The 113,017-nt window shown below is 33.3% G+C and overlaps 3 protein-coding genes and 2 pseudogenes across 3 annotated transcripts; 3 read left to right on the top strand and 2 right to left on the bottom strand.

Annotated features, from left to right (window-relative positions):
• The first annotated feature begins 3,536 nt into the window (after nt 1-3,536).
• Nucleotides 3,537-8,587, top strand: LOC121392400 (annotated as a pseudogene).
• Nucleotides 8,588-14,979: 6,392 nt separating this feature from the next.
• On the top strand, nt 14,980-15,529 carry LOC121392399 (protein Smaug homolog 1-like). Its single transcript, XM_041523627.1, has 2 exons — nt 14,980-15,034; nt 15,198-15,529. The coding sequence occupies exons 1-2, from the start codon at nt 14,980-14,982 to the stop codon at nt 15,527-15,529; spliced, it is 387 nt and encodes a 128-aa protein (XP_041379561.1).
• Nucleotides 15,530-26,565: 11,036 nt separating this feature from the next.
• LOC121392398 (GTP cyclohydrolase 1-like) lies at nt 26,566-40,617 on the bottom strand. The gene is given in 9 exon segments (XM_041523625.1): nt 26,566-26,701; nt 26,763-26,788; nt 26,790-26,840; nt 26,842-26,881; nt 27,149-27,314; nt 28,127-28,233; nt 35,897-35,976; nt 39,936-40,055; nt 40,288-40,617. Coding segments are annotated over 9 exon segments (1,056 nt in total).
• A 21,520-nt stretch (nt 40,618-62,137) lies between these two features.
• LOC121392397 (probable myosin light chain kinase DDB_G0271550) lies at nt 62,138-93,684 on the bottom strand. Its single transcript, XM_041523624.1, has 12 exons — nt 93,624-93,684; nt 93,067-93,120; nt 91,670-91,761; nt 91,564-91,620; nt 90,952-91,016; nt 90,809-90,906; nt 90,707-90,747; nt 90,500-90,633; nt 87,607-87,773; nt 63,764-63,917; nt 62,661-62,835; nt 62,138-62,347 (listed from the first exon to the last, which is right to left on the bottom strand). The coding sequence occupies exons 1-12, from the start codon at nt 93,682-93,684 to the stop codon at nt 62,138-62,140; spliced, it is 1,308 nt and encodes a 435-aa protein (XP_041379558.1).
• Nucleotides 93,685-93,722: 38 nt separating this feature from the next.
• LOC121392401 lies at nt 93,723-95,881 on the top strand (annotated as a pseudogene).
• The last annotated feature ends 17,136 nt before the right edge of the window (nt 95,882-113,017 follow it).

Below are 113,017 nucleotides of genomic sequence, written 5' to 3'. Positions count from 1 at the left end.
GTCTTTCAAAGAAGGATGGCTCTGTCACTTCTTCTCCTTTGGTTTATTATTTCATTGGTTTTGGGAAATACCTCCGGAAGGTATTGGCTAGGACTTAGTAATTCCATCATTTGGCTAATGGAATTTCTACAAAAACTAAGAGTTGATTGGAGATAGTGGTCATGCCCATGCCGTTACTCCTTTTACATAGGTAATTCTACCACTGATTATACTCTCCATGTATCTCTGGGATATCGTGGTACTGCTGGAGAACCTTCGCTTGCCATATCATAATTTAATGAAATTTTACTACCAAAGACAATGATATGATTGATAGTAATTGGGGGAGCACTGGTAATGGTGTCATTTGATTTTAACTTGGTTCCTGGTGGTAAACAACGCTGCACTCAATCTAATATTTAAATTGTCACTAGGATGAATGATTATTGCCAGTAGAGGCATTGTTTGGTTATTATTGGAAAAGGTTGGTACCCTTCTCTCCCATTTACTGAAATGAAAATACGTCGTGTCCATTAATAAGTACAAGTCATCATTATATGATTTACTAAAAACATTATTTTAATTATTTCATTAGTCCCTTTATTCTTCATTAAATGCACCTATAACTTTCAATTATTATTGACTGAATTTTCTTAAATAATAAACTCTGTTCAAGTTTTTTTTATCTAATATATATCTCTATAAACAAATCGAGTTTACTATAGCGGTTGTGCAGACTTACCACACATATGCCATATTTGTATTGTCCAAAGACAATACAAAAAGCAGTCTCACTACATTTACTTCTATCCATCGATACTACCTAGTTCTTGTTCCATGTAAGGTAAGTATAATTGTTTGTCTATATTTCATTTTTATAATCATTTAATTCAATGACAAGTACTTGGCTCCTGTGACTCCATTCACTCATTCAGTTGTACCCTATTCCTAACGTAAATAAACACAATGATTTTTGTGTGTTTCACTCTTTTGTGCAGGACACCCTTTTAGAGTTAATGAAAAGCTCATACTTTCCCGCCTTTGGTGATCCATAATCATCATGAGATAAGTGTTGGTTAAAATTTTCTCATACTCCACTTTGGTATTACTCTCATTATCATGAGATAACGTGTTGTTAAATTTCTAGTGTTTGGTAAACCTTAAAAAAAAAAAAAAAAAAAAAAAAAAACAAAAAAAAAAAATTAAACATACTTCCCTAATTACTTTACACAACATGGAGAGCACAAACCTTTTTTCATTATTTAATAGTGACCAATATAAACTAAGAGTGACAGAATTTATATACTATAGTAAGATTATAAGTTAGTTACCATCTAAGGACAGTCATTTCTAATGACTCCTGTGTAAAATATGCTTATTCTTCTTGTTAGTGGTTAGTGCTACTAACTCCTGATATTACTAGTATTAGGACAGGATACGCTCATTGGATGGCTGACCTGTAAATGATGAGACATGGACTCTCTCTATAACAAAAAATACTGCTGATCAAATTGATAGCAATGGAAAGATTGTTCATTTGGCAGAAATTGGAAAAGAAAAAATACATTTATGTCCATCTACACCACCGAAATCATGTCCAGGTAATGTTCAATAGTGTTGTATTTAGTCCTATCGATTCCTTCATATGAAATGTTTATCGTTTCTATCAGACTGTAAGTCCTGGTATGAAGGCAGGGTTATAATCTCAGGGTATATATCTTATCAATCCTGAATGGAGTAGGACTCCTGTTGAGTCAACTGTAGTAACAAATATTTTCATATTTTACTACATGTCTTTCAGATAGGTCTAATTGTGACATGGCGACTGATGGTGGGTTGGATGGACTGTCTTTCCAAAGAATAATGGATGGCTCTGTCGACTTCTATCTCAATTGGATTGATTATTTTCATGAGGTTTTGGAAATACCTCTCAGGAATAATTGGCTAGGACTTAGTAAAACTTCACATTTAGCTAAGTGGGCGTGTAATCTACAAAACTATAAGAGATTGATATGAGAGATAAAGATGGGACATGCCATATGCCATTTACTACTACCTTCTACATAGATAATTTCTATCAAACCACTGATTATACTCGCCATGTATCCTGGAATAAGTGGTACTGCTGGAGACTCACCCTTTGATACATATCTATGATATTTTTACTACTAAAGACAATGAAAATGAATCAACATGGTAATACTAATTGTGGCATGTTTGCTTTTACTGGTCATGGGTGGTAAAACAACTGCCATCCATCTAACTTAAATGGTCCCTATGGTGTTGACTCAAGCGGAGGCATTAGTATGGTATTATTGGAAGGGTTGGTACCATCTCTAACCATTTGCTGAAATGAAAATACGTCGTGGTCCAGTAATTAAGTACAAGTCACATCAGTAATATTGATTTACAAAAACATTATTTTAATTATTTCATTAGTCCCCTTTATTACTGTCATTAAATTCACATATATACTTTTCATTCGTATTGACTTAGGAATTTTCTTAAATCAAAAAGTCTGTTTCTGTTTTGGTTAGCTATAAACATCTCCTATGACTTAATTTAAAAATTGGACAAATATCAAAGCTAAAATTGATGTATCATTTAAAAATGCTATGGTAATTTTCACATATGTATGCACTACATCAGTTTATATATGGTAATGTACAAAGCTAAAGGATTAGTCAACATATATAATATTCAGTGCTTGGGTAAGTTTTGGGAACAAATAGATTTACCATATAGCTAATGGGGATGTGTCTACAGAACTAAGAGTTGATACAGAGATAAAAATAGTAACACTGCATATCCCATTACTCTACATTTTACTAGGTGGTTCTACCACTGATTATACTCTCCATGTATCTGCATATAAATAGTTGTAATGCTAGGGAATCACTTAGATATCATAATCTCATGAAATTTTTCTACCAGGACAATGACAATGATAATAGTAATTGAGGGAGCACTGTAATTGTGCAGCTGATTTTACTGGTGCATGGTGGTATACCAAATGCTATCACTCTAATTTAAATGGTCTCTATGAGGTTGATACTGGTGATGGCATTGTATGGTATACTTGGAAAGGTTTTAATATTCTCTACCATTTGTTGAAAAGAAAACATGTCATATTTAAAGGGTTAAGTCAAGTCATCAGTAATATTTGTGGATTAAAGACATTATTTTTTAATTATTTAAGTAGTCCCTTTATTATATAATTAATTCACAAAATAATTTTTTAATTAGTATTGATTTTTTTTAAATCACGCCTGACAGTAACATGGGGCAATATGGATCTTGTCTATATTGTTGTATATCCATTAATGGTGCAAGACAATACACAAAAGTGGTCTCGCTACATTTATTTTCTATACATCTACAAGACCTAGTTCTCGTCCCACATAGGATAAGTATATCTTTGTTATCTATACTTCATTATTATACTCATTATTAATTCAATGATAATTATTTGGACTCCATATACTCATTTAGTTTGACCCTTATTCCCTAAAGAATAAACACTGATTTGCTATGATTATTTCAAACTTTTCATGCAGAACCACTTTTTAGAAGTTTTAATGAAAGCTCATGCTCCAGACTTTGTGTATAAAGCTCAGTATCGTCATGAGATAAGTGTTGTTAAATTTTCTAGCTTGGTATGTAAATTAAATTCCTTGGCACTTTACACAACAATGCATGGATAAGTAACTTTGTTCATTAGTAAATTGTATGATCAATGATAATAGAGAGGAAATGTTACATACTTTACTAATATTATAAGTTAGTAACTCTGTCTAAACAGTCCATTTCTAGTGACTCTTCTGTAAGAAAATGGCTATCTTCTTGTTAGTGGTAGTATTACTAACTCCTGATATTACTAGTGTAGGACAGGGATTCTCTCACTGTAATACAAGCTGACAGTAATATAGGGTAACATGGATCCTGTCTATGTAAACAATACTGCTGTATATATGGTAATAGTGGGAAGACTTTAATTTGAAAGAAAAAGGAAGAAAATGGAGTATTTTCTTTGTCCATCTACACAACTAAATCATGTCCAGGTAATGTAGTATGTTTTATTAGTCTATCTATCATCTCTTACTAAAACCATAACATGTAATTACATGTTATGGTTTAGTTCTACCAGACTGTACAGTCCTGGTATTGAAGCAGGTTACAATATTAGTGCTGTATATCTTATTAATCCTAATGGAGGGACTCCATTTGAGGTCAGCTGTAGTATACTTATTCTCATACTTTTACTACATGTCTCTATATAGGTCTATTGTGACATGGACAATGATGGTGGTGGATGGATGTTCTTTCAAAGAAGAATGGATGGCTCTGTTGACTTCTATCTCAATTGGATTGATTATGTTCATGGTTTTGGAAATACCTCAGGAGAGTATTGGCTAGGACTTAGTAAACTCCATCATTTAGCTAATGGGAGTGTATCTACAAAACTACGAGTTGATATGAGAGATAAAGATGGTAACACTGCATATGCCAGTTACTCTACATTCTACATAGATAATTCTACCACGATTATACTCTCCATGTATCTGGATATAGTGGTACTGCTGGAGACTCTCTTGGATATCATAATCTCATGAAATTCAGTACTAAAGACAATGACAATGATGATAGTAATTGGGGTAGCACTGGTAATTGTGCCAGTTGATTTTACTGGTGCATGGTGGTATAATAACTGCTATCAATCTAATTTAAATGGTCACTATGGTGATGATACTGCTGATGGCATTGTATGGTATTGTTGGAAAGGCTGGGGATATTCTCTACCATTTGTTGAAATGAAAATACGTCGTGTCTAATAATGAAACATGTCCTCAATAATACTTGTTGTTTAATGAAATAATTTAATTATTTAAGTAGTCCCTTTATTATATTATTTCACAAAATATCTTTCAATTAGTATTTGATTTGAATTTAATTAAAATCATAAAGTCTGTTCGTGTTTTTGTTTCTATAACATATCTACTATGAGTATGACTTCAATTTAAAAATTGAACAATATCACAGCCAAAGTGATGTATCATTTTAAAATGTTATGTGCATTTCACATATGTGTATGACACTCATCCTTTTATATATATGGTAATACAAGGACTAGTCAACAGATATAATAGATGTACAGATTGTTAAGTTCTTGCGTGACTTTTGTAAACAAATAGATTACCTATAGCTATGTGTAGAACTTATAGCACATTGACACTAGTCTATATATAAGTATTTACAGAAAAATACCATCAAATGTACTACTTACAACAATGATATACTAGTAATTTATTATTATATCTGTTGTACCACACATACTCAAGTATAGAATCCATTTTTATTACTAGGTAAAGTAAACAATTAATTAGTCTAGACAGCTAAATGAAGTTAATTAATAGAAAAATGAGGAAACAGTAAAATTTGTTATATGAACATTGTATGAGTGAGATAGGAAAAGTAATTATGAGTGACATAACTCAAATAACACATTGAGGTGTTTAAATGGACCCACCACTATAAATAGTGATATGGTATTGATTCCTAGGGAAGGAAGCTACTTAAAATTTACAGAGGGGTTGGGAATATTTTTACTGTAATATATTGAAATAAGAACTTGTAGTTACTACATTACCACACATACTAGTCACAATGGCTGTCTTCTTTTTAGTGGTAGTGTTGCTAACTTTTGATATTACTAGTGTAAGACATGCAAGGATCCTCTAATTGTATGGCTGACAGTAATATGAGACAACATGGACCCTGTCAATGTAAGCAATTGTCATTAAATCAATGATTGTCCTATAAAGTGTTTATAAATTCAGCATCATAATGACATCATAATGTGTTTGGTATAAAGAAAGAGTAACAACAGTTCATTAGTGAATAGTGAACACTACAACAGAGTACATACTATGTAATATTATTAAGTTAGTAACTCTGTCTAAGACAGTCATTTCTAGTGACAGCTCTACAAGAAAATGGCTATCTTCTTGTTAGTGGTAGTATTACTAACTCCTGATATTATAGTGAAGGACAGGGATCCTCTCACTGTATACAAGTTGACAGTAATATAGGACAACATGGATCCTGTCTATGTAAAAAATACTGCTGTATATATGGCAATGGTGGAAGACTTTCAATTTGAAAGAAAAAGGAAGAGTATTTCTGTCCATCTACACAACCTAAAATCATGTCCAGGTAATGTCAGTAGTGTTTTATTAGTCTATCTATCATCTCTTACATGTTATGGTTTTAGTTCTACCAGACTATAAGTCCTGGTATGAGGCAGGTTTAGTGCTGTATATCTTATCAATCCTGATGGAGGGACTCCATTTGAGGTCAGCTGTAGTATACTTATTTTCAAATTTCACTGCATGCATGTCTCTCTATATAGGCCTATTGTGACAAGGAGACTGGTGGTGGTGGATGGACTGTCTTTCAAGGAAGAATGGATTGCTCTGTTGACTTCTATCTCAATGGACTGATTGTGTTCATGGTTTTTGGAAATACCTCAGGAGAGTATTGGTTATGACTTAGTAAACTCCATCGTTTAGCTAATGGGAGTGTATCTACAAAAGTAAGAGTGATATGAGAAATAAAGATGGTAACAGTGCATATGCCAGTCCACTCTACCTTTTACATAGGTGGTTCTACCACTGATTATACTCTCAATGTATCTGGATATAGTGGTAAACTCTCTTGCATATCATAATCTCATGAAATTTATTACTAAAGACAATGATAATGATCCTGCATGATAAATAAGGTAACAATGGTAATTGCATAATTTATTTTACTGGTCCTTGGTGGTATATAATTCTCATAATTAACTTATGGACAATATTTGTGGTAATAATGAGAAGAGAGTTAGATGGACTGGATGAGATTTTCTCTACCATTTATTGAGATGAAAACATGTTGTGCCTAAATTACAGAAATTGTTAATTTTGACTTGTTATTATCATTTTGTTTTTGTTTTGTTTTTTTTACTCACTAGTTTGGTATTTTATTGGTTGTATTGTTTAATGTTAAATTATATTTTCAAAGTAGAATTCACATGTCAGAACTATATGTAATGATAAAAAGAGTATGCATAACCAAAGAAAAATACTGTCTTTCCTAGTGTAACAGCTGTGGCTGTATACTCTTTAAGATACTTGAGAGAGGGAGGCTAGTATTTGAAGACAGTTATTATTTGAGAGTGGTGTTTAAATAATTGATGCTACCAGAATAATGAACTAGAACATACTAACAGAGTTCAATCTGAACCTTTCTAAGATATTAAAGTAAGTATAATTATTATAGGTTCAAGAGTTCTAAGGATGCAAAGTTGAGACTTTGAAATATATACATCAGTTGTAAATTATATGGCTATTCCTGATAAACAGTGCGTCAAAGAAATTGTATTTCTTGTGGGATAATGCATACACAGATATTAAATTAAAAGTTTAATTTTCATTAAATCGAGTATTATCTCCTCTTTTAATTAATAATAATAATATCCTTTTAAAATATACACATTAAACTGTTTCAAAGAATTAAATATGACACTCTCTGGAAGTGTTCTAGATGTATAATGCATACACAGATATTAACTAAATGCTACTTTCAGACTATACCATTAACAACTAAGAGATATTACACATGTTTTAAATAAAAAAATATACTCAAAATATAAATATTAACATACTCTGGTACTACGATACATCTAATATTTATACATCATAATCAACTGCATTTTATGTGAAATACTCAAAATTAAAAGTCTAAGATTTTATGTGAACTACAGCTGTTTGAATACTTGAATTAAATCATCAGTACTGCAAATTAACAAACAATTAATTTTTAACAAAGAAGAGCCTATATATTCTTACATGGTGTACTAATACAGCAGTGTGATAACATACATCCCATTCCTCACATTACAAATAGAGTAATTAAGTATATCTGGTATGGCTACTAACAAATAGAAAGTCAGTTCAGTATATCATTTTATTATCAACAGAGACTAGTACTCTTCTGCATAGCAATTCTGATTATGGCTATCTTCTTCTTAATAGTACTGTTACTAACTCCCGATGTTACTAGTGTAGGACAGGGATACTCTCACTATATGGCTGAATCTAATATGAAACAGCATAGATCCTCTCCATATGAACAATACTGCTGTACACATGGCAATAGTGGAAAGACTTTTAATTTCAAAGAAAATAAGAAAATGATCTATATCTTATGTCCACCAACACGACCTAAATCATGTCCAAGTAATATCAGTAATACTTAATTAGCCTATATCATGTTATATGTTATAGCTTTAGCTCTACCAGACTGTAAGTCCTGGTATGAAGCAGGTTATAATACCAGTACTGTATATCTTATCAATCCTGATAGAGGGACTCCATTTAAAGTCAACTGTAGTATACTTATCCTCATATTTCACTAATGTGTCTCTATATAGGTCTATTGTGACATGGACACTGATGGTGGTGGATGGACTGTCTTTCAAAGAAGAATGGATGGCTCTGTTGACTTCTATCTCAACTGGACTGATTATGTTCATGGTTTTGGAAAGTATCAGGAGAGCATTGGCTAGGACTTAGTAAAATCCATTGTTTAGCTAATGGGAGTGTATCTACACAACTACGAGTTGATTTGACAGATAAATATGGTAACACTGCATATGCCAGTTTACTCTACATTTTACATAGGTGGTTCTACCACTGATTATACTCTCCAATGTATCTGGATATAGTGGTACTGCTGGAGATGCTCTCATATCCATAATGGCATGAAATTTTACTACTAAAGACGATGATAATGATCAATATAGTGGTAATTGTGCCATTAAACACACTGGTGGATGGTGGTACAAGAAATGTATTCTTTCTAACTTAAAATGGTCGCTATAGTGATGACAGTAACAATGGTATTTATGGTACATTACTCATCAACGATTTGTTGAGATGAAACTACGTCGTGTCTTTTACTGACTGATCTTTTAAGAGACAATATACAAACATGTTGATTTAATTTAAATATTATAAAAATAAAGCTTTAGTTTCCATTAAATTGAGTATGATCTCCTCTTTTAATTATCTTTTTAAAATATACAAATTAAACTATTTCAAATAATTAGATATACGACTTTCTGGAAGTGTTCTAGATGTATATACTTGATTGATACTTGTTTCATTATAATCTTGTAATTGACATGTTAGGACATATTTGACGTTACATACCAGTCCTTATCTAGATAAAGAAGTTTATACTTTTTTCTAACTATGATAACATTGAACAAAGGTTTCTATAGGTTACTATTGACTGCATAGAAAACACAATTTTAACTGCACAACTACTGAGTAGATATGGCTGTAGTGCAGAGCTGGATCTAGTACTCTGGCTAAACTTATAAGTACCACCAACTTTAGATTTTGGTACCAAAGATTAATACACTAAATATAATTAACACCAAAATTTCCCAGCTACACAGTAAGAAAAAAATGTCATCTAATAAACTTACAAATCAATTAATGTGATAACTGTAAGTGACAAATAAAATTATAGAATTATTTTTTGCAATAGATAATTTACATTTTGAATGATTCATGACACAAGAGATATAATTAAGAGATAAATATAGCACAAGAAGCAACTGAATACTGTATTAGCAGCACTTAGACTACAGTCTGAGTGCCACAAATGAAATAGTACACTCAAAATGCACATTATCTGATTTATTGTGAGCATTCTATACTTCAAATAGCTTCTTATATATAAACTTTCAATCATTCCTACCTTTGCATTCGTGTATCATATATCTGGATAATATATGCTTCACCATTGACATTCTAAAGTCTATCTTGGCTGTATGTCTGAAGTACTTACAACATTTCACTAATATTACAAGAATCATTGAATATATAAATTATAGTACGCTACGACTATCATATCATGGGTGGTGCCTTTGATACACCCACGTACCAAACAACAAACATCCACAATCTACTATTACTACGTCATAAAGAATGATGTGACATCTTCATTATATTATACAGACCAGCTCTCTGTTCTTAAAACAATACAGATATCATTAGAAGGATGGAAGATGTCACACCACTAGACTCAATGTCCAGACTAAAGGTAAGTCTTAGAAAATTGGAGTGATATTTACAATCAATGATGCCAACTAACAACAAGTAACCTGTAAGTAATGTAGTGAATCCTGTAGTACACAAAGACATAAAGGCTACTTCTAGTGTATGTAAGATAATGTATCACTATCGCTATGTACAGTGTGTATTAAGTATGCGCATGTTAGATAATGGATAGATAGTCACAGTCAAATAAAAATTCTTAGTGAGCCAAAATGAGAATTGATAAAATCATACTAGACCATTAATAGTGTGTTAATGACAATTACTGGTTATCACTATACACACACTCACTAACACTATGTTAAGGCACATTTGGGTCAATTATGAGGTATATAATGATCAGTAAAACTTCAGGTGATTCATTAAATGAAAGAGTTGATTGTCAACATGTTGAGAGAAAACATACAAGAATTGAGCACAATGGAAGAATAAATTGTTACCTTTTGTCACCATAGTAGCTATTATTAAAAAAGTCACACTTTAACCATTGTGTGTTTGAAGATATGCAGACGTAATAAAACATGTCTTGTCACCTACAGCATAGTTCAACATTTTTATAACTTCTTAAAAGGTGTTCTACCAAATTAGCAAACTAGTAACATATATATTTCCCTGTTTAAAATTGAATAGAATTCTTGGCAACAATATGTACATAGTAGACATATATGATGTCATTTTTAATTTTATATGTACATTGTGGACATATATGATGTCATTCACAATTTTGTATGTACAATGTGGACATATATGAACCATTTGTGTCATTTTCAATTTTAGTTATGAGACTAGAGTAAGATTTAAGATTATATTTCCAGTGTGACATCTTTAATAATGATGAATACACAATAATGAATTAAATATTTCTCCATACATGTACATGTACTACAATAGCATCACTATAGTAATGATATCATGTTGAGATCACAACATAGTCAGACTTCGTTGTAGTACATCTGCAATATCAATCTGAGACTGTTGTCTACTAGTGTATCATCAACAATTACAAAGTCTGTACTCCCTCAACATGTATATGTTTAGATTAACAGGTACCAATAACAAAACAATTATATAATGGATATGCCTTAAAGCCCCCAATAACCTTATTGTATATTTTACAAAACAGGATATCTTGTAAGGTAAATAAGTTCAAAGATAGAAGTATAACATTGTTAGACCGAGACCAATTCCAATTCAGGTTTGCAAGACTTATTCCTTTATTTATAACTACAAGATTTAAAACCACACTTGTCACAAAAGATTAAAACCAATTTTTTTAAATTTACTTGAAAATTAAGAGACTGAAACCTATTCCATATTCATTTCAACTGGAACCAATGATTCAATGACTGATGCTTACTCAAACTTTATACCATAACTTCCCAAGATACCACAATTCAGGTTTTTACATTATAAGAAGTGGCATTTTTAAACCTCATTATGATTTTTAAACAGGACTATATCCACCATACTCTTCAGTTAGACAGCAATAGTCATCATTTAAATAACACAAGACTGAAACCAATACACAGAGACTGAGACCCATAATGTGACTATTTCAAATTTCATCTTACATGTACATGCACAGTGTTTAAGTAACTAATACATGTAAGCGCAAATAACACAGACTGACATGCATACACGTGCAAACTACAACACACTAACCAGTTAATTTGGGTGTGGTAACCAGATTTCCCATTGATAAATTATTGCAATGTCATCAGAGCAAATATATGCATATAAGTACATTATATACTAACCTTAGGACATTTAGAATGGAATCAAGATTATCAGGTGGTGGACGTAGGAAAGTGAAGCGTTGCTTGGTAAGTGGAAAACTAGGGAGAAGAGCAATATTGTTCTTTTAACTATGTAATACATGTAGTCTATATATCAATATTAATTGACATATATAATGACCTTTGTTTAAAATTTACTACCCTATGTAACAAGGTGTCTCCAGGTCAACATTGTAAGACAAACTTGTAGTCCCCAACCAACATATATACTGTTCATATTATCACATAGTTATGTTAGAATAGTATAATACATTTCTACATTGTAAGAAATATGCTTTGGGAGACGTGTATAAGATAAAATATAAATCAATTATTATGATTTAAAGTGTGATTACTCTTAAAGGACACTTTGAATTAATGACACCCTCTATATTCAGGAAGTTATTTTTGTTTCATATAAATATACTAACACATTACTAAACCATGTCTATATGAGAGAAAAGTCAGTACGTTCACGAGGTGCAGGGAGGATCACAACAGACAAAACATTTAATTTGTATCTTACTGTCATCAAACTGAGAACATAACGACTTCATTTGTCAAGTCTATTACTTCATGATGGACAAGTACTTGTCCTCTCTATAGTCATTACTCTTCTGATCGTGTTATACTATAATATACTGTGTTATACTATGTTACACTGTGTTATACGGTGTTATACTATGTTACACTGTGTTACACTGTGTTATACTGTGTTATACAGTGTTATACAGTGTTATACTGTGTTATACAGTGTTATACTGTGTTACACTGTATTATACTGTGTTATACTATGTTTACACTGTGTTACACTGTGTTATACTGTGTTATACTGTGTATACAGTGTTATACTGTGTTACACTGCATTATACTGTATTATACTATGTTACACTGTGTTATACTGTGTATACAGTGTTATACTGTGTTACACTGCGTTATACTGTATTATACTATGTTACACTGTGTTACACTGCATTACACTGTGTTATACTGTCGTAGTTGAATTGGTACATAGGAATTCTCAAACGTCATAAGTACATACATGCACATGTAATTTGTACATGTACATGTTACCAGGAAGTATATGCACTATTGATGTACATGTAATATTTGCATAATTAAAGATAATTTTCCCAATTACATGTGCATGATTTTTTCTGTGTGGAGTACATTTATAGTTTATTTTCTTTAAACATGTCATGAGGTATTCAACATATGCTTTGTTCAAGCACATCAAATGTCTATCATTACCTTAAATAGCCCATTAAGAAAAGTATATACTATTAAAAACTACAACACACACACACACTATCAAAGAACTTACACAAGAGTAGAAACATGATGAGTGGGTGTCAGCCTCCAGACCACAAGCTATATGTAACCCTGGTCCACAAGTCATCTGATCCAATGGATGTAGCGAATGACACAATAACCTAAAATTACATATAGTTTATAGGAACCAGCTTATTTTATTACAACTGTTGCTAGGATACCTTTTTTATTGTGGTTTAGTTTGGCAAGCCCAAAAATGATGTTTTGAACAACAAGTAGTACATGGTCGTGTGTGTTGAGTGATCAAATGAATGAATGAATGAATGACATATTGTACAGATGGACGCATAATGAACAATTGGACAGAGGACAGATACAGACAGGCAGGCAAATGGATAGATGGATGAATGCATGGATGAATGACAGTAGATGAAGAGTAAATAATGGACAAGATAAAGACAATGGATAGATACATAGATTATTGGCAGACAGATGGAGAGGATAACAATCATACCACAATGTACAGATCATATAGAAGCCAATCATATTTTTTAGGGGGAAACTAGTGGGTAATGATGAGATTAACTTCCTCAGTAAATAATACCAAGAATAAAATCAATTCAATATATTGTTAGAATTGTCCCCAAAAGTAACAGGTTGACATCATTAATGTAATTTCAATATCTACTACTACGTTAAATATTATAGAAGAATATATTATATCATGTACCTACTTACCACAAGATGAGGAGGACTTCCCTCTGTTCCAAGAGATCGTTTCAATGTTAGTACATTCTGACGTTTCTTATTTCTAAGTTGTTTCATCTATTATGTATAAAGAATTAATTGATTATAATAATTATTGTAATTAACAGGGTTGATTTGTTTACCTGATTTTTTACGATCTATTCGTCTCATTTCTTTCATCTTCTTTCCAGACATTGACTTCAAACCAACACGACCTAACAAAAGAAAATACTATCGTAACAAGGAGTAAGTCGTGTGATACAATGAGATAGAGGCCAAAGCAAGTTTATATATTATTTACCTTTGTTATTAGCTTGAATATTTCCTTGGTCTTGTGTTTGCCATGTTTGTGTGGTTTGTTCTGCTGTTTCAGAGGACCAGGCCGATGTGCTGATTGATCAGCCATGACATGAAGACACCACGTGTGTACGCATGCGCAAAGGAACATCCACTGGCCGGATATTAAACATCCGAAAGATTGTCGGGGGGAAATTCTCAAAAGTAATACTGTATTAATTAGCGTATTGTGTACCCAATATGGTAGACACAAAGGGAGAGGCATAGCAAAAAAAAGCTTTTGTCTGGATTCGCTAGTCACAGTAGTCAGTGAGCTGAGTAAAGCGAGATCTCCCACCCAGATTGTTGATCTCCTTTTTCCGACAAAGGCTGCAAGTTCTTTTCCAGCCATAACTTCAACAACTCCATCATTATTATCGCTCCTACACGAAAGTCAACTTCAATTGACTGACTTTTTGTTTTGTGGTTAGTAGGCTCTTAGCTCCGTCTTTACTTTTCGTCTTTTATCAAGTCATATCGTTGAGTTTAAAGAAATTTTTTGATTCTATCGACCCAGTTTCAAGGCACAACTCGAAGAATCATGAAATCGAGTGCTTTCGGAGATCGAGCAAGACAGTTAGCTACCTGGTTTCAAGAATGGAATCAATGCGAACAAACTATCGCGTTGTACTCCCTCCTTACTAAAGTCAGTGCTACGCAGGCTAGGTTCTTCTCTCTAGTCTTGGAGCACACGCTCAAAAATGGGTCAAGATTCACAGGAACTAGCCAGGATGGAGAACGATGCGAACAATCCAGGTAAGCAACAACTTACATATACTCGGAAGTTGTTTTCTGCTAGATGAACTTGAAAATGAAGCTTTCCATACATAACCAGTTAGACAGCTGTTGTGTGCATTCATCATTTATTGTTAATATTTTGTTTACTTTCTATTAATGTTCTTTTTCCACTCCCTTTCAGCTTTCCTCAGTGCTATCCACAGCGAACCTGACAACCTTGCCTTACAACAGCTTCTATCTCACATTCCTCTTCTCCATCAGGAAAACAACAAAGCACGAGAAGAATATTTGAAACTACTTCCTAAAGTTCTATTTGGTTCCATTGAAGACTCTGACTACTTGTATCAATGTCGGCAAATAATATCACTAGCTTTAGTACATCCTGCATTTCCACATGAGGATCGTGAAAAACTCAAATTCTGGTTATCTCGATTAGAAGAAAAGATGCCGAAACAATTGCTGAGAGAAATGGAACTCTTACTCATCAACCATACCATCAATTACGATCCATGACCTACCTTCCTCGCCTCCAAGAAGAATATATCAGCTGCATACTGGTCATTCCGATGATTTAACTAGTCGTAAAGATCGTATATACATAACGCTTCCACCTGGATCTAGCCAGAATCTTCAGTTTGTCGATGGGTTTGATGGCCTTGGAGAAGTGGATACGTATCCTTCATTTGAAGATGATGATGAACCAATTCAGAAAGCTTTCACACTCTCCTCTGGCCAAAGCCTTTTCCACCACTCTTCCATTACAAGAGCATTGTTCTACTCCTAATGGTATGATGATTATAAAAGAATGAAGAACAAATCACTATCTCTACCTAACAACCGTGCTCCGTCAGCTTGCTCTCTTCCTGCCTCATTCGACGACCAAATACCATTTTTATGGAAACCTGGCATGAAAGGTAAAGTTATAGCCTCGTCTAGTTGTGTCTATTATTTATCTGTTGTATGTTTAAGTACTTACTCTAACAATTGTATATACATTGTTGGATTCTTGTGTTGATGGTACTGTTATGATATGATGAAACCACTGTTAGTGATGAGTGTGTCTGTGTAGATTTTTGTCTTGGTTGATGAAATTCGTAGACTGTAGACTGTCTTCAGGTGTATTCATGAATTAAGTTTGTTCGTCTCTCCCTCCCTCCTTTTTTCCACTTCAATTGTGGTATCTTTTTAAAATGTTAGCAACATAATTAGATCAAATGTCTTCCTCTGTCCACAACATGTGGTTGAATGACAATAGTATTTTTCAATAGTCTATATTTTCCCTATATTTTGTTACCTATTGACACACAAAACACAGAAATTTGTATACACAAATAAGATCTATAGGACACTTAGGCTCTTTACAACACATACACACACACACGCACACACACACACACACACACACACTCAACCTTTTGTCCATGGTGCTTTGTATTCAATCTGTTTTTTTTTTAAATGGCTCTTTATATTTGACTATTATTAATTAACACTCATAAAAAAGGCTTGAGTCTCAGTACACTAGAGTCATTCATGTGGCTGCCATGTCATTTATGGGCTGTTGATATAGCTTGAGTGGTTGCCATGTCAAAGCTTTTGGAAACAGTTGGGCCAATAGTTACTGAGATTATGTCACTGTTAAGGTAGTTAAATTTATCAGCACTTTGATATTAATGGACTTGCTAGGTCATGTGTGTTGGTCAATTATTAATAATTATTAATTTAGTTAAAATAGGTTTATACAGATGAGAATGACTTAATAGTTTATTGCTATAATTATAGGGTTAAAATAGGTTTATGCAGATGAGAATGACTTAATAGTAATTATAGGATACAAGTTACTGTTTGTTATTTTCCCTATAAACTTTTCTCAGATTACTTTTTAATTGTGTTATACAATAACCATAATTGTTCATTTACCATGTTTAGAATTAGCGTATTATAACAAGTTTAGTTCTACAGATTCTAAAGCAGTTATGAGAACAAGTATAAAAAATCAGTACCTGTACAGGTGGGTACATACCTTGATCAAAGCCAGATTTGTGTACTGGGAATTTTCAGTAAGTGGTTATTAGTTGGGGACTTGTGTAGCTGGTTGTCAAGTTGTTGCTCTATTACTATTATGGAATATGGAATGTGCATTTTTTCACTTCCTCTTTTTGTGTTTAATCATATCAACTTAGCAAATGTCCTTGATATTTCAAATTCCTTTGGTAGTGTTATTTCTCATAATTATGTAGCAGAAAAAAATAGTGACTGGCTGTTGTTAGTAGAGAAAGTTTGCTATCTATGATTACTTACTTAAGTAATCATATCATAGAGTTAAACCACTACTGAAGAATACTATATAGCAGCTGTCTTTGTTTTATTTTGAAAGTGTTTGTGTATTTTGTATATTTAGAATAGAGAGAGAGAGAGAGAGAGAGAGAGGAGAGAGAGACAGAGACAAACACACAACACAGAGAGAAAGCAGCTTGACTTTACTCCATACCCCCCTCCAAAATGTCAAATCTCATGAGTATTGATTCATGAATTGTTTGACAAACATCATATAGTGTATTATATATATTGTATGTATATATATATATATGTGGATTGCCTCATGTTACAGGGTGTGACTGATCAAGGATAAACAAAACTTAACTAGACCCCACTGACCATTGTAAACCCAGACATTAAATAAAATGGTTGCTAAGGGGTATGTATTGTGTTATGGATAAAAATTGGAACAGGAATGGAATGGAATGGGATTGAAATAATAAGACTGGAATTGACTATTACATTATACATTTTATTGGATGTGTGTGTACTAGGTATTACAATATATAGACATAGTTAATACCTAAGTTGTCATGTGAACAAATGTGAAAGCAACTCTGTTATAAGGTACTACTTCCATTTATAGCAGAAGAAAAGTTTTGAACAAATTCCCTTGCTACTGATTATTCTGTAATTGTTTTGTTTGGTGTGTTCTTGTTAGTATGAATTACTGGTAACCTCCACAGGGACTCTTAGACTAGTGAACATCAGTACTTCTAAGATAGCTACCATTAGTAAGCTCTATACTAGTAAAACATCAGTACTTACTACAGTGACCTAAGATGGCTACCATTAGTAAGCTCTAGACTGGTAAACATCAGTACTTACCACAGTGACCTAAGATAGTTACCATTAGTAAGCTTTTGACTAGTGAACATCAGTACTTACCACAGTGACCTAAGATAGCTACCATTAGTAAGCTCTAGACTAGTGAACATCAGTACTTACCACAGTAACCTAAGATAGCTACCATTAGTAAGTTCTAGACTAGTAAACATCAAGTAATTACCACATGACCCCCAAGATAGCTACATTAGTAAGCTCTAGACTAGTAAACATCTGTACTTACCACAGTGGCCTAGGATATCTACCATTAGTAAGCTCTAGACTAGTAAACATCAGTACTTACCACAGTGACCTAAGATATCTACCAAGTATACACACACAATCAATACTGACCACAGTGTAGTAGCTATTCTTTGACTACTAAATACCCTGTCACCAATGTCTAGACCAATGAACATCAATACTTCCCAACAAGGACCGTCTAGACTGGGCCAAAGTAATGCTCATATGTTCAAAATTCTCATTATAATGACCATATTTGATAACTGTGAATGTCTTGATATGCCAATACTCACCTTAACATGATCATCACTCTTCCATCTCAGTTAACTGTATATACACCACATTACCATATATACATGAGTTTATGATGATGTATTGCATGTAATCTTGTAGTGTTGTGGCTGAATGGCTTTCCTCCTTTTGTAGCCAGTGCCCTCCCACACAATTGCTAATAGCCCTTAGATGTATTTTGTTCCTTTTATGTACAGTAGAAAAGGCTTTTAAATCTATCCAATTGTGTGATTTGAAATCGTCTGATTTTTATGTGGTCATCATCTCTCTTTCTCCTGTCCTTAGATGTTCCAGTATGGTTAAAATCACTAAGGCTGCACAAATATCAACAGCTCTTTGTTGACATGACATATGAAGATCTTCTTGACACAACTGAAGATTTTCTGGAATCAAAGTAAGTAACCAGATTCATTAATACCTCAAGACACTCCAGATCACTTGTAGAATACAAACTATTCATTAAAACAGTAACTATATATTATTATAAAAATATAATCCTGAATTCTCAATACAAGTCTATCTTGCAAATAGCACTCAACTATCCACAATTTGACCAGATAAATGCTCTTTTTGCTATGTTGTCTGAAATTAAAAAAGGATTTTGTAAACAAATCATACAATGTGAAAGTTAAGATGTTACAACGTCATAAGACTATTAGCTGATATGTTAATATAAGGTAATATTACTGTACTCTAAATAACTTCTAGGGTTATGTACACAGTCCAATATCTTGTTATAATAGTCTTGTCTGTAAGTCTTCAGTAGTCAAAGCTGCTATCCTAATCTTAGCCTAGTAAGAGTTTCCACTTACCACACCTGATCACTGACCCCAAATTTGTACAGATATTATTACAGAGACCACAAACTACCCACTCATCTAGCAGAGGAGTAACAAAAGCCTGTATAGTTTATAGTAGTAGTACTGGAGTAGTAATGGTATATGAGTGATGTAAATGCATTATTTACTCTAGTTTATTAGTTTGTTGTTGAGAACTTGTTTTAAGAACTTGTTATGTAAGTTTAGTGGTTATGGTTTGGAGGATGTTCAAGAATACAGACTCGATATTTACATTACTTGGAGGGCATTGTTTTAAAATGGTATTGAATTTGGCTATTTAGCAGAAGCTGTATGTAATATTGTTAAATATGAATTGATAAACTTTTAAACATTAAAAGTAACATCACAGCTGTATGTAAATATTGTTAACTATGAATTGATAAACCTTTTAAACGTTAAAAGTAACATTATCACTGCATATATAGTTTAGTTCAATAACAATTACAGGGCCTTTGTGTATTATTGTAATTGGGGACTAGATCCACGATACATACATATTCTATTCTATTATGTTTTTTTATTATTAATCTACTATTATAATATGACTGTAATGAAAGAAGCATTGCTACTCGTTGTTGATGCAGAACACTTTTAGTATATGATTTCATTATAATCCATTTATGACACAATTAAATTATATAGCTACTTGCCTTTTATGGCCCATAAGCATTAGAGAATTTACTGATCGCTATTGCATTATATATAGACTATACCTTCAATAACCACTTTGGGGGTTGTTGTCACGGACAGTTTGTCTCCATGGAAACCATCCCAGTTATCTCCTTATGAATATTTTTAGTGTTTTGAAGTGTCTAAAGAAACCTTGTTTCCTCAGTCTTGTATTGTTTTGGTTTCTTTAGAACACTTACACACTAAATAAAATATTCCATGGATGAAATTTTGTTTCTGACATGTTTTCCATGGGAGATATCTTGCAGTTTGTTTATTTTATTTTCCATTCTCATAGAATGTTACTAAAGGAGCTAGAAAACAAAATTATACTTAGACATCAAAAAACTTCACAAACGACCAGATTTGCTAGCCGAAATGGAGCAGTGAGCACAACATGTGAGGGAGGGTCTTGTAATCATAACCCTGACATTTGGGTGCTAACATTACATATATGCAGCTGGTAATGAAAAAAGGTCATGGCTTTAATGAGTCTCCTCCCATTTAACACCAGGGGAGGTCACATACTGGTCATCTAGAGCTTCTCTAATAACCACACAGTACAGCTGGTCTTGTTTGGTCTATAGTGATGTACTATAAAATAAAACTGATATTGGAGTAAATTGTATACATGTATGTACATGTACATGTACAATATTGGAACACATGTCTTTAGGATGACAAGAACAATCATTGTTCTCTCTCTCTCTCTATCTCTCTCTCGCTTTCTCTCTCTCTCTTCTTCCCTTCTCCCTTATCTCAGGATGTGAAAGCCTGGTGAACTCCTCTCATGTATTGACCGGTTAAAACAAGTATTAGTCACTCCTATTAAACCATACCCACTTCTAAGTGATGAACCCTCACCTCCTACTTCTACCATACAGCTAACACTTCCGTGAAGATAAGGATAGTAGTAAACAGTCTCATCAACACCAGGTATTGATGGAAACCTTGGTTTATTATAAATAATGACTTAACTCCCTCCTCCCCCTCTTCCTCTCTCTCTCTCTCTCTTAGTAGGTGACTCTTCTTTCCTCCAGTCAAGAAGACTCGCCCCAACATGTTCCTGCCACTCAAGATGGTGGCAGTAGTGGAGGAAGTTCATGTTCCACTCCTCCTTCTTCACCTCGTCTTCATCGTTCATCATCAGCGTCATCAATTGATGATCTCTTAGCAAAGGATTTTTCCTCAAGAAGATCTGCCATCTTTGATTACTCGTACTATTGGAAAGGTAGGAGTTCTCATTATATTCACATATGTTCTACATTAATATTAGTCCCAAACTACAATTAATATTGAGGACACATTGTTTTCAGCTATATATCCATTGTTTCAGCTATATATCCATTGTTTTAGTCCATTGTTTCAGCTATATATCCATTGTTTTGATTATAATAAATGCATCCCATTCTATTTTGACTTGACTATAGATCCATTTTAACTATGGATCCATCTATTCTTCATCCATCCATCCATCCATGACTTTATATCAATCCTATAGTTTTCAGTCAATTAATGATGCATACAGAAACAATGAAGAGAACTTGACATCTTACATCAAATTATTAGACAATGCCATGTGCCATGAGGTAAGTGTTAGAGTTTATATAAAAAGGTAGACAAAACTATCCATTGGCATTCAACAGCTTAAGACTAATCTGCTGATATACTGGTAGCTATTTTATTGAAAACATGTACTGGGTATTTTTGCTACTTTTGGTCAAGCTTGCCAATTGTACACACGTCATTTGTAATGTATACCTGTTTTTATAAGCACATGTAAATGTATGTACTCAATTTTTAATGTACATTACCATTAAGTAATTGTGTAAACATTAGGTATTAATATATATATATACAGTTCACATTACTAACAAACACTATTGTCATATCACACTGCCCCACCTAAAACTTGGAATTGTTTATTAGTGTGGACAGTGGCCTCAATAAAAATACCTTTATAACTATTGCATAGTTTTTGTACATACCATTCACACGCACTCCTCTCAATGCTAACTGAACACTAGGAAAAAAGCAGACATTGTGTCCACTACAACTGACCCCTCCTTGAACAGTTATGGCCTAATAGACACTTGCCTGTCTTATAATGGAAGCAATTACAGCACATATATTATAATTACTTGATGGTGCAAACTACACTATTGTTGCTTCTTTATTACGTATGGATGCTAGATAACAATTTTAACTGATGTAGTTAGTAATCAATTATTATAATATGACACAAGACAGGATAGGATTAGTACAAATATTGGCTTTTTAATATAGCAATTAACTGTCTTGTCTTATCTATTCTATATCTACTATTCAGCACAATTTATAATAGGCCTCTTTAAATAAACTTGTACTGCAAAAAGTTAAGTACTGACTGTTGTTGTCAATGTCATGGTTAATAACACTGGTCATATGTCATGAATATAAAGGTGTTATATTTAAGATATTGTCCTTTATTATGAGAGGTTAATTGTCATCAGATGGAATGTGTTATGATCATAAACAGTAATGTGTATGCCAATGATACAACTCTTTCATTTCATATTGGAATGTATGTTGATATGACTTTGTGGTCAGTTTATAATATGTAGGTTTCTATTTGAGTCTGAAATTTTCTGGTTTTCAGAACAGATTTATTGTTTGATATGACTCACTGTCATTGAATTGTAACAACCATTAGTAAGCTCTATACTAGTAAATGTTGGTACTCACCATGGTGACCTAGCTATCATTATTACTCTCTGAACTAGTGAACATCAGTACTTCCCATAGTGATCTAGGATAGCTACCATTAGTAAGACTCTATACTAGTAAACATCAGTACTTACCACAGTGACCGGATAGCTACCATTAATAAGCTCTATACTAGTGAACATCATACTTACCACAGTGACCTACCATTAATAAGCTCTATACTAGTAAACATCAGTATTTACCACAGTGACCTAAGATAGCTACCATTAGTAAGTTCTAGACTAGTAAACATCAGTAATTACCACAGTGACCCCCCAAGATAGCTACATTAGTAAGTTCTAGACTAGTAAACATCAGTACTTATGATTACGATGACTGCTCTTTTCTGTAGGCATTTAAAGTAAGTCACAAGAAACTATTCTTTGATTGGAAGCAGCAATGTCAACAAACATTGAGGGTCATCTCTCCAAAGAAATCACCTCGAAACAGAGGGTCAGTAACAATACATAACATAAAGCTAACATACTAGACTATGACAGCAACCAATGAGCACACCGATATGTACTTAATATCGCTCTCATGTATTTACATGTTACCTGATATCTTGTAGTCACCTCAACTTTATTGGTATTATTTAACATGATCTACACCCATAAAACTGACTACCTTATATAGCATTACTGTTAACCACATTGTGTTCATAATATTTTGTCTTCATATTTTTCATGTGGGTTTTGCAATATGCATCCATTTGGCTTCTATGTACTACAACGTAAATCGTCCATTTATCTCATTTATTGTCTATTCCGCTTTTTGTGCCCATCTTGTTTATATGTCCATTCATCATGCTTATATGTCCATTCATCTTGTTTATATGTCCATTCATCTTGCTTATATGTCCCATTCATCATGTTTATATGTCCATTCATCTTGTTTATATGTCCATTCATCATGTTTATATGTCCTTCATCTTGTCTGTCATCTTGTTTGCATGCATCCATTAGCATTATTCATTCATCCATTCTTTTATTATTTCATGTTCTCTATTTGGTTGGTATCAATGTTAAACTGTTTATATCCATTAGGTGGCCCAATGCCTTCACAATAGCTGGTAATCCTCCTCAACCTAAAATTCCCTATCCAGACAAGAGAAATGGTCGTCGTAGCAATGTTTCGTATTATACCATGGGACCTAAAGTACCTACCAGTATCATTGGTTCTCCCGAGATCATATAGTACTCTTCCAAAGGCTAACCCCCGTCAATTACATCAGGTAATAAGATAGGCCCTTGATGTGGTTAGTACTGACTCATTTAAGAATCTAGACACCATCAATGCAATTATCACCAATTAAAAATACTTTTTTTTTAGCCCTTACCTCCTCCGCCCTACTATCCTCCTCCTCGTAGTCGTAGCAACACTGGTCCCTCAATGAAACAACCACCAATTCCTATTCCAGCTGTTCTACGTGCTCATCGTTATGTCAATATGACAATCCCTTCTCCTATGGAGGTCAGCGAGACACACATGGATGAACTGTGTAAAAGTGTAACTGAACATGCTCTGGAGGTATGAAAGTCATATTTTTATCTCACTTGTACAACATATGAACTATTTAGCAATGTGTTGTCTATAGCTTTGATCTTGTGGTACATGATAGACATGTTTTATAGGATACACCAAGTACAATAGAACTAACTAAAACTTATTGAAGGAGACAAAGATATTATTCTCTTTCTCTCTCTCTCTCTCCTCTCTCTCGAATCTCTCTCCTCCTCTCTCTCTCTCAATCTCTCTCCTCTCTCTCTCTCTCTCTTCTAGATCAGAGCGATTTATAAAATGCATTTCACTAACAATACTCATTTTTAAAAAAACACAATAGAAAAGCATCAAAAACATGTAAAAAAAAAAAAAAAAGAAAGCATGTTTGTTACCTTCCAGTTTTATGGCAGGATACTACAATAAAAATAACACTACATTCTACTTCAGTACACCCAAAGACTTCACAGTGATATTACCCACCCAAGACAAACGATGCTCCATCAAATAATGGATTACATTTGTGTAAAAAAATTGCATTGTAAATAGAACTCTCAATTAGTCAGACATTATTGTTATGTTGGGATGCATCATGAAGTACATTTTTTTTCGCAAGTTCCCAATAGAATTGATTTACCTTGATCTGATGAATAGTGATTTCACTAAATGTTCTCTTCCAAAACCGGCTGGTTCCGTGCTATACTCCTCTTTGTGTATTTATGTTCTCTGTCAAGTCTGATTCTCAAATTTCCATACCCAGACTCTGATTTCTGTGTTCATATTTTACTAATCAACTGTAAAAATAGTCATTTTACAAATGTATGAATTCTCTCTTGTTTTTTCCTTTTCCTCTTTCTCTCACTGATATATTCCTTCTCTTCATCTAACCATTCAACCATCATCAAGTATTTTAACCACATCGATGTCATCTGGTCATTATCCTATGTTCCACTTATCCATATATATGTGTGTGTGTGTGTTGTGTGTGTGTATATATATATATATGTGTGTATGTGTTCTACAAGTTCATGTGACCTGCATGTGATGTGTCTTGTGTGTGAGAATATATATTATGTAATCATTGCATCATTTATCATTGACTGATGATTGATGTTCTAATAATTATTATAGTAATTATTAAAAATCTCTTAATTTTTTTCTGATAAACTCAATTTTTAAAGCAATTTCCATTTAATTTCTCTCAACTGTTTAAAATTTATTATAATTTTTTTTTGGTTTGGTGCAATGCAATGGATGCTATATGGTTTGAATAAAATATAATTCATTACACAGTCACTGCAGTACCAACGTCCATGAACACTAGATGTACATGTATAGAAATATTGAATATAATCTAACATACTTCATTATACAGTCAATGGCAGTACCAACGTCCATGAACAGCTAGATGTACATGTGTAGAAGTATTGAATACAATCTAACATACTTCATTACACAGTCAATGGCAGTACCAAACGTCCATGAACAGCTAGATGTACATGTATAGAAATATTGAATATAATCTAACATACTTCATTATACAGTCAATGGCAGTACCAACGTCCATGAACAGATAGATGTACATGTATAGAAGTATTGAATATAATCTAACATACTTCATTACACAGTCAATGGCAGTACCACGTCCATGAACAGATAGATGTACATGTATAGAAGTATGAATATAATCTAACATACTTCATTACACAGTCAATGGCAGTACCAACGTCCATGAACAGATAGATGTACATGTATAGAAGTATTGAATATAATCTAACATACTTCATTACACAGTCAATGGCAGTACCAACGTCCATGAACAGCTAGATGTACATGTATAGAAGTATTGAATATAATCTAACATACTTCATTACACAGTCAATGGCAGTACCAACGTCCATGAACAGAACGTACATGTATAGAAATATTTGATTATAATCTTTTTAAAAATGGCTTGCTTTCCTACCAGCCAAGAAGTAAAACAAAAGTTGATCAGAGAAGCTAGCTACATTATCTTACACTAGCTACTATGTACTTGTATCTATGGCAACATACTAATAATTCAAACACTTAATATTACATCAATAGGTTTGTTTCCAACAAAAATTATATTCCACTCTGTCAACGTGCTGTGTGACCAGTAAGTGCCAAGAATTCCTCTCTTGTTTTGGGATCATCTCTGAACACTCCCAACATAGAACTAGTCACTTTTTTACTTGATGTCTTACTAACACCTCTCATTGTCATACACATATGACTGTATATAGAGAAGGAAAAAAGTAATATAATTCTCCCTCTCTCTTCTCTCTCTTTACTACGTTGCTTCGACAACAACACCCACACCAACTAGGGTTAATGGCTTCAATGATAGCCTCTGCTATTTGCTTTGTCAGCCTTTTCTTGTAATTGAAGTCGTCTACTATATATTTCAACAATTCTATAATAGAAAGCAAAAAATCAAAATAATAAAAAGATCAAATACATTCTATAAAGGACACATAACTTAGCTATGTTAGCTTAACTTAGCTAAATGTATTTATATATTTATCCAAAATCTTTCCCATAATACATGTAAGTGTTGTTTTCCCAAACCTTGTTGTGTCTACCTTGTTGTGTCTAGTCTAATAGATTCACATGCTATTATTTCATTTAGCTATGTTAGCTTATAAACTTAGCTTAGTTTCTGGCTATGTTGCCTTCTTACCGTGCAATTTTACTGAGCCCTAGTACTTTTTCCTTTTGGTAGATACCCAACAGATACTTGCCATAGAAAGTACAAGATGATTTCCACATAGAGAGTACAACTCGATACCCTCTGACTAATACCATCTCATCATGATCTTCCTTAAATACACCACCACACACCGCACCTATAAAAGGGTTAAGTATTCATAATTTTTACAGTGTATTAAGTATAATAAAAATAAGTCATAAATTTACATGGGCATATTAATTTAAGTAAGCAATGGTATTTATAGCTGACTACTAATAGTTTTGCTTTCTACTTATGGAAACGTTATGATTATTATATAATAAAGTCACAAGCTGTAGGTGTGGTTAAGTTGTATGTAATTTAAGTTGCTATGAATACATCAAGTAGAGTCAACTGAGTCACTATTTTCAGTGCCTACAATCAATAAAAGAAGCTCCACCTTAATTAAGGGTGTGGCTGAAGCTTGATTCTCTTAACTTAACCCTTTTGATTTAGTAAATGCAAAATTTAATTCTGAAAATGTCACCTTCTTATAGAAAAACACCCTCTAAATTACAAGACCACAGTCAACCCAACATTCTCAAAAAATAATTTCTTAAACAAAGCAGTGTCTTTCATATGAACTTTGACCTGTACTATTCTCTTACAGTTTGCTTATACCTACTATAATATCACCTGTGCCTCCTTTCCTACAACTATTGCCTTATTTACTCAGTATACAACAAAGTGCTGAGAGGCAAGATCAAGGGATTTCAAAGCTAACATAACCACTTTACAGCCCCAACAAACCACTTTAGAGTCATACGTGAGCATTTTTTGCCAACAAATACCAACAAGGGTTTAGCCACAAAAGGGTTAAATAATCAGTTCCATTCTTGCAATCATTTCCAGCCAAAAGTGCCTGGCTCCACTTTAATTGAGGGTGTGGCTGAAGCTGTTTTGTTTTGTGTGTTTTACAATTCAACTCACTTTCTATAGTCCCCTCGTAGCCTTTTGTGAAATAACATAACGCTCTTGCAGCTCTTAAAGGTGTTTTTTTTTTAAACCTTCTCTCTCTACATCTTCGCCTACCATTCCTATAATAGTTTTTTAAAGGCGTTAGATAATGTTTCAAGCCTTTTTTCTTGCTTCTGTTTCTCTTCTTCATCTGTTTTCCAGCACGGCTTGGGGCCTCTGAGAATCAAATCTAGAAAGGGCCAATCTATCGTCAGAACTTGACACACTTCTAGAGGGTCATTGTTGGATTGTGGGTTTGTGGGGAGGAGAGACAGGAGTCGTCTCTGTTTTATGTACAACCCCCACTATCTGCGCGCACCAAAAATATTGGGCAAGTAAAACTAACTGGCTGAACTGGTAATGCGTCATTACTGTTCTCCACCAAAATTAGAACATGAGGCTTTCTTGGGAGGCTTTGAAAATCATCTATATCCTACAGTTGTATTACGTTCTCGAAACTCTCGTCAACGAACGACAGTAAGTGAGTTTATTAGTAAAGAGGGGCGTTAAAGAGATTGAAATAGTTTTATTGAGATTTTTAATAAAATAATTTTTTTGTCATTTAAACTACATCACTGCTCCCTCTAAACACCTGAACAGCATCTCAGCTGCTGAGATCATTGCTACACCTTGTCTGTAGGCATTTAGGTCTCAGGAGAGGACTATGCAGCTGTCATTATATCCTGTATGGATTGTTGTCATTAGACAAAGTACATTGTCTGGTATTATGGAATAATTAGGTATCTATGGTAACATTAATATTTACATGTAATTAGTACCATATTTGAACATGGTTATGGATATTTCAATGTCAAGTCTAACACAATTGATAATATTGTCATCGAAAACAAATAATTTTATATTTTGAAGAAGAAACCAAGAGACTAAATGGATATGACCAAATAAATGAGAAAATAATTCTAGACTGTAAATCTTGTACTAATAATTTTCCATAATAACATTAACAATGGTCTTGTTCAATGCAGTTAGCAACCATCAAAAAATTAATATAACTATAAACCCATTTGAATATAATAGAATTTGGCGTTGTACTCCATTAAGCCAAAATTCCAAAGAGAAAATTAATAACACTACTAATAACGTATCTGATAATTTTAAAGATAATAAAATACTAAAGATTAATTTAATAAGAATATAATTCCATTGCTATTATAAAAATAAATATGGTTTACAATACAGTACATACAAACTGACATGTTGGTTTACAGTTATTCAAAGCTAACATTAAGTGTCACTTTCAAGGTATCTGGTTTTAACAATATGTCATATAATAGCATTATATCATTGATGTACACATAACTACCTACCTGTGTAATTAGCTACCAAGCCATAAATGAATTATTATTGTATTAACTGAAATGATATGATTTTGGTGTAGTGTACAATAAAGTGAAAGGAATTTTATATTTATTAATATAATGGAAGGTTATTATTTTTTCTAGCATCGTTTAATACCCTTACAAGTAGACGTGCTTTCCGAACTATAGCTCAATGTGGTAATGTTGACAATATTAAAACCTCTGAAATACCAAACATTCTAAAAGTACCGAGTCCCCCTAGATACCCCTGAACAGCTGAAGTGAAACGGGGTTAGTACATGCTGAGAGAGAGAGAGAGAGAGAGAGAGAGATTCAATTTTGACTTTTGTTACAAAAATAAAAGATCATTTCTTAACCAAATTTACATGTACATCAAACTTCATTAGCTTGTCGCATTAATGTCTGTGAATATAGATACACAAAGATAATATATGTGACAAACATTATTTATATCTCAGCTTGTCTGTTACCAGAAACTAGTTGAGTATCCAATGTAGATAGAGTTGCGTGTCAATATCCTCAAATTTGAAAATGTTTAAATACACATCAGTGATTGTCTGCTTTGAAACTTGTTAGGGATTGTTATTAATTCCTTTTTCCACACATAGCTGAGCATGTTACAATAACTAATATAATGAGGCTATGTTTACAATAACTAATATATGAGCTATGTTTATACTACAAGCATTTACTTTGTAAAACTATCATGCAATAGTGACATCTATTTTTGAAAAAACTTTTGTACGTGTCTTAACCTCTGAGTATATAAATAAAAGTAAACAAATTAAGCTTAAAGTATATTTTCATTTTATTGTCGCAATATGAAATTAATTCTAATCTATATTAATTATAATCTCTTTCCATCTAATGAGGCTACCTGTTAAAATAATCTGTAGTTAATTAAATTACCCATTTATTTGTGGAAAACATAAATGTACTTAATATAAAAAACTGATGTCAGTTTTTAGAGCTAAAAATAGTAAAGTGTTGAACTATGTAACTGATAACCAATTCAATATTACATACCAATAGTTGTAGCACAGACTTATACATAAGAAGTAGAAGTATTATTCGAGTCAAACCCACTTCATTAAGTGACTTTGAATTTCTTGCGCTAATATATATAATATCATAGAACCAGATGGGCTAAAGGTTTTTTTTAATGACCCTTTTAAAATCATCCAAAGGAGAGTACTCTAATTGATTACACAACATTCATTAATACAGTTTTAAAAGAGCACAAAATTTTTGATCCCATCCCAATCATCTTCCTACCATACCAAGTCCTAATATTCATAAGTTAGACTATTTGGCAGATAAATCCCGGATCGTTTTTGCTTTCGAATCTCTTTAGGTAATACTATAAACTGCCAAATTTAGAAAAGCTTTTTCTTTAAAGATTTAACTCATTGTCATGGTAGCAAATCTAGTAAAAACATGTTTTCATGTTTATCAACGCGTTGTTTTGAGCATGTCTTGGCCATGACACCTTTTAATATTACAAGGACAACAACACACTCTTAAATAATAGCAGTCAGACAACAATGAAATCTTTGAAAAGAATGTCACTTTATTTTATGCGTTTACGCGGGGGCGATAAGTGACCACAACCCTCTATTTAATTTCATAGAATCATAAATCTAATGAAAGATTAATTTTATTTATGGAAATACAATGTATTTAATTGATGATGAATGATAATAAATGAATATGATTATAAACCCTACAGGTACCATTATTGGTAACACCATTCAGCTATTAATTCATGTGAATTAAATGGGCAAATGTTATTGTATTCATAAAGAAATTGTACTAATTACTTTTCTTCTCATCTTATTGATGGTAATAGTTATCATTGAATCATTGTTATTATTGATTGTTACCATAGCCAACCAATTTTTTTATATATATATTTAAATTTTCTAAGTTTATAAAAGACATTTTTATTATGAATCAAGACATTAGAGAGAAGCCGTCTATGATATTTATATCACAAAAACAAACAAAAAGGCAAAAAGCTGGGTTGCCGTAAGTGGATAAGGAGTTTGGAAGAAGTCTTGCTTTTGTGAGCTTAGCTTTCTTTGGGGGGCAAACAACGAAGTATCCTTCCACTTGAACTTAGCCAGCCATAAGTGTAGTGTGTAAACTAGTATATATATCACTGTAATTGTAATTATATATTCATTGTTTTCCTACCAGTAACTGTAATTTACTCTGTCCTCTCCATAGCCTCTCTCCCGTCTCTCTCTCTCTCTCTCCTCATCGCTCGATCGTGTCTCTCTCACTCCTCCATCTCTCTCTCTCTCTCTCTCCTCTCATCCTCTCCTCTCTCTGCTCGTCTTCTCTCTCTTCTCTCTCACTCGTAGCCTCCATAGTACCTCATTATGCATCTCTCAATAATCAACCTTTTAATAAAACTTACTGGGATATCACCACTAGATACCGATTTATTGATAAAAACCATTGCTGGTGATAAGACATTTACATTTCTATATATTGCTACATTAGATCCGCTCATAAAAAGTCAAAGACTTGTATTAGGTCAGCACAACTACGACTCCAAGTACTTTAGTAATGGCCCGAAAGTTTGTAGAGCAGCACTCAGGGACTCTTGCTGTACCTGTTGGAATAATTTTAGATTCTAATACTTACATTGGATGAAAAACTAGGGCAAAATCGTGATGTAAGTTAAATAAAGGGTTGGAGTCTAGTTAATGTTATAGTTTATAATGTATGAATACCAATGATTTTAAGTGGGGACAAAATAGCAAATATTAAGTAATTATTACTTCATTCTAGAACTAGTTAATTAGGCATGTAATTCTAATTGTATGACTTGTTATCATGCATATTCTAATGAGTCATAGGGTGTGGTTGTCTTCAAAACAATAGTTTGTTAAACGTTTTATATATGTAAACACCCACCAAGTTGGATGACATTACATCATCAAACAAGATTCTAACAACCCTCAAATCCCTAAATTATTTTATATAATACATGATTTTATTTATAGTAACAGACCTTTAGCAGTTATATATTACAGACCGCACAACTTACAAATGTAAATATAGTAAATCCACAACTCTAATTTATAGTAAACACTGTAACAATATATTACAGATTTCTACACCTTACAAATCTAAATATATAGTAACACCACTGATTTGATTTTATTATAGTAACAGATTTTAGTGATATATTAGACAAGTATTCTATGGTGGACATCAATAGGAAATACAATTATGACATCATTATTTAGTGTTAATAGTTATTCCATCCCCCCTATACATCCTATAATTACTTTAAAACATATAAAGGTGTTTTTACTAAAAATTACTTAGTTTCTGCAATCAATTAACAACAGACAGAGGACGCATTGTTTAGACTGAAACTTACAAACGTCACTTACATATAAAAGAATTCTAATTAATACTTTCGCATTTATTGAATCAGTTGCAAAAAGCACGAAGTCATAATTTTGTCAATAAATGCAATATTGTAATTATGACATCATTGTGATGTTATTTATCTAGCTTCAAGAACACAGTCTTCAAGTTATTTTCTTGACGGAGAAGAGGCATTTGTTGAATGGACAAGTGAGGATTCTCTCTATGGCTCCCGTCATTTAGCTGAGTTAATGAGCCGACAAGATAGTCCTATACACAGTACAAGGAAAGGACTGGTATTGAAGCTATAGTAAGTGTCATGTGTGAGTCACATGAGCATCTGATTTTGTTGAAGCACACTGATGATATTTTGAGTAAAATAAAATCTCATTAAGTAAATTGAATTATAATTTAAAGAAAAGGCAACTTGCTTTTGCTAGAATTCTAATTCTGTATATACAATAATCACAGTACAGATTTATGATATCGTACAACGTGATAGGTAATCTTGGGACTATGAACATCTATAAATTGCTAAATAATATATATTAAACTCATAACATGTTGAAGCAACGCCCTTTAACTTCATTTATCATTACTCTTTGTGACCCACAACAAACCACTATAACTATCTATACATAAGTACATATCCTCAAAAATTTGCAGGTTGTTATTCACTCAGTGAAATATAATATTTTATTGGGACTTATAGTGATCCACCCCACACCCCCCCCCTCCCCCCCCCATTTTTGCCACCCTACTCAACAACGCCTTTATTTACTATTAATTGTAAGAGTTTGAAAAAAAATACCCACTGTACTATGATGGTGCTTCATATATTGTGTAGTATATTTTAGCCAATAAATAATAATATAATTGAAGCCTCACTAACTGTTTGGGTGTGTGGTGTTACACATGAACAACAAATAGGTCTCACCTCATAACATAATATGTAATTTTGAATGTTTGTTGGATTTGTGTCTTACATATATAGGAGAGTGTATAGGTTGAGTGGGTGGAGGAATGGATAGAATTTAATATTATTTTGTTTGAGATTCATTCTTACACTGCAAAAAGTATATATTATGCCAATTATCAGTTATCAATTTTCACTGTAAAGGTGACAATAGACACTAATGAAAAGTGAAAAATTAATGCTAATATTACAATCACTTTGATCTGATAAATGTGAATGTATGTTACCTTTTATTTTATTCACTGTATTGATTGGATGCCCAATCGAGCAATTTGACAATATTTTCTTAATTTTTTAAAACTGTGATCTTATGATCTAATAGTTTTTTTGCTAAAATAGCAAGTATCCTAAGAACAATATTTATACAGTATTTAGTTAAAGCACAAGCAGGGAGGATGCCTCTGGAAGTAGAAACTCCTTAACTAAATATATTTAAGAGTGTGTTGGATAATCATATTATGAGGGACATCTGCACGCTACTGGTTTGGCTTTTGTGTCTTGTCTATGCTACAGAAAATGATATACATATTGTGTATTGCTTCATTAAAATAAGTTGTTCTTGACTTCTCTTTGTTACTCACATTTTATAGGGAAGCATTTGTTCTCTTGGACTGATTGGATCAACATCTCTCTTCCTCAATTTTCGACATGTATGAATCTGGCTCAAAATTATTTGAAAGCGTCTTAAAAAGATTGGAAGTTACTAATGAATGTGGTAATGGACAAAATGAAAGTAAAATTGAATGGATAGAAATTAGAGAATTAAAAAAATGTATTTGTCTCTCTACCATTTGTCTGTCTGTGTAACAAATAAGCATATGAATGATAGATAGATAGACAGATAGATATATGATAGATAGACAGATAGATTATGATAGATAGACAGATACGTAAAATGATAGATAGACAGATAGATTATGATAGATAGACAGATAGATATATGATAGATAGACAGATACGTAAATGATAGATAAACAGATAGATATAGATAGATAGACAGATAGATAAATGATAGATAGACAGATAGATATTGATAGATAGACCAGATAGATATATGATAGATAGACAGATAGATGAATGATAGATAGACAGATAAACATGGATAGACAGATAGTTAAATAAATTATAATGATCGATTACTAACAGATCCTTTGTTGTATTCTATTTGTAGTAGTATGTTTTCAAAAGTTTAAGATTCTATTTATAGCTCTATCAATTAGACACAGGAATGGAACACAATAATAGGTTATATACCACATTGTCAAAACACATATCAATACATGCTGTTACTGCGTCAATTCAGCACTAATGCATATCTACACATCATCAACGTTATCATGTGACATTGGTCTGTTATTGTATAAAGGAGATGAAGTATGAAAGCATAACAGCAATAGATGCCTATGAATTGTCCTACTACAACCTGACACAATTGGAATGGGAACTAAGAGTGCTAACTATATTCATAATCATAGCAATTTCCTCAACATGCACACATATATGAATAGATGTATACTAATATTGTGTTCTTTGCTTTTTACCTTATATGGTATTGATAGCTCAGCTCATGAAAGGGAATGTGACAGTTACTCTAGCATACACAAACCTGACAGTGTCATCTTCCTGTATCAGTTAGTCAACATGGACTGTACTTTTCCATGTGCTAATACTTTTAGTACATAGCTATTTATAATAATACAGTAGTTAATATTCTTATAGACAGAATATGGGATATACATGAGTACATAGTAAATGTACTTTATTTACAAGCAAACATACAATTTAAATGTTTTCTTTGTACTAAACTACATCAACATGTACTCTTATCATGTAAAAATATGAAATACAGTCACATGATCAGTTGTGTATTAGTAAACGTTAGTTAGCTTCAATACAATACTAGTTAAAGGCAGTTAGTCTGTCATAACTTATAATATTAACTTATTTTTACAGCTTCATGATGAGTTATAGACTGCATTAATCACGATTACACTATTAGGAAACCTCTTATGTGATATGTATTATACTTATATATTTTACCAAAATATGGTGTTTGTGAGCGTTGCTTCTTTAAGAATATCCCAGTCAGTTTTTCTTATTGCCATCAATATCCTTATTGGCTATATCAAAAAGCATAATCAGCATTCATTATGTTCAAATAACAACTATCAACATTAATAGTAGACATTGTTATCTCATTGACAGTATCCATTCCTTATTACTAACATTAAATGGTTTAGATTATTAATTAATATTTTTCTGTAGTGTGTAATGGTGTGACCTTGACTTCAGTATATTGTTATGACTACATTAAAAAAAGTCCCCCAACCTTATCAATATTGTTCTAGTTGTTTTTTTGATATAGTGTATAAAAAAATCTTATTTCAATTTCCTGTTCTTAATTATGCCTACACTAAATGCACCTCTAGTTCTTGAAGAGGGAATTGTCATAGAGATAGTACAATAGCTCACAGAATGTTGTCTGAGTAAAGTACACTGTGAAGGATGTCAAGAGATGTATATTGTAGCTTTGATCTATCATACTTACTATGTCAGTTTAGTTCATGTACAATCTGTACTCAATTCAAAAATTATATATTAACACTTATAGTATAAACTTCTCTGTACTGTCTTTTGATGTCTTATAAATAGATTTATAGTAGTTACTGAATATTTCCTTGTAGAGCAGCTGTATATATCCAGTATGTTAGTAGTAGTCTAGTCACTTTACATAGTAGAGTCAAAGTCTAATGTTAATAATAATTAGTTAGCAGTTGTAGCAATAGAAACTTGTAAACTTGTCCATGTAAGCATTTTCCTCTGTAAATATATAGACACCTCTGATTTGTGATAATTATTACATTTCAGTCATCATTAACTATCATATCTGTTCAGTTCTGTGCATATCTGTCCAATGTTAATGTAGTACCCATTCTAACATAACTCTGTCTCTCTGTCTGTTGTTATATAATACATATATAAAACTGACTTCAGAGTGACCTTTTTACTAAATCATTAAGATCACGTTGTATTGATAGCGTCATGAATATTGTTAACATCGAGCTGACACAATCATAATGATTAACATTTCAAGTTTCTTTCTTTCTCACAGAAAAGAAAAAATCAAAGACGAAGGACAACTTGTGCATCATTCACGAAACTACTTTGTTGAACGTAGTATGCGTGGCTCTTTGTTCAGGATGACCATATTCCTTTCTATAATAGAGGTCTGTATTTATTAAATAAATATTGGATTGTCTCAATAAAACATTTATTATAGGGGGTTCACTCATGATTACATTACTAAAGGGTTTATTATAATAAGGCAAATTGATCTAATGTATTTGGGAGACATAGTTACTCCTCTATTATTATCACTTCATTGAAGCTTTTTGGTGACAATTTTAATAATCACTTTGTTTTACACCTGACAAATGTTGATTGGTATTGATTGGTATTGATGGTATTGATTTAGGTATTAACTGAATTAGATTCTTATAGTCACACAGATTTTTTTGTATTTATATGATATACCGCATGACAATACTTGTACAGTAATTGATGCTACTAATGTTGGAGCATATTGGAGCATCAAAATTTCTAACTTTTCCACTTGTTATATTGATCAGTCATTTATGATGTGTAGAGATTACAAAGGAAGAGTAATGATAGGACGAAAGAGTGGGAGGAGATGTGGGAGGAGTGGGAGTAAAATCCACACTATCAGGTTTATATAGTAAAATGATGATAAAAACAATTACCTGACTAATGCATTTAAACAAACTATAGAATTAGCGAATATTTCACAAAATAACACATCTCTTCTTTTTCCAGAAACAATCTCTCTGAGTTTTATTTTCCTTAAAGTATCTTTTGATATATATATCCTTAAGAGATACAATATGGGTTTTGAATTTTACATATAATCTTTGTATTAGTTACTTTCTCAACAATCCTATCGAAATACACTGTTTTCAACCATTTACACGTTATACATCACTTACTAGTGTGTATTGTACTACAATACATCACTTACTAGTGTGTATTGTACTACAATACATCACTTACTAGTGTGTATTGTAGTATAATTTTATACTATAAATTAACTCTACAATTACACTTTTAAGGTTAATGATAACATCTGATAATACAAATGTGGTTTAGCGCTAAATTCCACACTGTTCTAAAACTTCACAATATTGTAACTGAGCTTTCTTGAAGTAGTCGGCACTTATGTCTCTAGTAACAATTCGATCATCTTGACTCTTGGCTATGTATCAGTAAAATGTAGTCCTTAGGTTTCTTAACAACCACATAAACAACGATGATGTCATTGTGATGTCACAATAGATTTGATTGGTTAAAGTGTTTTTTAACAATTAACAGATAGTTTTGGCTTGAGTTCAAGAATTACTCATAACTCTCTCTCTCTCTCTCTCTAGCTCTCTCTCTCTCTCTCTCTCTCTCTCTCTCTCTCTTTCTCTCTCTCTCTCTCTCTCTAGGTGTTCCTATAGTTCATTTAATTCCTATTCCATTCCTCCTGTTTGGCATACAATTAATGATAACTATAATGCCATTGACTGGGACATGGTAGAAAATTTCAAAAAGATTCTTATGATCTTTTCTATATGAATACTTTCATCTCCACTGATAATATTTAGTAGTCCTATATTTACATAATACATTAATTATTATTATTATTATTATTATTATTATTATTATTATATATTATTATTGAACACATGATTTTTTATAATTAGAACACCACAATCTTATCATTCTAAATGATTCATTATATCAGAAACTACATTGTACCTTTTCAAATTACAAATCTTTTTATGTCAAATTTGAATACTATTACACACCAGGAGATTAAATATCAACTTTCACTAAAATAACTAATGAATCTCAACACTATCTACTCCTGCGGTCTTATGAATTGTATTAAAAATCTAATGAATAATAATTACTGCATAAGAATTATCAAAGATTTATTATATTTTTTAAAAGGTTTTATTTTAATTAAGGGATTTTACAATGGGACAAAAAGAAAAGAGTCGGCAGTCCTGCTGCCTTTTGATAAAAGAGGAAATGTCTCGTGACCAGCCACCGAGGAAGATACAGCGGAGGAGGGAGGGGGACGTAGGGGTAAAGTCCAAGTCAAAGGATGGATGTTAGAGATACCTGAAGTCCTGCTTGTCACATACACGGACGGACAGACAAGTGACAAACACACAGATCGAGCCAGCTCGAGAACAAAACACCAAGAAAACCAGACAAGAGAAATGAGCACAGAGATAAAAAGAGTTTGGATAGTAAATAGCCAAGGAGAAAAGTATAAAGTGACTCTGAAAGTCTTGTTGGATCTAGAGGTTATATTATACAGAGTTCATTTTACTAAAAGAGAAAGAGTTCTCTACATATGTCCCATTGGAGAATGGCTAGTCATTTGAGAGGACTACCACCAGAGTGGGCATAGATTTGATGAGGAGGTGAATGCGTCCTCATTGGAAAGTGAGCAGTAGTCATGGGACTGTGGCTTGGGCTCCTATCAAAGTGATGGTGTGACTAGATAATGAGGGCATCAGGACTCTTCTTAATGGACTTCCACCAGCAGTCAATTCTCCATAATCATATGTTGAGGTGGCAAATGTGATGACTGGGAATAAGGAATGGTTGTGGGACTGCCGGGATAATTCCTTGGCGAGGTAGCATGAGCTGTTGGTGAGTAGTTAGGTGGTGGTGAGTGTGTATGGGGAGACATTGTAGGTCCACTTGAGGCAGCCATTGGTAAGATGCTGGATGCATAATAGTATTGATAGGTTGATGCTGCTCAGGTAGAGTAGCAGGAGCAAAAGGCATCTGCATCATAGGTGGAACTACTACTGAACCAGATGTTAGTACTTGATGTGGGAGCTGGTGGGTTTCGAGACTGTTCTGTGAAAACAAAAAAAAAACAGACTTAACAACAGGAAATCATTCTTATGATGAGAAAGCCATAAACAATGCATTAGATGTGTGTACATGTAGTCTTCCTTATGACAACAACAACATTGATATCATCAAATTCTTGACATACCTTGAAAGCTTCTTCATCACTCAAACCATATCCCAATTCGGTCTCCTCATAGCCTGTAGCGGACATTCTGATGTCATATTCAGATGCCTGGGGTGGTGGATCAGGTGTGTGGAGACAGGTCTGAATAAGAGCTTTTTTGCCAGCTTCAGATGTGATCATTGGTTGGAGTTTTGGAGTGGCAAAAGTGTATACATGTCCCAGTCTCAGAAGCTACTAGAAGCATAACTTGTACCAGTTAAAGTGCTCAGTTCATATGCCTGTAAAGAAAAAAAGAAATATTGTATAAACAGTTCTGGACTAAACAGAAGACTGTCATCTACAACATGAAATTATGCAGTGTCTGCAAACTTACTTTCTTCATAATGCCAGATTTTCTCTTCGAGAAGGTGGTGTATCGGCGGAGTTTGTTCTGGATGTATTGCATCTCGATCTTGACTCGTCCGCGAGTCTTCTTGCCTGGAGCAGGCTTAGGCTTATCATCAGCGCTAGAAGGATGAATGGAAGCGGCTTCATTTCGACTCTGTGGGCTATGCACTGAGTCGTTGTCACTAACGCTAGAGCGGTCGTTTTCGTCCATTACTGTCGTCGCAGTTGCTGTCTTGTTGTACGGGGGGAGGGAGAACGGGCTAGGTTCGTTAGTCTGGGGGTTTCGGGAAGAAGGGCTGAATCTTTCACCAAGCATGTTGAAGATTGTTGAGAAGCACCAGCCGACTGACCTGCAGATCGGAACTTCTTTGAAGGAGAAGAGTTAGGTTGTTTGGAGGTAGAAGCTAAGGTACGCGGGGACTGAGCTCGCTTAGTCCGAAACATCACCTTTATACGTATTGCCGGAAGCCACAACCACTAAACTACTTTCCTTGTAAGGAAGCAAGGTATTTATTTATTTCTTTCGTCGGGATGACTGTACCTGAAAACTGAGACGAGCGAGGCTTTTGTCAGGCCATATAAGGAGGTTGTTAACAAACCATAAAAATTTCACTATCCAAATAGGGCGTGCGCAGACTAGTTATTAAAATGCTCAGGTCCAGTTATTATATGTCCCCTACACATTCTGTCAACATTATGATAAGGGTATTCACAACTTGGGCGACAAAATCTCATCCTTCTATAGTACGATGTAACCTCCTTACGAGTCAACCCCCCATTCCAGTACGGCGAACAGCTTTTGGCTATCGATCAAAAAGGCAGAAAAAAATATTCAAAATTGGAACAAAATGGTAAAACTTAAGAAACACACAGGCGAGCTATCTCATGATAATATTCATGGGGGGGACACCATACAATCACTTCACCACTCATATTGGATCAAAGATACACATTCAACGTCCAAGTTTAGAAGAATACGTTCTTTTAATGTCCCGCTCGGCCACAATCCACATATCCCAAAGACATTTGGATAATGATCGGATGATGATATTGGAGCCGGAGCAACAGTAGTAGAGGCTGGTACGGGCTCTGGTGCTCTTACCCTCTACTTGTCTCGTTTAGGTAAACTGATCACAGATGTAACACTGTGCACATTAAATATAATTTTTACAATATCCAGATAAATATGTGTTTGTGTGTGATTTACTGATAAACACAAAGTTACTATGACAACAGTCCATTATTATACATTCAGTTTCAGTTTGATATCTTGTTAGTTTGCTTAACTCATAGACCTGGACTGTTACCATAGTAAAACGGTTCATTCTATCCCTTTAAATCATACCTCAAGGCAATGGACGATTTCAAATGTAGGAGTTGTATTTGTTACAATGAAATGAAAATATGTACGTAAAAGTATGCAACAGTACTAATAGTAATAGTGTTCTGTCAACAATGTTGCTCTACAGTCTTGCAAGAATTCTGATAGAACACTACTACAATAGCTGTTTATCAACACTATAGCAGTGTAGCTATAGTGCAAATATAGCTGTTAATACATAATAGCAATGTAGTTCATATTGCAACTGTGATCATTGTAATGCTATAGGTATTTTATTACTACATGTATAGAATACAATACAACTTGTCAATTCATACTAAACATTTGTTGTCACTGTTCATTGACATTTCCTTACTTTTGCTTTCTTTCTCGATGATATATGTCAAATTAAAGAAACAGTACTATTGACATATAAGGTGGTAGGTTAGTTCTAGACATCACAGAGATATCAGTAGACATATTCATGTTACAAATATGATACTCTACGTAGTAACTGTCTATCTATTGATTACGTAAAATGTACTAGTTTTGAACATGATAAGATGCTAATAACATGTAATATATTTGTGTCTTATGTTTTTAAGATTAGAGTCTATGACTTTACTCCACATCAAAGTATGACATAAGATGATTGTTAAAATTGATTTTGTCATTGTACAAACATTTTTTTTATAAAATATAACATCAGATATCACAAGTAGAGGGTCCCGAAGTATTGTTGACTTATTTATGACGTTTTTACATCCCTAATGCATGATCTTGGCAACTAGTATCGAAAACTCAATTATTAGCTCATGTGCTATTGTGGTCATGGACCAACTTGTACATGTCATTTGGTTTGGCAAAGACAGGCAAGGTCCTGACCACAAAATTATTACAAATCAGCTGTGTTTATTAAATTTATAACAAATTAAAATCCCCTTGCTGTCTTTCTGATGTATCGTTATTGAATTTGTTCAGGGCTATCCGATAACAATGTGGGTTTCAAAAAAATGTTTATTGTCAACATTGTTGTGGTTGTCGTAGAAACAATAAGTGATTGTATAATACATAGTATCTGATGTGTTAATGACTCAAATAACTGACCACAAATTTGCATATAGAGAGTATTCTAGATATTAGCAATTATCGGATTGCTATAATTATTAATAATTAATTGTAATATAATTGTGGTATATCAACTAATATTCTGAAATGTGAAGAGTGTTAACAATTTTAGAAATGGGAGCGCGTGGTGTTTATGCTATGGCCTTTAACACATACACTTGTTAAGTAACACTCTCCTGTTTTATAATACAGACACACTTGTTGTTCTTATGATAATACTTTGTCTTTAGTTATACATCTTTTTGAGATGACACTTTCTAATTGCTATTTCAATCAGAGTTTGTATAACAGTGAAAATAGAGGCCAAATAATTATACATCAGACCACTAACAGTATACATATGTAATATACACAACAACTTGTAGACAGGAAGTACAGTCAGGTTTACTTAAAAGAAATAAATTCCCCCTAGTATGTTTTTCTAAGGGTTACTGACTTCCACCAGACAGAGAGAGAGAGGCTTCCTAGTAACAAAACCTTTAACCACATCATCCATTAGACTTAAAACATATTACAATTATTGTCTTATGTCAACTCTCTAAATTCTTTGGCTACTCCTACTTCATATTAGCAACCTTGAGAACTGAACTGGACCCATTGATTGTTTACACTATCAATATAATTTTCATGCCGCCAAAATGTTAGCATTATTAATTACAATAACAAGTTAATAGAATTTTAAATATAATATTTGTATATAGCTTAAAAATATGTGTGACACTTTAGCTGACGTAAAGACTATTAACAGCATCAAACCATTATAGCTCAATTGTTAGTGTCTATTATTTATTTAAATACTAGGCTTAACTAAATATTCATTGATTATGTTTAAATGAATAATGAAACATTTCGTAGAGCCATTTAAGGATAAGTAGCTACAGGATGTTTACTGGTTATTAAAATGCGGAGTATATACAAAAGACTAGAGGACTTTAAGCAACACAACAAACAAAAAATACAATCAAAGATTGGTGTGTTTTTAATTCAGTATTGTACTTGTGCATGTTCAAACAAAGAAGACACATTTCATTGAGAAATATATTTTCTATTTGTACAGAAAAGGCTGTTGTTGACAGTAAAAGATATAATATTTCATACACTATTGTTCTCTATTAATGATATCTTGTTATGTCTATGTCTATAGTTGGAGAACATGGGGAAGTAATCAGTTTTGACAGTGAGAGATAAAATCTCAGTGTAGCTAAGAAGAATGTGTCAACGTGGGCAGGAGTCACAACACTATTGTGGTAATCAAGAATGGTTTGATAACGTGGAGTTTCATCTCCGTGATATCAAGAATGGTGTAGATGTTATTGACAAACCAGTTGATGCTGTTAGTTTATTTATTCATTTATGTTCCTATCTGTCTATCTCTTATTGTAACAATTCAACAAGAGAACCCTTTTTAAATATCAAAACAGCTTATCAAATTATTAAGACAACATAAGACCTCACCAAATAGACCCAGTTACACCATTACATAACACACCACCATCTAATCTACACTACCCTTGACATATGCCACACAAAATAAAATTGGTACACAGATCTCTTTGAACACATATCACAATAGCAATCTTCACTAACATACATTTCCCTAATAGTACCATAGACTGACTATCAATGTCTGGTGTACATTCATTCTCAAATTAGGATAGCCATTCTTATTTTTGTTGTAGTCATGCTATGTATTTGAACAGATGGACTAGTTTGTACAATGAGATTCCATACATTCCTTGGTACAAGTGTTTCTATTGCTTGTGTATATAATGCAAGATGTTTATTTGTGTGTCCAATTTTACTCATCATCATAACATTTATTTGTTTCCCATCATTAGGTAGCACTAGATATTGTTGATTCTAGAGTTGCATATGGATTGTATATGTAAAATATTAAAAAAACCTAATGGAATAGCAGTTGTCTATTTGCCCAAGTAAGCAGAGAAAGAGGGGGGAGGGAGAGAAACACTACTTTACCTACAGAACCCGCTCACAACATTAACAAAGTAATATACACAACATTTTCAGCCAAACCAAAGATTGACATTATAGCACACTGCCAAATCTCCACTCACATATATATACCCACTTCTTTAGTACACAACCTCCCACAAACCCAAACAACACCCAACCATATTAGACACCTATTATGACCCAACATGGACCAAATATTACTAGATAGCAGTGTTTTTATACACCCCTACACAACTTGTTTTTCAGGAGCCACTAAATGAGTTAGTATTATATGGAGATAAAATAAATATAAGCTAATTTCATAAAGAGTTGAGATGGTCAGAAAACTATTTAAGTTTAAATTATACAATGATTACTAGTTATATAGCATACAATGTCCAATACATAACAAACTATAGCCTATTCTTTGTTGTGTAATAGAATCTATCACACAAAATACATGTAATTAAATAATGTTGCATATATATATATATATATATATATATATACATTTGCATCACAAGTGTTCATTGACCGACAATAGATCTTCATAATATCTGTCATATGATATAATCTTTGTTCATAATATATATATAATTGAAACCATACAATTTAGCTACATGTACTACCTCATAATGTAATTGATACTGGCAATAGATAGATATGGGTGGAAATAATATAATATGATGACAGCTCTAGGTGTTTAAGCTGCCTTCAGTAATTTGTTGTCAAATACAATAATTATCTTAGATCTTTGTGCCCAGACTGGACTGTCTACTTGACTCTCCTAATTTTATCACTAAAGAAAAAATGTCTTATTACTAATGCTTGAAATTTGCATTCCATTTTGAATTAGATTTTAAGTATAACAAAACAATTGAGAACATATAATTTCAGATTTTCTCTCTTGTATTTATACAGTAGATAAATCTATAACATAAGTTTAGCTTGCCTTTGTGCCCTTATTAAGATATCTTGAAACTGTAAATACTTCTAAAATACACTACACTTGTATAGAGTAATTATTTTATCAGGCCACCCACCTCTACACAAAGGAGTATTAGATATAAAACTGACAACAATCATTAACTTTATAACACCCTATAATAAAATACTCATTAGATGGACTCAATCTTTATTGCCTTATAAATACATTCATGTGGTCATAACTACATCTATTAGACAAGAAGGAATTATGACAGGCAAAAATAACTAAATGAACATATCACGACATATTATGTGTACTACATAATCCTGGTTATACTGTGATAAGACGTGACAGGTAGCTGACTCAAAAAAATAACATCAAATCATCAACATCCATGTAGTCCAATTACATAATAATATTATATTATATTTTAAAGTATAATATATTTATTTGTGCGGACTTTGTCATTCTAATTACTACTAGTCCATAGTGAATGTATAGTAATGTGTTACCAAATCATCTCTTATTTCTCTTTACTCTTTTAGTCTGAGCCAAGTAATGCAGCTGTCTTACCATATATGGCGTACAGGTATTTCCCTCCACTGGGACTCAGTACATGAGATAATACGACGTCAATGGACTGTACAACCAGCAGTCCTTAAAACGAAATATTCATCAGGTCATCCAGAGAAATAAACAACTCCAGAAATGGTGAGTTATGTGATTAAATTTACATCGTTGTTTAGAAGTACATTTGTGTAATACACACGTCATATGCTAACAAATGTTTATAATAGCAATGACACGGTCACTAACTTGGATCATCTGTTCTACATCACATTAAGCTTATCCACGTTCATTGTAACGTGTTATATGTACCTGTTATCCCACACACCTTCCTTTATACGGTCTCGTACTAATCCCACAGGTATATTGTCGCGAGCAATGATTACTGATGACACACCTATAGAACAAACATAGTCACAAAGACAACAACCAAATGAATGACTTACCTTTTTCCATAGCAAGACCAAGTCACATACAAACACCACACACACGGTATATATACCTTGTTTGTCATTCCATCACTCATCCAACATTGTTGTTTGCCATCCATTCATCCATCTCTCCATCCCATTCATCACTGATAATTCACTTTACCATACATACCTATCCCATAGCACTGTAGCAAACAACAGTACGACACACACTAATACTATTAAATGCATTTATTGGTATTTCCATTTTAGCGTTACAATCAGAGTCTTAATTAAATGACCAGTTGACTACCTCTAACTATGTTATTTCACATTTTGTCTTTTTCTGTAGCCTTTTCTAGTGAAATTGAGAAGGCTGGCTAAGTAAGTCAATGTATGCAGAGAAGCCAGTTAATCATAGTGAAGGAATTTCAGCAAATTGTGTTAAATTAAATAGAATTTTTTGGAAATGTATTTATGGAAATAGATCTATACCACAAAAATGTGTAAAATATCCTTTTTAATAATTTGTCAAAGTATCTTCATTAACACTTGTGTGTGACATGCTCTGTTGACATATATCTTATATTATCTATATCTTTTGTTAAAATTACATTATATATGTATATATATATATATATATTACTATATATATATATATATATATATAATATTACATATATATGTAAATTTTAACAAAAAGATATACATGGTACACACCTTGTATGTATTCAATAAACTATGTTTGAAGGTGATTAACACAACATTTAATAGTTGATGTTCTTATTGAACAGGAGTAGTTTTAACGGGTAGTTGTGAGTTAGCTCAAATTCTTATATTTGATAATTGAATAAAATTTGATATATGATATTAAAATTGTACAATAATGTTGATATGGCAAGTCAAACTTTTAAACAAATAATCAGACAATAATTTAGAATAAATTAATAAATAACACATTAACAATGGTGGTTCTTGTAAACACAGACTACACTGTGTACATAGATCGTATAGTAATATGATGGGTGACAAAATGAACACATTAACACAGTCAGAACTAGGAACACAAAAACAGAGCTAAAAAATTACATCAACAGAGAAATACATTATATCCATTTTTGACGAACAATTCAATATACAAGACTAAACACTCCACTATTAGACATAGTGGTGCAGTCAACTACTCTCTGCTCTGGCCTAACCTAACTGATCTGTTATGGGCTGATTGGTACAAATAGTTGTGCATATCTTCTGTACACAGAAGTCATGTGATGTATAATATAAGTCATATGATACCTGTTGCCAAGTCATGTGATGCTTGCTGATGCAATTAGTTTATTTTCTGAAGTCTTTGAAATACTTAATAAAGCAACTTTGAAAATTTTTATTCTCTTCTCGTTGGAGATAATTAGTGGGAGGAGCCAGATGATTAGTAAGCGAGGTAGTTGATTAGTGGGAGGAGCCAATGAGGAAGTACCAACTGGGGGAAACACGACACAGAACTATCATTTGGAAAATCTTAGAAAAAGAGAGAGTATAATTAAAATAACTCACTCATACATAATGGATCTTATGTACATTACATGTATTCTTATACATGTAATGTACTGAATTATACATGTCATGTACCAGAGAGCGCATAGTGTAGCACAATATTAATATCATGATATATTATTGCACCAACGCCACTATGACAATGCAACATAAATAAGTTGCCTTTTAAAGAACTTGCTGATAACGCAATTGAGCATTCACTTAAAACTATGGCCGCAGACAAACACTTAGCTATACTTTACTTCACTTTCATTTAGCACTATTGAATCAATATTCAGATCCATATCTAGCATTAGATCAATTCTTCTCACAACAATCACGATCAGTAAGCCAATTAACAGAACATTTAGTGGTTGCCAAAAATTGCCATTTGTCAAGATAATTCAATTACCCACTAATTGTATAATAGCTAGACAAACAACATAGAATCACTACATATTCACACATACATGTAACCATTAATACATGTACACATAATTTAATTATTATTAAGTTATTACAGGGATATCTCCCTAGCTATTCCTTCAGTATGTATTTCTGAGACTTCAGACACATAACCACAATGTCAACATGTTATTATTAACTTATTATTGAATAATAAACTTGTTTGTCCAGTAAACAATTTAAACAATTGTCTTAATATTTGTTTTTCTCAATGTAGCAAACTAGTTTGTTATTTAATAAAGTAAAGCCTGAGACTGGAGAATTTGAAGACGGTGTGACTGGACCAGTGTGTGTAATAGAAGACATGTTTTCTTGCTGCCAATGACAATCAACTACACCCACCATTATTGTAGAACTCACATTGTAACTAGTGTTGTGTAGTATACACTAAAGTGTTATTTTAGTATACCAAACTAAAACTTCACTAAAAATTTGACTACCTTAATAATATTAAAACTAAAACTAATATTTTTGGCCAAACTATAACTAAAATTTTATTTCTAATTTCATTAAAGATATACTTATAAGGAAAGTATATTTGTAATGCCACTAACTATAACTATATGTAGCCATATGTAAACAAGATGTCTATACATGTACATACATACCAGTAATGCATTACTGTACATGTACCCTACCATATAACTACATGTGGGTGTATCTACATTACAGTAATGCATTACTGTACATGTACCTACATATAACTACATGTAGGTGTATCTACATGTACATACATACCAGTAATGCATTACTGTACATGTACCTACTATAACTACACCATGTCGGTGTATCTACATGTAACATACATACCAGTAATGCATTACTGTACATGTACCCTACATATAACTACATGTAGGTGTATCTACATGTACAGTAATGCATTGCCCTACATATATAACTACATGTAGGTGTATCTACATGTACAGTAATGCATTACTGGTATGTATGTACATGTAGATACATGTAACTACATGTAGCTACATGTAGGGCAATGCATTACGGCATGTATGTACATGTAGTAGATACATGTAAACTACATATAGGGTAATGCATTACTGCATGTATGTACATGTAGATACATGTAAACTACATGTAGTTAATGCACGGTAATGCATTACTGGCATGTATGTACATGTAGTAGATACATGTAACTACATATAGGGTAATGCATTACTGGCATGTATGTACATGTAGATACATGTAACTACATGTAGTTAATGCACGGTAATGCATTACGGCATGTATGTACATGTAGTAGATACATGTAACTACATGTACATACATGCCAGTAATCCATATTGTACATGTAACTACAGGTACATGATCGTAATGCATGAGAAATAATATTAAGCAACACAGTTATGATGTGTTTAATATTATTCAAATGACAACTTTATATGAGTACCAATTTACTAAAAAAACTGACCAAATTATACAAAGGTCATTAACTTAATAATTATCATCACTAAAAAGCTATAATTAATTACATAAGAACTCTGTGTACACTGCGTCAAGCTCAATCATTCCAACAATCTAAGTTATGTCCTGGTAAGGAAAGACTGAGGGATTAAATTACAATGTAAATGCATATTAAAATACTATGCAATATATTAATGAGCTTGATATGTATAGTAAGATATAGGAAAGGCATAAAATAAGCTATTTTATATTTGAAGGCTGACAATTGTAATATAATTTGCAGTGTCGTTTATGTATGTACTAGAACTACAAATATAAATAACAACGATGTGGTTTACTGACTATCATTAAGAGATTCCCTTTTCCGTAAATACAGTACCTGTCATTATATTAGTAATAAACACAATTAGTAAGTATTGTTCTAATTTTGACAAACCATGTACACATGTAAATAAGTCTTCTTTTAAGGAAATTACATATACATCTGAAGTACCAATATAGTCAAATCTGTTTAGAGCTTTTTACATTATGTCAAAGTTATTATCTCAAGACTATAAATAATAAAACAATTGTGACTAGCTAAAATTTTGTGATTACAATTAATCAATGGGCGTGCCTTGAAACCACCAACAAATTGTGAACATTTAAATTCACTTAGTTAATAGACAAATTAAATGTAATAATACATAAGTTTACAGATACACCTCAAGCATTTACATGTGATTATAATGTACATAACAAACCTGAAAGGTAATGAGTCTCTGTAAATTCAAGTCAATTTCCATCTAATAAATCGAGTTTTCTGATGATGCCAAGAATAACCAGTAGTAACAGACTCATTAAAAGACGTGGGTGGCAGAGAGGAGCAACCGAACCAGTCTCTCTGATATCGCTGTCGTTCTTCTAGAGTACAAGGTTTACAATATGTGGAGATGAGCGTTCGTATTTAGGAGTAGAAAGGTTCATGTAGCTTCTGAAAAGCAGCACCACCATGATGAGGAAGACGATGTCTTTTCCACACTCTGTGGTCAGGAATAGAGAAAATGACCTGATTAGAGAATTAACAGATGACAATGTTGCATGTGCATGTCAAATACAGAGAGACATATATTTCATAATAAAATAATCCTTCTTAATTACCTAAAAATGTTATTACAACATCAAGTACAATATTCTAAGGGTAAATATAGTATACATGTACATGTATACTGTATACAGGTTCACAATATCCCTGACTACTAAATCTAATCTCCAACAAACCCGTAAATTCTAAATTCTGAAAACTGTGAGGATCAGGAATTACAGTGACACTTGAAGCCATTGCTGCAATACCAATAATAATGAGTTAATTACTGTAGAAATATCGTACGCTCTACTCAGAAAACATAGTAATTAGGTCTAGAATTACAGTAAGTAATCCAATACATAAAGTCTGACCTCGTCACATAATCTTCTACTAACAACAGCACGGAATCCCATGTTCTTCCAAAGTTGATCTCGATGGTAAAAGCAATACTGGATACTTGGTTTCCATTCTTTGCCTAATGCCCATGAAAAGATTTCATACTTTGTAATCTTCATAATCTTCTTCCATATCATTAGCTAAATAACCTATAATAGACACAAATGAATGAATGGATGGATCCATGGATGAATGTATGTACGAGATGAAGGGTGTATGGCACGTGATGGATGCACAGATAACTAAATGGATTACATAGATGAATGGATGTACCGATGAATGGGTGGATGCACGAATGGATGCACAGATAAATAGATGTGGATAAATGATGAATTCACGAATGGAGCACAGGTCAATACCATGGATGCATGGCTGCTTTGGTGGATGGAAAGATAAATAGCTGAGTTACATATGGTCCTATTAAAAATATCTATAGGTTTTTTAACAATCTGAAGATATTTTCAGAAACAAAACACTATTTGATGTATTAATGTTATCACTGCAGAAAAAGTATACAATATTGAAAGCTAATTTGTGCCTATACTGTCGATTAGACATAACAATGTGAAATGCATCAAATTTGACTGATAATAATTATAAACAGAACCATAGGTGTTGTAAGGTAGAGATATAGAGCAGCTCAAACAAAAAACAACAGTTATTTGTATATAATTATATAATTTATATTATACAATAATGTATAGCTAGTCAATTACAGGGCCTACCAAAAAAGATAAATCTGTGATATTGTTCGATTGTGAGTCTTGACCTTCTGAAGTAAAAATATAGATCATAGCGGAGTAGACTAGATTATTAAGTGAGATGGGCAGAAGGAGAAAAGAGAATTATCTCATAATTACACATAGTACTAATTACTACTCTCTTATCGGTCTATGTTCGAACACAAGAGTTCAACCCGAGAAAAGTCTTGAAGTACAGTTGCATATTCACATCTGTAATGAAATACAAACCAATATTTGTGTTAATATGTTATATGGTGTTAATATAGTGTAATTTTTTGTATTATAGTAAGATACTGGTAACTTGTTCATGCTACATTTTCAATAATAAATTTTACGTACCAAACAGATTAAGAAATACAGCAAGCGTAGGCATCAATCAATTCGTGGTATTTTAGTGCTTGACATGAGGGCACTGTAATTTGTAACTAAAAGAATATATTGTGTGTACAGGAATCCAAACGTACTGTTGTCAGACTGGCTGTACAGGTCAATATTAACCTGTATGTCCATACCTGTTTCCAAACTGCATTGACACTGTTGGGACATGGTATTACTATCTTCTCTGACTCGCTACTTTCTTCAGTCTCACTATCCAGCCTTGTAATTTCCAACGTAGACAACCTGAGGGAAACACTGGTCGGATTGATGTAGCAGACAACGGCATAGTGTTTGGTCGAGGCTTTCGGCGTTTTGTATGTATAAGTTTCGCTTTCAGTAGAAGTTCATAGTGAGGCGTTCTAATTTGCTTAGCTTGCTTTGGGCTCCTTAACTCTCTGTGCATTCTCTGATAAGTGGTATTGAGCTTTTGAACAGTGGCTTGCAGCCTGTAACCACGTGGTCAAGCCGCGCCTTATTGACAAACAAAAGTTAAAAAATTTTGACAGCACCTATAATCCTATATAGAGTACACCCTGCATGGTATCCATAATAGAGACATAAATCAAAAAACATTATTTAAACTATACTGATTCAGGTTTTGATGTGCTTCAATGTAAGCTTGTAGGAGTCGAATCTCCTGTAATGAGGACGTTCTGCCCTCGCAAAAGTTTCTCTTCCATTATCTCCATGCTTCTTGTCTATCTCTTCAGGAAAGTATCCCATAGCACAATATAAATAACCTGAGAAAAATATACATGCTAACTCTAAAAAGAGCATTTCCTTTTTACAGGAATAATTCACTATTTATAATTTATTTATGCAACATGACACTTCTATTCTTAATCAATCAAACCATCCTCGATTTCCTGAATCTTGAAACGTCCATTTCCTCAATTCCAATACACACATTATCATACTTGCTCCAGGACAGTGGGAATAAGCTTGATAGAAACACAGCTTTAGCACATTATAGGTCTACCAACTCACCTAGAAAGAGAAAGGAGCAAGCAGACGGTTATACAGGAAATACATGTACATGTACAACTGAATTCGTCAATCAATTTAACTTTACACATAATATTAGCATTGTTAACTAAAAGTACCAAACAAAAAGACCTCAAATTGCATATAACACCTCCAAAATGCCGGACCCAGGGTCGATGGCACCTGGACACACTTCCTGTTAAACAGTGATCTAATACGATGCAATATACCATGACTGGGTCATCTAGGCACTCTCCTTGCCCCTGACCGATCCACAACAAAATGGTGTCTCTGCTAACCTCGCTCTCACAGCAAAAAGTAATGGTTAATAAGGTGATTGATCTTGATAAAGTTCCTGTCCAAGTACCGACGTAAACGACCACTGATAAAAGATCGCCTTTCAGAGTCTATGAGCACTTGCAAGTAAACACGAAGGATGAGGAAAGATTACTGAGCGGCATCATAATGGCATCTCGTTAATATTTTAGGTGTGTTGGATGATGCAGACTATGTATGACAATCAGTATGACTCTTAATATAATGACGCATTCCAGAAGTGGTGCAAGGTTGGTACAGTTTGGACAAGAGTAATCTGTGCGGACAGGTCTTTCTAATCTAAGATAAACTATTGTTAGACAGAGTACACATAGAGTCTAAACCACGATTGGAAGATATTAAAACAAGAAAATGCATGCATTGTTTAGGGGAGTTGGCTGTAATAGATAATCGTTATCCTCATTAGCAGTTAGTGAGGCTATTGTTTGTAAGGTCAGTTTGGTTGGAAGAACTTGTTGGATTTCAATTTTAAGACCATTCGAGATTGTGACTTTGATCATTGGCCAAAAAGAGTTGGATTGAAAGAGGTAATCAGAAAGAACAACAAGAGAAATAAAGCTAGCCTTCGATCAGGTTTGATGTTTGGGAAAACCGTTCATTGGTAGGTCTTAGTCCAAGCATGTACTCCACAAAAACATTGTGCTAGCCTGTATGTAGCGTCATTACTAACTGCTGGGAGTAATCTCAATTGAAAGGTTGAAGCAAAGCTTGTCTAACAATAATTGCCTTTTTCTTTAAGGGAATCAAGCTGTTGATAGATATTACTGTGAAGTACCATAAAAAAGTGCAAATATTGTGTTTTGTAAATGTCTGCAGTATCAATAGATAGGCAGGAAGTGGTTCTCTGTGTGGTGTATATCAATTACAGTCTGTGATAAAATGTATCAAATAGTTAATTCAAAACTGTGTGCCATGAACACATTAATATAGAACCATAGATGAGTCTTTAGGGATCGGGAGAGAACGAACTCTGATTAAAAGACCGTCAAAATGAAATGCTTTCAAATGAAATGACAGTGTAAACTCTTGTCTACATGAGAAGGCATATTTAAACTCAAAGATTTCCCCCACCTATGAACTGTCACAGAAAAGGGGTGTATCTAGGCAGTGGTACCCAATTAAGATCTTCTCGTCAATTCAAAGTATCAAGGTTGTGATGAATAACAAGATGATGCATTTGAAAGAAAATTAATGAAAAAAAAAAGTGTCTGAAACAAGTTATAGAGACTAGGCATTACCAATCATGACACGCTGCAATAATTAGTATCCATATGGTGGAGAACATGTCGTTAGTAAAAGTGAAGAAACTGGGCAAGGTGCTCCCAGAAAGGGAAGGAAACTGACTAGAATACATATCGTACAATAAGGGTCCCTCACCAATGACCAACGAATCCAGGACATCATCATACAAGGGACATAGTATCAGGGTCATCATCATCAGTGCTGACTCATATTCATATGTACCTGGCAGACAAATCATCTGTGATCTCGATGACATTCTAAGTGCATCTCCATGCCGCAGTAGAGAGAAGTCCATGAATTAAAACAAGTTCAATATCCTCAAGTTCTTCTTGTCTGTAATGGAGTTGTCTTATGTGACTTTCATAGAGGGTTAGTTTTGTTCAGCTTTGCTTTCAAAAATTCACTGGTATTGCTAGTATTAAAAACTAAACACTAAGGGTTGTGACGGTTTCTTTTGTAACCAGCCATTGCCATCCCAAAGCTCCCGTCTTCACCAAACGAGGATCATCTGAGTTCCAAAACTCTTCAATGTGCTCCTCGGTCCTTTCTGTTCGAGGATAATAGGTGTGTTCTGGAATGATGTCTGAAGGGACAGAGCAAGTTAAATTCTATCAGAGCTTGAAATGTTGCAACAGCTTTCTCTGTTTGGCCTATTTGACGAAGAAGAAAATAACAATAAAAATTAAAAGAGAAAGTAAACGTTTCTCAGCTTCTTCTTCAGGTTTGTGAGACAGTATTTTCCTATCTAAAATAGAAGCTACAGTGGAAATAGCTTTACCAAACAAACTGAATATCTGTCTGTGTTTGGAAGAAAGAGAAACGGGATATGCAAAAAACTCAATATTTTTAAACCAGAGCAAGGAGCGATGAGGGTTTCATAAAAACAATGTGTTTCATTTTCCTACTAATTTCTCAGTGTCCCAAATGTTCCTCCACTAATTCCATGTATCCAACAATAAGCTCAACAGAAAATGGATTATTCTCTAAAGCACGTTCATATATTGCTACTTTTCTCTCCATCAATGCTACCTTAAGTTTCTTCCTACTCTCCGCTCTTTCTCTCCTTCCACCCATCCAGCAGGTCCAGCTGTTTTTCCCCAGAATGAAGCTTACATCTTGATATTGGATAAATTCCAACCACATGAAATGTCATGTGGGCGTTTGCAACAAAACTCTGATTATAATAACTGGTTTTTTTTCATAAGATACACCTCAGGAGTTATCAAAGTCTCATCTTTGTCTTTCTCTTCAGTCGTCGTTGGTTTCTTTTGGGGAGTTTCAAGTAGCAACACATCAAACGTGACTCAATGTTTTTCCCTCTGTGTGTCTTCCTGTCGATCATGTAGAAAGAGTTGAAACTTTAGCTCTGTCGTTTTCTGTTGGTTCCAAAGCCTGCAATTTGATGGTACCCCGCGTGAATGCAGACTTTGATGCTTCTTCCAAACACGACTACGTCTATCAGTAAATTTAAATGACAGATTTCTGTCTAGCCCCAGACATAGGTCACCAAAGTATCTCCGATATGAGGCTTGATCTCCACTATATAGAGTATCATAGGAGAGATTGGTGGCATCAGATTTGGTGTCCAATCGATAAGCATACTTTTGGATCTAAGTTTGTGTCACTAATCCATATAGTATCCGGTTTTAACGGATCTGATTTTAATGTTTTATGGAAGTACTACTAGAAGATTTTTAAACCCTTTTGTGCTTAGATTCTTTCTTCCTTTTTCTTTTCTCTCACTCTGTCATCTTTCTTTTCCTGTCATGATGATGGCTATCTTTTCTTGAATGTTTTCTTGTGGGATATAACTCTAAGATGAATCACTCGCTGGGAGTCATGCATGTGATGATCATGTGACTTGTGTCTGTTGAGATGGGTTCGTGTTTATAGCCTGTGGCTCTTGTCTGTAAACTGGTATTTATAAGCCAATTACTTTGAAGAGCATCACTATGCTATATATTTAGACAGAGAAGTATAAAAGTAATAGATGAATAGATCTGCAATACTGCATTGCATTATACAGCTTATATAATGACTATATGTGACCAATCTACACTAAACCTGCCTGCAACCTCCTTCATCAACTCATCCATCTATCAATATATAACCTAATCCATTTGGGGGGGGGGGGGACTTCCATACGTCCTCAGTCTACATACATAAATACATACACAAATAGACATATGCACTATTTTACAATTACAGTACACATACCATTGTGTTTAGAATGATCATCAGCGGATGCAATAGAGATTTGGCAGCTGGAAACATAGTAATATTGAAGATAGCCTGAAAAGTGAAGTGGTGTGCTATAATTAGAATAACTCAAATCTAAATAATGCTCACTTTCTCCAAGCGGAATGCTTCAAATAATGTAGACGACGTTGTTCAAGTATGCCCTTTATTATACCAGCTGAATCCCAAAAGGACTCAGCTATGCTGGATATATTTCAAGTGGGGTGAGGTAAATAGGAGAACTAAATTAAACCAGAAATTGGAAATCTTTTTTAATTGAGCTATTCTTTATTTTTTATAGGATCACAGTTTCTATCTTAAAATATGTTACTAGCTGACAAAAACATGAAAAATGCTAGGTAAATTAATTTACACATATATATGTGCATGGATGTGTTAATCATGTGATGGGTGTGGTCATAGTTATTAGTCTAATTATTTTTATAGTATAGACTGTGATTGGAAATTTATAATCACAATTTACGAGAATATGAACACATGTGAAGAAAGTATGCTATCCATGCATATACGTGTACATTATTGTGCGTGTATATTATTGTGTTTGTATGATTTTCTTACAGAGATTGACGCAATGTAAAGACTTACCGTCATTTTTAATGGAGTTTAAGTCACTCCTGGTAGCCGGAGAATAAATGAATGGACGATGGATGGAGTGATGGACGAATGATTGATGAATGGATGGATGGATGGAGTAATGGACAATGCATTGATGAGATGGATGGATGGATGGAGTGATGGACAAATGCATTGATGTACATTAAAACTGACAATCTTTTTAGGGTCAAGTATTGCAAAGTAACTCTCCTGTTGCTCCTCCCATACTCCACCCACTTATTATGCCCTGTATAATTGAAGATATTGAGAAAATTGGATGGGCATGGTATGAAGTGAGCTATGTTAATTATTTTTCATTTTCTTTCTAGATTATCTCATATTGATCCATATTTCAAAGATTTCAAAATAGTTATAAAGTCAGTTTGCTTAGAAAAAGTGAACATATCCTCTTTTTAGTGATCCAGGAAACAGAGAACACACTCTATCTGTTCATTTAACAGACAAAGTAAGAGAATCCAGGGATGGGGTCAAATGCATTGAATAGTATTTTAAATACAAATACTTCTAGCAGGAATGTATTTCAAATACAATACTTTTAAAAGCTATTTAACTACTTTTCAAACTATTCTTTGTACTATCCCAGAACATCCCCATTATTTGCTTTTACATGTAATCAACTACTCATTACAAAGTATTGATTACATCTAATAAACACAAGTTCTTCAAATGTTTTGTCACAGATAGTGTGTACTTGTTAATACTAATAGGTGTTAATATATCTTACATGGTAATACATTCAAATGGTAAAAGTACAAATATCCAAAAAAGTATTAAAATATAGCTAATCAAGTCCTCATGTATTTGATCCTAAGCCTGATTATATACCAGTCTTCACCTTTAAACACATAATACATGTACATGTAGAAAAGTTTATTTATCTGCTTCAATCTGGGAATTTAATACTTTATAATAATACTAATTTTTACATATAATATAATATATATATAATACCTATATATATATAATACTTATTATAATTATTATAATATATATGGTACTTTTTAATACTCTGTCACTCATTGTGTACTAAAACTAATTTATAAAATACTAGTACTATAATAATAAGACAATTCTTTACAGTATCCTATCATTGCTCCTGTTTGGAATGTCTCTCTGCCTCTTCCCTTTCAACTTCTTGGTCTTCATCTGGGTAACTGACTGAGTTACTACAACAATTTGAACAAGTAGGTAATATTGTCTATATATTGTAGATATTATGTAAAAAAGATGTCAGGCATTGGTTTCTCTATCAAACATTTTGGGAGTACTACAAGAAGTTGATTCCCATACCTGGTTTTGGAACCTGAGTCTCCATCATTTTCGTGTACATATCGTCGATTGGTAATAGGTCAGCTATTCTTCATGAATATTATTATAATCTATTAATAGTAACTAATTAATTAGTATAAGACTGTGTACAAATAATTCTAAAAACTATTTTTAATTATTAACTATTTATTAATATTTTGATTGCAGGGACTAACCTATCTATACAAGTGGACCTTGACCCTCTAAACCCCTGGAACTACCTGAATGTGTACTCTTAGGACCAGACCATGGTAAATCACATGTTATTATAACCATCCATAGCAACAGCTATGAATGTTAATAAATATAATTATATGTTGGTGTGGTGTAATTTAGTTAGATCAGAGAGAGAGGGGAGGATAGAAGGGAGAAAGATAAATCATGACAGCGCACTAATCTACCTTCAATCTTCTCTAGATGTAGCCCCTTTAAAGAATAGATTTTATTCAGAAATGAAATATTGGTAAGTACAAGGATAGAACTCTTTATAATAGATGTGTTACCAATCATAGAGACATATAAGATTAGTTCATTTGTGTTTTTTATAATTGGTTTCTAATTGCTAGTTTTTAGCACCTTGTAGTACCTAAATTTACATGTAAATGGATGTTTGGTATTGAAAAAGATATATGTTGATTATCTAGGACTCATCATTGTCATTGTTAAGTAATTTACGAAATACTCTGTTCGTGGAGTTTCCTTCTCCATCTACAACAAAGAAAGAGGTAAAGGGAAACTTTGGGCATGATGTTTACTCTCTTCTCTCTCTCTTCTCTCTCTCTCTCTCTCTCTCTCCTCTCTCTCCCGTCCCTCTCCTCTCTCTCTCTCTCTCTCTCCTCTCTCTCTCTCTCTCTCTCTAGGAGTTCTCTTCTGAGTGTGGTATCCTGTTATTATCATAGACACACAGAGACTAGCCACAACTCCAGACATTACTTGCAACATACTCATTGTGGTCAGACATACCATCATTCTTGTCCTCTATGAGGTCAAGTTATCCTCGCTATTATATACAAGGAATGCTCATCAGCAGCAACCATATTACTACATCTCATTTATGTACATAATGCATCTTTTTATATAAGTATAAATATGTCCATTATATTTAAAGTACAGTGCATAATATGTGTGTGTGTGTTTGCATGTAGTGAAATATGATACAATTACCAAAATACTTTGAATATTCTTTCTCCTTTGATCTACACAATGATATACACACTTATAATGGACATGTTTTCTACAATGGACATGTACATTTCTATTATGGATACACACTTTTCTACTAAATGGATGTACACAGTGGTTTAAAAGTCTGCCTACAACTCGAGAGAACTTCAAAATATTATTTGGAGAGTGTCCATATTGCAATTATGTAAGTCCCAACTACACAAATACATGTAACTGTAAAATATATTAGAGTTGAATAATATGATTTGAAAGACTCTTATAAATGCGACCCCTTCTCCACTTCTAAAGATCAAATTACAACCATATCCAAACCACATGTGCATATTGGTACATGTACACATGTACAAATGAATATACATTTATATAAGTACCCTGTACATGTACATACTTATTGTATTTCAATCCACTAATTACAATTTTTCAAGACATGTGGTTTTAACTCTATTCCCCTGAGAATGTTAACTTACCCATTGTGAATTAGTTGTACATATGGAAAAATATAGGGGCTTGGACAAAGTGTATTTTATTTAAGTTTATTGAGTTATTGGTAAACATTATATTAGATATGTTCATTGTATATAACACTAGACTTTTTCTTTATAGGGTATTAGTATATCGTCAAGAATTGATACTGTCATCAATGATGTCTTAAACAGCAATATATCTAGGACTTTATTGTGTCTGAATCTTATATCACTTGTTCATTACAACATACTTAAACCTTCTGTCTCTCTCTCTTCCTATCTCCCTCTCCCTCTCCCTCTCCTTTTACTCACACACAAACACTCATCATATACCACTTGTTTAGTTTAAGATAATTAGTTTGAATAGTGTGTCTTTCACAAATCACTTTCATATTTTTTGTAGCTAATGACACACACACACAACACCCACATCAAAAGCCCCTTCCACAATATATCAGAGACTAAGTTATGTTTACATATATAATATAGTAATACTAATATAGTTGACTTCATATGAGTGAGTTATATAACATCTCTCTGTTTTACATAGAAATATACCTGTAAAATAACATTTAATTTTTATATTCACTAGTAATAAACAAAATCTCTTATATATATATATATATACTAATTCTGTTTCTGTATAATATTAGCTTAAGATATGTCACTGCCTCATTCACGGTTGTTTGTAATTATAATTGTAGTTGTGTACACTGTAGTAACTGCTATGTTATATAGTGTAATGATTGTACACAGATTTAATGCTCTGGTTTGTCATATTGTCCACATCAATGGCAGACTTACTGCATGCACAATATAACTTGTCTGTTGAGTTCATAGCATAAATATGTTTAATTTATCTGTTGTACTTTACTAGATGATGAATGAATGGTACAATGATTGATGAACAAAGTTTTTTTTATAATTTTAACACTTCTCATATCATTGTTAAAAAATCGTCAATGGAAGACTAAAAATTATGTGCAAAATCTCTAGACAAGAAAAAAGTGAAGGAGACATTATACATACATGACTGACTAAGTTCATACTTATCAACATAACACTAACTCAAGATTTTTCTCCATCAGCTGGGAGGCTCTGTTTCAGCTGGGAGTTTCTTCAACTTTATTGTTCTTCTACTGGAGTTTCTTCAGCTTTAGGATCTTCTCCTGAAGTTTCCTCAGTTTGGGTTCTTCAGCTTTAGGTTCTTCTGCTGGAGTTTCTTCTGCTTTGGGTTCTTCTGCTGGAGTTTCTTCAGCTTTAGGATCTTCTACTGAAGTTTTCCTCAGCTTTGGGTTCTTCAGCTTTAGGTTCTTCTGCTGGAGTTTCTTCTGCTTTAGGTTCTTCTACTGGAGTTTCTTCAAGATTTAGGTTCTTCTCCTTTGGGTTCTTCTACTGGAGTTTCTTCAGCTTTAGGGTTCTTCTGGTTTGGGTTCTTCTACTGGAGTTTTCTTCTGCTTTAGGTTCTTCTACTGGAGTTTCTGTCTTCAGATTTAGGTTCTTCTCCTTTGGGTTCTTCTACTGAGTTTCTTCAGCTTAGGTTCTTCTGGTTTGGGTTCTTCTACTGGATTTTCTTCACTTTAGGTTCTTCTACTGATAGATCTCTTCAGCTTTAGGTTCTTCTACTGAAGTTTCTTAACCAGCTTTAGGTTCTTCTACTGGAGTTTCTTCAGCTTTTAGGTTCTTCTCCTTTGGTTCTTCTACTGGAGTTTCTTCAGCTTTAGGTTCTTCTCCTTTGGGTTCTTCTACTGGAGTTTCTTCTGCTTTGGGTTCTTCTACTGGAGTTTCTTCTGCTTTAGGTTCTTCTGCTTTGGGTCTTCTACTGGATTTTCTTCTGCTTTAGGGTTCTTCTGCTTTGGGTTTCTTCTACTGGAGTTTGTTCTGCTTTAGGTTCTTCTGCTTTGGTTCTTCTACTAGAGTTTCTTCAGCTTTAGGTTCTTCTCCTTTGGTTTCTCTACTGGAGTTTCTTCTGCTTTGGGTTCTTCTACTGAGTTTCTTCTTCAGATTTAGGTTCTTCTGCTTTGGGTTCTTCTACCTGGAGTTTCTTCTGCTTTGGGTTCTTCTACTGGAGTTTCTTCTGCTTTGGGTTCTTCTACTGGAGAATCCTCAGCTTTGGGTTCTTCAGCTGGAGTTTCTTCAGCTTTGGGGGTTCTTCAGCTTTAGGTTTCTTCTACTTTGGGTTCTTCTACTGGAGTTTCTTCTGCTTTTGGTTCTTCAGGAGGGGTGGCCGATTGTCAGGGTGCCCCAAATAACCTGGAGTTTTCTTCACTACTCCAATATCAATTAAGCTGTAACATGTGTCTAAAATAGTTGATTTCACAGGTCAGGTGCTAAACACAAATCAGCCATTGCCTTTAGAAATATTGGTACTTCATTTCCTTCCCTTCAATAGACTTTGCAATTTTACCTCGCATCAATGTTTTTGGAGAAGATCCACATTCCCACTTTTTTCAATGGTTTTGATGATGGTTACCCATTTTGTACCCTGAGGTTTGAAACTCCTTTCTGACCCATGATACCCAGTCTCCACATAATTTAAAGAGTTTCATTAGCCAAGGAGATATCGGTATTAGCGAGTTCATTTTTTTTCCATAGCTACAATTATGGCAGGAGCCACCTCTGCCTGACGTCACTAATGGCCAAAGAAATATTGGGTATTTGAAGGTATTTTGTTTCGCAATTAATTTAGTTATCATTTCAATTGATGAATTATTAGCTGATGTTTTGTCAAAACTGGCCGCTATTACTACTGCAGGACATACTGGTGATTAGGTCGAAAGTTTTTGTCTTCAAGGTTTTTCATGAAATCCAATGCAGCTCTCTGCTTTTTTAGTTTACTCTTTTCATATGGCGGGCATGCTTCTTCTGCTGACCAGTCTTCTTCCGTGTGAATTTTTACTGATTCGCCGCCTAGGCCTGCCGAAACAGCAGCATAGAACTACAAAGCACGACTCGTTTCACCGTTCCAGCTTCATAACAAGCTCTTAGGACGCTTAGCGTACCTTCTACTGCAGGGCGAATGACTTCGTCTTCATTTTTTCGGTGGCTTGTTAGGAAATGGCGAAGCCAAATTAGCACGAACGTACAACCTCTAACAGCCTCTTTCCAACTCTCATCGTTTAAAAGATCTGCTCAACTAACTCTCAAAGGTCAGCAGCGTCAGGCACAGTTCCATCAAGGACGTACTTTGCTTTCATTTTTCGAGTCTCTCACTGTTTCCTCGCACTCGATACTTTCCTTCTTGCAGAAGTTTGGCTGGATGACGTGAGTGGCGATAAAGCCTGAAGCACCAGTTACTAATACGGACAGGAGTTCCAGCGATCGGGTGATTTTAGCTGGAACTATTCTTTGCGTATTTATAGGCGTCCTTCTCCTTGGCTGCTCCGTCGTCAGTTGCCCCCTTCAGCACCTGTAGGCTCCTCTGATCTTCGTTTTTATCAGAGGTGTTTCCTTAGCTATTTCTTCAGACCATGGTAAGGCTTTTAATACGCTTTAAAAATCTGTCCGAAACTGTACAAATAATTGTGAACTGTTGATTGTTCATTCGTAGCGCTGTAGACACTAGCCACTCCTCCTTTGATGAGTCCGCCAGTTTTATTTAAGGGAGGGCTAGATGCACATACTATCCTTTTGAGGCTAGTGAAAGTGATCTGTTAAATGAAAAATCATGGAACGAGGCTGTTAGGGAATGTAATCACTCTCCCATGTCCCTTGCTAGAAGTTTGTGGGATGAAACATGTAGTAAATATCCAACTGTAGATGGTACTCATAATATGTATTTATCTGGGAAAGTTAAACATATACTTGTTATCGTTCAAAACTTTCACAGCTTCATCAGGTTTGACTGGATTGTGAGTATCTCACTGAGACTAGTAGTTGTTAGGTCGTATTATCCTAAGTATAAATATACCATATCTACTGAAATGAAGAGTTTTTGGAGATCCAAAACTATAAGTTCATAACAGTATTTGATTCAATGTCCCTTACTTATTACCTCAAGTACAACCCCTGGAGGCAAACCAGGTTACGCCAATGAATATCATATTTGAAACACTTAAGATAACATTTATATATTTTTATTTGAATTGCTTCAGTTCTCAGGTTTTCATACTTTGATTCCTCGATAGACCCTTTCTTGGGAACACTACCTTTTTCTAAATAAATTGTCACAAGATTCAATGTGGGTTTTGGGGTTATTGGACATCACGAGGTTGAATATCCAACGCTGTCATCATCTTCGGGTTATGGAAAAAGCTATCACCGCCTTGGTTAGGGTATATTTTGCGTTAAAAGGCTGTAGTAAAAACTTTAAAAAACCACGTCATAGTTTTTAGGTATAAACAAATGAAGGATGTTGGTAACCGTTGAGTTCCAATTCATTCTGTATGATGTCTGCCATTTCTCTCATCAACATGGCATTTCCGCTTACCACAATAGTAGCGAGTTACTGGAAGCTTGAGGTTTTTTCCATAGCAACAATTTGTGCTTTAAGCCACTCACGAACATCAGTAACTAGAAAGTTTAAGTTCAAAAGGCCAGGTGTTTATTAGCAAGGATTTGTTCAGAAGCAATGTTCAAGTTGAGTGTGCTTGATGGTGTCAGAGTGGACCAACACAATGCCCCAGAAGGATGGTTTAACAATTCAAACTTTTTGTTATCTTCTAATTTTCTCCCTCAAAGCCCAAGCCGCTTTCTCTGCACGTATTTTACCCCATCTTTTCATAGGATACCACCATATAGCTCATCTCCCCAGTCAGCTTCAGTGTGTCATGACCCCCCACGACCCATCCAACCTGCTGACTAACGTGACAGTTGAGCTGGGTAAGTAACAATGCGTTTAATTTGTCCCAGCTTCAGCAACAGCCTTGTAATATATTAATTGTGCCGTTCACATGCACGGAATAAATTACCCACATTTCATTAAGCTCAACAGTTTCAAGAAGGCATAGGGGAGGCAACATGTAGACGCGTGGGGTACATCCCTTAACAGCTTCTGTCCCTGGCTTCCCCTCGTTCAAGATCACCTCCACTAGTTCAAGAGGATAGAACATCATGTACTAGATCTTGAAGAGGTTTGACTTTAGCTTCATTTTGTGAGACTACGAACAGTACCACGTACTTTCACTTGTCCTCCAGTAAGTAACTGTTGGATAATATGAGTTAGCTATAAACCAAGGCTCCTGTTACCAAACTTTAAACGAATAGCTGTTTCTACAGGCATACCCCTATATATACCCCGTCTCTAGGAATGGGTGGAGATTCTCGTGCTTTGAGGTATATAAACGCAAAATTTGCTTTGGTGATACACTTCTATCATCCAACGTAGAATGGCTGAAGCAGCTGTCGACTCTGTCCCTCAAAGTGCTGGTAAGGGAGCTATCTGGTTTTATAGCTATAAGCTACATATTATCCAACAGTTACTTTACTGGCGGACAAGGTTAAGTAAGAGGTACTTTCCCGTAGTCTTCAAAAATGAAACTAAGAGTCAAAACCTCTTAAGATCTAGTTCCTGATGCTACTTATCCTCTTGAACTATTTGAAGCAGATCTATTAAATGAGGAGTCATTGAAAGAAGAAGCTGTAAAGGGATGTACCCATGTCTCCATGTTTGCTTCCCTGTACCCATGCTTGGGTGTCGAGATGAAAATGAGGGTATTATGCCTGCAGTGAACGTCACATAATTTTCTTAAAGCTGTTGCTGAAGCTGTGCAAAACATTAACTGTGTTGTACTTACCAGCTCAAACTGCTATGTATCATCAGGTTGGATGGGTCGTGAGGGTCTATGTACACACTGAACTGACAGCTGATGGGGAGATGAAAACTATATGTGGTCCTATGAAAAGAGTAAAAATACGTGCAGAGAAATCTGCTTGGGACTTTATGGAGAAATTAGAAGATAACAAAAGTTCTGAATTGGTAACCATCCTTCCTGGTGCCTTTTTTTTGGTCCCACTCTCTACCTTATGCACAAGCGCCCGTGGACCTTCATGGAACAAAATCCTTGCTAACCAAACACCAATGCTATTGAACAGTAACTTCCAGTGATCGATAGACGTGATGTTGCTAAAGCACACATTGTGGCTATGGAAAAACCTGAATCTGCCGGTTAATCGCTACACATACACCCCCTTTTAATTAGTGGAAGAAACACGTTGTTTGAACGAAATAGAAGAGGTGATTGATGCTGAGTTCGGGGTCCTCAGGCTACAAAATAACCTTTGTGTTGTTTGCACCCAACCCAATGACCTGGGTTATTAAGTTTCTTAAAATTTATCTTAAAGCTATTTATATCCTCTCCTAGTCGGGGGATGCTTTTCAGTAACTGAACAAGGTTAAAAAGAGATTGAGGGTATTCAACCTCATGAGCCACAAATACCACCATCAGTGATTCCTTGTTACAGCCTCATAGAAAAAGGTATTGTTCCCAAGAAACCAGGCTATCGAGGACCTCAAGGTACAACTGATCAACCAACAGCAGAGACCCGGGAGGATCTTGACGAGCGAACCTCATTCTAATGATTTGTGTAGGCAGCACCAAAACAGAGGAGACTCAAGATAAGACCCTCACCCTGAGGAAACCAAAGAGAAAACTAAAGGAGAAGTCAAGATGACCCTCAACTTGTTGAAGAAACAGCACCCCCAACAGCAGAAACCAAAATAAGACCAAAAATCCCTGAACAACCAGTAGAATCCAAACTCCTTAATTAATAACTATTAAAAAGTTCACTCTAGCTGTTTTCATTTTCATTTCAAGTAACTGCTCCGTAAGATTTTGTTTTAATGTAGAATTTTTGCACATTGTTTTAATTTTTGGGTGTTCTCCTGAATAGACCCCCTGGTTAGCATAACCTCTCCTTTCATTCAATATAGCTACTAACTGCGACAAGATTAGTTAGTCCATGCAGCAACTAAAAACAGATGCATTAAAAATACCTGTAGTTCAAATATATATTATCAAACTATACATATTAGTTGAAGCTTGTGGCCCATGGAGCTCCTTGATAATAGTAAAATAATCCACAAACTTTCCCTCCTGTATATAGTCAAGTACTATATTCCAATGATATTGAATTTAACTAACCTGGTCATCATGATTTGTTCTATCAATTGATATGTGTAGTATATATACACCCCCATACGAGAGAACCATAATCTTGAATTAGTGAATGCAAGCCCTTCAGGTTGATTTTTCTTAAAAGCCGTCTGACGTTACTGACAACCCTACAAAATTAAAAAAGATTGAATGAATCATTTGTTATATGCATACTTGTACTCACGAGGCTGATCCAAGTAATTATATTTACATGTGCTTTAGGAGATTAGTATAAGGATAGGATCAAGAGGAATTCCATCACCTACAGGTAATATTATTATATTATTTGATAAATGCGAAGTCGTTCATAAGACCTTTCGATCATAGGAAGAAAACCCCCCCCCCTGGCCATATCTCTCATATATGTGTTCAAGTTCCCAACCACAGAGATCAACACTGTGATATTCAGAATAAGACTACTTTTCACAAATTTATACCATGCAAATAAATTTGTAATTGCAAACGAAGATTTACACCATTTTTTGAATATTGCCAGAATAACATACTTACATAACTTACAGGCATGCCAAAAGGATTAACTTTTTCTTTGGTTTTTCCATTTTAGATTGTAAAAATTTAATAAACATATATCTGACCATATTGATAAAAAGATTTCTAAAACCATATTCATGAGTCCATTGTAGTCCTAAACTCGACCTGTGATAGATTATCGATTTATAATTGATCATAATAATACTAATGCTTACCACCATATTTGGAATGCAGTCGTCAATATCAGATTGAGGCAATACACAATAGGTTTTTAGACCCGTGTAATAAATCCAAGGTCGCTCAGCCAATGCTCAGGTGGGTATGGCTTTCCCATGTTTATAATGAATAGTATTTAAATGAGAAATAATTCCATAGAATCCAATTAAAACCTTAATTCATTTTCTACCAATATAGTGGGTTTTTCACGTTTTCAACTAAATTCGAAATTATAATAATAGACTCTGTTGAGAACATGATAAAAATGAGCACGACCCTTCCAACGTATAACAATTATAACAAATAAAACAACATTCAAGATATCTATAATACATTATACCTGCCCCATATGTGACCATTCTTTTTAATACTGGGCCTGTAGAACATATTTTCATGACCTCCTGGCATACTAACGATTTCTATAATCTGTAAAGTTCTGAAATAACAGTATCAAGACAATAATTAAATAATGAAAAGATAATAGAACAATGTCTTACTTTAATACTCTTGGTTTCTTTAAAGTCATATATGGCAGTTTTGTCGGTAACATCTTCTTCAATATAAATTTATCACCTTTCCTCCCCTATCCGATTATAAATTAGAAAATTTTAATGTACGTAGACCAGTCCTTTTTTATTAACCCTCAAAAAATAAGTCATATGCAAATCTCCATACATGTAGTATAAGCATCAACGTCTCCACTGTGACTCATCTTTAATACGAGACAAAGATTGATCATTGCTTTCCAATCTCCATATAACAGAAATTAGGGAATAAGTTGGACCAGTTCCTAACGTCGGAGTGTATACTGTACTCCATTTGATGAGAACCACCATCTGTAGTCTAGCCTATAAGGAAACAAATTAACTTAATATATTCTACATACCATATTTTTTGAGGTTACGATTCTCAGGACTATCATTCACGTAACTATAATACTTCCACTGTAAGTTTGATATTGTCCCCAGTTTAGATATGTTAGTTGAGGTGTACTTGATTTAGGTACATGTAACCATTATTGTAAACCAGTGAGGAAGATGTTACTTAAAGGTCCAGCCAGGGTCACAGAATCCGGGATATCCGCTGAGGAAGAGATTAGATAGTATTGCAGATCATTGAGCCTACCAGTATCAGATATGTGGATCGGTTCTTGCATAGAGAGCCTGCTGCTAGTTGAAACAGTATCATATATCAACACTATAGACAGATTATTGTAAATTGTCTTCATTTTTGAATTACATATGCTGATCAAACCTTGAATACCCTGCGTTTCACTGCCAAGATCGACCTGTTTCTAATACCTCGCGTAACAAAAAGAGTTTCATACCCATTTTAAAATAAATGCGGGAAAAAATCATTGTTTTCTTTTCTACTGTATACCAATTGTTGACACATTTAGAACTATTACATGCGTTAGAAACTGGGTACACGTGTGGCATCAATTTAATATTACAATTTTTTGGCAATAAATGATTACTACCATACTGTCTATTAAATTTCCTTGTAACATGTCCACAAGTAATGTAACCTTTGGACATACAATCATTAAATGAAGTTGTATTCATATCATCAATACAAATAAACAACAAAAAAAAAATCAACAAAAAAATAACAAAAAAAAAATAAATAACAATGAAAAAAAAAAAGAATAAAACTATATAAACAAAAAAAAAAAATAATAATACAAAAAAAAAAATAATTAAATAATAAAAATATTAAAAAAAAAAATAATAAAAAATAATTAAAAAAAAATAAAAAAAAGAAAAAACCTAAAAACATAAAAAAATAAAAAAAAAAAAAAATAAAAAAAATATACATAAAAAAAAAAAGAAAAAAATAAAAAAAAAAAAAAATAAAAAAAAAAAAAATCAACAAAAAATAAAAAAAAATACAAAAACAACAAACAAAAAAAACAAAACAAAAATAAAAATAATAACACAATAAGAAAAATTAAAAAAATAAATCAAAAAAATAAATAAATAAAAGTGTAGAAAAAACACAAAAAAAAAAAAAAAAAAGAAAACATAAATAAACAAAAAAAAAAAAAAAAAATATGAATAAATAAAAATCAAAAAAAATACAAAAAAAAAAAAAAAAAAAACAAAAAATCAATAAATAAAAATAAAAAAAAAAAAAAAAAAAAAATAAAATATAAATAAAACAAAAAAAATAAACAAAAAATAAAACAAACTAAATCAATATCATCAATAACAAAAAAATAAAGAAACAAAAAATAAAAAAAAATATAAAATAAAAAAATCAATAAAAAAAAACCACAAAATAAAAAAAAAATGAAAAAGAGAAAAAATAAAAACAAAACAAGAAAAAAAATAAATAAAAAAAAAAAAAAAAAATAAAAAAATAAAAAAAAACAAAAACAAATAAAAAATAAATAAAAAGATAAAAAAAAAAAAATAAAACAAAAAAATAAGACATAAAAAAATAATATAAAAACAAATAAATAATAAATCAAAAAAAAAAACACAAACGAATAAAAAATAAAAAAAAAACAAAAAAAAAAAAAACAAAAATACAACATAAAATATAACAAAAAAATAAAAAAAAAAAATCATAAAAAAAAAAAAAAAAAAATAAACAAAAAAAAAAAAAAAAAAAAAAAAATAAAAAAAAAATAAAAAAAAAAAAAAAAAATAAAAAAAAAAAATAGAAAAAAAACTAAAAATAAAAAAAATAAAAATAAAAATAAAAAAAAAAGAATAAAAAATAAAAATAAACTAATAAATCAAAAAAAAAAATAAAAAAAAAAAAAAAAACATAAATAAAAATAAAATACAAAATAAAAAAGAAAAAAAAACAGAAAAAAAAAAAATAATACTAAACATTAAATAATATAAACAAATTTTAATTTACTAAAACCAATTTAAAAAAATTAATTCTTTTGGTATACTTAACTCAAAGCCCTTAGACCTATTATATCCTTTTATAAAATAACATAGCATTAAAATTTAAAAACATTAAAATTCAGTGCTTGGTATGAGCATTTAATAATTCTGTGACCTTTTATTTGTAAACTGTTGACTACAATAGTCCAACTATGATAACTACAAAGTAAAGCAACTTTTAATAGCTAGTCTATATAAGCCTTGTAAGCAGAGTATTGTTCTTTTCTTAATATGTTGTTAAAGTCCTATACAAAATAAAAAGATTTCTGTTATTTTCATCACACGGGTATTGTTATAATTTTAACATTAACCACAACTTGTAAGATGCATTTAAATTGATGTCGATTAAACAGTGTCAGAATCTATGTTAATCCAAGAAAATCCTTGATATACTTGAAGATTTCATGGTCAATTCTATTCCGCATAGATCGATACTATCTAAACATCCCGATGTTTAAGTGTTGTGACTGATCTTTTTGCGACAACAAAAAAGATTATTTCTTGAAAAATTGAATGCAATCATGGCAGAATTAGAACTCCTTACTGGATATGGGATTCTCAAAGAAGAGAGTCAAGAACATACATTATGTACAGGAAAGTTTTTCTATCGCTCTGATAGTGAGCAAGCCCTTTCTGTAACAGGTCCACAAAGGAGTTGGAGCCTGCTGCAGAATGGTATTTAGTGTTGTAAATTCTCAGTAGCCTGGACATATCTTTAAAATTTCACTATTCATTTTTTTTTAGGTTGCTGGCCCAGCCTTAAGGTGAAGATTCAAGTAGCGTACATATATAGGATCCTAATACTCATACAAAAAAATGGATTATCAGGAGATCATATACGTGACACTAGTGAGCAACACCTTGCACCTCTTTCTTAAAGTGTGACGAGGGGTAAGGACATATGGGATTGCATGGACCAGTCACTGTCTGGATCTTTTCAAATGGTGAATAAAAACGCATAGATAATACATGTAAATAAGTTGGATGTTTATAGTTGGTGGTATTACTACTTCGAGTGACTAGAGGCTCACACTCATGCGTGCTCGTACAACATGCATACCAACTTTTCTTTAGTCTACTGAAGAAATAAACCACTCACTGAAGAAGAAAAGAAAGAACAATTAGCCAAGTTAGAGAGAAAGAAAAAGCGAAATATGTTGTGATACTATTGAATAGAATAAGAAGAGAGGATTCGACAGAAGGAGCAGACACGAGAAGTACAGAAAAAACAGATTCTTTGGAGCGAGAGAAAGTCCAGGCTAAAACAGGGTCAAGAAATGTACTCATATCAAACATCAAATGAACTCAAAGAAGCCAAGAAAATAGCTGATCAAAATAAAAGAAGAAAATGGAAGATAGGCTTTCTAGTAAGAATGGGAACTGAAACTTGAAAGTGAAGTTAAATTATTTTTGTCTCATATGCCAAAACTAAAGGAGAGATTGCTCCGTGATAGAGCTGAGAGAGCTTCTAGAGAAAAACGCTAAAACAAACTCAAACCCCGAGCCTCAGCCACACCCCTCCAAAGCAAAACAGCAGTAGCGTCCAAAAAAGGAATATGATACGTGTAAATTACAGGTCAATTTTCCCATAACCTCTGTGCCGCTCTTTCTCTCTCTCTCTCCTCTCGTCGGGCTGGAGGGGATTCCGGTTATTTGGTGGGAAGACATATCAATCACACTTCAATGGCTACAGAATACAATGATTTGATGTTAATAAAAGGGTACAATTACTGAACATAACAGATGATGAAACAACCCTTTGTTTCTTATTACTAACCTGTCCACGACACATTTTTCACAGCTGAAAGATCGACTAATGACATTAAAATAACTAGGTACAAAGAACAAAACTATCTTACTATTTGCTAATATCATTCATATTTGTTTCTCTGTTTATTACCATCTGCTGTATTTATCTTTAACAAGACCTCAACATAATACCCTATTTATAAATGTTTGTTGACTCTATTAATCTTGAATGATTCTGCTCCATTGAAAATAGTAAGGTTTGAGGCATAGAGTTTATTGATTATTATATTATTATATTATTATTTATTATTCTTATTATAATTAACACATCTACCTTCATTGTGACTTTCATAATGCACAATTACATGAAGTACTCCTATACATTGGTTCTAAATTTCAAATCCACAACACACCCAGTCTACATGTATACAATACATTTAGTCCTATTTATAGGTAAATACTTGCTGACCTGTTTCTTTTCATTCCTTTCTTTCGTCTAAGTTCTATTTATGTCTTATTCTTTTGATCTTGTCAGTCAAAACAATTGTCCAATTCTTGGTTCTTTTGTTTTAGATCATAGCTACACTTTTCCTAGACACCACACATCAAGTATCAATAGTTTAACAAATGGATCAATGGATTATCAAATAGATCACATAGGTTCATACGTTTATGATGGAGTTACTATATAGCTCCCTTGTTAAATGACATTATGTGTACTGCTCTCATTGAAACCACATTATAAAATAAGGTCAACCTGTGTTTCTTCGTAGGTAAGACTGGTGTGCCTACCACTTGCTTAAAAAAGATATAGTCCTGTTAAACATACCTTCTGTATTAAACAGCATTATCCAGTCCTAGTGTAATATATAAAAGGAAGAGCGTTTTTTTACAAATAACCAATAGTAAAATGTTGTAGCAGACAACGGGTGGGGGGTGGATATATGAAATAGATTACCCCAACACCTATTCTTGTAGTTTGGCTGTTACAAGCATTTTTGTCACACACAGCGCCAATTCACTCATCACTAGCTATACTGTTACTATTAGATAGTCTAAAAAGAATAGCTCATGTTAAAAATCTGTATACAAGCATATCCACGTCTAGATGTTTTGGATTTGTATATTATGTAATATTAGCAGTACTAACAGAAATAGCTCATGTATATCCATTCTTTACTGTACTAACTATTAGTAGTAAGTTAATTAATATTCGTATTTTGTAATAACTTATATTAACACATATACTTCTGATAGCAAAACCACATACAAATCTAGTTAAATGACATTTAATATTGATGCACCTGCACCTGTTAAAAAGCACTAGCTCAGAAGTATGGATAAAATCAAAAAGATAAAATAAGGTTGATTTTCTCCAGCAGTGTTAGTTGTTGAGTGTAGTTGAAAAATCACTGACATGTTTCTACTAATGTACATTAGTCCCATGTTAAGAAGACCCTCTCCCTCCCTCGTAACCAATGTTCATATGCCATCCAACACAGTTCAGCACCTTTGAGTTCATTCACTTTTGTCTCCATGAACCCCAAATAGGTCTGCGCAGTTACATGAAACTGGTTCTTTATTTATTGTCTGAAAGTGAAGGAGCTTGGTATTGTGATCAATGCTATATCCCAGGACAAAGAACTACCTAACCCAGTCCAGAATATCACACTTCTCATAGCTTTTTTGGAATGATTTTGGTACGATCAGTTTAGATTGAATTGACATCCTGAACAGAAAATGAAGACACCAACTTCTTGACATCATTGTTTACAGTTGGATAGACAGAACTGTTTTTTTGATAGTACTGAGCATATTAGCTTCCAGCAACCCATTACAAGAGTAATGGCTGATATCTGGCGAGCATCAAACTTCTCTCCTTTCCTTTATGTAACTAGGTGACTATTGGCATCAAACCGCAATTAGTACGGTTGCTCCCTTGTTATGAAGAGTGATTTAAATGACAGATATGGTTCCCATCCAGTGACTTCTTCTCTAATAGAATCCTGAACAAACAGGGCATTTATGGTGATTTCTGGCTGGTAACCAGGTTGAAAATAAATCCTTGTTCCCCTTCACCAGTGAAACAGAGTTTGACTTTGGATTGTAGTAAAACAGCGAAGTGAGATCACCACCTCCACCACTTGAAACAACGCGTACAGATCCTCCATCTCAGCATTACAAGGCCTCTTCCAGGATATGTACCTCCAGAATCCAGAATGGAACAAGTGCCAGCTGCATTACCTCTATCACAGCACTGTTTAATGGATTTTGCTCTTGTACGATCTTTGCCACTACAATATTAGATGGTTTGTAACAATAACAATACAGAACAGCACATATTTGCCCCAATAATATTGACTGTTTGGTTACTTTGACAGCACGAATGTATGTCTGTAGTTAGGATCACCAGGATTAGTAACTCCGCAGATTGATAAGCACGATGCCCCGAACAAACCTACTAAACAAAAAAAAAAAAAAAAAAAAAAAAAAAAAAAAAAACAGTACCACACCGGCGATTAGAGAAACAGATACCTGAGGCTGCTACAGAAATGAAAACAACAGTAGTAATTGTTGCCAAGAATCACATTACTTGTTATTGGCAATGAGTGCTAAAAAAGACTTTCCAGAAAAGAGTGAACTTCATCTTTCTAACTGTAGGGGCAAATTGACATGTGGACACTACATGAGAGTCGAGGAAGTGCTGGAGAAGCAGGAGAGGAGGGTGACTTCAAAACTGATTATCTAACCTAAAGTGCTCTCTGTAATGCCTAAACTTTGTAAACCATTTTTACTGGTATATATCTGGTTTGATAACTGGTAAACAATGGTTTATACTCTACTTCAGGCTGTAATTATTCTCTCTATCAGTATTGGTACATCTTTTCTCCTCATCATTACAATTTCAGGGGCCAACAAAACAAACACCATGTCAGACACTACACACTAAAAACATTTATTTTAACTCTTTAATGAACAATTCAATGAAGGATGACACACACCACATATATGTACAAAGAAGCTCAACTGACAATTTAAATCTTTCTGCTGATCAAAATTTGTAATAGTCTATAATCATCTTTTAGTTATACCATATTTATTACTACAAGAATGAATATTTTTAACAAACAACTATACCATACAAAGTGATGTTATAATATTAAAACATAATTTTATAATTCAATGAAGGTTTAGCAATAAATTGTGTATGATTTTTATTATTATTATTATTATTGTTTAAATTACACATCTACTTCATATTACTTTCATATTGCCAAAATCACCATGAGTAACTGTACATTGGTTCTAAATTTCAAATCCAACACACACTAGTCTACATATATATCAGGGGTACATTATCCTATTTATAGGGGGGGGGGTACATACTTGCTGATCTGTTTCTTTTCTCATTTCATTTTCACTAGTTCTATTTTACTGTCTCAGTTCTTTGATCTTGTAAGTCAACAAATTTTCAAATTCTTTTCTTTTTCTTGAATCATATTCCTAAGCCAACATCATGGATCAATTGGGGTATTTAATGGAGAAAGGGTATTATAAATGGATCAGTTATAAATAGATAATACGTTATTAATGGATCAATAGTTATCAATGGAGGTCAAGAGTTTATTAAATGGATCAAGAGGGATATATACTAATGGATCAATAGACCAACTAATGAATTAATAAAGTTTGTGGTAAAATTGAACACAACTATTTATTTTATCCTGAGAATGTGTCATTGCCCTCTCTTGGATCCACCATCAATATCATTCTTCAAGAGCTATATATGATACTATCACATTTCTGTGACTTCTTGTTTGAGGTATTTATACCTGAAGTCATTCATCAGTTCATCTGGACCCTTTTCATTCTGTACACTAGTCCATCTATTTCTTCTGAATGGAGTATATTTTGCATGTAATATTATGGATATCAATGTGCTTGTGTGTTCCAGCAATCCTTTTCATTCAGGTGTCCTGTCTACCCCGCCCACCTTTTCTACCCACCCATTCCTTCATTCAAGCATTCAGATATTGTTTATGGATATTACTATAGAGGTCCTTGTTAAGTGACATAGGGGGAAAATGTTGCAGTTAGCAATTTAAAAACATTATAATAATGCCATCTTGTTCTACTAGTACATGTAATGAAATCATCATTATTTCAGAGCATAACCATTATTTAGCTGCCCTCATAATAATCAGGATGGTTTGTTTCCTAGGATTTTGGCGAATTTTAATTCAATTATATGTATCTAGTCAAAAAATTAGAATCAGCCTATACATAGTCGTTTATGGTTCTAGTAAATACATTAACTGTTCTGGCATCACTCTATAGAGACAGAACTAGCGATGTTTATTGGAACTGCTGCATGCTTTATCTACTTTTGTAACCACAGAGCATAGTGAAATGAGACTTGTTGAAGAACATACTTGATCCTTTGAATCAATGATTATTTTGTGTACTTGTGATAGAACATACTTGATCCTTTGAATCAAGCATTGAGCACACAAGCCACCTACCGTTCTTGCAGTTCATACATCTGCTATGAAGCATATAACATTTGTGCATGTGTCATACATCTGCTATGAAGCAATATAGCATTTTTGCATGTATGCTAATAATCTATATAACATTTTGTGCATGTGTCATACATCTGCTATGAAGCAATATAGCATTTTGGCATGTATGCTAATAATCTATATAACATTTGTGCATGTGTGTGTGTGTGTGTGTGTGTGTGTGTGTTGTGTGTAATCTACATTATAAAAATTTGTGTTAAATAAAAATTTTGTGTTAAATATACTTCTGACCAGCAGAAATTACAGAAAAAACATACAGTAGCACATGTAATATAGATGCACCTGCACCAATATATAGCAAAGTTCAGAATTATGGGATAAAAAGCGAACTCTGGCAGCAGTGTTAGTTGTTGAGTGTAGTAAGAGATCACTGACAACGTAGTCTAAGTAATGTCCACGTAGAAGACCCTCTCCCTCGTAACCAACGTTCATTGCATCCAACACAGTTCAGCACCTGTGTAGTTTCATTCACTTTTTGTCTCCATGAAACTCCAAATAGGTCTCGCATTACAGGAACTGGTTCTTTATTTCTGGAAAGTGAAGGAGCTTGGTATGTGTCAATGCTAATATCCAGGACAGAAGAACTGACCTAACAGTCCAAATAATCACACCTCTCAATAGTTTGTTGGAATATTTTGGTAGATCAGGTTAAGATGAATTGACATACTGAACAGAAAAATGAAGATCCAACTTCTTGACATCAATTGTGTACAGTTGGAGAGACAAACTGGTTTTTGATAGTACTGAGCATTAGCTTCCAGCAACCCCATTAGCCAGACTAATAGCTGAGATCTGCTGAGCTTAAACTTCTCCCTTTCATTTATGTAGACTAGTGACTATGGCATCAAACCGCAATGTAGTACGAGTTGCTCCCTGTGTAGGAAGGGTGATTTAGAATGACGGATATCGTTCCCATCCAGGTGACCTTCTTCTCTAATAAATCCTGAACAAACAGGCATTTATTGTGAGTTGTGGGCTAGTAACCCGGCTTGAAAATAAATCCTTGTTCACCTTGCACAGTGAAACAGAGTTGATCTTTGGATGGTAGTAAAACAGCAAGTGAGGATCACCACCTCCACCACTTCTAGGGCAACGCATACAGATGCCTCCATCAGCATACCAAGGCCTCTTCCAGATATGTACCATCCATAAACCAGAAGGGAATAAGTGCTGCTGCATTACCTCTATCACATGCACTGGGTTAATTGATGTTTACTCTTTGTAGGTCGTTTGCTGCTACTACAACTTCTAGATGTTTTTGTAACAATAACAAAGCAGACAGCACAAATTTGATGCGTTGACTTGACCATTTCTTGCCCTAGGGGGGGATATTATTGACCGAATCGTTGCTCTGACAGCATGAATGTATGTCTGTAATTAGCTACAGGATCACCAGGGTTAGTAGATTCAGCAGGTTGATGACCACTGATGCCCGACAACCCTATTAACAAGTGCCACACCGGCGTTTAGAGAAACAGGTGCCGCTTTCTTTAGAGGAGATTTTAGAATTTCATTATAGTTGACTGAGGCCACTACAGAACAAGAACAGAGTACACAGTGCAAGATACCTTGCTGTAAATTTATCATTACCTGTATTAGCAATGAGTGCTACAAAAGACTATCCATGAAAAGAGTGAGCTTCATCTTTCTAAACAGAGAAGTTGACCTGTAGACACTACACTAGATTGAGGAAGTGCTGGAGAACCAAGAGGGGGAGGTTGACTGCAGAACTGATTGTCTGACCTAAAGTGACTCTCTTTTATACTAAACTTTATAAACCAGTTTTACTGTTATAAATATGGTTCTGACAACTGGCAACCAATGGTTTTACTCTACTTGCAGGGCTGTAATTGTTCTGTATATCAATAATTGGGACGTCTTGTCTCTTCATCATTACAATTTCAGGGGCAAACCAAACAAAACAATGTCAGACACTACAGTTATTTTAAACTCTTTTGAAGGAGTGACACAACCACACATATTTACAGTCAACTGACAATTAAAATCTTCTGCTGATCAATATTTTAATAGTATATCATCTTATATCATAATTTATTACTACAAAGAAGGAATATTTTTACAAACACCTATACCATACAAAGTGATGTTATAATATTAAAACATAATTTTATAATTTAATTAAGGTTTGACACATAAAGTGTGTATGATATTATTAATATTATTGTTTAATTTACACATCTACTTCATATGACTTTCATAGTGCAAAATCACATGAGTAACTGTACTTTGGTTCTAAAATTTCAATCCAACCACACTAGTCTACATATATACAATACATTATCCTATTTATAGGTACCTACTTGCTGATCTGTTCTTTTTCATTTCATTTTTATCTAGTCACATTACTGTCTCAATTCTTTGATCTTGTAGTCAAAAAAATTTTTTAATTGGTTTTATTCTTTTCTTTTTCTTGACATCATAGAAACTTTTCTTCTAAAACAACATCAATGGATCAATAGTTATTAAATGGATCCAATAGGTTATCAAATGGATCAAGAGTTTATTAAATGGATCAAGAGGTTATATTAATGGATCAATAGACCAATTAATGAATTTGATCAAAGTTTGTGGGTAAAATTGAACACACTATTTATTTTATCCTGAGAATGATGTCATCACTCTCTCTTGGATCCATTTTTCTTCAAACCATCAATATCATTCTTCATAAGCTATATATTACACCATCACATTTCTTGAATTCTTGTTTTGAGTGTATTCTCTATATCTGAAGCAACTTATCTATTTCATTCTGGCTAATGAGCATATTTCCCATGTATTATGATATCAATGTGCCTCATGTGTTCCTATCCTTTCATTCAGGTATCTACCCAGCCACCTTTTCTACCCATTCATCCAGCATTCAGATATTCCTTGTTAAATGCAGTATTATATCACTATCAAATGTTGAATTAATATTAAAAACATTATAATAATGCCACCTTGTTCACTAGTAACAACTGTAATGAATCTATAGTATTTCAGGCATTTTTTTCAGAGCATTACCAATTGTTATGTTATTATTTAGTCTACTTTAAATATATTCAGCTATTTAAAATTTGTGGCGTCAGCTATAGAGACAGCATTGAGTGCACAGCTGACTTAATTTGATCCTTTCTTAAATTCAAGCATTGCATGACGCCACCTGCCGTTCTTGCTGTTCATATATCTGCTATGAAGCATCACATTATGATTAGCGTATGTGCTAATCTACACATTTTGTGCATGTGTGTATGTCTGTGTGATCTACATATATAAAAATTGGGTTTTGTGTAAAATTAGTTCCATATCCTTCTGAACAGCGAAATTACATACAATAGCATACATACATACATACATACATACATACAATAGCACATGTAATATCCGATGCACCTGCACCAAAATATAGCAAAGTTCAGAAGTATGTTGAGTTCTCCAGCATCAGTTAGTTGTTGAGTGTAGTGAAGAGATCACTGACAACGAGTTAGTAAGTAATGTCACCTGTATAAGACCCTCTCCCTCGTAACCACCGTTCATTGCCATCCAACATAGTTCAACACCTGTGAGTTCATTCACTTTTGTCTCCATGAAACTCCAAATAGGTCTGCGCATTACAGGAACTGTTCTTTATTGTCTGGAAAGTGAGCGAGCTTGGTAGTGTGATCAATGCTATATCCAGGACAGAGGAACGAACTGACCTAAAAGTCCAGAAATCAATCACCTTCTCAATAGTTGTTGGACTATTTTGGTTAGATCAGGTTAAGATTGAATTGACATACTGAACAAAAATGAGAACCCAACTTCTTGACATCAATTGTTACAGTTGGATAGACATGAACTGTTTGGATAGTACTTGCAGTATTAGCTTCAGCAACCCATTAGCAAGAGTAATGGCTGAGATCTGGCAGCATCAAACTTCTCTCCTTTCATTATGTAGACTAGGGTGACTATTGCATCAAACCGTAATGTTCGTACGAGCTGCTCCCTTGAGGAATCATGATTAAGAATGACAGATATGGTCCCCCATCCATGTGACTTCTTCTCTAATAGAATCCTGAACAAACCGGCATTTATGGTGATTCTGGGCTGGTAACCAGTTGAAAATGAATCCTTGTTCACCTTGCACAGTGAAACAGAGTTGATCTTGGATGGTAGTAAAACAGCAAAGTGAGGATCCCACCACCTCCACCACTTCTAGGGCAAACGCATACCATGCCTCCATCAGCATTACCAAGGCCTCTTCCAGGATATGTATACCATCCAGAAACCAGAGGAATAACCGTGCTGCTGCATTACCTCTATCACACACTGTTTTGATGGAATAGTTTACTCTTGAGGTCGTTTGCTGCTACTACAACTTCTAGATGTTTTGTAACATTAGCTTTTTCAAAGCAGACAGCACAAATTTGATGCGGTTGACTTGCACCATTTCTTTGCCACTAATATTATGACCCCCGTTGCTCGACAGCATGAATGTATGTTTTCTATTAGCTTCAGACTCAGTAGATTCAGCAGGTTTATGACCACTGATGCCCCAACAAACCGATTCCAGTGCCACATTACCACAGACCGGCGGTTAGAAGAAACCAGGTGCCGCTTTCTTTAGGAGAGATTTGTAGAATTTACATTATAGTTGACTGAGGCCCACTACAGAAACAAGAAAGAGTAACATGTGCAAGATACACTTGCTTAAAATTTATCATTACCCCTGTATCAGTAGCAATAGCATAGTGCTACAAAGACTATCCAGAAAAAGTGAGCTTCCATCTTTTCTAACAAAGGAGCAAGTTGACCTGTAACACTACTACTGAGTTGAGGAAGTGCTGGAGAACCAAAGGGGGGAGGGTGACTGCAGAACTGATTGTCTGACCTAAAGTGACTCTCTTTTTATACCTAAACTTTATAACCAGTTTTACTGGTTATAAATTTGGTCTGACAACTGGCAAACAATGGTTTTTTACTCTACTGCAGGGCTTGTAAATTGTTCTGTATATCAATAATGGGGACGTCTTGTCTCTTCATCATTACAATTTCAGGGGCAGCCCCAACAACATAATGTCGGACACTACAGTTTATTTTTAACTCTTTTGAAGGAGTGAACACACACACATCATGTACAATACAATCAACTGACAATTAAAATCTTCTGCTGATCAATATTCTAATAAGTATATCATCTTATATCATAATTTATTACTACAAGAAGTATATCCATCTTATTCGTAATTTATTACTACAAGAAGGATATTTTTACAAACACCTATACCATACAAGTGATGTTATATATTAAAAACATAATTTTATAATTTAATTAAGGTTTGACAATAAAGTGTTGTAGGGGGGGGGGTGGATATTATTAATATTATTGTTTAATTTACACATCTACTTCATATGACTTTCATATTGCAAAAATCACATGAGTACTGTACTTTGGTTCTAAATTTCAAATCCAACACACACTAGTCTACATATATACATACATTATACCTATTTATAGGTACTACTTGCTGATCTGTTCTTTTCATTTCCCCATTTTTATCTAGTCACATTTTACTGTCTCAATTCTTTGATCTTGTAGTCAAAAAAAAAATTTTTAATTCTTTTTCTTTTCTTGACATCATAGATAAACAATCAATGGATCAATAGGTTTATTAAATGGATCAATAGGTTATCAATGGATCAAACGTTTATTAAATGGATCAAGAGGTTTATATTAATGGATCAGTAGACCAATTAATGAATTGATCAAAGTTTGTGGGTAAAATTGAACACAACTATTTACTTTATCTTGAGAATGATGTCATCACTCTCTCTTGGATCCATTTCTTCAAACCATCAATCATTCTTCATAGAGCTATATATAACACCATCACATTCTTGAATTCTTTGTTTGAGGTATTCTATATCTGAAGTCAATTTATCTATTTCATTCTGGCTAATGAGCATATTTCCATGTATTATGATATCAATGTGCTCATGTGTTTCAGCTATCCTTTCATTCAGGTATCTACCCAGCCACCTTTTTCTACCCCATTCATCCACGCATTCAGAATATTCCTTGTTAAGTGACAGTATTATATCACTATCAATGTTGAATTAGATATTAAAAACATATAATAAGCCACCTTTGTTCTACTAGTACATGTAATTGAATCTTTCTTATAGATTTCAGCATTTTTTCAGAGCATTACCAATTGTCATTTTAGCTGCCCTCATAATATGTATCTAGTCAAAAATTTTAGAATCGGCTACATAGTTTGTTGTATGTTATTATTAGTCTACTTTAAAAATATTGTCAGCTATTTAAAATTTGTGGCCAGCTATAGAGACAGCAATTGAGTGCACAGACTGACCTTTATTGATCCTTTCTTGAATCAAGCATTGGTATGCAGCCACCTGCCGTTCTTTGCTGTTTCATATATCTGCTATGAAACATCACATTATTAGCGTATGTGCTAATCTACACATTTTTGTGCATGTGTGTGTATCTACATATATAAAAATTGGGTTTGTGTGTAAAATTAGTTCCATATACTTCTGAAAACAGCAGAAATTCCAACAAAATACATACAATAGCATACATACATACATACATACAATAGCCATGTAATATCGATGCACCTGCACCAAAATATAGCAAAAGTTCAGAAGTATGGGATAAAAGTTGAGTTCTGCAGCAGTGTTAGATGTTGAGTGTAGTGAAGAGATCACTGACAACGTAGTCTAAGTAATGTCCACGTAAAGACCCCTCCTCCGTAACCAACGTTCATTGCCATCCACATAGTTCAGCAAAAACCTGAGTTCATTCACTTTTGACGTCTCCTCCATGAAACTCCAAATAGGTCTGCGCATTACAGGAACTGGTTCTTTATTGTCTGGAAAGGTGAAGGAGCTTGGTATGTGATCAATGCTATAATCCAGGACAGAAGAACTGACCTAACAGTCCAGAATAATCACAACTTCTCAATAGTTGTTGGAATATTTTGGTAGATCAGGTTAAGATGTGAATTGACATACTGAACAGAAAAATGAAGACCCAACTTCTTGACATCAATTGTTACAGTTGGATAGACATAACTGTTTTGAATAGTACTGAGTATTAGCTTCCAGCAACCCATTAGCAAGAGTAATGGCTGAGATCTGGCGAGCATCAAACTTCTTTCTCCTTTCATTTATGTAGACTAGGTGACTATTGGCATCAAACCGTAATGTAGTACGAGCTGCTCCCTTGTAGGAATCATGATTAAGAATGACAGATATGGTTCCCATCCAGGTGACTTCTTCTCTAATAGAATCCTGACAAACAGGGCATTTATGGTGAGTTCTGGGCTGGTAACCAGGTTGAAATATGAAATCCTTGTTCACCTTGCACAGTGAAACAGAGTTGATCTTGGATGGTAGTAAAACAGCAAAGTGAGGATCACCACCTCACCCACTTCTAGGGCAACGCATACAGATGCCTCCATAGCATTACCGAGGCCTCTTCCAGGATATGTACCATCCAGAAACCAGAAGGGAATAAGTGCTGCTGCATTACCTCTATTACAGCACTGTTTAAATGGAGTTTTTACTCTTGTAGGTCGTTTGCTGCTACTACAACTTCTAGATGTTTTGTAACAATAGACAAAGCAGACAGCACAAATTTGATGCGGTTGACTTGACAACCATTTCTTTGCCCTAATATTATTGACCGACCGACCGTTATCCGACAGCATGAATGTATGTTTCTATTAGCTTCAGACTCAGTAGATTCAGCAGGTTGATGACCACTGATGGCCCGAACAAAACCTATTACCAGTGCCACAACCGGCGGTTAGAGAAACAGGTGCCGCTTTCTTTAGAGGAGATTTGTAGAATTTCATTATAGTTGACTGAGGCCACTACAGAAACAAGAACAAGAGTAAACAGTGAAAGATACACTTGCTGTTTGCTGTAAATTTATCATTACCTGTAGTAGGCAATGAGTGCTACAAAGACTATCCAGAAAAGAGTGAGCTTCATCTTTCTAAACAGGAGTAAGTTGACCTGTGGACACTACACTAGAGTTGAGAAGTGCTGGAGAACCAAGAGGGGGAGGGTGACTGCAGAACTGATTGTCTGACCTAAAGTGACTCTCTTTTATACCTAAACTTTATAAACCAGTTTTACTGGTTATAAATTGTGCTGACAACTGGTAAACAATGGTTTTACTCTACTTGCAGGGCTGTAATTGTTCTGTATATCAATAATTGGGACATTTTGTCTCTTCATTCTTACAAGCAACCAAACAACCAAATGTCGGACACTACAGTTTATTTTTAACTCTTTTGAAGGAGTGACACACATACACCCACAATATGTACAAGTCAACTGACAATCTTCTGCTGATCAATATTCTAATAGTATATCATCTTATATCATAATTTTACTACACAAGAAGGAACAACCACCACCTATACCATACAAAGTGATGTTGTAATACTAATAAAAAAGAGTTAACATAATTTATAATTTAACGAAATCACTGCTGACTAAATCGTTCTAATGTCTTAAAGCATCCTTCAGCTTACTGACCAAATCCTATAAGAAGCAAAAAGTAGAATGTGACTGTTGTAAGAGAGGAGAAATAAATACCTCAATTGTTCTTGTGTGCAACTGATTGAACATTGTTACATTCTATATGATCTCCTTCCTATGTAACAAATATAGTGTACTATAATTAATAATAATTACAATCTATTACCTCAGTTTAAGGTCAATTAAAAAAACAGGTTTGTCCACTTTTTTTGTCCAAATGATTACTCTAAAGAAATAAGAATGAAAATTAATTTGGAAAAGATAGTATATACTTTAATATAATAATCTAGTCTCCAGTCAACGTCAACTACATGTGGCAATGTTGATCTCACTCTGAAATAATAAAGTTAGACATTTAACAATAATTAATACTAAATCACACGACACCACTAATTAGAAACACAGTCAATAAACACAGATATGTACCTTCCTAAGGTAGCACGTATAGCTGGTTTGTTTCCTGAAAAAAAAATTAACGAAAATGAAGAATATAGAAGAAGCTTAATGTGTTGTAGCATGCGTATGTACATGTTGTGGTATTGATACTACGCTGTATAGAGTCTGTAATGCTTTTATTCTATCAGGTGTATATTTACAATCCTCTAAGGTAGCACTAGAGAAGGAGAAATGATAATTACTGATCATATAAATCAAGTTGTGTTTAGGACTTATTAGAAGTAGTCTCGGTCCCAGACACATGTGCCAGTATATGCCAGTAGGTCTGGGGACGAGACTATATCATAACATTATTATGTCAAAAAAATTATCCACTGAAATACAAAATTTTAAGCTGTAAAGAAGCAGTTCAGTATTAATATTTATATATTTTACAAAGGAGATACCAAAACTTACCTCAAATAGCTCCATCAGTATCAGTACGAGCTGCTTCTAAAATAAATGTCATCAGTGCAGAGAAACTCTCCTTAGCAAACACCTTGACTTATCTTAGATAATTTAGGATCATCTGAGAAAAGGAAAGGGAGTGGTCGTCTTCTTTAATAGCATTACTTACCTTGTAAGGTTTGCGGGTCCAGATCTTCTAGAGTAGCTTGTACAGCAAGTTGTGCAAGTCTTGCGAATGTTTTGTCGTCAAATGAAGAAGATCCTGCGACTTGTAGCCCTCGAAGTGTACTTTGTGACAACTCCATCTTGATGGTGCAAAAGAAGGGGTGTGGCTGGCTACAGTTAATTAACTAACCTTTAATTGATCATAATCATAATTTTATAATTAGACTGGGTATGAGAAAAAAATTTTTTTAGGACATACAATATAAAATGTACTACATAAATGTATAATTTACATATGACAATACAAACAACTGATATTTAATTGAAGTAAGATCAATCCCTGATATAAACCGGTTTTAATAACAGGTTTAACAAAATCATGATGAGTTACTCTCAGCTGATGCAGATCGATACTGATAGTACTGGTCATAGACGTTGTCCAAAGAAGTTCTGTTGCGTTACTTTCATCAGAGATATCTGTATCAATACTAACTCTATTTTCCTCGTTACATTCTGTGGGAGAAGGAGTTTCTAAATGAATTCGCTTTGTGTTTATTAATTGTAGGGTTATCTCATCACTACCAGTAATGGAACGTTTATGTCCCTATAAAAAATGCATGTATTAAATAATACATCATCTCTTTATAGTGTCTTTTTTATTTTTGTCCATCCAATGTCCTATTTAATATAATTATATTCTATCCATTTACTGGAAAGTTGGAGGAGGCATTCTTCTTTTACTTGCTGCCTCAGCCATTAATTTTTCCTGCTCTAGTTTTTTACTTCATCATCCTTAATAACAATAGAACAACTAATATTATATGTATTACTACTATATGTATTATTATATGTATTATTGTATGTATTATTGTATGTATTGTAGTATGTATTATTATATGTATTATTGTATGTATTATTGTATGTATTGTAGTATGTATTATAGTATGTATTATTGTATGTATTACTATATGTATTATTGTATGTATTATTGTATGTATTATTGTATGTATTACTATATGTATTATTGTATGTATTATTGTATGTATATTATATGTATTATAGTTGTATTATTGTATGTATTACTATATGTATTATTGTATGTATTATTGTATGTATTATTGTATGTATTACTATATGTATTATTGTATGTATTATTGTATGTATTATTATATGTATTATTGTATGTATTATTGTATGTATTATTGTATGTATTGTAGTATGTATTATATATGTATTATTGTATGTATTATTGTATGTATTGTAGTATGTATTATAGTATGTATATTATTATGTATTACTATATGTATTATTGTATGTATTATTGTATGTATTATTATATGTATTATTATATGTATTATTGTATGTATTATTGTATGTATTATTGTATGTATTATTGTATGTATTATTGTATGTATTACTATATGTATTATTGTATGTATTATTGTATGTATTATTATATGTATTATTGTATGTATTATTGTATGTATTATATATGTATTATTGTATGTATTATTATATGTATTATTGTATTATTATATGTATTATTGTATGTATTATTATATGTATTATTATATGTATTATTGTATGTATTATTATATGTATTATTGTATGTATTATTGTATTATTATATGTATTATATGCATTATTGTATGTATTATTATATGTATTTTTGTATGTATTATTATATGTATTATTGTATGTATTATTGTATGCATTATTGTATTATTATATGTATTATATGTATTATTGTATGTATTATTATATGTATTATTATATGTATTATTGTATGTATTATTGTATGTATTATTGTATGTATTATTATATGTATTATATTATTATTGTATTATTATATGTATTATTATATGTATATATATGTATTATTGTATGTATTATTGTATGTATTACTATATGTATTATTGTATGTATTATTGTATGTATATTATATATATTACCTTCATCCAAGAATGGTCTAGTGCTTCAGTTGTTGTTATTCTCTTATTAACATCAATAGTTAATAGTTTAGATATCAGATCAATGGCTAGGAGGAAGACAGAGAGAAACGTTGTCACCAAATGTCATTTCCACATACATCATTAGACACTTCTTTCCAATATTCTTTAGGAAACGAGTATCTAGCTTGACATATTTGATCTTGAAGAGTATACTCCTAATTTCATCAGAAAATGGTGGATAACCACCCAGCCTAACAATAAAGATACCTTAATATTCATTAAGTAAATTCCTCACATGATATAAAGAATGACACCTAAACTCCAGCAATCTACAGCCTTACTATAGCCACCAAGACCAGCTGACTTATGATCTAGAGTAATGAAGAATTAAAAATGCGGGAAATGTCAGTCAATGCCAAACCAAAGAAACAAGGCAGAGAAATAGAGCTATGAATCATTAACTAACTACAACTACTTAATTCTGTGTGTGAGTACTATATTACTATCAACCACGTAATGGAGTCAATAGATAATGATATATACTGAATTCCATTACGATCTATATGGATATTAGGGCTAACACATATATTGGGATTGTACCTTGACCCAGAGCTAACCCTCAACTTAAACTTGGATCAAATGCAGAACTAACCTGACCCAGCGAGCTATACATGACCAATAGTTTAGCATTGTCATACCTCCATCTTTAAATAATTGTTTCCATCAAAGACTACTATATTAATAATAATGTCTAAGGCTTGCAAAAACGTGCACACATTTAAATGCTATTATATGAACAATATTATACTATATCAATGATGTTAAAGCTTGCCTCAATGTACTAGCAATGATATATTAATGTTAACTACATCAACAATATATCCTGCTGATATCAAATGGCAGATAGCATTGATGTTTTGTGTAGTAGTATAATATGTGATATACCTCAGAGCTAAGTAGCTAGGAGTACCACAGAGAGTTTTCATGAGTGATTGTTCTCCTACAAACTTGGAGAGACCAAAATCAGTGACTTTAATAAGAGTTTCATTTTCGTCTGATGAGAGAAGTATATTCTCAGGCTAGAAGAGAAAAAATTTACTGAAGTATACAAGAATATGCAAGAATGACAAAAAGATTAGAAAAGAACAATACCTTAAGATCCCTATGTGTGATACCTTTGTCATGCAAATACTGTGTGTGTATGTGAGAGAGAGAGAGAGAGCTCAACTAGGAGATAATCTATCAGATCTTACCTAACAGCTACTAAAATCTGATAAAAGAGAAGTTTTGCTACTGACTCAGAAAACTTTCCTACACTCACAACTCTATCAACAGTTTCTCCTCCTTCAACACTAACCGATAGTAAACATAAAAAAATATGATATTTTAACCCTTACAGTTCTAGAACTATATAAAGTGCATCAGTACTTTCAAACAAATCTTCAACACGTATAATACAGGGCTAGAATAGAAGGGTTAATATTAAGAATGAACAGTTGAATAGAAGGGTTAAATATTATATGAAGAATGAACAGTTGTGCAACTTCTATTACAGTACATGTACATCATGTCTGCATCTATTACATGTACATGTACATCAATGTCTGCATCTATTACATGTACATGTACATCAATGTCTGCATCTATTACATGTACATGTACATCAATGTCTGCATCTATTACATGTACATGCTACATCAATGTCTGCATCTATTACATGTACATGTACATCAATGTCTGTATCTATTACATGTACATGTACATCAATGTCTGCATCTATTACATGTACATGTACATCAATGTCTGCATCTATTACATGTACATGTACATCAATGTCTGCATCTATTACATGTACATTACATCAATGTCTGCATCTATTACATGTACATGTACATCAATGTCTGCATCTATTACATGTACATGTACATCAATGTCTGTATCTATTACATGTACATGTACATCAACTTCTATACATGTACATGTAATTTACATTACTAACTGTAACTTACATGTTGCATTGATTTGATAATCGTGACCTCTTCCATAGCGGCTCTATCTAACTGGGGCTAGAGCAAGTGTGATAATGACTTGTTATAAATGTTGTCACATACTTACTCCAACAGAGAAGTTTTCTTTACTAATGATCTTCACTGCAAATTTTTGACAAGTATCTTTCTCAAATGCTAACTTACTTCTCCCAAGCTCCTCTATAAGCAGGAGGAGTAAGGAAGAGAGGAAAACAGAGAGAGAGAGGAGAAGGAGGCAGCAGGGTTATAAAAAAGCTAGAGATAGATTACTTACTTTCCAAGTAGTTTGGATATCGTGTATTTTCTCTTTAAATCCTATATATTAATATTATATAATATTAATATTGTATTATATTAATATTTTATTATATTAATATTGTATTATATTAATATTGTATTATATTAATATTTTATTATATTAATATTGTATTATGTTAATATTGTATTATATTATATTGTATTATATTAATATTGTATTATATTAATATTGTATATGTTAATATTGTATTATATTAATATTGTATTATGTTAATATTGTATTATATTAATATTTTATTATATTAATATTTGTATTATAGATATTTATGAGCACATGACTTACTTGAGGTAATTTACTGTTATTGTCTGACGCACTTTTATCATTGAAAACAAACACTGAATTAAAAGAAAATAGAGCAATTAACTTGCAATGTCTGAATTATTATCTATCTATATATCTGTTACTCCATTCATGTAATATTAACCTTTATTGTTCTTAAAAGATAAACTGATTTCATCATCACTATTGAGAACAGATGTTTTATTTTTCCCTATTTTCTCTCCATTAACAAATGTGCCATTTGTACTAGAGAGAGAGAGAGAGAGAGAGAGAGAGAGAGAGACAGAGAGAGAGAGAGACAGAGAGAGAGAGAGACAGAGAGAGAGAGAGAGAGAGGACGAGAGAGAGAGAGAGAGAGAGGAGAGAGAGAGAGAGGAGAGAGAGAGGAAGAGAGAGGAGAGAGACGAGAGAGAGAGAGAGAGAGAGAGACAGAGAGAGAGAGAGAGAGACAGAGAGAGAGAGACAGAGAGAGAGAGAGACAGAGAGAGAGAGAGAGAGACAGAGAGAGAGAGAGAGACAGAGAGAGAGAGAGAACAGAGAGAGAGAGACAGAGAGAGGAGAGACAGAGAGAGAGAGAGACAGAGAGAGAGAGACAGAGAGAGAGAGAGACAGAGAGAGAGAGACAGAGACAGAGAGAGAGAAGCGGAGAGAGACCGAGACAGAGAGACAAAGACAGAGACAGAGAGACAGAGAGAGAGAGAGACAGAGAGAGCAGAGGACAGAGAGACAGAGAGAGACAGAGAGACAGAGACAGAGAGACAAAGACAGAGACAGAGAGACAGAGAGAGAGACAGAGAGAGGGAGAGAGAGACAGAGAGAGGGAGAGAGAGGGAGAGAGAGACAGAGAGAGAGAGGAAGAGTCTATTACTATATAATATTAACAGTACCTCTTATCTTGTAGAAACACAACATATTTACTGGAATCAGTTTTACTTTGTGTCCTAATATAAAAAAAGCAATAAATAAATATAGGGCCAATAAATTTAGTTATCCATCAATTTCATACTACACATCTATTTCCCCTCTATACATCCATTTCCCTCTATGTATCCATTTCCCCTCTATGTATCCATTTTCCCTCTATATATCTATTTCCCCTCTATGTATCCATTTCCCCTGTATATATCATTTCCCCTCTATGTATCCATTCCCTGTATATATCTATTTCCCCTCTATGTATCCATTTCTTACTCGAAATACTCTGAAGTGGGTGTTGCTGAATGTACGAAAGTGAGGATTAGAGCGACCACCTCTTTGTTCAAAGCAATAATCACAATCGTCTGCTCGTCCAAATGTGTATTCATCTTTATATAGATCTAAACCAAAACAATACATATATACTGGAATGGATTAGTAAGAACAGTCTTGCCTATGCCAGTAAGGCCTTTGCCTAAGGGAAATAGTCTTCCCCACAATATTTGGCTCTCTGTTTCACCATCAATACCTTCTGCACCATCCTCTTCGTCTGGGAAGTCACCAATATCGAGAGTTGGTCCGCAATCCATTAATTGGGAAAACTCTGATAAAACCTCTCCTACAAAGTATGCAAGCACGTGGAAATAGTTCTGATCGTAAAGGGTTAAATTAACTGATTGAGGAACATGTCTTCTTCTGGTTCGTTTTGTTTGTGTTGAAGAATTTCAAGATGAAGCTCGATCAAAACTGGACAGGAACAGTTGGAGTTACTACTCATCTGGGCAAACCACTGAACATACCCTCAAAGACAATATAGATGCTTACTCTCGGTGAGATGATGATTATAGCAGCCACACCCCTCAATCATCTGCTAACTTTCTCTTAGATATGTCATACGTCCCAGAGTGTTAGCTGATGTCTCTAACACTGATCTAAGAACAACAATACTTGGACAACAAGTGGAATTTCCTATTGTGTGCCCACCAACTGCTATGCAGTGTCTAGCACATCCTGAAGGAGAGAAGGCAACAGCAAGAGGTAGTATATTAATGTCTGCAAATAACTCAACCATTTCCTTCCTCTTTATGCTCCTGTTTTTTCTCATATCTCTCTCTCTCTCTCTCTCTCTCTCTCCTTCGCAGCACTAGAATGGGTACTTGTATGACGTTAAGTTCATGGTCAACTACTTGTTTAGAAGATGTTGCTGAAGAAAGTGGCAAGTAACTTGAGATGGTTTTCAAAACTGTACATTTATACCATTCAAGATTTGACTTATAGTTTAGTTAAAGAGCAGAAAAGTCTGGTATAAAAGCATTAGCAGGACATTAGACACACCAGAACTTGGTAACAGATATGCTGATGTTCGAAATAGTTTTTCTCTACCTCCACCTCCATTTATCACTGGCAAACTTTATCACAGGCACAGCTCACTCTTCCTTGTCAATAATATCAAGGATCAGCTTTGCATCATTATACTAAGAACCTTATTGATCCTAGTTTAACATGGAATCTATTGATTGGCTACGTAGTATTACATCTCTCAATTGTATTAAAAGGTATATTAAGAGCTGAAGATGCCAGAGAAGCACTACATCATGATGTACAAGGTATTATAGTTTCTAATCATGGAGCTAGACAACCTTGATGGAGTTTCCAGCTACTGTAAGTGGTTAAATTATATTGTGTTATATCTTATAACTTGTATGTATAGATTGAATGTTTTATCAAGATAGTACAGAGGTTGGAGAAAGATAGAGTATTTATTGATGGAGGAATTAAGACATGGCACTGAGGTATTAAAGGCTCTGTCATTAGGGGCTAGAGCTGGTTTGTAGGTCGACTATCTCTGGGGTGCTAGCTTGTAAGGTAAAGAAGAAAGTTAGATGTGTTATATATATATATAAATGACATTTCTTAATAAAGGGAGAAGAAGGTGCTTATGAAGTCCTGAGTCTATTAAAGGAGGAGCTAGACATGCCATGGTTCTATCAGGATGTGCTAATATCACTGATGTTCATACTAGTTCAACTTAGTAGTACATAAAACATACTATACTTATCATAAGGCAAAATTATGAATTATATAAATAATAATTGATGGTAATTTAAAATAGTAATTAATTATGTAATAAGGAGGTGTGGGGGGGATGAAATACTGAGGTTGAGTTCTTAAGAGTGGACATGGATTTATCAGATTATATCTCGTTGATTTCGATACAGGAGAGCTTTATTTTACTTTTACGTCTTATAATCCAGAGAAGAATTCTCGTAGACGTGGACTGACTAGTGTTCAAGTTAAAAATGAAGTTCTTCAGTCTTCCTCGATTGAGAAATTTGATTGGAGGGTATCGGAGCCTATAACTAATGATATTCATTGAGCAATACTAAATAATGAAGTTTTGAACTAGATATTTGATTAGGTTATAAGTCATTATTTATTTTATTACAAAAAAGCATAGAGTACCGATAGAGATATGACAACTTTTGATGGAAAATTAATACATTTATGTGTGGTCATTAGGTTTGGGATCTAGCTTATGGTGTTTAATTTTATTTAATATGGATGTTTTTGCTTGAGCGAGAAACTATTAAGAGCATATCTGACATTAACCTACTGTAATAGACTGATGTTCATTTCTAATTGTTTCTCAATCAGATTTCTTCAGAGATGGATGTGAAAGAGAAAGAGATCGAAGCTCAAGCTAAAAACTATAGTGGACGAAAAATAGGTCACAAAATGTCTATATGCTGTGAAGACACTTGCTTTGATGCTACGTGGTCCTATTAGACGAATTTAACAAGAATACGACATTAAAAAAAAACGGCTTTGACAGGTAAACTGTTACATGTAATGGAAAACTTTTAATTTACTCATCAGATATAATAAGATAACTAGTTATTAAAGAGTTACATATGTCGAAAATGCTGCAATATTTTAATAAAATTTAATTTATCATTTTATTTTTCTTTATTCTGATTTGGCCATTTCTCATTTATTTCATTCTTCTAGTTAGTACAGCAATCACTACACAACCGGTCATAATTTTTACCGTTCCCATCGAAGCTATCTTGAGTTTCTTGTTGGTTCCTATTTTATGTTAGAATTTAGGCATACAAATGCCAGCCATAGCTGCTGGTGAAGGTAAGAAACATCTTGAATGAAATCATTATGAAGAATTAACAAGTAGCACAATAAAAACATTAGTTAGTTAAAGGAAAGATAATCAAGGACTTCCATTTCATTGTTTTTAAAGATTTGTAAACCACAATGCACTAGTGCTTATTATAACAATATGTTTTATTAAGATGTTGTATTTATATCTTAAAGATTTTTACATATGAAAGCTGGTGAGTTCCTTTTACGACATAGCGGAGGCATTCTTATGAGACGACCTTTGGCTCTGATAGACTTTATAAGTTGATATTACATTATATTTACAAACTGTTGTACACAGTCGAGATACTCCAGTTTGAATTCTTTATTGAAAGGAACTCGTAGTCGAAAACTGCTAAAAGTTTGCATCCTAAGGTTGGGTAAGAAAGAAATCATGTCTATGCACCCATTTACCTTCTATTTATCCATTCATTATTGTCCATCCATCCATTTACCTATTTTATTCATCCATTCACACTTATAGGTCTTTTATCAAATGGTGGTTGAGCCATCTGATTCATGGTCTTCTTCCAGACATGTCTTCTTTCCACTGAGTATCAGGTATGAGAGAACACTGGAAGAAACAGAATTGTTGACTCAAGAATTACTTGGCATACCTAAACCTAAAGAATCAAACTAGTTGAGTAATCAAATGTGTCTGTGTGTCTGTATTATAATGGCAGCAAGATGTCATTACATTCTAGCTATTTTTTAATAGTAGTTTTATTCCTTGCACTTATCTGAGTCTCATATCTATATAGGGATTAATGAAAGCACGCCTCACTAATTTACTACTCACTATGGTAGTATCTTTGTTGAAATTGGGTTCTCCCATCTCTCTTCATGAGGTATGTCAGCAATGGGCAAATCAGGTCGAGTCCCTCATGGAAAGACAACCAAGGTCAGTAATACAACCAATATAATTTAAGAAAAACTAAACTTATAGATGTTAACCAAAGTTTTTTTTTTAAATGATAATATTACATTATTTTCTCCTATTTCAGACACAGTTTTATTTGTTACACAAGAACGAGCATGTAACCAATCTAGGATACCTAATCATTGGATAAGACAAACACTGGAAATGAGGGTGTTCCCCTCAGCAATACTAGTCCAGTATTATTATTACAACATCCCCTGGGATCGATAAAGGTATAATTTATATAACTTATCTAATTAGAAATGTAGATTATAATGAAGCATGTACAAGAACATGTATTCCCAAAGTAATTATATAAAGATATATGCGTTTAATCAAATTATAGCTAAATGGTATGCTCCTTATTTCTGATGTATTCTGATAGATGAGTTAGTTAAATGGAGTGTATGGCTAACACCCAAAGAGCTAGAGAGGAGAGGGCTGTATGGTTACTGGACGAGAAGGTCAGCTTATATACACCACACACACTTTCTTATACATACAACCATGTGGTTAAAAATTTTTCTAACACTTTTGGATATGCATAGCAAACAAGTAAATAAATTCTCACTCTCTGTTCTACAGCAATTAACAAATATATTAGTAAATATTAACTATTTTAATTAGAGAAATGCATACTTGCTAGTTAAATGTATATATGTCACTTATAGTACTGAAAGATGTCTGATTTCACTAGTCTGTGGAATATTATTCTTCATCTCTGTCTATCTATCCCAAGTTGAATATGAGTTTTAATAACTTTTTGAATAGATATAAACCTTCATATTCTGGTTACAGACTGGCTGGCTACAAATGATAACAGTATTGAGACCTCCAAACACAAGTAAGCTTTGCCTCCTTAATAGTCATCCATGTGATTAAAAATAAATATACCCTCTACCAATATGAAAACAATTTGTAAATGTTAATCACCATGATGATGACATCATTAATAAAAATGGAAAAAACATATGAGATACAGTATTTGTAATTGCTCTCCTTAAAGATCACTGTAGCAGTAACAGTAAAATAGTTTATAGTATCTCTAATGTACACACTATAATAATTATATTGATTTGGAGGTAGTAAATTAACTTGTAGATATGTTTAAATCATTACTTGAAAGTATGTGGAAGTCATTATCTCAGACCCATTCTCGACTCTTCTTCTGTTCAATATAAGCTGTGATATTGTCTCTGCTATCATGTGTAGATTAATTGATTATCTCTCACTCTCAATTTGTAATGCTTAGACAGAATGAGGAAGATAATGAACACAAGAGAGAGAAGGAGTGTCTGAGTGAGGTAGTAATAGAAACCACAACTTATAGGAATGGATTGAGGAAAGTAACTGGAAAAGATGATAGAGATTATATCCAAACACTTTAGCTATACCATTGAATGCATAAAAAAAGTCCAAATAAGAATCCTTTCATTTCATAAGGAGATTGAGCAATGATAAATTTAAAGGAAAATAAATGATAAAAATCCCTCCAAATGCTTGCAACACTTGTGGGGTTATCATAGTCCAGTAATAATTAAGAGACATAACTACATTGATGGTATTATTAAACATACAAGTGACATTAGGAGTTTGGAGGTGACCTATAGTTTCTATGGTTACCATGCCAATAATTCCTATCATTCTAAGGAAGAGAGCAATCCCTATTATTTTCAACATACTAGGAGTATACTTGGTGATCTTGTGTAGAAGAGGTCTTATAATGAAATGATATAGTGGAATGCCAAATTACCTGTTAGTAAAAGAAACCCAATTCATCTTTGAATGAAACATCTCAAAATGATCCCAGTAACTGTCATATGATTTTGTTGAAATGTTCTCCTCAGTGTACAACTATTCCTACTCATTGCACAAATAAAAATAACTGGTATTAATCTCAATGTTGTCTTTGACATTTCTCTACCTCCTCCTCTGAGAAAGGACCACCATATTTATTCTTGCCTAAGTCCATCGTGAAGGGATATCTTGTTCCCAGTAGGTGAGGGCACTACGATTCCTTGGGTATTTGTTCTTTCTAGCATAGTTGATTACTTTAGCAATATGTTTAATAGGGGTTAGTGATCTGAGGTGTCTTGTTGAGCCAATGTTGACCAAAGAAATATACTAGACTAGCAATAGCTAGACCAGAGAATGATAAGAAAACGGAGTAGACGTCAACATTTGAGGTGTGTGTCTTGTAACACACAGGGGATATTGTATGCAATTATAGTAGAAAATGTTTGACTCCAAAACCACAATGTACTGGCAGTACCAAGTTCATCAGCAGATACTCCTATCATTTTGATCAGTAATGAAAGGAAGCATATAGCATATATAGCAGCTATACACAATGTGAATTGAGGACCTTGCTTGCATAAGGATGACCTGTTGACACTAATGGCTTAATGTCATTTATAATATAGATCCTGTAAGAAATACACATCCTATCATTAGAAGATAAAGACCAATTGAGATAGCTCTATATCAAGCCAATCCATGCATCAGCAATCCATCCAAATAGTGGGTAAAAGATTTGAAATATTGAAGCTAAGTAAACAAGAGATAATATTGTGCTCGCTTTATAATTCTGAATAGATGCTACCACAGGAACAAAGTGACCAATAGATATGTTATAGTCATTGGACCCCCAATCATCAAGGCTGCACCATTGAAGTGATCACATGTGCACTCAATATTATAACACATTTCTGTGATTGTTGTTATAAATACAGATAATATTAATTATGTTGAAATGAAAATTGATGTGGTTTATACACTTTAGTTAAAGAACAAAGAAATATTAACACCATGGTAATAATAGTCAATACTCTTACAACAAAAATATGTTGTTGAATGTGAATTAGAGAATCAACAACCATGTACTTACTTTACACAGATATCATGTCAAGGGAAGTTATAATTATTATTATCTAGCTATAAATTTTACTTTCAGTGTTTTTATTTTGATAACTATTGTTAGTAGTATAATAGAAAGTTAGTATTGGTAAACTGGAATCATATATAAATAAACAAGCAATCTAATTTTCATTCTGAAAAGTAACTACAATACAATATGGAATGTTTTAAAGGATATATACTCACTCATAAACAAATTCCATATTTGTTGTTATTATTATAGTACTTATAAACATCTTGATTTGATCAGTGAATTGTGTGGTTTTCTCTGTCTCTCGTCTGTACATCTAGGTTCATTGATTATAACAATGTAAATTAAAAATGTGCCAATCAAATATGATGAGTTATGTGTAAAGTGGATATAACACGAATTAAATCTTCTGATGTATAATGCATCCTAGTCAGTAATAAATATCCTCAGAATCACTTGAAGATGTATTGGAGTCATTTCTTGTCCTCTATCTAAACTATGTTTTTTTTTCCTGGTTGATATAAGCTGTTTATATGTAGTTCAGCTATCATGTGTAGATTAACTGGGTTATCTCTCACTCTCAGTTTGTAATATTTAGACAGGATGAGGAAGATAATGAACACAAAGAGAGGAGAGGAGAGTCTGAGTGAGGTAGTATAGAAACCACAACTTATAGGAATGGATTGTGGAAGTACTTAAAAGGATAATGAAGGTTATATCCAATGAGTGTAGCTATACCTTCAAATGCATAATAAAGTCCAAACAAGAATCCTTTCATTTGTAGAGGAGATTAGCAAGAATGAACTCATTAACAAACAAGAAGAAAATGAGGTCCCCAACAGTTTTTAACACTAGTGGTATATAGTCCAGTAATAAATTGAGAGAGATAACTACTTCAATGTTTGTATTAAACATGCAAGTGACATTAGGAGTTTGAAGGTGACCTATAGTCTCTATTCCTATCATACCGATGACTCCTAAATGTTTAAGGAATAATGCAATCCCAGTAATTTTAACATACTAGGAGTATACTTGGTGATCTTGTGTAGAAGAGGTCTTATAATGAAATGATATAGTGGAATGCCAACTGTTGCTATCTCAGGAAATATTTTTGATTGATCCCACAAAAGACATCCAAGAATGCTGTTGTCATTAATTGTCATGTGATTTTCGCCCTGAGAAGATCTTACAATGCATGGCTAATTCTACCATTGCAATTATAAATATAACTGGTATTAATCTCAATGTTGTCTTGACATTCTCTACCTCCTCCTCTGAGAAAGGACCACCATATTTATCCTTACCAAGATCGAGTCGTGTGGGATATCTTGTTCCCAGTAGGTTAGGGCACTACGATTTCTTGGGTACTTGTTCTTTCTAGCATAGTTGATTACTTTAGCATATGTTTAATAGGGTTAGCGATCTGAGGTGTCTTGTTGAGCCAATGTTGACAAAGAAATTATACTAGAGATAGCAATAGTTAGACCAGTGAAAGACAGTAAAATGGATGTGTCAACATTTGAGGTGTGTCTTGTAATACACAGGGTATGGTATGTGCAATCATATTAGCAAATGTCAGACTCCAAAACCACCAATGTACTATAGCAGTTAGTTCATCAGCAGATGCTCCTATCATTTGATCAGTAATGAAAGGAAAGCATATTAGCATATATAGCAGCTATACCAAGTGAATTAAGACAGTACTTGTCATTGAAAAATTATAGATAGTGTTGGGCTCAAAATCAATGTAATAGCAGATCCTCCAAAAAAAATACATCCTAATATTAAAAGACACAATCCATATAAAATAGTTTTATATCGTCCAATCCATGCATCAGCAATCCAACCAAATACTGGAAAGAAAATCTGAAGTGTTAAAGTTAATAAACAGGAACTGCAGAATATATATATTGAGTTTCCTTCGCGTTCTGTGAAGATGTTACCACCAGGGACAATTGACCAATAGCTATATACAGTCAGTGACAATAGTATCATTAAGAGAGCTCCTTTGGAGTGTACACGCTGCACTGTATAAGAACAATGCATGCCAAAGCTAACGTATTATTTAAGAGTTTGAGCAAAGATAAACTCAGAAACAAGTTTGGTTTCCAACGACTCCTAAAACTCTATTGATCCAGAGATGGACCTACAATTATATATACAGCTTTTGAAATTGAAGTGTTTTACTTTCAAAATTGTCTCCAGTAAAGTAAATTTTTTATAGTGTTGTGTATCTCATGCTAACACTGTATTGTAAACATGTATTTACACAATAGGTTACATCATCATACAGTCCTTGATAGTTATTAATGAAGAACATACAATTTATCAACACTATACTGCTCCTTGAAAGTAATACACAGCACTAGATAAAGTTCATAATATTTTACCTTCAATGAAGCCTCTCTGTTTGTTGTATATTCCATAGATATAAAACAACAATAGCATTAGTTGTTTTGTTATTCAAGTGTATGTCATTTTACTTAGTTATCATTTAAGGCAACAAAAAAGTTGTATGCAAAAGAGCATCAAAGCAATAAAATTGAACGAGGTAAATAAAATAATATAACTCACTCTGACAAATAACAAACAAAAATATTTTTTTTGGATACATTTTACTCTTTATGTATTTTATTGTATTACCATAATAGTTAAAGATGTCTTGATTTGATGAATGGATAGAATAGTTATCTTCATCTGTTTCTCTATAATACTCTTCTTTCCTGGTTGATATAAGCTGTGATATGTGTGTCTGCTATCATGTGAATATTAACTGGATATCTCTCACTCTCAGTTTGTAACGTTTAGACAGAATGAGGAAGACAGTGAACACAAATGAGAGAATGAGAGCCTGAGTGAGGTAGTAATAGAAGCCACAAACTTACAGGAATGGATTGAGGAATTAACTTGAAAAGATAATGAAGGTTATATCCAATGAGTTTAGCTATACCATTGAACGCACCCCCAAAAACCAAATAGGAACCCTTTCATTTTGAGGGGCCTGAGCAATGATAAACTCATTAGTCACAATAGTAATGATGAGTCTTTCAATAGCTTTTATCACTTGTGGTATTATAGTCCAGTAAATAATTGAGTGACATAATGTTGTTGATGGTATTATTAAACATGCAGGTGACATTAGGAGTTTGGAGATGACCTACAGTTTCTATAGTTACCATACCAATGGTGCCTAAAATTTCAATGAAAAAAGCAAACCCAATTATTTCAACATACTAGGAGTATACTGGTGATCTTGTGTAGAGAGGTCTTATAATGAAATGATATAGTGGAATGCCAAATGTAGCTATCTTATGCGCTAACGCCAATTCATCTCTGAACAAAACATTCAAGAATCTTACCATATTTCTTTGTCATGTGATGTTGTTGAAGTGTTCTCACATGTATTGCTATTCCTATCATTGCACATATAAATATAACTGGTATTAATGTCAATGTTGTCTTAACATCCTCTACCTCCTCCTCTGAGAAAGGAACCACCATATTTATCCTTACCAAGATCAAGTCTTGAAGGAACCTCTTGTTCCCAGTAGGTAAGGGCACTACGATTCCTTGGGTACTTGTTCTTTCTAGCATAGTTGAGTACTTTAGCAATATGTTTAATAGGATTAGTGATCTGAGGTGTCTTGTGAGCCAATGTTGAAAAAGAAATTACTAGAGAGAGCAATAGCTAGACCACAGAATGATAAGAAAATGGATGTCAATATTTGAGTAGAGTCTTGCAATAAACAGGGTGTGTTATATTCCATTGTTATAGGAAACATTTCACTCCAATACCACCAATGTACTGCAGCACTAAGTTCGTCACTAGATGCTCCTATCATTTGATCAGTAATAAAAGGAACGAGTATTAGCATATATAGCAGCTGTACCAAGTGAATTGACAGTAGTACTTGTATAAAGAATGATTTTTGAAACCAATGTTTCAGAGTCTTTTATAATAATAGATACTGTCAATAATACATATCCTATTATTAAAGAATACAGTCCATATAAAATAGCTTTATATCGTCCAATCCATGCATCAGCAATCCATCCAATAGTGGATAAAACAGTTGAAGAGTTAAAGACAAAAAAATGAAAGACTGATAATAGTTATAGCGAGCTTCATTGACCATTGAATAGATATTACCACTAGGAACAAATGACCAGAAGATATAGATACACATTGTAATCCAAATCATTAAGACTGCTCCTTTTGAATTAATACGTTGTACTTGATAGAACAAAGTCTTCTATCGCTCATTTTGAATCTTTTGTACACAAGAAGTATATTTGTGTTGATGACTTTATCGTATTACATTTTACTTTCACTTTCAATCTCAGCTATACACATATATGCACAACAATAGCACACAGTTTACAATATTTTATGTATCATCTCATGTATAACAACATCACTTCTATTACATTCATATATAACTGTATTCAATTATATAAGGGTGTTTATTTTTAAATACTTTCATAGCTACATAATACAATAGTGTATTTGATCATGTGATTGAAAATTATAATTGTAGTCACGTGTAACATTAAACGATCATTAAGTTTCACTTTCAACACTACCAATATAATTATACTAGGTACTTGGAGGATTTAAAAATATGTTTCATTTTTCTGATTGGTTTCAAAATTTGTGTATGAAATTCATTTGTGATCATTTTAAAATTGTGGTGAATAATCTAAAAGCGCTCATCTATTATGGAGAGTAATAACCAAAACTTCAATACATACTGACATATCTTATAAAATAATATTAATTATAACAACTAAAAATAAAATGATCATGTTTCACATTTTATGGCAACATAATAGTTAAAGATGTCTTGATTTGATGAGTGGATGGAATAGTTTTCTTCATCTGTCTCTCTATTGTACTCTTCTTTCTGGTTGATATAAGCTGTGATATGTGTCCTCAGCTATATGTGAATATTAACTGGATTATCTCTCACTCTCAGTTTGTAATACTTAGACAGAATGAGGAAGATGATAACACAAGTAAGAGAAGGAGATTCTGAGTGAGGTAGTAATAGAAACCACAACTTATAGGAATGGATTGAGGAAGTAACTGGAAAAATGATAGAAATTATACCAAACCACTTTAGCGATACCGTTGAATGCATAATAAAGTCCAAATAGGAACCCTTTCATTTGTTGAGGAGCCTGAGCAATGATAAACTCATTAGTCACAATAATAAAGATGAGTCTTTCAATAGCTTTTATCACTTGTGTATTATAGTCCAGTAATAATGGAGTGACATAATCTTGTTGATGGTATTATTAAACATGCAGGTGACATTATGAGTTTGGAGATGACCTATAGTTTCTATAGTTACCATACCAATGGTGCCTAAAATTTCAATGAAAAAAGCAAACCCAATTATTTTCAACATACTAGGAGTATACTTGGTGATCTTGTGTAGAAGAGGTCTTATAATGAAATGATATAGTGGAATGCCAAAATGTAGCTATCTTTATGCGCTAATCCCAATTCATCTCTGAACAACATTCAAGAATCTTACCATATTTCTTTGTCATGTGATGTTGCTGATATGATTGCATTGGTATTGCTATTCCTATCATTGCACATATAAATATAACTGGTATTAATGTCAATGTTGTCTTGACGTCCTCTACCTCCTCCTCTGAGAAAGGACCACCATTTATTCTTACCAAGATCAACTCTTGAAGGGACATCTTGTTCCCAGTAGGTGAGGGCACTACGATTTCTTGGGTTACTTGTTCTTTTCTACCATAGTTGAGTACTTTAGCAATATGTTTAATAGGGTTAGTGATCTGAGGTGTCTTGTTGAGCCAATGTTGAAAAAGAAATATACTAGAGAGAGCAATAGCTAGACCACAGAATGATAATTAAAAATGGATGTCAATATTTGAGTAGAGTCTTGCAATAAACAGGGTATGTCATATTCCATTGTTATAGGAAACATTTCACTCCAACACCACCAATGTACTGCAGCACTAAGTTCGTCACTAGATGCTCCTATCATTTGATCAGTAATGAAAGGAAGCATATTTAGCATATGTAGCAGCTATACAAGTGAATTGACAGTAGTACTTGTATAAAGAATGATTTTTGAAGCCAATGATTCAAAGTCCTTTATAATAATAGATACTGTCCAATAATACACATCCTAGTATTAAAGAATACAGTCCATATAAAAAGCTTTATATCGTCCAATCCATGCATCAGCAATCCATCCAAATAGCGGGAAGAAGATTTGAAGACTTAAAGACAAAAAACGAGACTTGAGTAATAGTTATAGCGAGTTTCATTGACCGTTGAATAGATATTACCACTAGGAACAAATGACAGAAGATATAGATACACATTGTAATCCAAATCATTAAGACTGCTCCTTTTGAATTAATACGTTGTACTTGATAACAAAGTCTTCTATCTTTCATTTTGAATCTTTTGTTCACAAGAATATATTTGTTGCTGATGACTTTATTGTATTACATTTTTACTTTCACTTTCAATCTCAGCTATACACATGTGCACAACAATAGCAACAGTTTACAATATTTTATGTATCATCACATGTATACAACAACATTCACTTCTATTACATTCATATATAACTGTATATAATTATATAAGGTGTGTTTATTTTTAAATACTTTCATAGCTACATAATACAGTAGTGTATTTGATCATGTGATTGAAAATCATAATTGTAGTAACATATAACATTAAACAAACATGTAAGTCTCACTTCAACACTACCAACATAACTATACTAGGTACTTGGAGGATTTAAAAATATGTTCATTTCCTGGTTGTTTCAAAAATTTGTGTATGAAATTCATATCATTTTTAAAATTTTGTGAATAATCTAAAAGCCTTCATTTGTTTGGGAGAGTTATAACCAAACTTCAATACATACTGACATATCTTATAAAATAGTATTAATTATAATATAGCACACAAGAAAAGAATAAAATATCATGGTTCATATTTTATGGCACCATAATACTTAAAGATGTCTTGATTGATGAGTGGATAGGAATAGTTTTCTTCATTTGTCTCTCTATGATACTCTTCTCCTGGTTGATATAAGCTGTGATATGTGTGTCTGCTATCATGTGAATATAAATTGATTATCTCTCACTCTCAGTTTGTAATGTTTAGACAGAATGATGGAAGATAATGAACACAAGAAAGAGAAAGAGAGTCTGAGTGAGGTAGTAATAGAACCACAAAACTTATAGGAATGGATTGAGGAAGTAATTTAAAAGGATAATGGAAGGTTATATCCGAATAATTTAGCTATACCATTGAATGCATAATATAGGTCCAAACAGAACCCTTTCATTTGTTGAGGAGATTGAGCAATAATGAACTCATTAATAACAAGATCAAAAACAACAAGTCCCAATCCTCTAAAAACTAGTGGTATTATAGTCCAATAAAAATTAAGTGGCATGTCTTTTTTGATAGGGTGATTAAACATACAAGTGATGTTAGGAGTTTGGAGGGTGACCTATAGTTTCTATGGTTACCATACCTATAATTCCGATAATTTCAATAAAAAAAGCAAACCCAATTAATTTTAACATACTAGGAATATACTTGGTCATCTTGTGTAGAAGAGGTCTTATAAGTAAATGATATAGTGGAATGCCAAATGTGATCATCTGGAAACCTATGCTTAATTCATCACTAAATAAACAATGAGCAACATTGTTGTTGTTCACTGTCATATGATGTTGCTGAAATGTTCTCACATGTATTGCTATTCCTATCATTGCACATATAAAAATAACTGGTATTAATCTCAATGTTGTCTTGACATTCTCTACCTCCTCCTCTGAGAAAGGAACCACCATATTTATTCTTACCAAGATCAAGTCTTGGAGGAACCTCTTGTCCCAGTAGGTGAGGGCACTACGATTCCTTGGGTACTTGTTCTTTCTAGCATAGTTAGTACTTTAGCAATATGTTTAATAGGATTAGTGATCTGAGGTGTCTTGTCTAGCCAATGTTGAAAAAAATATACTAGAGAGAGCAATAGCTAGACCAGAGAAAGATAAGAAAATGGATGTCAATGTTTGAGTAGAGTCTTTTTGCAATGTTACAGGGCTTATTGTATGCAATCATACTAGGGAAGTTCTGACTCCAGTACCACCAATGTACTGTAGCAGAAAGTTCATCAGCAGATGCTCCTATCATTTGATCAGTAATGAAAGGAAGCATATAAGCGTATATAGCTGCTAAACCAAGTGAAAGTTATAGCAATGCTTATATAAAGAAGAAATATAGACAAATAGATCAAAATATTTGATAATAGTATATGCTGTTAATAATACACCATCCTATTATTAGAAGATAAAGACCAATTAAGATAGCTCTATATCGTCCAATCCATGCATCAGCAATCCACCAAATATGGGAAAAAGATTTGGAGGTTTTAAAATCAAGTAGAGAGAAATCAGTGAGGATTTTATCGTGAATTGCATGCTAATAATAGAAAAAATATCACCTCCTGGTACAATAGACCCTTAAAAGTACAATCCCATTGATATCCAAATCATCAAGACTGCTCCTTTGTAATTAATACATAGTACTGGATAAGAGCAAAAAATCTTCTGCCTTCATGTTGAATATTTTTACTTCATTTATTGATACAGAGTGTAGTTCTTTATAATAGCACGGTGTTGTGTATGTTTGTTAATGTATTTTTACTTTCAATTCCAGTCATACAATATATCAGAGGAATAACTGTTTTATTTTGTGAGTCACATAACATTCCATATACAAACACTATAAACAGCTATTGTGTTTTGGGTTACTTTACTGTCTATGGTTACACAAATGTCATAGAATGTGTAAACTTTTATTGGTATATGGTTGTGTAATATGTAAACAAGTTAAGAACAAAGGTCATATTTATATAATACAATTACCACTTATACTACTTTGCATTAATTTGATTGGTCTATATACTAATTTACACATAATTATTATGATTTGTAGTTATATATAATACTGATTTGAGGTAGTAACATAGTACATGGGAATGACTGTGTTAATGACCAAATTAATTATTTGGTTTTAATTAAAGCTGTGATGTGTGTCTCAGCTATCAACTGATTGTCTCTTATTCTCGGTTTGTAATTTGTAATGCTTTAAACAAAATGAAGAAGACAATGAACAAAAGAGAAAGAACACTTGTGTGACAGAGATAGTAATAGAAACCACATTGAAAAGGATGATAATAGGTTATAGCCAATTGTTCTAGCTATACCAATGATTGCATACCAAAGTCCAAAGAGAAACCCCTTCATCATTTTTTAATTAGTTTATTTATAAATAACTGCCTTGTCTTATACACATTGGAGATTTCCTGTTTATTCTTTCTCTCTGCAGATGCAACTATGTTTGTTGATGAAAGTCTTAATCTACTGTTATCAGGAGAAGGCATTGACAAACACCTGATCATACTGTATCTATTAAGTCACATAACAATGGCTCTAGACCAAAGACAGATTCTGTGATCAACAATTCAACAAGGTATATATACAATCACTGTATACTACCTGCCAGTGTTTCAGAGGTTTATGGAGCTTAAAATAATACAGCTATAACCCTTGAACCTGCAGGGTATATCTCACTACACACATCATGTAGTAGATTACTATATCTGCCGTCCTATCCATGATTCATATATTACACATGTAATAATCATTTGTATAGCTTTTTATGATTGAGGACTGAAGAAGAAAAGAAGCAGCCGCTTACCTCAACAGATATTGCAGTTGTGTTTAGGGTAAGGATTTGAACACCTCAAAATTAGCGCATTTATCGTAACCAACTTCTTCACTGGTTTCTTCTACCTTAGGCCTTCCTACTACTCTGCCTGCTAAGACTTCCAGAATTAAACATAAGTATTAGTGCTTTAAATAGATATTTATTATTTATATTTTTTCTTAAGTTGAAACAAAGAGAAGGTTTGTCACATTATATAAAAGCTCTTTCAAGAGAGTTTTTCTGTTCTGCCCCAAATGTCACCAGAAGAGGTATGTCAAATTAGATGTAAACATAATTGATTACAACTATAATACATGCCTTGTATAATAAGTTAACACTGTAAAATGGATCATGTGATCTAATCAAGTCTGTGGTCATTTACATACTTGCATATAAACACAAGAGAGCATAGTGCAAATTATTAAACATCATATGCTGTTATTACTAAATTACTTTATAATTAACAAGTCATGTAGTTAATTGGCAGAGCATGAGATGCTGGCCAATGTGTAGAGGCTGTCACTATGGAATTTATAATAGTTCATTTCTACACACTACACATCATAATGCTCTTCTATAGAGAAGTACACATTTCCATAGCCAACTAGTAAGAAACAGTATATATGTTAATGCTTTTCAATGTATTCAGCAGGGATGCATACAACCTAAGTGACTATTATTCCGTTAAAATTTAACCATCATCATTATAAATTATCTTGACAATTGTATTATTACTTTGTACAGCTCTTCATTAAGATATTACAAAGTGTTGGTAGACAGAGGCTGTGTGGAAGTCTCTGTGGATAGAGTTAACATAGCAAGTCATCCCAGACAAGAAGAGCAAGCAGCAACATTTTTAGCAGGATCATTCAACCCTTTGTAGTTGGTGTTTGGGTTATGTAATCCAACAACATTTCACTCTAAATATTTTGTATGTCTTCAGGTTATGGCTTGTATTTAGTATCATGAGAGAGGTGGTTGTACAAACTGTCACGCTTACCTATAAAAAATACACAGTCATTTACGCTAAGCTTATTGCAGAGGTTAGAAAGTAGTGTGCAATGAACTTTATATTATAGTATTAACTTGTTGTAACAGGTCTTATTTCAACGTATGAACCTTTGTCCCCCTTGACATTCTAAAGAAATGCAATGCATCACTCAATGTAGCTGGACTTATTTTAGAACCAGAGTTGTAAGAGATGCATTACCATCAGACTGCTTTACTTCACTTTATAGGGAATTGGAAGGTCGGGAATCGTCTTGTGAAAGTGGCTGATCAGGAGGGACTTGTAAAACTTGCTCAAAGACATTGGTCAGACAAATTACGTGTACTCAATATATTATATAATGTTGTTCTCTTCCTTTGCTTTAGGTCTTGTATTGTTTTCCAAACAAGTCACCAATACTATTAGAATCAAAGTTTATTTTATATTTAGACTTTTTCCCACTCAAATTTAATAATTATCATTTATAATTTGCCTTATAATAAGTATAGTAATTTTATTACTACAATTTAGGACTAGTTATGAACATCAGTGATATTAGCCATCCTGATAGAACCATGGCATGTCTTAAGCCCTCCTTTAATAGACTCCTGACTTCATAGCACCTTCTTCTCCTTTATGTAAAGAAATGTCATTATATATAATATATATATACACACCAAGTCTTCTTGTACTTACAAGCTAAGACCCCAGAGAATATGTCGACCACAAACATAAGCTCTACCCCCAATGACAGAGCCTTTAATACATCAGTACCATGTCAATTCCTCCATCAATAAAATACTTTTCTATCTTTTCCTCCAACCTATCTCTGATAAAACATCAATCTTATCACACAAGTTTATAAGAGTATACACACAATAATATTTAAACCACTTACAAGTAGCTGAAACTACCATCAAGTTGTCTAGCTCCATGATTAGAACTATAATACCTTGTACATCATGACTAGTGCTTCCTGGCATCTTCAGCTCTTAATATACCTTTTTTATATACAATTGGGAGAGAGGATAATACTGCGTTAGCCAATCAATGGATTTCCATGTTGCTTGGTATCAACTATATATTGTCACCATCATTTAGTTTTGGTAAATGTCTAGTCGGTGTCATTGACTTAGGGAAATAATCAAAATTAGGAAACTCAAATTAGGAGGAAGAGTGTGAACCATTTCTAATATTAGCCATTCCGTTACCATTATTGGAACATCACTTGTGAACAGCTAATGCTTATATAGCCTGCACTCTCAGTCTCCTCTGCACTAGCGTTTCGTGTGACATCAGTATCTTTAAAAATCTCTATTTGGTACCACTTAAACTAGTAGGAGTAGCCTTTGATACATCCTCTAGACTAGAATTGGACCATTAGTCTCAGAACCAAGCATTATTCATCCTAGCACAGCCTAATAGAAGAGAGGAAAAGTGCACAGAGAAAAGGTGATAAAATAATAATGTGATAATAATATTAACATATCTACATGTAAGTTTAATGTGCATACTCTCAGAATAATACCCTCTTGCTGCTGCATTTTCTCCCATCATGAGCCAAACATTTGCACTCCAGTTTGGTGATGCCCATATAGGCAATGCTTATTTGCTGTCCCAAGAAATTTGTTTGTAAGATCAACATTAGAGACATCAACAACACTTAGGACGTAGTAAATATCTAATTAGCTAAGTTAAGTTAAAGTAGTTTGGGATGAAATATTTGACCTTTGACAAATTATTTGACCTTTGCAACATATCTAGATACCTGCTATAGTGCCTTTACATTTCTCTAAGTGTCTCTTCATTCATTGCACCAGATTGATAATAGCCCCCATGCATTAAGAATCAGCTTCCTTTCTGCTTCTTTCTCAAAGTCTTCCAAGCAACACAGGTCTTTCCTAGGCCATTTTTGACTGATAATTATGGTATTAGTCTAGTCCTCTTTCCATAATTTTACTGAATTTATATTCACTGCCTGTTCTAATAAAGTTGCTAGAGTTAGCCTAGCTCCCATGTTTGATCACTAATGATAAAATACTACTAACAGTATTTTTTTATTATTGCTCAATATGAATGAATAATAAAAAATGACAAATAATGACCATCATAATGCCATCAAATAGAACAAGTGTGTGCGTGATACTTGCTCAATTTTTGATTTGTGTCCATAGGTTTCAAAACTT

The sequence above is a fragment of the Gigantopelta aegis genome, unplaced genomic scaffold (assembly GCF_016097555.1).
Source record: "Gigantopelta aegis isolate Gae_Host unplaced genomic scaffold, Gae_host_genome ctg3740_pilon_pilon, whole genome shotgun sequence".
In the NCBI taxonomy this organism is placed as follows: Eukaryota; Metazoa; Mollusca; class Gastropoda; order Neomphalida; family Peltospiridae; genus Gigantopelta; species Gigantopelta aegis.
The sequence above is the reverse complement of the archived record's forward strand: the minus strand, read 5'-3'. Positions and strand labels throughout refer to the sequence as shown.

Coding starts and splice junctions, on each gene's coding strand:
- LOC121392397 (XM_041523624.1), bottom strand. CDS start 93,684: ATGGATTGCGGACCAACTCTCGATATTGGTGACTTCCCAGACGAAGAG. Junction 91,762..93,066: donor GTGTTTCTACAAGATAAGAG/GTACTGTTAATA, acceptor TCCTGCTTATAG/AGGAGCTTGGGAGAAGTAAG. Junction 91,017..91,563: donor TTATCAAATCAATGCAACAT/GTAAGTTACAGT, acceptor CTTCTATTCTAG/CCCTGTATTATACGTGTTGA.
- LOC121392399 (XM_041523627.1), top strand. CDS start 14,980: ATGGGTCAAGATTCACAGGAACTAGCCAGGATGGAGAACGATGCGAAC. Junction 15,035..15,197: donor GAACGATGCGAACAATCCAG/GTAAGCAACAAC, acceptor ACTCCCTTTCAG/CTTTCCTCAGTGCTATCCAC.